At 43.0% G+C, this 144,179-nt stretch overlaps 1 protein-coding gene across 1 annotated transcript; it reads left to right on the top strand.

The window, feature by feature from the left end:
- Nucleotides 1-68,271: 68,271 nt before the first annotated feature.
- LOC140470913 (immunoglobulin superfamily member 1-like) lies at nucleotides 68,272-111,717 on the top strand. Its single transcript, XM_072566853.1, has 9 exons — nucleotides 68,272-68,540; nucleotides 89,316-89,491; nucleotides 94,259-94,282; nucleotides 104,085-104,384; nucleotides 104,997-105,296; nucleotides 106,440-106,739; nucleotides 107,742-108,041; nucleotides 108,665-108,958; nucleotides 111,470-111,717. Exons 2-9 carry the CDS (start codon nucleotides 89,359-89,361, stop codon nucleotides 111,559-111,561), a joined length of 1,743 nt encoding a protein of 580 aa, XP_072422954.1. The 5' UTR covers nucleotides 68,272-68,540; nucleotides 89,316-89,358; the 3' UTR covers nucleotides 111,562-111,717.
- The last annotated feature ends 32,462 nt before the right edge of the window (nucleotides 111,718-144,179 follow it).

The following is a 144,179-nucleotide window of genomic DNA, read 5'->3' as shown; positions in this document are numbered from 1 at the left end:
TGAATACCCACATTTCTGATCGGTTTGAACTCAATGGGCTGAATACCTGCGTCCACACTGCAGGGATTCCCCGATGAGAAACAGGAGATGCCTGGGTTGAGGAAGCTACCCCGAGGATCTCCTGCACAGCTGTCCCACGGCTGAGGTGATTGATGCCCACCGATGATAAACATCCGCCATTGTACTCTGAATGACTCCAGAAAATGGGGAGTTTGCAACGGATTTTCATGAAGCGCAATTTTGCTCAGGTTCCTTGATGTCATCCTCAGGTAAATACTGCCTTGATATCAGGGCCAGTTACTCTTATGAAAGTCCTTGTATTCACCTCTATTGCTCATATCAGTTAGTCATGGCGTAGGAGCATGAAGTGATTTCTTCAAAAAGAGGACAACGAACGACAGGAATTGTCTAGGACCTTCCCTGCCTGTATCTCATCATCCCCGAGTCACTTCTCTTTTAAATAGTTGAAGAGCGCAATTTGAAAAAGAAAATGTAAACAGAGAGGCACCACAAACATTGAGGGAAGAGATTTCCCACTCGAAACGCCCTTTTATTTTGTTTCCTCAGCTCTCTTACAGAGTCATACAGCATGGAATCTTGTCCACATTGACCAGTCATCCCAATCAGATCTCATCCCACCTGACATCATCAGACCCATATCCCTCCAACTCCTTCCTATTAATATGAACATCCTGGTGCCTTTTAGTTTTATAATGTAGGGGGTAGTGTAATTTTTAAACGGTTAGCTGCCTTTTAGTCTTTTCTACCTCATAGTAAACACAAGCAGACACTCGAAACTGTTGCCGGACCTCCCCCACGTTTATATGAATGAAACAGTTGTAACAGCTTTCCTCGATAGTTGAGAGGCCGCCCTTAACCACAGTTGGACAACATCATCCATATAAGGGAAGAATGGGAAGCTCAAACACTGATTGGCCAAGTGAATAATAAAATAATCCCAGGCACCAGAGCCCAAATAAGGAAAACAGTGGGGAATCCGAGCACTCGTTGGTCAAGGCAGCAGTAGTAGACCCAGCCCACATATACATGTATATAATGCGTGGAGATTACTATGCTTGTGTGTGTGTACCTTTGGGAACAACACCCGACTTTGCAAAGTTGAATGAAAAAGTTTTGGACTGACTCCTCCGTGTCTTTGTTCCTGGGAAGGGAAATAAAAAGTGCCGTAGATGGGGCTGGATAGCCACTTATCTCGCACAGTTGGGGGCTCCTCCGGGATGAAAGAATTATTGCCGGGGGGGGGGGGGCAGTCTCTTCGGCTCACGGATCAAGCCTGATTACAACAAAGACGCGTCTAGTATATATTTATACTTCTCACTGATCGGCTTGGTCCGTTGGCCGTCGGCCAAGAGACGATGTGACCCGGCTCATTTAAAAATAATTTTGAATCCTGGAAAAGGAACACACGGACGAGTGCTGGGACGACCGGTTAGTGACTATACACGGGGGTACACACATTTAAAAAGGCCAGACAACTCCGTGCACGGATCAAGGTAAGAGATTCTTTTGTTCTTCCTTGTTGGCCGCGTGGTTTTGACGGTCATCTGTGAAAACGCTTTGGGCGTTTAAGACCAGGACTGAAGATAGACCACGGGAAATTGTGGTTTTGACGGTCATCTGTGAAAACGCTTTGGGCGTTTAAGACCAGGACTGAAGATAAACCACGGGAAATTGTGGTTTTGACGGTCATCTGTGAAAACGCTTTGGGCGTTTAAGACCAGGACCGAAGATAAACCATGGGAAATAAATACCCCCCGATAGTCCATTAGGTTGGAAGTTAAGTCTATGGACGGACAGTAGTAGAACGAAGGACTTAAAGAAAGAGACCATGATAAAATATTGTTGTTTTATATGACCAAAGAACCTATCCGCGCCCCCTCGGTAGTTTGGCCCGAGTATGGGTCTGATAAAGACTGGGTGTGTCAAATCCTAAATGTATATGTTAACAGAAAACAACCGTTTGACCCAGAGGAGAGCAAATACGCCGCCGCCTGGTTGGCGGGCGACGGCGAGAGTCCCACGCGTCTCTATCCTCTGATTCCCCAAACAGACCCGAGGAAGCCCCAGAAGTCTTGGGACATCCTCACTGACGGTTTGCCACCGTCTTCCCCGCCCCCGTATATACCACCCGCGCACGACCAGGCGTCCAGCGCGGACCTCCCTCCTGCGACGGATAATTCCGAGTCCCAGCAGGCTACGACCAGTGAAGAAGGGACTGCTGGGGGCGGGGGGGCACAGGAGGGGGCGCAGAACTCACCCCAGGCACTAGGAAATCAGTCCGACTCGAGATGCGGAGAGGTCGAGAAGAGGGATTGAGAGCTGGGAGGAGTGACAATATTGAACAGCTGAACCCCTTACGAGAGGTGCCGTTTGGGAACGAACGGACCGGGTTCGTAGTACAACCTTTAAATTTTGGGGATATCCGGCAACTCCGTAATGAACTACCCCGTCTACTGGACGACCCCGTCAGTGTGGGAATACAACTGGACCAATTTCTGGGGCCCAGTATATACACATGGGCTGAACTGCAGGCCATGATGAGAATACTATTTAATTACGATGAAATTGTTATGATCCGGAATAGTGCAATGGCCATTTGGGATAGGGAGCATCAGCACGGCCCTCAGCGTGGAGAGCAGAAGTACCCCTTAGAGGACCTCCGGTGGAATCATAACGATGCGGGGGGAAGGGCCAATATGACAGACCTCAGAAGCCTTATAATCAGGGGGATCCAAACCTGCGTGCCCAAACAGCGGAATTTAGCAAAAGCATTTGAAGTTGGACAGAAAAAGGATGAATCCCCGAGTGAGTTTTTAGACCGTTTGCGGGAGTCCATGCGAAAGTATTCAGGTTTAGACCCCGATGGGGAAATAGGCAAGAGCATGCTTAAGGTGCACTTTGTGACTAAGTCATGGCCTGACATTCAGAAGAAATTACAGAAAGTGGAGGATTGGGCTGAAAAGGATGTTGCAGAATTATTACGGGAAGCACAGAAGGTGTACGTTCAGAGGGATGTAATAAGGGAGATTATGGGGTGGAGAGAGGAACGTCGAAGAAAAGTTGGAGAGGGAGAGAAGCGAGACGGGGCAGAAGTGAGAGAGGAGGATCTTATGGAATTGAGCGCCCTCAGAAGGCCGGATGTTACCATTGCGGGAAACTGGGACACTTCAAAAGGGATTGTCCCGAGTTTAAAAGGGAAAGAGAAGGGATGTATGAAATGGAGTGTGAACAAATGGATTAGGGAAGTCAGGGGAGGATCGAAACACGGGCCTACCAAGAACCCCTGGTAAATTTACGGGTGGGTCCATTTAGACAAGATGTTACCTTCTTAGTTGACACAGGCGCTGGCAGGTCCTCAATTCCCCTCCATCCGAGGGGGGTTGGCTTCCAAGCTAAAACATTAAACATTTCAGGAGTTAAGGGTGGGGTTTTTTTTTAAATGCGAAAATATTCGAACCACAACCCTTGCGGCTGGAGGAGGAGGAGCTCCAGGTGGAACTCCTTCACCTCCCCCATCTTCCCTATGGGTTGTTGGGATGGGATTTGATAGTCCGTTTCGGATTGCGAATAGAAGTGGGAGAAGAGGAAGAATTAGCCGTTACCATGTCATACCTTAGTGAGTCCCGATTGACAGAGATAGACCCTAGGGTTTGGGTCGCCAAAGGGAACCAGGGAGGACTCGCAATTCGACCTGTGGAGGTAAAATTAAAGCCCCAGAGCCCCGACGTCAGAGTGCGCCAATACCCCATCTCTTGGGAAGGGAGACAGGGCCTGAAGACAGTTATGGAAGACCTAATAAAAGATGGATTGGTAGAGCCCTGTATGTTACGATACAATTCCCCCATCCTGCCGGTCCGGAAGTCGGATGGGAGCTACCGAATGGTCCAAGACCTAAGGGAAGTAAATAAAATTGTCCAAGTACGGCAACCTGTGGTACCAAACCCATACACTATTCTGGGGCGAATCCCCCCGGACCACGGCTGGTTTAGTGTTATAGACTTAAAGGATGCCTTCTGGGCGTGTCCCCTGGACAAGGACAGTAGGGATCTTTTTGCTTTTGAATGGGAGGATCCTGATACTGGCAGAAAACAACAGTACAGGTGGACCGTACTCCCCCAAGGATTCACTGAGTCCCCGACTCTGTTCGGGCAGATTCTGGAACAATTATTGGAGGGACTAACCTTGTCCCCGGCCCTTAAGCTTATACAATACGTGGACGATCTCCTTTTATCCGGACCGGCAGAGGAGGACGTCCTACTTGGGACTAATGCCCTGTTAAATTACCTAGCTGAGAAGGGGTTAAGAGTGAGTCAGAAGAAGCTCCAATATGTCGAGAAAGAGGTTAAGTACCTAGGACACTTGATAAGCCAGGGACAGAAACGAATAAGTCCGGAAAGAGTGCGGGCAATAATCGAACTAGGCCTCCCAACGACCAAGAGGGAGTTGCGGAAGTTCTTGGGACTCTTAGGCTATTGTCGGTTATGGATAGACAACTATGCCCCCCTTACTAAAGACTTGTACCTAAAACTCATTGAGGAGGCACCCAACAGAATAAAATGGGAGGAGGAGGAGAAAAAGTTAATTGAAATCCTAAAAGGAAAATTGATGGCCGCACCTGTTTTAAGCTTGCCGGATTTTAGTAAGACATTTCGCCTCTTTGTGAACTCCAGAAAGGGAACCGCTCTTGGAGTATTCACCCAGGACTGGGGGGGTAAAAGGAAGCCCGTGGCTTTCCTGTCAAAAATTCTGGATCCAGTCTCCCGAGGGTGGCCGGAGTGTGTCCAAGCGGTGGCAGCCACGGCAAAGCTGGTAGAGGAAAGCAGGAAGTTGACTTTCGGGGCCCCCTTGACAGTCACTACTCCCCACCAGGTTAGAACTATCCTGAATCAGAAGGCCGGGAGGTGGCTGACTGACTCGAGAATTCTGAAATATGAAGCCATATTGTTAGGCCGAGAAGACCTCCGAATAGAAGTCGGGGGCTGCCAGAACCCGGCGGACTTTCTTTGGAAAGGGGAAGGGGAGGAGGAACTGGAACACTGCTGTTCAGACATAATAGAGTACCAGAGTAAAGTGAGGGAAGATCTGAGGGATACCCCCTTACATGCAGGAAGGCGGTGGTACATTGATGGGTCCTCTCGAGTGATAGATGGGAAGAGACACAACGGTTATGCAGTCATTAGTGAGACTGGTTGGGAATTAGTGGAAAGTGGACGGCTACCGAATGCCTGGTCCGCACAAACGTGCGAATTGTACGCCTTGCACCGGGCTCTGAGGAATTTAAAGGGAATAGCCGGGACAATCTACACTGACTCTAAGTATGCCTTTGGGGTAGTACACACCTTTGGGAAGATCTGGAAAGAAAGGGGAATGATAAATAGTAGAGGAAAGGAGTTGGTCCACGAGGAACTAGTAGCCATGATCTTGGAGGATTTGTTGCTGCCACAAGAGATTGCTGTAGTACATGTGAAAGGACACCAGAAAGATGATAAAATAGAGACCCTGGGGAATCAATTGGCAGATGAACAGGCAAAATTGGCTGGGATGGGGAAGGAAGTAATAAACTGCCTGGTAAGGATTCCACAGATATCCGAAATTACCGAAGTGCCCACGTTTACTGACAAAGAAGAAACTCTTCTTGCGTCTCTGGGGGGTACAAAGGATAGGGAAGGCAAGTGGACCTTACCCGATGGCCGCCAGCTACTAAATCGACCGTTGACGCGGGACATTATTGCCCGTTTACACCAAGGGGGTCACTGGGGCGCCCAGGCACTGTGCGATGCCTTCCTGCGCCGATATGCTCACCCTGGTCTGTACACGGTAGCCAAGCAGGTCACAGGAGATTGCATAACATGTCGAAAGATTAACAAAAGGGGGCTGCGGCAGCATGCAAGACAAGGGGGTAGGAGTCCGGCCTATAGGCCGTTTGAGTATATCCAGGTAGATTACACTGAGCTCCCCCCCATAGGTCGCCTGAAGTATCTATTAGTAGTGGTAGATCACCTGACAGGATGGGTGGAAGCTTTCCCCACTACCACGGCAACGGCAACTCAGGTTAGCAAGATTCTATTCGAGCAAATCATCCCACGATTTGGGCTACCCCGCGCTATTGACTCTGACCAGGGGAGCCACTTCACCTCAACCGTCCTCCAGAATGTAGTGCAAGCAATGGGGATCGACTGGGATTTGCACACCCCCTGGCATCCCTCCTCCTCGGGCAAGGTCGAAAGAATGAACCAGACCATCAAAAAGCAGCTAACCAAGCTCACTAGTGAAATCGGCCTGCCTTGGACCAAATGCCTACCCCTTGCCCTGTTGCAAATTCGCACCCAGCCAAGGCGGGATTTGGGCGTCTCCCCTTTCGAAATGTTATTTGGCCTCCCGTTCCATGGGCCGAAGGGGGAACCTCCTGTATTTGAGTCTCGGGATATGTTTGTGCAAAAATATGTGGTGGCTCTGGGGTCTGCTCTATCTCGTTTACGCCAACAGGGACTTTTGGCACAGACGCCGCCCCTCGAGTTTGCGGTGCACACCGTCAAGCCGGGTCAGTGGGTCCTGATTAAAAGCTGGAAGCAACGTACCCTCGAACCAACTTGGGACGGTCCCTTCCTGGTACTTTTGACGACCGAAACGGCTGTCCGTACGGCCGAAAAGGGCTGGACACATTACACTCGAGTCAAGGGACCAGTGCCACAACCGACGGAGGACGAACGAACCTCTCTGACAAAGGCATCTAAGGAACAGAGACCCTGAGAACGAACTAATCGGACTTTTGCGAGTCTAAAGGAACTGTGCCCTTGGGCTACGGGTGTCGCGAAAAAAAAAAAAATGCGGTCAATCGTATTGTTAAATTGCTATGCCATTATCCTTGGGCTGGGTCATAGTGTGCGTGTTACCCAATTTGGCCTCTGGAAAAAACAAGCAGAGGACCGTCAGTGGTTCACCATCTCCGTGCTTGCCAACCAATCAACACAGACATTTAGCTTAGACCTATGTGAGTTGGTGCCCTGTAGGACTAAAAGTCAACTGAATCAAACTAAGCGGAACCTAGAGAGAGAAAGGGATTCCAGGGTCAGACGTTAGTATTACAATTGCATGGTAGGGAAGGCCTAAATAGGCCTCCAGCCCCCGGGGTCCAGGCGATGGTGTCAGTTGTCCGTGATCCCATCACCCCTGGATGAGATTGTGGGCAGAATCAGTGCAATCCGCTCTATCTGACCATAAAGAACTTGGAAAAGAACGAGGTGAGCCTTAATAGAACAATACTGGGTGTTAGAGTTGGGGGCCAGGCAGGATGGGGGGGGGATGCAGCTGTGCTGCACGTATATCACGGTCATTGAAGCTGAGTCTGGGGGCTCATCCACCACTGATAAGCAGGAAAAGATTAGAATAATTGAGACGACGGATTTGGAAAAGACCTTTGAAACAGAAACGGGATACGGGGAGGCGAATGCCTGGATGGAATGGGTCAAATATACTGTGAGGAGCATGAAAAAGAGTGATTGCTACGCATGCACGAGTGCCCGCCCTAACCCTCAGGTGGTCCCATTCCCGTTGGGATGGGAGAAACACCCACGAGCCATGGACTGCATGATAAGGCTGTACCAGGACCGAGAGGCCTGGAACGACCCCACTTGTCGACCCTTGAGTTTGAAGTTTCCCCCCTGTCAGGTCTGAGGGGGCGCCCCGCCCGCCATCATTCTCAGGGGTAACGGGTACGCACCAGGCCTGCGTCTCTCGGACGGGACTACAGTGGGACGACGATGTGGGGACATTTGACAAGTGCAGCGGATCAATTCGGCTGGTCAATGAAACTACCGGGGGCGGGAATTACTCCCACATTCATGTGCCTAGGGCAGACCTCTGGTGGTACTGTGGTGGGAGGGTTCTGCGACCGACCCTGCCCCAAAAATGGACGGGCACTTGTGCAATCATTCAATTGGCCATCCCATTCACCCTGGTATTCGAAAAACAAGAGCAACCCCGTTCTAGTGGAAGAACTGAGAGAGCTTTGGAGACCTCTTTCGATGATAACATATATTTAGATGCCATAGGGGTCCCCAGGGGTGTTCCTGACGAATACAAGGCTAGGAACCAGATAGCGGCAGGTTTTCAGTCGTCACTGTTCTGGTGGGTGACCATCAATAAGAATGTGGATTGGATTAATTATATTTACTACAATCAGCAGAGGTTCATTAATTATACACGGGATGCAGTGAATGGAATAGCAGAACAACTGGACGCCACTAGTAGGATGGCGTGGGAAAATAGGTTGGCCTTAGACATGATGTTGGCAGAGAAGGGGGGTGTTTGTGTCATGATAGGCACTCAGTGCTGCACTTTCATCCCCAACAACACAGCCCCTGATGGGTCCATCACCCGCGCCTTGGATGGACTCACCACATTGGCGGACGAACTGGCCGAAAACTCGGGCATCGACTCTGGCCTCACGGACTGGTTGGAAGCTTGGTTCGGTAAATGGACGGGGGGTGGTCGTTCCCTTTCTTGTCTCATGTATAGTGGTGGCAGGGGTACTCACTGCCCTTGGGTGTGGCGTTATTCCCTGTGTCCGGGGATTAACTCAACGACTGATCGAAACCGCCCTTACTAAGAAGGATGTTCCCTATGGGCAGGTTGAACGAATAAATCTCTAGATGGAACAACGTGAATCCCTCTTGGGCGGGGGTAGTATTAGAGACGGGCAGTTTGATGAACAAGCTTGGGAGTTATTAAATGCCCTGGGGAAGAAACTTACGGTTGAAAAATTACAGGCCGTAAGAAAAGACACGGGGGATTTGTAGGGGGTAGTGTAATTTTTAAACGGTTAGCTGCCTTTTAGTCTTTTCTACCTCATAGTAAACACAAGCAGACACTCGAAACTGTTGCCGGACCTCCCCCACGTTTATATGAATGAAACAGTTGTAACAGCTTTCCTCGATAGTTGAGAGGCCGCCCTTAACCACAGTTGGACAACATCATCCATATAAGGGAAGAATGGGAAGCTCAAACACTGATTGGCCAAGTGAATAATAAAATAATCCCAGGCACCAGAGCCCAAATAAGGAAAACAGTGGGGAATCCGAGCACTCGTTGGTCAAGGCAGCAGTAGTAGACCCAGCCCACATATACATGTATATAATGCGTGGAGATTACTATGCTTGTGTGTGTGTACCTTTGGGAACAACACCCGACTTTGCAAAGTTGAATGAAAAAGTTTTGGACTGACTCCTCCGTGTCTTTGTTCCTGGGAAGGGAAATAAAAAGTGCCGTAGATGGGGCTGGATAGCCACTTATCTCGCACAATAACGTTACCAGCCTCCATCGCTTTCTCTGACAGCTCGTTCTACACACACACCACTCTCTGCATCAACATTCTGTCCCTTTTACATCTTTGTTGTCTCACCTTAAACATTTTTCCTTTAGTTTTGGACTCCACAATCCTGGGAAATAGACCTTGGCGATTCAGGCTATCCAGGACCCTCACGATTTTATAAGCCACTATAATGTCTCGCCCCAGCCTCTGATGCTCCAAAGTGAAAAAGCAGGCTCCAGTCCGTCCAGCGTCTGCCTGTAGGTCAATCGCTCCTGTTCCAGCAATCTGCTTGTAAATCTTTTCTGCACCTTGTCAAGTTTAGCAACATCTTTCCAGTAGCAGCGAGAACCAAATTAAATGCATTCTCCTAAATGTGGCCCAACCAAAGTTCTGACCAGTCGCAACATCATCTCCCAAGTCGCATAGGCAACGCGCTGACCAATGAAGTCAAACATGCCAAACTCCTTCTTCACGACCCTGTCTCCTGTGACTCCAGTACTGAGCCTGCACCCTTTTGTTCAACAACACTCTCCAGGGCCCAACCATAAATTGCGCAAGTCCTGTCCTGTTTCTACTTACCAAAATGGAACACTTCACATTTGTCTAACTTAAACACAATTTGTCACTCCTTAGCCTACTGTCCCATCTAACCAAAGTCCCAGTGTACTCTGAGGCGAACATTACTGGCCACTGTTCCTCGAATTTTGATGTAATCTGCAAACACACTAAGCAGGCAAATGCTCACATTCAAATCACTGATATAAATGACAAAAATTAGTGGACTCAGCACTGGTGGTACACCAGTGGTCACAGGGTTCCAGTCTGGAAAGCAATCCTCTATGAACCTCTATCTTCTATCTTCAATCTAATTTTGGAGTCAATTGGCCAGCTCAGCTTGGATCCATTTTAAATCTCGTATTACTAACTTGTCTGCCATATGGGATCCTGTCGAACGCCTAGCTGAAGTGTATATGAATAACGTCTCCCACTCTGCCTTCATCAATCTTCTTTTTCACCTCTTCAAAAGGCAATTGAGTTTGTTAGACATGATTTCTCAAACATAAAGCCATGCTGAGTATGCCTAATCAGTCGTTGCATTTGAAAATCCGTGTAAATCCCATCCCTGACAATCCTGTCCAACAACTTCCTCACCCATGTTATAAGGCTCACTGATTTATCATTCGGGTCAGCTTTCAACTTATCAAGTCATTCTGCTCTTACAAGCTGCTGTCAATCTGATTACTTCCTGGAACAGTTGGATTTGGCTGAATTCCCTTCGCTTCCGGCAGTGGGGATATTCCAATGAATCTTCGTCAGAAATCCCCCATGAGTGGTAAAGATGACTGAGGAGTTTTCAGCTCGCAGTTATTACTGAGAGGAGGAATATGGCGAGAGGGAGGGAGCAGTAGGCCGTTGCCCTGCTCAGGAAGATTGCACCTACTCCCTCTCTGAGTTGAAGCTCACAATAATATTATCTAGCCCCAAAGTGGACCGAATGAGGTCTCTTTGAACAGTGACCGAACTGCGTGAATTCATCACATTCCATGCTCCATGTAGTCACATCATTCTTGCTGTTGTACACAAAGCCATTTCTTTCGTAACAAATAGCCCCATTAGACTTGAATATGTGTTCAAATGTGCCAATATAATTTTAAAATACAAGGTTTAGTATTTTTACAATGTTTGCATTTCAATAAATGCGTTTTATTCTTAAATGACCTCCCCAGTTTTATGCTCCCATACAAAATAAAATATTCAGCAGGTATTCACTAGCTCAAAACCTTATGTGGACAGTAACAGCATTTCTCAATCTAAGGCCTGAACTACTAACCGTGCATATCATAAAACCTTCGTCCCAAGAATGAGCAAGGAGAAACATCTTTGAAAGCTTTCCAACGCCATTGGTTTTTCACTTCAGAGAATTATAACCACACACGGTACATCAGGTACGGTCACACGAATGACCTGTACTGATGCAGTAAATCATCCTTAAAATCGTACCCAATACCGTTTGCAAGAAACAGCACCATTCCATTTATTTTCCAAATCATGTGCTATATCTACAGACTAACTTGATGTGATTTGTGTGCAAGGACACAGGAATCTGCATTCTGTCGCCAATTATATAATTTGAAATTGTTTTGTGTTTTCTCCAAAGCACAAATTTCGCAACACGCACATTGTGCTATTTCACTTTTTGACAATGATTTGCTCACTTCCCTCCCCTGTCTCTACCCCATTGCTGACACTCTGTCTCCATTTGACATCTTATTGAATCGCTTTCATGGTGTATGAGCAAACTAAGCTCCAATTCATTCAGCCAATTTATTCAAATCATTAATCTAGTTTGTAATTTGTTCAAAACCTCAAATTGATCCCTGAGGAATCCCATTAGTTTTAGCTTTCCAAACTGGGAATCAGTAATTACCCCTACCCCTAATCTGTAGCTAACCAGGGCTCCCCTGTTCCTGTGTAGCAGCTTAGAAAGGCTATATTGCCTCCTGCTGTGCCGCGTTGCTGGTTGTCGAGGTGTATCTGAGCTCAGCAATGCTGCATTAGGACCATTTGTTGTCAGAGGTTGAGGTCGTACTGTCAATGATCCTGATCTCTAAGAGTTTAAAAGGTGAGCACAGAACGGGTAGACTAACTTTCGAGTAGAACGCGACATGGTCAAAAATGCTGTCTTACAGATACAGCTGGAGATCCATTCTGCAATCTCAGTCATGTGCTCAATTTTCACCAGACACATATTGAGCAGGAGAGGATATTTCCTCTATTCCTAATTGACATGTGTCCCTTTAACAACGCAACCAATACAGATATTTATAATCATTAATTTCAATTTTGGGTCCTGATGCTGTCTTGAAAAATTTCCACAGTCACAACACATTAAAATAAACTATTGTCTTTGAGGGGGTGATCATATCGAGGTTCACAAAGTCATGCTGCACATGGACAGGGTAAAAAGGCAAGGTCATTTCCCTGGGGTGAAAGAGTCCAGAACTAGTGAGCATAGGTTGAAGGTGAGAGGTGAAGAATTTAAAGGGGTTCCAAGGGGCAACGTTTTCACAATGAGGATGATGTGTGTATGGAATCAGCTGCCTGAGAAAGTGGTAGAGGCTTAGTTTGAAAGGCATCTGAATCGGGATATACAAAGGAATAGTTTAGAGGGAAATGGGTCGAATGCTGACATTGAAACTAAATTAATTTATGACATCTGGTTTGTAGGAGTAAAACATCTGTTCTGTAATATATATCTCCATGACACTATGAATACTTCATTCCATTCCTGTGTAACTCTTTAGAGGGGCAGAATGGGCCCCTCCTGTCTCATTGCAGTGGTACTGACTGGCTAATTTGGGACTTCCTCTGCCTCTGTAAGACCACTTAGGGGTGCAGTGAAGGAGCAGCACATGTGGTTAGGAGCTGCAGTAGGCCAATTTACCCTTGAACCTGCTGTTCAGTTTAGAAACCTTACCATTTAGTGTATAAGTCCTGCCCGAATTTTCCTTTCCAAAATGTAGAGCCTCACCTTTATCTAAATTAAACTCCGTCTGCCATTCCTCAGTCCGTTGGCCCATCTGATCAAGATCCCGCTGTATTCTGAGATAGCCTTCTTCTCTGTCCATTACACCTACAATTTTGGTGTCATCTGTAAACGAATTAACCATACGTCCTATGTTCACATTCTAATCATTTATATAAATGATGAACAGCAGTGGACCCAGCATTGGTGCTTGTGGCACCACCATTGGTGATAGACCTCCAGGCTGAAAAACAACCCTACTCCACCACCATCTGTCTTCTAACTTCAACCTAAATCCGAGTGACTAGTTCTTTCTATTTTCCATGAGATTTAACCTTACGAAGCAGTCTGCCATGAGTAATACTGTCAAGAGTTTTACTGAAGTCACGACCCCTGCTCTGCACTCATCAATCCTCTTCGCTGCTTCTTCCAAAATAATCAACTTATTGAATTATGATTTCTTACGCACACAACAGATTGATCAACCCTTATCAGACCTTGTACATCCAAATACATGTAACTCCTATCCTCAGGATTCCCTCCAACAGCTTGCCCACCACAAATATTAAGCTCAGTAGTCTATATTTCCCTGGTTTTTCCTTCCCAGGTTGTTTAATAATGGCATCACGTGAGCCTCCCTCATGTCTTCCTGTACCGCAACTGTGGCTACTGAGGATAAAGATATTTCGGCAAGGTGCTCAGCAATCAGTTCCCGAGCTTCCCACAGAGTTGCCGGGTAACCTGATCAGGACCCATGAGGTGCGTTTTTTAAACAGCATGTGGTTCGTGGATGGAATGAACATCCTGAGGAAGTGATGGATGTGGGTGAAGTAACAAGGTTTAATAGACACTTGATTAAATGCAAGAATTAAGAGAAAGTTTGAAATAAAAGGTCCAAGTGCAGGCAACTGGGAATGGTTTAGTTAGGGATTATCGTGAGAATGGACTGTATGGGCCGATAGATCTGTTTTCAAAGACTCTGTATAACTCGATAACTCCATTCGTGTTTCTATGCCCAAGTATGTGTCTCCCTATTTGTGTCTGTGTTTAACTGTTTCCGTGTCTATATGGGTCTCTCAGCACCCCTCTGTTCATCTCTTACTTTCATTACATGCTATGTTGATTCCTGCATTTGTGTGTATATGTATGTTTGTATCTCTGCCTCGGCATCTCTGTACAACAGGAACTCTTTTGTGGTGGGGATGAATAATTGAAACGGGTGTCAAAACCACCCTCCAACCCTCTTCCTCCGTCTGTTCCCCTTTTTGTTTAAAGTGATACAATGCCACATTCTTCTGATGTGTTTTAGGACTTTTTCAGTCCTTTCTAAAGTGTAAGATTATTTGCAAGTGACAGAAAGTGCATTAAATTCATCTCATCTCCTTACAAAACAGTTCACTCAGAATTGCTGGGATATAATTGCGATGGAAATGTGTACACTGTGTGTCAGGAAAACTGCACAAAGACAAATCATTTCCACTTTGCAGAGGGAGCACGGACATTTCTCCAAATTAACGTATTCCACTCTGAGCGCACCAGTGCACCAACAATCCTCTCGATGCCAACGTAGTTAGCATGTGTGTGCCTATGTCAATATGTGTGTGCATGTCTGTGCATGTGCGCGTGCCTGTGTGGATTTATGTATTTGCGTGTGTGTCTGTGTGTATGTATGTGTGTCTGTGTGTGCGTGTGTGTCTGGGTATATGGTTGTGGGTGCCTGTGTTGGTCTGTGTGCGTGTGTGTGCGTGTTTGTGGTGTGTGGGTGTCTGTGTGTGTTAGTCCGTGTGAGTGTGCTTATGTATTTGTGTGTGTCGTGGTCTGTTTGCTTTTGTGTATGTGTCTGTGTATATGTTGGTCTGTGTATGCGTGTAGGTGCCTGTGTGTGTCTCTGTGTGTGTTTCGGTGGCTCTATGTCTGCAAGTTCATGTGTGTCGTTGTGTGCGTGCCTGTGCATGTGTGTATGTATCTGTGTGTTGGCAGAGCATGAGTGTCTGTGTGTTTGTGTGCGCGGTGTGTGGGTGAATGTGTGTGTATGATTGTGTACGTGTGTTGGTTTGTCAGTGTGTACGTGCTTGTGTGTGCATGTCAAAGAGTGTAGCGGTGGAAAAGCACAGCAGATCAGACAGCATCCGAGATGCAGTAAAGTGGACGTTTCACACATAAGCCCTCCGTCAGGAATGAGACCAAGAGGGTAGAGGGATAAATGGGAGGGCGTGGGGTTGGGTAAAAGGAGGCTGGGAAAGCGATGAGTAGATGTGATGAGGTCGTAGCGGAGGTTGGAGCAGATAGTTGGGAAGGATAATAGAAAGACAGGGCGGTGCCAAATGGAGGATTGAATCTGGGATAAGGTGGGGGGGGGGACAGGAAATGAGGAAACTAGTGAAATCTGTGTCACTCTGTGTGTGGTGTGTAGGTGAATCTGTGTGTTTGTCGTTCCACATCAGTGTGTCATTGGGCGTGTGTATTACTCTGCGTGTCTCTCTGCGTCTTTGTGTGTGTGTCTGTGCGTGTGCTGTGCTGCGTGTGCGTGCGTGTGTGTATATGTGAGTATGTCTGTGTCTGCGTGTGTTGGTGATTTTTTTGCGTGTGTCTGTGATATATCAAAATTGTGTTGATCCCTTTGGCCATAAGCTGATTCCTGACACATATACTGATTATTCCTAATTGTATCTACTAAACCCTCCAGAACGTACCTCACTTGTTCATCTCGTCTGCTATTACAACATTGAGCTGTGAAATACAATCTTAATGATGGCAATAATCTCCTGCTGGCACTCCCAGCTTTACACCTGCAGAAGCAAATCTGAGTCGATACTCTATAACTCGTATCTGAAGTCACACCAAAGTCCCGTCATTCCTGCACAGATTGATTTATATTGTTGTTGGGTCTAGCAATGCCTTTGTTTAATATCTTCAAGGACGTCATCACCTCTGTCCATGACCCGGTCCTCAGACTCTCTCTCTGTTGATTACCCAAACCCCTGCCAGTTGTTCACATTTAAACTGATTTCCTCCATGTGTGTTCTCCCGAAAACAACAATTTTCACATCTACTGCCACGAACAACACACACACACACACACACACACACACACACACACTCACTCACACACACACACACACACACACACACACACACACACACACACACACACACACACACACACGTTGCCTTATACTTCTGCAATAAAGATGCAGGCATACATGTTTGGGAGCACATTCCTATCACTCACTGCATGTGTTGCAAATCTTTCCAAGCAAGGCATTTCTCTCCTTCAAGTACAGTGACAATACAATGGCAAGGGTTTGTATTTCTCCCGATGTTGAGCAGGAGGCCCCGGTTATAGAGTAGCCCGTTATCATGGTCATCACAGCTGTCCATTCTGGATGTTCCCTTGTGCCCGTTAATCGTGTCTGGGATATTCTGCGAGGCAAATTCATAATTTGATGCAACAATCCATTTCAACTGATCTGGCAATATCTTTATACAATATTCCCATCCTTGTGATTGGACCCACCATTGTCTCACTTCCTCAGTTACTCCCACTCCCCTGTCTCCCTTATTCTTATTTAGATTTTGATTCCCTAGACTATCGAGTGCTGGCATTGTGAAGCTCAGAAACAATGGAGTGGTGATTTTGGGGCTATTGCTCGCTTCGTGTTGCGTTCCATGTGGAGCTTCATGTTGGACAAAGGGGTTTCACTTGGTCTGTGCCTGTCCATGGAACATCTCTGTTTGTCTCTCTCAGCTATAGAAGCAAAGAGGTGCTTCTGCAGCTGTACAGGGCCCTGGTGAGACCACACCTGGAGTACTGTGTACAGTTCTGGTCTCCAAATTTGAGGAAAGACATTCTGGCTATTGAGGGAGTGCAGCGTAGGTTCACGAGGTCAATTCCTGGAATGGCAGGATTGCCTTACACGGAAAGACTGAAGCGACTGGGCTTGTATACCCTTGAGTTTAGAAGACTGAGAGGGGATCTGATTGAAACGTATAGGATTATGAAAGGACTGGACACTCTGGCAGGAGGGAACATATTTCCGTTGATGGGGGAGTGCCGAACCAGAGGACACAACTTAAAAATACGGGGTAGACCATTTAGGACAGAGATGAGGAGAAACTACTTCACCCAGAGAGTGGTGGCTGTGTGGAATGCTCTGCCCCAGAGGGCAGTGGAGGCCCAGTCTCTGGATTCTTTTAAGAAAGAATTGGATAGAGCTCTTAAAGATAGTGGAGATAAGGCTGGAACAGGATACTGATTAGGAATGATCAGGCATGATCATATTGAATGGCGGTGCAGGCTCGAAGGGCAGAATGGCCTACTCCTGCATCTATTGTCTATTGTCTATTGTCTATTGTCTGATCGTGTGGTCAGTAACACGAGGAATTCCCTGAAGTATTAGTGCCAAGACCCAGGTATCTAACTTGTAGCTGAAGGACTTCTGACTAATTCCAATGGTGGAAAATGTAGTGGTTGGTGATGGGGATGTGAGCTCCCTCAGACATTCAAGGAGATCTGAGGATTTGGTGACCCAAATCGGGATGCAGCATGGGGATGTAGTTCAGCATTTGGATCTGCAACATGTCCAACAAATGGAGCAGAGGCTGTTGAGAAACTGTGAAAGTACGGAGTGAGTGCGAGTGGTGAAAGTTATCTGCCGCACCTGTTTATATATAATCTGGATACACACACGATGCCACTGTCCCCCTTACATACACCCGCGCACACGCTCCCTCTCCATCCCATACATACACTCTTCCCTTCTCTCACACGTACTCACACAGGCACCTCCTCCCTCTACCTCCTCGACACACACTCCCCCTCAGTCTGTCACACGGACATACAAACTCTCACTACCCCTCACACAGACACTTTCCCTCTCTTACACATACGCACATACACACACATGCTCCCTAACATTCTCTCTCACAAACACACACACACTCTCTCCCCCTCACACAGACACTCCCTTCTCACACATTCTCTATCGCACTCTCTCTCATTCACAGACGGACACACACTCACGCACGCACGCACACACATTGATCTCTGGGTTGAATTTTCATTTGCACTATCCAAAGGTTTGCAGATCATGTGAATGGACCATGATAAATTGCCTGAAGTGTTAGGTGCACTAGTGAGGGGTACATTTAGGGTAGGGGAATGTGACTGGGTGGGGTACTCTTCGGAGGGTGGGTGTGGACTTGTTGGGCCGAAGGGCCTGTTTCCATACTGTAGAGTACCCAATCTAATCAAGTAAATTTGGTTATTGTAAGTTCTTTCCTTTCTGTAACCTATGTGTTCCCTTTCAATTCCTGTGTAACCGGCACAAGGCTGTAAAAGAGCAGCTCCAGTTGCTGTGTCAGAGGCACGAGTAACTGAATGGACTCATTCTGTTGCTCACTTGTACACCCGATGGCTGAGTATCCTCCTGGTGTTCCAGCATTATCGTCTCAAAACTTGGACAAGAGGGCATAGCCTCAATATTCGGGGGCGCAGATTTAGGACTGTATTTTGAAGGAAGTTCTTGACCAAGATGGTTTTGAATCTGTGGAATTCCTGCCCAGTGAAATAGTTGAAGCTTTGTCATTGAATGTTTTTCAAGCTAAGATAGACGACATATTGACCAGTAAATGAATTAACGGTTATGGTGAGAGGCTAGTTAAGTTGAGCTGAAGCCATGATCAGATCAGCCATGATCTTATTGAATGGCCGAACAGACTCAAACGAGCAGATGGCCTTCTCCTGCTTCGAATACTTCTGTTCTTATCAACATGTAGACAAGGCAACAAGAAATCAGAATCATGTTTGAGAAACTGACTGGTCGATGCTTAACAGTGAAGCAAAGGATGGAATGCATTTGGATTTTCGGCAAGATGTTTGATAAAGACCCCGGCCTACTGCACAAGGTCAAATGTTACGGGCTGGGTGACAAACAATAGAAATGGTTTTAGGACAGAAGTGCTGACACCAAACAATGAATGGGAATAATACAATCTGTTTTGAAATGGGGGGGATCACAGAGTGTCGCAGGGAGCAGTGCTTGTGCGCCAGCTATTCCCAAAGCATGTCCAACATTTGGTGAAGAGAATGAAATGCAATATAACCCAGCCTGTTGATGGCAGTAAACGATACTAAATTGTTCGTGGGTGAGGAGGATGTAAAACAAGCTCCAAGATGACTGAGGTAAGTTGGGTGAATGAGCCAATAAGTGGCAGATGAAGATCAATGTGGGTAGATATCACGCTGTGCAATTTGATTGGAAAAATAACACAGCAGCCTACCATTTGCAAACGGATTAGTTTAAAATGTTATTTAAAGGGACCTGTGCTCTATTTTGGTTTCTTCTGTGCAGACTACCGGGGTCCATTGAGTTGTGAAACCAGAAGTCAATATTGGGAATGGCATTGGTACGCTGCCCAGTGGACATAGACCCAACAAGTGGGGAGCTGTAACATTGAAAAGGATCTGGATCTCCGTATACACCAGTCACTGAAAGCGATATTGCAGACACAGAAAGCAGTTAGGAAGGTAAAAGGTGTGTTGATCTCTATTTCAGGGGGATTGGAGTGCAGAAGTAATGATGTCTTACTGCAACAGTACTGGGTCTTGCTGAGGCCCCTATCTCGAACGTTGTGCAGTATTGTGTGCAATTTTGGTCTTCTGACTTAATAAATGACACATCTGGCATTGATCTTCTAGGAGAAACTGAAGACTGCAGATGCTGGAGATCAGAGCTGAAAATGTGTTGCTGGAAAAGCGCAGCAGATCAGGCAGCGTCCAAGGGGCAGGAGACATGCTTTCCTGGACTGGTCTAAACGGTATTCCAGACGCACAGACATATGATAAACTCTTCGATGGTCTCTGAAAGAACCAAGCAAGAGGCTCAATTGTATCAAACTGTTCCAAGTTCTTCAGAGATAACACTGACCCTGAAGAAGGGCTCATGCCCGAAACGTCGGTTCTCCTGCTCCTTGGATGCTGCTGCACTTTTCCAGCAACACATTTTCACATCTGGCATTGAGATACGACAGCGAAGGGTGATTAGACTGATGTCTGGGATGACAGGCTTCTAACATGAGCAGAGCTGGGATCGACTGGGCCTGCATTCCATTGGGATGAAGGAAAATGAGGGGAGATCGTATTAAAATATATTAATTCTGACAGCGTGAGACACCTTGGAAGCATAGATGATAATCCCCCTGCCTAGCATCTCTAAAACAAGGGACTACAGTCTTAGGTACAGGCAGGCCACTCTGTATTGAGATGAGAATAAACGTGTGAATTCAGAGGCTGGTGAGCGTGCAGACTTTTCTCCCGCATAAGGCTGTGGAAGCCAAGGCACTGAATATAAATTAGGATTTCTAGACACTAAAGGGAGAGGGCAGGAGTACGATATGGAGATGGAGGATCAGCTATCATCATTTTGTATTGGGTGGAAACGTCGACGGACCAAAGGAACAACTGAAGTTCATATTTTATAGCTTCCCAAGATCAGACATGTTGAGAGATATGTACACAGTGTCCGAAAAGTGCATTCAGTAGATAGTTGGCCATGAACTGGAATGGCGGAGGCTCAATGTGTTGTTTGGCCCACTCCTTTCCCCATGATTCTGTGCAGCCTATGGGAAAGCGCTATTGATGTCGTCACAAGTTCTCAGATGTTAGGAAGGAGGCTTCTGCAGTGTCGACAGGACTGTGTTTCCCAATCCCTTTCCCGATACGGAGGTTGGTACAGGGTGTTCTGTACAGTTTTATCCTTTAAGAACTCGGAACAGTTTGATACAATTGAGCTTCTTGCTTGGTTGTTTCAGAGACCATTGAAGAGTTTACCACATGTCTGTTCGTCTGGAATACTGTCTATACCAGACATGGAAAGCAGAGGTGATTTGCTTTCTGAAAGTACATTGGGAAAGTAAACTGGAGTTAACAATCGACATTGGCTTCCAGGCCACTGCTCCTGACATCAAATTTTAAATCTAGATATTTTATTAATTGCGTTTTAACTTCCATCAGCTGCCAGAGAATTAACCTGATCTGGATTAGTAATCCAGCGACATTTCCACAACAGCACCATCTCCACATGGGGACCTATCGGAAACCACACTGAGCAGGATATTTTGGTGCTGCTTGACAGCTCTGTCAAAAACTACTCTCATCTATTTGACTGTCGCGATGGGACTGAGTGGGTGGTAATTGGTCACGTTGTAAGTATTTCCCTCTTTGGGGAAAGGACATAGTTGAGTAATTTTCCACATTGCTTGGAAGATGTCGGTGTTTGACCTGGAATGTAACAGCTTCCCCAGTGACAAGGCTTGTTGTGCTGCACAGTCTTATTGCAGGAATGGTATCAGAGCTCATTGCCGTTATTGTATCGACTGTGTTCAGCTGTTTCATGTCACGCACAGCGAATCGAATTCGTTGTGCACTGGCGCCTGTGATTTTGAGGGCACTGTGGTGATGGGGAGGGAGAAAATGGACTCAAAAGTTCGGGCTAAGGATGGTGCAGATACTGCATCCTTTTCTTTTACACTGATGTGAAAGGCTGGTCCAGTATTTAGGATGAGAACCTGTGTGAATTCCTCTCCTTTAGGGAGTTGTTTAATCGTCCATCACTCTTTATGACTTGATGTGACGGGACTGCAGAGCTTCAATGTGATGTTTGTCTGGGATCATTATGCGCTTTCTATCAGATGCTACTCATGCTGATGGAATGTTAGCAGTTAAGTGCATTAGCTTTAACATGTTGTCATCAGGTTTAGGTACACATGGTTCTGACCTTGGTTTGCTTACCCACACTCATCACTGAACCATAGATCAGCTTGATGGTCATCATCGACCAAGGGATTATCCCAGGCAAAAAGTTGCAGATTGTAGATTAGATGAGATTACTTACAGTGTGGAAACAGGTCCTTCGGCCCAACAAGTCCACACCGACCCGCCGAAGCGCAACCCACCCATACCCCTAACCTACACTACGGACAATTTAGGATGGCCAATTCACCTGACCTGCACATCTTTGGACTGTGGGAGGAAACCAGAGCACCCGGAGGAAACCCACGCAGACACGGGGAGAACGTGCAAACTCCACACAGTCAGTAACCTGAGGCGGGAATTGAACCCGGGTCTCTGGCGCTGGTGAGGCAGCAGTGCTAGCCACTGTGCCACCGTGCCGCCCACAATGACATGTAGTTTAATGCAATTCTACTGCTGCTGCTATGGTCAACATGAATAAATGAATGTCAGGAATTCTCGATTCAAGAAAGCTCGGAGATCATGGAAAGTATTTGAACAGGATTTTTAACCAGGTAATTAATTGAGGTCATTGAAGAATTGGCGATAAAATGGGTGTTAGAGACTAATGGACTCTAAGAGTCATGCAATATTCAAAAAGGCGCCCAACGTGCCCATGCTGACCAGATTTCCTGAACTGAACTCATCCGATTTGTCTGTGTTTGGCACATACCTCTCTAAACAGTTCAATTCATGTCCCCATTAAATTGTCTTTTAAGTGTTATAATTGTAATCGTCCGCACCACTTCCTCTAACTGCTCGTTACAGAAACATGCCGCCCTCAGTGAGAAACAGGTGCCTCAGAGATCCGTTTTAAATCTCCTGCCTCTCACCTTAAACATATGCTGTCTGTTTTTTTTTTGACGCCTGAGCCCTCCAGCAAAGACCTTGGCTATTCACTCCATTCATGCACCTCATGTTTTTATAAACCTCGCTAAAGACGCCTCCTCGCCTTGCAGGCAAAATGATGATAGGCTCAATCCACCCAATCACGTCCTGCTGCTGACTCGTGCGAGCATTTTGCTGCACAATAACAGGAACATACTGCCCGTGTACACTCGCTATCTCGCTTGGAAAGACTGCCACTTGACAGATATCCCTTTACCTGCAAACAGTTTCCCCAGTCATCTTTTCTAATTCCTTCCTAAGAACATCTCAATATGCCTTGCTCTAATTTATAACGTTAACTTAGGGATCAGGGCTATCCTTTCCCAGAACTACCTTTCAAACTAACAGAATTATAGTCACTGGTCCCAAAGTGCTCCCACTCTAACAGCACAGTCACTTTACCCTGTCTTATTTCCTAAGGAAAGGATATTCTTAAACTGGAAAGAGCGAAGAAGAAATTTATGAGGATGTTGCCTGGACTCAACTCTCTAGATTTCGGTAGATTTCGGACAAGCTGCGACTTAGTTTCTTTAGAGCGTGGGAGACTGGGGGGGTGGGGGTGGGGGGACCTCAGAGAGGTACATAAGATCATGAGAGGCATGACTAGTTTCATAGCACTCGGTCTTTTCCCAGGGTTGACGAATAAAGGACTAGAGGGCATCAGTTTAAGGTTAGAGAGGAAAGAAAACAGGGAATCTGACGGGCAACCTTTTATTGAAATGGAGGGTGGTATGCATATGGAATGAATGGCCAGTGAATGTGGTTGAGGCGGGTACATTCACAAAATTTAAAAGGCATTTAAAAGGCAAAGTGCAGGGAAAATGGGATTGCGTGGATGGACATTTTGGTCAGCATGGATCAGTTTGGAACAAAGAGCCTGTTTCCAAGCTGTAGGGCTCCATGACTCCATGTCTGTATGACAACCGCACACCCATTTTAGCCTGTCTGCTCGCATTCGGCTTGTTTCAGGACATTTCAATCAATTCTCCCTCCAATTTGGAACACTACATCAAAAAAAAACTTGGAAGTCAGATAAAGCGTAATAAAATTCATCTCAATCGCTTCCAAAGTTCTTCACTCAGAGTGGCTGGGTACAACTCGACAGCTGTGGTTAGATTACATTACAGTGTGGAGACAGGCCCTTCGGCCCAACAAGTCCACACCACCCCGCCGAAGTGCAACCCACCCATACCCCTACATCTACCCCTTACCTAACACTATGGGCAATTTAACATGACCAATTCACCTGACCTGCACATCTTTGGAGTGTGGGAGGAAACCGGAGCACCCGGAGGAAACCCACGCAGACACGGGGAGAACGTGCAAACTACACATAGTCAGTCGCCTGAGGCGGGAATTGAACCCGGGTCTCTGGCGCTGTGAGGCAGCAGTGCTAACCACTGTGCCACCGTGCCACCCACAAGGTCGAACTCGAATGCGGAATATAGAATTATAGACAGGAGTTTTGACAATGTGGAGGACCAGGGGGATCTGTGTGTGCAAGTACATAGCTCCATCAAAGTTGCCACTCAAGTGGATAGGGTTGTTCAGAAAGCTTATGGTGTTTTGGCTTTCATTAACTGGGGGATCAAGTTTAAGAGTCATGAGGTTTTGCTGGTGAGACCACACTTGGAATATTGTGTCCAGTTCTTATAGGAAAGATACAGAGGCTTTGCAGAGGGTGCGAAGAAGGTTCACCAGAATGCTGCCTGGACTGGAGGGCTTGCCTTATGAAGAAAAGTTGAATAAGTTCGGACTTTCCTCTCTGGAGAGAAGGAGGAAGAGCGGAGACCTGATCAAGGTGCACAAAATAATGAGTGGAACAGCTAGAGTCAAGAGCCAGAGACTTTTCCCCAGGGCAGGATTGGCTGGTACGAGAAGTCATAGTTTGAAGATATTAGGAGGAAGTTATAAAGGAGATGTCAGAGATAGGTTCTTTACGCAGTGAGTTGTGAATGCATGGAATGCGTTCCCAGCTGTGGTAGTGGAAGCAGAGTCATTGGGGACATTTAAGCGACTGCTATATATGCACATGGATAGAAGTGAGTTGAGGGGTACGTAGGTTACATTACTATATTTTATATTAGGATTAAATCTCGCCATAACATCGTGGGCCAAAGGGCCTGTTCTGTGCTGTACTTTTCTACGTTCTATGCTCTAACAATGCACTCCTGTAGTCTTCACAGAACATCGTGCTGTACAGATACCAATTGCAGGATTTTACACCAATGCACTGCTGTGGTCGGCATAACTCCTCTTGCTTGACAGATATCAAGTCCGGGTTTATAGATCAATGCACTGTTGTGGTCTACAGAGTTCCTGGTGCTAGACAGATATCTAATGTGGTTTATAGGTCAATTCACTGCTGTGATCTGCATAGCTCCCTGTGCTGGACAGATTATCTCGTCCGAGTTTAAAGATCAATGCTCTGCTGTGGTCTTCACAGCTCCCCCTGCTGGGCCGATATCTTCTTCATATTTATAGACCAATGTATTGCTTTGGTCTACATATGACAGATAGGGTCCAGGGTTATAGATCAATGCAACTATGTGGTCTGCATACCATCCGGTGCTGGACAGATATCTAGTTCAGTTGTATAGGTTAATATACTACGATGGTCTGCAGACATCCAGGTGCTGGACAGATTAGATTAGATTACTTACAGTGTGGAAACAGGCCCTTCGACCCAACAAGTCCACACTGCCCCACTAAAGCGCAACCCACCCATACCCCTACATCTACATCTACCCCTTACCTAACACTACAGGCAATTTCGCATGACCAATTCACCTGGCCTGCACATCTTTGTGACTGTGGGAGGAAACCGGAGCACCCGGAGGAAACCCACGCAGACACTGGGAGAATGTGCAAACTCCACAGTCAGTTGCTCGAGGCAGGAACTGAACCCGGGTCTCTGGCGCTGTGAGGCAGCAGTGCTAACCACTGTGCCACCGTGCCACCCACAGACTAGATACCTAGTCTGGTTTTATAGATCAATGTCCTGCTGCAATCAGCATCGCTCCTTGTGCTGGATAGACATCTAGTCGGGTTTATAGTTCAATGCACTGTTGTGAACTTCAGAGCTTCTGGTGGTGGATAGATACTTAATTCGGGTTTATAGGTCAATGCAGTGCTGTGGTTGACGTAGATCCCCGTGCTGGATAGATGTCTAGTCCGGGCTAATAGACCAACGTACTGCTGTGGCCTGGGTAGCTACCCCTACTAGACTGATACCTCATACGTGTTTACAGATCAATACAGTGCTGTGGTCTGAACAGGTTCTGTTGCTGGACAGATATACAGTCTGCCCTTATCGTTCTAAGAACTGCTATATTCTGCACAGTTCCTGTTGCTGGACAGATATTCTGTCCGGGTTTATAGACCAGCGCACTGCTTTAGCCTGCATGCTACCCAACGCTGGTCGCATATCCAGTCTGGGTTATATATCAATGCACTGCTGCGCCCTGAATGCCACTCGCTGCTGGTTATATATCCAGTCTGCATTCATTGAGCCAAGCACTGCTCTGGCCTGCATTGCTCCCTGTAATGAACAAATACCCAGTCCAGCTTTGTAGATCAATGCACTGCTGTGGTCTGCATAGCTCCTGGTGCTGGGCACATATCTAGTTCGGATTTATAGATCAATGCCCTAGCGTATTCTGCATTGCTCCTGCTGCTGGACTGATACGTAGTCCGGGTTTATATCTGGGCTGATATCTTCTCCTTGTTTATGGACCAATGCATTGCTTTGGTCTACATACGACCCAGTGTTGGACAGATATCTAGTCTAAGGTTATAGATCAATGCAATCATGTGGTCTGCACACCACCCGGTGATGGACAGATATCTAGTTCAGGAGTAAAGGTTAATGTACGACGATGGTCTGCACACTTGCAGATGCGTGACAGATATCTCGTCCGGGTGTATAGATCAATGGCCTGCTGCAATAAGCATAGCTCTTTGTGTGGACAGACATCTAGTCAGGATTTATACCTCAATGCAGTGCTGTGTCTGCCTAGATCCGTGTACTGGACAGATATCTAGCCCGGGTTTACAGATCAATGTACTAATGTGGCCTGCGTAGTTTCCCCTGTTAGACAGATATCTCATCCACGTTTATAGATCAGTGCACTGCTATGGATTGCATAGCCCCCCGTGCTGGACAGATATCTAGTCCAGTTTTGTAGATTAATGCACGGCACACGTCTGCATGGCTCCTGGTGCTATACAGATATCTAGTCCATCTTTGTAGATCTACGCACTGGTGGGGTCTGCATAGCTCCCTGTGATGTACAGATATCTAGTCCGGGTTTACAGATCAATACCGTGCTGTGGTCTGAACAGCTTCTGTTGCTGAACATTTATACTTTCTGGGTTTATAGATCAGTGCACTGCTTTAGTCTGCATACTACCCAACCCTGGTCACTTATCCAGTCTGGTTATAGATCAATGCACTGCTGCGACCTGAATGTCACTCACTGCTGGTCAGATATCTTGCCTGAGTTTTGTGATCAATGCACTGCTGTGGCCTGTATTGCTCCCCGTGATGGACAAATATTCAGTCTGGTTTTGTAGATCAACGCACTACTGTGGTCTGCATAGCTCCCGTTGCTAGACAGATATATGGTTCGGATTTATAGATCAATACACTGTTATGTCGGCATAGCTCCCCGTGCTGGACATATAGCTCGTCCAGGGGTTTACAGATTAATGCACTTCTGGAGAGTTATGTCGCCCAGGTTTATGGATCAATGCACTGCTGTGGTCTCGACAGCTCTCAGTGCTGGACAGATATCTAGTCCGGGTTTCTAGATCAATGCCCTGCTAGGATCTGCACAGCTCCCGGTACTGGACAGAAAGCTAGTCCAGGTTTATTGATCAATGTACTGCCGTGGTCTGCCCAGTTTTGCACTCTGAGTAGATTACCAGGTTGCACCAAACATAGGTTTCACAATAATGTGCACTGTGCTGAATAGATATCTCATCTGGATTTATGGTGTCTGCGGTCATCTCTGAGGTGGATTGACATAACATGCTGAATAATGTGTCCACTTACCTTGCGATGCCTTTATTTCATGTTCCCATTCTTGTGATTCGGCACTCCACCTCTCACTTCATTCATGCTACAATGTGAACATGCACAGTATATCATGTTGATGAATACACACTGACTTGGCAGCAGCCACAGCATATTCATTTAGAATCAGTCAGCCATTCCCAATGTTCTTTGAGTCTCCATTTGGAAAGAAAAGTTGGTCTCCCAGATAAAGGTCAACCCTTTGATACCCTCCCCCTCATCACTCCCTAACAGCAATCAACTACATCAAAGTATCCCGCCTGTAGCGAGAACAATGAGGCCACATGGGAACATCAGGGAGCAGACCATCTGGGAGATAGAGCAGCACTTCCAACGTCTGGACGGGTCAGAGTGAACACTCCAGTACACACTCTGTCACTAAAGTCCTGTAATCTCTGTCCATTTATTGTAATATACTGCCTTTTATTCTTCCTGAGAAAAAGATAATCCCAATTCACGTTTATCCACATTACATTCCAGCTGCAAAATTGTTGTCCATTGCTTATCCTATTAGAGATTCTCTATGTCCTCTTGAAAACATAATTTCCTGGCTATTTTTGTTAGATATTCAGTTTAATTGAATATGAGGGTGTATTTAATAATCTATCGTTGACAGTTGCTGTAATGCAAGTGTGACTGCAAAAATCAGCACATACCTGTTTGTTTCTTCAGTGATGACTGCAATCATAAGTCTCTACCTGTTAGTTTCAATATGCGCTCAGTTTGAATCGTTCAGTCTCTGGTGAATGAACGCACTTATTAAATATTATCTGAAAGATACTGCTCTATGATTATGAGAGTAAATATCGAAGGGCACCTACAGTTTATACCATGTGTGCCAACATTCCCGCCACCTCCAAAGAGATGCCAGCACCAGAGTCATATTCATTCCTCTTCTATGTCCATCTTCCTGGGAAACCTTCCCTCTGGGATATCCTGGTCCACTCTTCATATGCTTCACATTAACCAACAATTCCGCCCCCCCCTCCCCCCCCCCCCCCCCACAGCCCCACGGCACCTTCTTCTGCAAACTCCGAAGGTGTAAATCCTACCTACTTGCCTCCACCCTCCTCAGTATCCAAGGGCCCAAACACGCCTTCCAGCTAAAGCAGCCCTTTACCTGCAATTCTTTTCATCAAGTCCACTTCATTCACTGATCACAATGTGATCTCCTCTTTTACTTACGACCTGATCGCCCCATGTCTTATTCCCCCATCACGATCAACAGGCCTTGTTATCATATTCGACTTATTGTCAGCCACTAAGTCTCCACGATCAGGTATTCAAGCTCCCAGTCAGATCTTCATCGACATCTTGTCTGTACGACCGTTCTTCTTTCCATTTTTATTCTATCCATAACTATCACTTTAACTTTACATACTTTCTCAAACCTATCTTCTACATGTAAATCGGCATTTTCCGAGCTACCCCCATTTCTGAGGAAGGGTCAGCGGACCTGAAACATGAAGTTTCATTCGTCCTCACAGGTGCGGCCAGACCTGTTGAACATTTTCCAGCAATTTTTGCTTTTGTTTATACCAAGTTTACCTTCCATTTTATGTTACGTGAGTATATGATAGTCAACAACTTTTTTTTCTCTCTATCTGCAATGTGAATGAGTAAGCACAGGTAGCAATGCATACCTGTCACTTTCTCCTTGTCAAACTGACATTTCTTTTTCTCCAACAGCCAGTAATATTTGCTGTGAGAGTGCCAATCGTTATGTGATAAATGTTAAGTTGAAATTATATAGATTTGACTTAGGCCCTTCGTCTATACTTTGGTTGAGGATTCCTTACATCCTTTTTCAAATATAGTGTAAATGTCAGTTTGAATGTTGAAATGAATGTTGAAATTTGACGGAATTTGGTCCGTGTGTTCTGCGATTGATTGGAAACAAAGTGATAAATTTCTATTTCCTCGGCGTTGCTTGACTTGCTTTTCGTCAATAATGTCAATGATTTGGATGTAAACGTGTGGTTAGTAAGTTGATAGACGACATGAAATTCGGAGATGCAGTGGACAGCAAAGATGGTTACCTCAGAGTACAACGGGATCTTGACGTTACTGTAGGCCAATGGGCCGAGTAGTAGCAGATGGAGTTCATTTAGATAAGTGTGAGGTCCTGCATTTTGGATAGGCAAATCAGAGCAGCACTTAAACACTTAATATTTAGGCCCTGGTGAGTGTTGATGAACAAAGAGAGCATGGGGTGCAGTTTCATAGTTACTTTTATGTGTTTTCACAGAGAGATAGGTTAGTGAAGACACCGTTTGTCATGCTTATCGTTATTGGTAAGTGCATTGAGTATAGGAGTTTGGAGGTCATGTTGTGGCTATACTGAACATTGCTTGGGCGACTTATAGAATACTGCATTCAATTCTGGCCTCCCTTCTATATGAAGGATTTTGTCAAGCTTGACAGGATTTTGAAAAGCTTAACAAGAATGTTGCCAGGATTGAAGGGTTCGAGTGTTATCAACAGTGTCTCTCTTTCAGTTTTTGCTTTGTCAATATGTGCATGCAATTATCGATTCAAAGTTGTCAGTTCCCGGTTGTTGAACGCGGCAGTTTGTTTATAAATATGTAACCGCCAGATTCTGTATTATGAATTTGCAAGTTAAGTTACCAATCTCAACCTATCCGTTTTTGCATTTTTAATGCGCGAATATATTTATCAATCAGAACCTGTCAGTTTTTGCTGTGTGAAGCAATGTGCAATTATCTTCATTCTCTGTTATTTTCTATGAACACGTGAGCGCAATTGTCAATCTGTGGCTATCAGTTTCTAATTTATGACAGTGTGAATCTATTAACACACTTTCCCCCGTCAGGGTTTGCTCTGTAAATCTCAGAGTCTAGATTTAACGAGTATCATTTCGTTTCTGGTTTGTGAATGTATGGGCATCACGTGTATTGAATGTATATTCTCTCCCTGCCATTTTCTGCTGTGCGTGTTATGTGAGTGAAGTTATCCTTCTATGCCTTTTATTCTGTGTTATTTCCATGTGTGAGTGTCATTATCAGGATGTGCCTGTTAGTTACAGTAACGTCAAAATGCGCTTGGTTGTTGATCGGTACCAGTCAGATTCTGCTCCGTGAATCTGTGTCATCCTCATTTTATCTTTCTGTTTCTACAATGTGAATGAATGATATAAAAATTTGCACCTACCATTTTCTCCTCTTGCATATCCAAGAAGCTTAATTCTCTGGAATCCAATAATATTACCTGGGAGAAATTAAGTCTGCAAGTGCTGGAGATCACAGTGGAGTGTGTGATGCTGGAAACAAACAGCAGGTCCGGCAGGATCCGAAGAGCAGGAAAATCCATGTTTCAGTTATAAGCAGTTCATCTGGAAAGCACATTTCTGATGAAGGAATTATGCTTGAAATGTCGATTTGCCTATCCCTCGGACGCTGCCTGACCTGCTCTGCTTTTCCAGTAATATCACCTTTGTCTGTTTGATTTATTCTGTAGCAGTAATTTTCAGGGATGTTGATAGTGGACCTTTATCTCTTCTACATTTTGTGAGTTAGGAGTTGATTGCCAGTCTTGGGGGTGAGGTGGGGATGCAGGGCGTGCGTGGCAGAACTGAGACTGCTTCCATCGCATAACCATTCCAAATGATCTCTACAACTTCCTGTTTGTATAGCGTGAGAGGAGTATACACATACAGATGCTGATTCTTTGTGTTAGTGTGCGATATTCCATTGTAGGATTCTGCTGTCACTGAGACATTTAACTTCATTTTATATTTGGACGTAGTTGGAGCTTTTTCATGGAAGAGAATTTTGTTCGGTATCTGTCTCTCCAAGCTGCGTGATATTTTTATGCTGGTGTTGTGTATCATAAAATGTGATTTCCCTTCTCACCACAATCAGAATCAGAATCAGAGAATTATTACAGCACAGAACGAGGATATTCAGCCCACTTCGCCCTCGCTGGCACGCTACATTCTGCAGATATTTTGCTTACCAGTTTCAGGGAATTGATGAGAATATGAATTTGAACAACTCACTGCCAGTGTCTATATGTGAAAGCCAGTCTGATTTACCTCTGTTGTCATCTGTGTTTGAAAAGCAATAGTGTCAGATTTGCATTCTGTACAATGGTTTTAGATAGGACTAGTGAGTCTCGTTGCACTTTGCTTTCGATTGTGCTTATTTTGTCTCCGTGTAACATGAACTCAATAAATATTCACTGAAACCTTGTGGTTGAGACATTAATTTTACCTGATCACATGGCTTTTCCTTAGGGCTTAATGTTATTGCATTCTAGCTCAGCTGACTTTGTATTTTCTGTGTGCAGAAATGCTTATCAGTTATTTGTAAGCAATGTAAGAATCGACCATCTAACACTTAAGTCCTCTGCTGCGCACGAATGATTTTCAGATATAATATAGAACTGATCTTTTCTTCGAATCCTTAGGAGATTGAATTACATTGGCAATCCTTTCATCCATGATACTGCATAACGCTAATGCCTCTGGAAATCTCCTTGACACATTCAATATGGCCAATAAATGCTGAGGTTTTATGTGGGGGCCGAACTCAAACGAGAAAAAAACACCCCTGTAAAATTTTGCTGAGAAGCAGGAATGTGCATTGACACTGATATTTTATCATAGCTTTTAGTCCACCAGTCACCTGGCACTTAAGGAATGTCCGACAAAATTCATCCACATCCTTATGTAATTCAGGCCAATAAAACTTTCGTTGCGTTTTGGCTTCAGTTTTCGTAACTCTCAAATGACTTCTTACTGGTCATTCATGCGCTATCAACGACATGCCCTTCATATAACTGTGAAAATGATAGTCACGAGTTGGCCTTAATAAATTTGTAAAGTTACTTGAAGGGATATTTGTAGATAGATTATGGTAAGCATTAAAGAAACACGGAGGCGACCTGAAAGAACTGCATGTTCATGCCTTGGCACAATAGCAAAAGGGATAAGATGGCAATCCATGGCTTACATAGGAAATTAGACATGATATCCGATCGAAGTAAGAAGCATGCAAATTGCACGGGAAGGTAATAGGTCTGAGGATTGGGACCAGTTTAGAATTCAGTAATAAAGGATCAAAATATTGATTCTTGAAGGGGGACATACAGTACGAAATTAAGCTTGCAGGGTACATAAAGTCTGACTCTAAGAGTTTTTTAAAAATTTTTTTTCCCCCAACACTACCGCCTATCTGCGGTCGTGCTTATTTTTTCCCCAGCACCCATGGTGTGTGTGTGTAGATGTGAAACACAGTGAGAGACACAAAGTGCACGAATGTTTATTCAATTTCCACCACCAGGAAGATATGAAAAACACCCGAGTGGCCAGTGACAAGCACTGCCCTTAACATCAAAGGGCAATGCTGTGTGATCAAAAAGGTGAAGGGGAGGGTAGGGACTAAATCAAAATAGAGTTGGAGGGAGAAATAATGCACTCCACCCCCTGCGGTGCCCACCTCTCCCTGAACGACTCCAGGGTGTTGGTGGACACCGCTTGCTCCTTCTCCAAGGTCACCCGGGCTCTCTAAGAGTTTCTTTATGTGTGTGACGGGAAAGTGATTGGTGCAGACAAATGTAGGACCCAGATAGGCAGAAATGGAGGAATGTTTAATAGAGGACAAAGAAATGGCTGAGCGAATGATTACTTACTTGGTAAAAATCAGAGACCAGAAATATTAGAGAATTCAAGACTTGATGAAAGGGATGAACTGAGGAAGATCAATATGAGCAGGCGGGAAAATTAATGTGATTGAAGGTGGATAACTGCCAAGGCCAGATAATCTAAATGACCGAGTACTTATGGAAGTCGCATCAGATATAGAGCATGCATAAGTGGTCATCTTCCGGGATTGTGTATCCTCTGTAAGTCTGGAATGTTGTTAATTTCATTTCAATTTTCAAACACGGAGGCAGCGAGAAAACAGATTATTATAGACCAATAAGATTACCATCAGCAGTGTATACATTTCTCGAATCCATTATCATGGATTTTATAGTGTAGCATCGAGAGAACAGTGGCCAGGTCAGACAGACTCTGCATGGATTTACTAAGGGTAAACGATGCTTGATAAATCTGCCGGAATTCTGTCAAGCTTTGACTAATCGTGTTGACGAGGCAAGCCAGTCGATGTGGTATATTTGGGCTTTCAGAAGGTGTTTGACATGATGCAGCCTTAATGATTATTGCGTAATTTGTAAGTGCACGGGATTGGGGACAGTGCATTGAGATGGACAGAAAACTGGTTGGCAGAGATGGAACAAAGAGGAGGAAATGACAGGTCTGTTTGAAATTGTAGTGCAGCAACTGGTAGGGTGCCACAATGATTGATGCACAGATCCCAGCTGTTCCCAAAATCTATATTCGTAATTTGGATGAATTTGAGCGAATTGTAACATTGCAAAGTTTACAGGTGATGCCAAGTTGGGTGGCAGGCTCAACTATGACGAGGATGCGGAGATCATTCGTCTGTTTGGTGAGAAGGCAAATCAATAGCTGATGCAGTATAGTTTGGATAAATGTGAGATTATTCACTTCGAAAGCAAAAACAAAATGGCAGATTACTAACTGAATGTTTGTAAATTGTGAGACAGAAGTGTGCAGAGGGTCGTGGGAGTCCCTGTGCACCAGGTGCTGAAGATACAGATACAGGTGGTAAAGAAGGCAAATCGCATGCAGGCCATCATTGCGAAGGTTTTGAGTACGGGATGTGTTATTGAAGTGATACAGGGCCTTGATAAGTGCACAACTAAACCGCTGTGTCCAGTCTTGGTCACCTCTTTCTGGAGATTGATGTATGGCACTCGATGGAGTGCAGCAAATGTTTACCAGTCTTGTTCCCGGGATGGTGGAACTGTGGTATGAGGGGAGAATGACTAGGTTAGAGTCGTTTCAGCTGGTGTTCAGACGGAATGAGGGGGATCTCATGGAGACTTATAAAATTCTAACAGGATTAGACCACGCTGTGGTAAGGTGGTAAACTGCTAATGGTGTGTCCAGGACTAGGGGTCACAGCCTGAGGACTTGAGATCAAACATTTGGATGTGAAATGCAGAAATATTCTTCACCTAAAGAGTGGTGAGCCCGTTGAATTCACTGCCACAGGAAATAGTTGATGTCAAAATATTGAATGTATTCAGTAAGTGCAAGATATAACACTTGGGTGAATAGGATCTCAGGATCTGGGGAGACAGCCGGTTTAGGCAACCGCCTTGGATGACCAATCATAACTGGGATGAATGGCGGAACAGCCTCCTCCTGTTCTGATCTTCCGATGTTCCTATGCTTCCATCAGTGGAGGTGGAAATTTAAGGACTGCTGATGCTGAAGATCGGAGTCAAAAAAAAGTGCCCAAAAAGCACAACAGGTCTGAGGGCAACAGACTCGACGTTTCGGGCAAAAGGCCTACATCATCAATGTGGGATACAGCGATACAGGTGTCCAGTGGAAAGTGCAGACGTTCATCGCTTCTGGGGCTCTCTTACGTCCAAGGTACAGAGGTGCAAAATATTATGCACAACATTAAAAAAAAAACAAAAGAAAGTTAAAATTTCAGCAGTACAGTTCATTTTACTATAAAGGTTAAAAAAAAAGAAATTAAGTTAAATGTACAGCATTACACTCATTCTATAGCCATAGGCCTGAAGGCACTCCATGCAAGCTTTACCCATGATGGCTTGCATTCCTCAGCGGGATCGTTCTCTTCAGCATTCCGGGCTCTAGCTCCTCCATGCTGCCTTCACTCCGCCAGTCTCCAGAGTACTGCCCGAAATCACCAGCTGTTTTGAAGCTGAGTCGAAGTTCATGGATAAACAAGATAAGGTGCAATTGCACCCCTTTCCTAAAGGTGATTGACAATTGAGTATAATTTTAAGGCGAAGGGCAGGACATTTGGCGTGGTTGTTCAGAATGTTTTCCAGCCAGTCAGTGTGGAGTACACTGTGTGGGAGGATAGTGGATGTGGGAAATGTTGCAACACAAAAATAGAGTATGCACTTGAAATGCCATAACAATGAACTTTATGGACCAATTATTCAGAAGTGGGAGATCAGCGCTGACACAACAGGCCTGATGAACCTCTGCTCTACAAGTCACTGCCTCTATGGATCATTTCCTTTAGCCTTCACGATCAACTTTCACAGGCACCATGATCCTTTGATTGAAAGAGCCATCTTTGCTCGGGGACGGAAGGCTATGGTAGAGCGCATGTCATTTAGACATTAGAGATCAATGCAATCGGCTCCAGTATTGGAAGGATTTATGGACTGATCCATTCTTCCAAAATTCTGAACATTTTCAGTTCCTGGATAATTCAGAAAAATGAACTGTTAGGAGTTAGGATTCCACAGATCACAACTCGGGCCGTTGGATGTCACAAGTTAACGTGTAGGTTTGCGCTGCAATTGAACTTCTCCCACTGAACTGTGTCCGACATTGATCACCGTCATCTCCCGTTGCTACAACCTCATGAGTTCAAACAGACTTTATGTTCAGATCGCCTCGATATTCCAACACATCAAATCCCTGTTGGAGATTTGCAATTCAACCTACAGTTCGACAAAAAAAAAATAGTTGCAAGCACATTTGTTGAAATTCTTCAATTTTTTCCATTCTGAAATTCAAAAAGATCACATCCATAGGCTCTCTCCGATTTATTCTACCAATTGCATACTGAAACAAAACAAAAAATTCCATTCAAATTAATAAGCATGATTTGCCCATGACAAGATGAATCATTTTGGGCGGCACGGTGGCACAGTGGTTAGCACTGCTGCCTCACAGCGTCAGAGACCTGGGTTCAATTCCCGCCTCAGGCGACTGACTGTGTGGAGTTTGCACGTTCTTCCCGTGTCTGTGTGGGTTTCCTCCGGGTGCTCCGGTTCCCTCCCACAGTCCAAAGATGTGCAGGTCAGGTGAATTGGTCATGCTAAATTGCCCGTAGTGTTAGATAAGGGGTAGATGTAGGGGTATGGGTGGGTTGCGCTTCGGCGGGGCGGTGTGGACTTGTTGGGCTGAAGGGCCTGTTTCCGCACTGTAAGTAATCTAATCTAATCAAGTCCAAACTAGCTTTGTTAAACACCGTTAATACTTTCTAATATTCTGTTATCACGTTTTGTTAAAATAGGTTACATTATTTTCCCTCCAAAAAACCATGTTGGACTAACTGGTGTGTTACTAGTTTCTTATGTTTTGTCTCCTGCTATATTCAAACACAGATGTTATATTTCCGCCCTCCAGGTTATACAAACTGCTGCGGAATCCGCATATATTTTCACAATGACTATGGCTATTTCCAATGACACTTTCGTTAGAAACCCATAATGTTGAATACAGGATTCTGGAGATTTGTCAGCCATTAATCTTATGAATGCCCATAGTTAATACGTGTATTGCTATTAGATAAATTACTTAAGCAGGACCTAAGTGCAAGATGAATCATTTCAATGAGTTGTATCTACAGTGATTATTTTGGACCAATCCCAATTTATTTATGCATGCAGCTGTGTATACGGTCCTTTTCTGTGACATACACATTTTTTGAAACTGGTGTTTCAAATCGTTAAAACATCGCAAGCATAACTATGGTTGGTGGTCTCAGAAGTAACTGACAGGGAGGACCATTTCCTTCGTACAATGATAAGAATAACCAGACAATCATAAGTGGGAAACTGTTTATCATTTATTGGAAACTGAGATTGAATTGTTGTCTTACAGGTGACTTCATTATATAAAAGCAATATTTCAATGTATATGGTTAACTTTAATATTAAAATGTTTCCCTTTCAGAAAGCAAAATTAAACTTGCCTCTGAAGCTGCAATTGGGTTATAGAACTTTATCTTCAAACTTGAAAAAAAAGAGGGGAAGATCTGGCGAAGGAGAGGACGAAATGAACATAATATCATTTGATTTTCAATCTTATAAGTAACCTTAATTGTGACATGATCCTGATCTCAGTCGCTGTTCGATCGTTAATATTGTTCAATCTCATTTAGATATGTATTTAATTTGTACCAGGTTTAACTGTTACGCCAAAAGACAAAACAAAAGTCTTTTGCAACTATAATTTCCGCTACTTCACATTGAATTGTAGTGCAGATATTTTAGTCTGAATGATTTCCTTCAGCTCCTCTGTTTCATCGTCTTATAGGTATACCAAAAGACAATAATATGCGCTCAGCCCATTTTTGTCTTTGTGGATTTCTCGATTTTCAATTCAGCAATCGATCAATCACTGTGTTAGGATATCACTTGTAAGAGACACGATGGGCACTGTTGAAGTCAACTGAGATGACGATCAGAGTTAAGCTAAATAGGAAGCAACCCGATTTTAATCGCTTTCCTTCCAGGACTGGTGAATCAAATCGCTATTAAAGCCTTCATTTCATGTTCCCTGTTGGTGTATATATCATTGATTTCGCACCAATGAAGCTGTCACGCCTTTTCGCATTGAAAATACAATGTCGAGAGTGTGTTGCTGAAAAACCACAGTATGCCGGGCAGCATCCGAGGAGTAGAAGAATCGAAGTTTCCTACATTATCGGAAAGATGCTTCCACATCATTCCTATAACGTACGAAACGTCGATTCTTCTGCTCCTCGGATGCTGCCGGACCTGCTGTGCTTTTCCAGCAACACACTCTTGACTCTGACCACCAGCAAGCGCAGTCCTCGCTTTTTCCAAATGAAAGTACACACTCAGCCGACATTATACCTGCTTTGTATCTTCTCACGTTTTCATTCAACACAGAGGCAGTTGGTTAGAACATGCATTGCCGAGCAATTCAGAGCTCAGTCTGGATGTTCACTCCGAAATGTACATTCAAGAGTTTTACGTCAACTTAACTTTAAAGTAAACAACTTCTATCGTGGCACAGAATACAGCTTGAGTTTTTGAAACTGTCAGAAGTGTTGTCAACCATCTGCAAAACGGACACGTGCAGACTGGATTCCTCCGGTATTCCTTTGATACTGAATGTATACTTCCACTGGGTTTCCACATTCTGTCTTTCGCCATGAATTGGAAGCGTTTTCAATGGACCTTTATGTCAATTTCAGGATTTGGCTTTCTTTGTAGAAGTAAATAGCTTTTCGGTCTCAACTGCTTACGTAGTGCAGTTCAGAGTGTCCATGGCCCTGTGAACATATATCCCTCTTCGCAACACGCAGTGAATTTAATTTTAAAAGGATGTTATCCAGCTTATTGTGGAAAGTGGCAGACACATTGTTTCAACATCGGCGTTTATGTGAGTTGGGAGATGAGCTTTAGGCAAACGTTTTCTCTGCACGTTAAAATTTCATGTTTGTTGAAGTAGCGCTTTCTTAACAATTTTAAAAAGACCTGAGAATTTTAAGCACCTGTCCAGAGTAACCTACTGATCAATATTATTTTGGATGATGGAATGAAACAGAAGTTCGCGGTTGCTTTCATTCAGCCCAGAACATTGAGAACGCTCAGCTTTGAGAAAATGCAAAACCTAGAGAGATATTTGTGTGCGGAGACAGCTAATGCATTTTGTTCGGATGCTTTCCCTTGGTTGAAATTGAGCTATTCCGATGTATTAGTAGCGAAGCAGTCTTTTAATTCGTGTTTAATAGGATCTTGCACTGACATAAACCACCTACCCCAGCACCTTTTGGCATTGCTGTATGTTCAGGAAGGTATAATTACTTTACCACACCCAGAACAGTTATCTCCAATGTCTCACGTTGTTCAGAATTTATCTCCTGCTTTGACAACATATTCTGGCAGCTACAGAACTAATCTCCTGAGTGAGAGCTCATCAGGTCTGTGATGTAGAAGGGAGTTGAATTTTGAAATGATTCGACTGTGAGAGTTTGGATCGGCTTATCTTTGCCTACTGTGTACAAAGTGTATCTACTTCCTGCAGATGATGCTTTGATGTACAGGCGAACATGGCCGTCTCCCCGCTCACAAACACCTTCTTACGACTGAGTATTATTTTCTGATTCTGGGGGTAAGCTATAAGGACAGAGCTCCAATATATTATGCTTGGAACAAGAAACAGCAAACAATTCTCGGTCTCACTGCTTTAAAATAAAAATAAATTCTAACAGGTTTGAATCATGCATTGATTCGCTGAAGGTTTAAATTACTTGGACCTTGAATTGTGAGGCTCACTCGAGACCTTGACTTTCCCGTTGGTGTTCGGTTCCACTGACCCACCATTGCACCGATGTTTTCACAGGTCTGATAAGGTTAAGTCTCCAAATTATTCCCTTAGTGGCATCTGCACTTGTCATTGTCCGTTTGGATTGTCATTGAGAGTCCATTTTACAGAGAAAAATAGATCGAATTGTTTCTGTAGAATAGAAGCAAACTTTAAAATAAAGACTTGAGCTTGGGTTTTTTTTTTACTTGTGCTGTTACTCTGCTTGGTAAACCTTTCCAGACCTCTTACCACTCAACGTGACCTGTTGCAGGAGATGGCTTCCAGAGGCCCCGGGGTTCTCTCTTTATGACGATGATGCAATCATGAGCTGAGTACCATGAAACACTGGAAAAAGACAACATTTTGTTTTATTATATTTTTCGAACCACTGTTTCAAATTGAAGGATATTCATTTTAACATTCAGCGCTTGTGACAGGTGTGAAATGTAAAAATGCCACTGCAATGCAAATTTTATAACATAATAGAAACAATGCTGCCACCAGGAGTGTCTATGCACATGACTTCTGAAGTCTGCTTTTGACTCATTGAGCTAAGAAAACATCCATTTTTGATTGGGGTATACTTTTCCTACTTTCATATCGATAAAGGTATCTGGCAAGATATAGCTTGTGACATCATTGTGCAGATTGTAGAGGGCAACAATGTTTAAGTAAAATTTAAATTAACTTGAGTTGATAAACTTCAATGTCTGTGCAGGTTATATTACTGGATGACTCTGCCTGTCTTAATACATCCATCTCAGTTGGTTGATCGGGTGTTGTCAAAGGCTTTAAAGTGGATTCGTGGAAGAAAGAATAGAATGATGCCTGGGAAATGATGTTGGACTTTTTTGTCCATGACAATGCATCGAATGAATAGAGCAAGGACAGGAATGGTTGTTTCAGGTTCTGGGGTTTAGATGTTTCAGTAAGAACCGGGAAGATAGTAAAAGAGGGGGAAGTGTGGCATTGTTAGTTAAGAACAGGATTATGGTGGTCGAAAGGAGGTTTGATGAGGACTCGCCTACTGAGGTATCATGGGCTAAGGTTACATTCGGAAAAGGAGAGGTCACCCTGTTTACTATAGGCCTCCACGAAGTTCCACAGGTGTAGAGGAAAGGATTGCAAAGATGATGCTGGAGCGTAGCGAAATTAACATGGTAATTGTTATGGGTAACTTTAACTTTTCAAATATTCACCAGAAACGCTATAGTTTGAGTACTATAGATGGGTCACTTCTTGTCCAATATATGCAGGAGTGCTTCCTGACACTGTACGAAGATAGGCCAAAAAGGGGCAAGACCGTATTGGATTTGATACGGGTTAATGAACCAAGCCAGGTGTGAGACTTGTAGGAAATACCCAAAGCCATTTATTCACAAATAAGGAACAGGTGGGTAACCAGGGAAGGGGTTGGCCCACTCAAGTACAAAGGAGGAAAGATATGCATGGTATAAGAGAAAATTGATGAGATTCTTAATGAGTACTTTGCATTGGTTGGTATTCATGGGGAGAGGGACATGACGGATTTTGAGGTTTATCCTGTAGGGATAAATTCTTACAGGCAGTGAGCTACACTTTTTAAAAAATATTTGCATTAGATTATATTCGCTATGGTGTGGAAACAGGCCATTGAACCCACCAAGTTCATGCTGACCATCCCAAGAGTAACCCACCCAGACCTATTTTACCTCTGACTAACGCACATAACACAATGGGCAATTTAGCACGGTCAATCCACCTAAACTGCACTTCTTTGGATTGTGGGAGGATACCAGAGCACCAGGAGGTCACCCAGTCAGACACGGAGAGAATGTGCAAACTCCACGCAGACAGTGGCCCAAGGCCGAAATCAAACCAGGGTCCCTGGCATTTTGAGGCTCCAGTGCTAGCCACTGAGCCACCGTGCAGCCCTGTGGATTAAAACACCCTCACATCTCTTTCAACCTTCTGCCCATTCACTCAAATATATGTGTGCCTGGCCAGTGAGTCCTCCTCCTCGAAGCGAAAGTGTTACGCACTGCTGATGTCACTCCTAATTCTGAACATTTCAGTCGTGTCCTTCACCAACCTCATCTGACATTCCGTCAGTATCCTCGGCTCGACGGAAACCATTTCGGCCTATACAATCTATCTCCATAATAAAAACTCTCTCTCCCAAGGAACATCCTCTTAAATCCCATTTTCAAACTCCTCAATGCAATGTCGTTCTTCCTTTGCTGTGGATTTTTGAACTGCTTAGAACAGTCCAATAATTGCTTGGTGGAAAGTTTGAAAGGTTCCCGAATCAGCTGGATACTGTTAAATGCTACGCCGTGACTCATAAAAGGCAAGTAACCCCTTGTGCCTTCTTAATCCATTTATCTCCCTGTCCTTATATACTGAGGGAATGGTGATCATGCAGCCCAATTTCTCGCCGATATGTAGAACGTAATAGGGTGCTCACCTTCATGATATATTCCCTTTCCTTGTCTGTCATTCCCAAGTGCACAACATAACTTAGCCAGATCGAATGCCATCCGCCACTCATCACCGCATTTGACTGTCTCTGCATTTGACTGTCTCTAATTTTTGCTATTTTAATTTTAATGCCACGCTTTCTACTTTCAATAAACCTTCACTCGAGCAAAGTCCAATTTGTCCATTTTATGGTCTTGTTGAAAAGAGTAATAATATAGTGTACAAGATGATTAGGGGGTTAGATAGGGTTGACAGTGAGAACCTTTTTCCACGTATGGAGTCAGCTATTACAAGGGGGCATAGCTTTAAATTAAGGGGGGGTAGATATAGGACTGATGTTAGGGGTAGGTTCTTCACTCAGCGAGTCGTAAGTTCATGGAATGCCCTGCCAGTAGCAGTGGTGGACTCTCCCTCTTTATGGGTATTTAAGCGGGCATTGGATAGGTATATGGAGGATAGTGGGTTAGTGTAGGTTAGGTGGGCTTTGATCGGCGCAACATCGAGGGCCGAAGGGCCTGTACTGCGCTGTATTCTTCTATGTTCTATGTTCTATGTAATATGCACAAGGCAAGGTAATCACTTCACTTTCTGACTGAATGTATTCATTCATTTACCGTGAAATTTTACCCTTGATTGAATATAAACTGAATTGGCATTTCAGATTCATTGTGTGGGAAACGATGATGGTCATCACCTTTACCACGTTATGGACATGCAAGAGGGCAGCCTCTCATATGGGCGTGAATTTGCATGTTCATGTCTCGTGTGGCACTGATACAAGCTCGGTCGGGTTTGATCAGATTGATTTGTAAACACTTTCAGAGCACTTGTGGTGTAATCGTGATGTAAAGAAGTAGAGGGAAAATGAGTATTTGTTCAATGCAGAGGTAGGCTTGAAAGAAATGCTGTACAATGAAGAAAATCGATAACAACCAAGGATGTATTGATAGGGGAACAGACTACAAGAGCAAAGAGGCTACGTTAACCTGGTGCAGACAGGATTTAATTTTCCCTGGAATGTTGGTCCATTTCTATGCACTGCCGATTGGCAAAGGGATGAAGGCTACTGAGCGAGAGTACTTGGGATTCATGTATCGTTTGGAGATGATGGGACTGTAGTCCATCAAGGAAACGGGTAAAAAGATTCGGGAAGTGTATGTAAGGAGAATTAGTGGGAGACGTCGAGTTGTTCACAGAAACAATGATGGCAAGGATTGGGAATTCAGAATGCATTGCCAAAGGATGTGACATCAGGTGTTACTGATGTGGAATTAACCTAAGCATCTGAAGGGACAGAGTGCTGCAGGGCTTCAGGAAGTAGGCAGTGGGCGACACCACTCATTAATTGGCTCCTGCAGAACGCTGTCAGAGAAACATTTTTAGTATGGTTCCTTCTTTATTTTGATCATGCTGTGAGCCATGTCTATAACTGAGAGAAATAACGATTGATTGCTGAAATAGTGCTCTGGTGACTTGACATCAACTGCCCAATTCACGGGCCATCTGATTTCCCTTCCCACGGAAGTCTAGGTCATTGACAAATATGTTTCAGCTGGATAACTCCTCTGTACTCTTCGCATTTCCTGCTTCCTGTGAGTGGCACCTCGTTGTTTTTGATTGAAATAAATCAACAGAATAGGGAGTTTACAGCTCTCGAATGGAATGTTACTGTCAATGCTTAGTTTTGTTTTTAAGTGTAGGAGATGCTTCTTGTTCAGCAACGCCTCTTTTGAATGCCACTGTGCATTTTGCTTTTTCCAACAGCAGCCACAATCTGCTCGAATTTCATTGTGCACGTTTATGAATTCGTAACGTATCCTGTTGTTTTGTGATCATAGACGCTGTGTGTCCCATCGAGCCCACAAAGATCGTCCAACCCAGATTGACGGCTCAAATCTATCCCTAGAATCCTGCATTTGCGATGGCTAATCCACGTAGCCTGCCCACCCCCAGATACTGTGGACAATTTAGCATGGTCATTCTACTTCAACTGCAAATGTTTGGACTGTGGAAGAAAACTGACACGCCTGGCAAAAACCACGCAGATACAGGGAGAAGGTGCAAACTCCAGATAGACTGTGCTGACTCCTGTGCCGCCATGTCACGGTTTGCCAATCGCACATTTCTTTACAGTGTCAGCGAGATGTCCCGAAAAGGAAAAGGGAAGAATCTGTTGTCAGTGGGACAGTGAAGGTTTAGAACACTTGGAGATCTCTTGGGCCTTTGTGCTCATATCAATAACTGAGCCAACGCTGAACACCAATCATCATCCACCATTGCGTCATTGCAAAATGGACTAGACAAGATGGTGTGCTTGTTAATAGCCTCTTTGAGAATTCAACTTGATAAACGACCAGTCATGCAACTCTTGGTTTCCTTGATTGGTGGGATCAGGCATTACAGTCAAAATAAGATAGCAGGAGGTGCCCAGTCAACCCATCTACCTTTCTGTTCTTCGGTGATATTTGGGTATTCTATTATGAGTACCCTGTCATGTTTTCCACATTTCTGGAAAATTCTACCTCAGAGAAAGAAACAGCAAAATAATGTATCAGACATCCTCCAGAACTTTATGTAGCCATCCTTAGCTTTCGAAATGCTAAAAGGGCTAATTTCTCATGAGGATGCCACGATTCATTGCTCTGTCTATGAGTTAACCTTAACAGTGCAGAGTACCTTTTTCCTATCTGACCTGCTCACGATGTCTCATTACACAGGTCCGTAATATGCTCTTCTTTCTGCACACGCCTGCCCCTCTCCTGGCACCTCAACGTATCTGAAAAATGTCTCCATCTCAGCCTCAAAGATCTGCAACTACTGAATCACCACCTCAACTTGAGGAGAGTATTCTGCAAACCCATTACCCACTTTCCCATCACTTCCACAGTGTGGCTGCTGTGCGTTTGAGGCCTCTCCTTGCTCATTCATTGGAGACACTTCACAGGTGAGGAACATTGAGCCCCACGCCCAGAGTACATATTGTGTTCATGTCACCTTGAGCGTTTCCTCGATTTCTTTTCAGCATCTAGAGGAACAGAGTTATCACCGAGCAGTGATGAGGAGAGCAGTAAATGTCCACCATCAGGTAATTTCCGAGACCATCTTTGTCCTGTTATCATGAGGTTTCCTGGGTTCTTGAATCAATCTTGGAGAACTCCCAGGCCACTCCTTTTCTGTTTGTATTCAGCATTGACCCAACACTGGTGGGTCTGTCCATCCGCTGGGGCGGGAAATACCCAGGGATGGTGATGGGGCATCTTGAATCATTACCATCAGATCTGATTCTGTGAGGTTGACGGTGTCAGACTGTTTCCTGACCGGGTCCATATGCGGAATAAAGGGGACAATGGGGCATGGAATAATGGGTTAACAAGCTAAATGAAAGGCATTCTGTCTGAATGTGTGTTTTATTCTCAAAACAGGCTGAGGAAATCAATGTACACAATGAGGGAAATGGATATGATTTAATGGCATTAGTGGCTACAGGGACACCAATATTGGGAGTTGAATATCCAGAACATTTTATATTTGGGAGACTTGGACAATAATGAAAAGGAAGGGGCCGGGGGTGGGGGGGGGGGGGGGGGGGGGGAAGGGTGGGGGGGGAGCTTGGAATAAGTGATGGAATCTCTATGATCGTAAAAGAGGATCTTACATCAAATGATTGAAATAAATGTCTTAGCCATATTGATTTTGGCGCAAAATCAGTTGACTTGAGTTTGACAAGAGATTGAGTGGGTCTGAGTGGATCTCACCAAATTTAGTGTATACGCTTAACGCATGCTCCTCCATCTGAACCCTTAGCACTTGGCCGTCCACAACTATGTTTGAAAAGTTTAAAAAAACCCGACCACAACCACTCTATTATTCTTACAGAACAGGTTGCCCTCATGTTCACAATTGTCTTCTGTTTGAAAGTGCTGTGTAAGGACCGTTGATAAGTTTGTGCATGGTATTATTTAGATGCCAGATATGGCTGCTGATGTGACTAATTATGAAAACTGCGCAGCAGTTATAAGGCGGACCGATTCCATGCTGTAATCCTCTGTGACTCTTGGACTCTATATAAATTTATTGAGTCCAAGATTGTGATGGACCGGAGGTGTCCTGCAGCAATAACTCACTTCACGATTCCGAACAGCCTGACCACCATCGACATGAGTTTATGCCAGAAATGTCGAATTTTCCTGTTCCTCGGATGTTGTGGTTTTTCCAGCAGCACACTCTCGACTCTGATCTCCAGATCTGCAATCCTCACTTTCTACTACACCATGGATAAGAAACCAGCGGAGGTTGTGATGGATTACATCCCATTTGCCCAGATTAATGAAGCGTCATCCCTCGTCCTCAGATTCTCAGCAGCAACAATATCTACCGACCAAACTGTATTATGTAGAAATTTACCGATACTCCTTACACAGCACTTAATATTAATTTGATCTTAAATGCGATAATAAGACTCACTTTTTCAAAGTTCCTTATTGCGTACTGTGTACTGTTGTCATTATATTGCATTCATAAAAATGAACGAAATATCTGAATGGATTTGTGCTGATTGATGACATAACACAAAGTTGTGACTCAACACGTCTACTCTCTATGCTTTGATTTCATGTTTTTGATTGGAGGGATACTCTCAAAACCCCTACAAGTTTAAACATTAATGTTCTTGCATCGGTTATGAACTAGACAATAAAATTACAGCCGATACTTTCCTGTGCGTCAGCTTCAAGAGGACAAATATTCAAGAGGGTCGGGTCCAAACCTTCCACTCTCTCCCTATTCTGCTTGCAACTAGCAAATGATCTTGCTCTCCATCTTCTCGGTAAGCCATTAGCAGGAGACAAGCATGAATATTAACTGACAAATACAAAGATTATATTGAAGAAATATGTATTCTGTAATTAACTATCTCATTACAGAGAAGTATGATTGAAAATCACAAGCTTTTGGTGCACTGTCCCTTCATGGATGAAGTGACTTGATGAAGGTAAAGCACACTGAAGGCGTGTGATTTTGCATAAACGTTTAAGACTATAAACTGGTGCCATGTGACTTCTGACTGTGTCCACCAGTCCAACAACTGCATCTTAACATCATGGCTTGTAATTTATGCCAGAATGCATAATTACTTGTGGAATCAGGTTAAGCAGGAGCAACGAAACCTGTCTCTCATTGCCACGTACCACATCACTTGGATGAGTACTTCTCCATTTAGCAATATTGAATAAACCTAAATCTAAATCAAAACATAAATGGAAAATCCCTGAGTGTGCGTTGTCCCTGTGGTTGAAATTTAATTTTACATGAAGGGTTGATGTGCTAAGTTGTTGTTTGCTTATTTCCAATTCAATTTTGTGGTATTGATGTTATGATAGTGACAGGAAGAATGGATGATCTGACTGTAAAGTCTCTGATTTATTTCTGAAATAGCGACCAGTTATGGATGCCATAGGCCTTCTTCTAACGAACAACTATGCAATTGGCTGCCAGATAGGTGAACTACTTCTGAATACGAATAGTCGGGACAGAATAATAGACCTCTGGAAGGGAAGGTGCTGATTTAGCTCTCTAGTGAGATGAGCATATAACCTTGAAGAGAGTCATTGCTTCCACCTCGCCAGTGACTGTGCGCAATGAGTTCCAAATTGTAAGTTTAATTTAAAAAATAACATTCGATCTTTCAGTTTATCTGTCTTTTAGACCCAGATAGACAGGAATAACGGGCCAGCTTTCTGTAATTCAGAAAAAAAATGACTAACTGTTACAATCAGCTGAAGTCTGACCACAGATCAAAGGTTATGAAACATCAACATACAAATATCCATGTATGCATTAATCTACTTATGATATTTATTAACTGCACTTAGATACAGACAGGCAGGCAGGGTAAAAGTAATAAATGGTGTTATGAATAGATGAATACAAGCACTTTATAAAGATGAAATGGCAATGCTTTGTCTGCTGGAAACAGGGGAATTTTTTTGCAGAATGCAGATTAAGAGGTTTGATCATTGAAAGGATCATTATACTGTCAGAATTTGTGACGTGTGGGAAAGGTGCAGTAGGTTATGCGGCATCTGAGGCGCAGCAGAATTGACATTTCGTGCATAAGCACTTTATCAGAAATGTGAGGATCAAAGGGGCTCAGAGAGAAATGGGGGGGAAGGGGAGAAGGTAGCTCAGAAGGGTAGCTCAGAAGGCGATAGGTGGATACAACAGGGGGGCGGGGTGGGTGAAACAGTTGGTGGAAAGTCTGGAGTGGATAGGTGGGAAGGAAGATAGATAGGTAGGGCAGTTAAAGAGGGCAGTGCTGAATTGGAGGGCTGGATCTCGGATGAGGAGAACCCTCCAAATCGGTATCACTTTCTCGACATATCCTACCTGTCCATCTTCCTTCCCACCGATCTGCTGCTCCCTCCCCGCCAGCCTAACGTTATTACTCCCTACCTGCCACCACTTATCTCCTTCCCAGCTACCTTCATCCAAACCCATCCCTACTCTACCATTTATCTCTCAGCCCCCTCGACATTCCTGATGAAGGGATTTTTTTCCGGAATGTCGACTCTCCTGCTCCTCGGATGCTGGCTGACCTGCTGTACTGTCCAAACGCCACACGTCTCGTCTCTGACCCCTGCAGTTCTCACTGTTTGTTAAAGGATAATTTCAGTAAACCATGCATGTAGAGGTCATTGAAATGCCTTCGCAATGTTTTCCTCAGCATAGAAATGTCTTTGTACCTTATGCAGCTATATAGGAAGCTGAAAGCTTTATGTTTTGTTAACTGCCCTTCAACTATCCTAATTACTTCAAGAATTAGTACACGTACATGCCAAGTGTTCTCTTCTCCTTAAATCTACGTGCATAACATACACACTTCAGTCTACTTTCAGATGTAAAGACTCTACTGCCAAAGAGTTTCGATTACCGATGCTACGTCAGCAAGCCCAGAGAAACTAAGGGCCGACCGGAATCCCACAATTTCGATCTCGTCTTGGAAACTCGGAACCGAGGCCGACCAGCACAAAAGCAAGACATGACCCTACGGTGCCTCGACATCGAGGAGGCCCGACCAGGCCAACTGCAGGACACTCTGAATGCTCATGAATGGGACCGCTGTCGAGGACCCCAGTGACTGCATCTACCTACCCTACGGACATCAGAACCACAAGCCCGATAGGCCTTCCTGCCTCTCATGTGTCCGTCTCGAGAAAATCCAGAACCGAAGCCCCAGGACCACTTAAACAAGGAATGTGACGACACCACAACGTGGAGGTCCCTACGAAACAGGATAGAAGTCCCTCACAACAGTCAAGGTTGTGGCTGGCACACAGGACCAAATCACAACAACGTCCATACCTCACCGATGCCAGGGATCAGCAAAAATCAGCCAGCTATCCGGGAAATGTGGGAGACGGGCTGAACTGACGTGGTTTCTTGTCCCCCCGAGCATCCCAGCACGCTTCTTGCAAACAACCGAGCTATTGACTAAAACGATCACTTACCTTCCAAGGGGAATTGGGAGACTGTTGTGTGCTTTGTTTACATGCTCTGTTTACAGGTAGATGGTTCATACCTACTACATCTGACAGTCAATCATAGAGTCCGCACAGAATCATAGAAACTGCTCAGCGTGGAAATAAGACATTAAGCCCAACAAGTCCACACCAACCATTTAAAGTGTACCCCACCCAGACACATTCCCTTACATTTCTCCCAACTAATGCCCCCACTTTACACATCCCGGAAGACTATGGGAAATTTAGCAAGGCCAATTCACCGAGCATTTTTGAACTGTGGGAGGAAACTGGAGCACCCGAAGGAAAACCATGCAGATGGAGGTGAATGTGTAAACAGCAATAGACAGCCACCCACAGATGGAATCAAACCTGGGTGTCTGACGTTAGGAGGCAGCAGTGCTAACCACTGAGCCATCGTGCAGCCCAGCAATGCTTCACAAACTGAGGGTTTCTCAGTTCACGAAATGAATGGATTACCTTCCTTGGGCGATGGAAGGTCCGGTGGATTTTGCTTCCAATCAATACCTCCTTGGGCTCAGCTGTGATGACCCGGCGGAGTGACTGCTCCCCCGACGTAGAATATCTTACAGTAAAATATCATCTCTCCTACTTACTGCACGGCTTCACCTCTGCTAGCCTGGCAGGAGTTTACATCCTACCCTATCTTGAAGTGAAAATTGCACTTGCCAATGTTGATAACACTGCGAACAGGGTTTAAGGCAGAATACCCCGAGGTCTTGTTCATTACATCTGGTTAGTGCAACCAGCCCAGCCACAAAAGGATCCTTCCAAAGTACCATCAACAAGTCTCCCATCCGCCTAAAGATCCAAATATATTGACCATTGCTACACAACGATCAAAGATGTCCACCATTCCATACCCTCTCCCCACTTTGGAAAATCAGATCACAACGCGGTGTTCCTCTTCGCAGGCATACACTCAGGCACCGAAGAGTGAGAACCCAGTTGAGGGAGTCGTGCAGTTTTCGTTTGAGGCAACAGAACGGCGTCTACCTGACTGCTGAGAGACAGTGGGTTTGGCCACATTCAAGACCTCTGCGCTCCACTTAAAAGAAACTTGACACTACCGTTTAGATTTGGAGAAGCTGGTATTGGATTGGGCTGTAAAAAGTTAGAAAAAAACACACACACACAACATCAGGTTAAATTCCAAAAAGTTTATTTGGAATCATGAGCTTCCGAGACGCTGCTTCTCCATCAGGTGGTTGTGGAGCAGAATCATAAGACAAAGACTTTGTAACAATAGGATTGCAATGTCATAGAACGTAATATTGCAAAGCATTTAGCTTATGTCTTTCATCTTTAAGAATGAACAAGTTCATTTGGTTCCTTCACATGTAAATCTCAGAACATTTTAGAAGTTATATTCATAAGATATTTTTAACAATAGGTGTCATCTCAGCTAAGGTAATGCACTGAAGGTGTGAAGTTAAAGTCTGTTTGTGTCCCAATCTTAGATCAGACTGATTCTATTTCGAAAGTGAGATTTACAAAATCTTATATGGATTTATGCTGTTTTCGTACAAAGGAAAATGCGATTCTGCAAGTACAAATTCACTCCAAAAAGTTTTACATATGTGTGTGTGTTTGCGGGGGCGACCGACTGAGTGTATGCACTTGGGTGCATGTGGGGGTGTGAGTATCTGTGAGAGAGTCTGTGAGTGTCATGCGGTATATTTCTGTGAGAGGGTGCGTGTGTAGGTGTGAATGTGGATTGTGTGTGTGAGAGCTTTTGAGAGAGAGCTTGTGTACGAGAGAGGGTCTACATGAGTGTGTGCGTCTGGTGTGTGTGTGCTGGTGTGCATGTGTGTGTGTGAGAGAGTGTATAATGTAGTGGGGTTACTTATAGAGCGGCAGGAACCCACGGTTCTGGTTGAGACCGTTCCCACGTGTACCGAACCTGGCTATCAGCATCTGCTCAGCCACTTTGCATTGCTGTCTGTTCCAAAGTCCGCCTTGGAGGATGGTCACCCGAAGGTCCGAGGCTGAATGCCCCGGGATGCTGACATGTTCCCCGAAAGGGAGGAAACACGCCTGGTTGGTGATTGTTGTGCGGGGTCCATTCTTCAATTGCCGTAGCCTCTGCACAGTGTCACCAATATACCACACCTCAGGGCATCCTTACCTGAAGCGTATGAGATCGACAACATTGGAGAGGTCACATGAGTAGCTGCGACGTACATGGTGCATGCATACGGTCGTGCAATGGTGGTATACACTATACCACTATTACACGTGGGGGCACCACCCACTACGTATCCCACAGATACTCATGTGACGTGGCTAAGCTTGTCTATCTCATATGTGTTAGGCAATGCTGCCCTGAGGCATGGTGCATTGGCGAGACCGAGCAGAGGCAGCAGCAATGGAAGAATGGACACCACACAACCTCACCAGTCAGGAGTGTTCCCTCCCAGTGGTCTGGGACGTTCAGCCTCGGACCTTCGGTTGGCCATCCTCCAAGGTGGAATTCGGGACAGGCAACAACGCAAAGTGGCAGTGCAGATGCTAATAGGCATGTTCAGTTCCCATGGGGTTGGCCTCAACCGGGACCTTAGGTTCATGCAACACCACAGGTGACCCCAATGCACTATACCCTCTTCTCTCTCTGCCTCTCATAGGGACACAGACTTTAACTTCACACCTTCAATGCCACCTTACTGAAATGCCACCTATTGTTAGAAGCTATCTTTTTTTAGATTAGAATAGATTATTTATAGTGTGGAAACAGGCCCTTTGGCCCAACAAGTCCACACCGACCCGCCAAAGCATATACCACCCAGACTCATTCCCCTACATTTACCCCTTCAACTAACACCATGGACAATTTAGCATGGTCAATTCACCGAACCTGCACATTTTTGGATTGTGGGAGGCAACCGGAGCACCCGGAGGAAACCCACGCAGACACGAGGAGAATGTGCAAACTCCACACAGAGAGTCGCCTGAGGCGGGAATTGAACCCGGGTCTCTGGCGCTGTGAGGCAGCAGTGCTAACCACTGCACCACCGTGCCACCCACAATGCAATTTTGAGAATACAATTTTTAAAAAATGCTGAGATTTGCATATGAAGGATCCGAAATTAACATGGCCATTCTAAAAGATGAAAGACGAAAGCTAAATTTGTTTAATGTTACATTTCTGTTACATTAACAATGTAATCCTGTTGCTATAAATTCTATGTCTTCTGATTCTGCTCCACAGCTGCCCAATGAAGAAGCAGCGCTTCGAAAGCTAGTGTTTCAAAATAAATCGGAGAGACTCTCACCTGGTGTTGTGTGCTTTTTAACATGATCGTTGAATTTAAATTTGTAAGTGTGTGGGAGATCATCTGCTGAAGAAGATAGCTCAAATGTTGCCCAAATGGAAACCATGCATGAATCAGCAGATCCAATGCCTACTGAACTTCAGGTCTGTGGCGGATGTCAGGCAACCCTGACCTATGCAGAAGGGTTCAGGTAAATACTTTGAAACACCATCAGAGATGCCACGAGTCAATACTAAATTAAGCTTGAGATCCAGGCGAACTACATGTAACCCGTTGTTTGGCAAAGATTACATGACATTGAAGGCACAAAATGAATTCGAACAGCATCTTGGCAAAAGTACATCCCAACCCGATGTGTCCAGTGCACTCTCCACTCGCATTGAGCAGGAGGTCAATGTAACAGCGTCGGATGGACTTTCATCCAAAATCACCACTGCAAACGTTAGATCGGTCATCATGGAACACAATCGTCCTAGATGGTGTCCCCACCAGTGGCGTCACGTCCTGTGCAGCAAGATGCCGGGAGTATTCACAGGATTTTTGGCACTCCAGTGAAAATCATACAGCATGCCTCAATGGCCACTACCAGGTGGCTCTGAACTCCATAATTATGAGGTGTTTTGAGATGTTAGTCATAGCTCACATCAACGCCAGCCTACAAAATTTCATTTATTCATCGCACTTTTGTCTACTCGTGCAATGGACCCAAAGTAGACACCATCTCAATGGCCCGACATTCACCCTTCGACTATCTGGATAACAAGGACACATACATCAGGCTCCTGCTTATTGACTACAGTTCCACCTTCAACATCCCACGAAACTTGTCTCGAAACTCCGAGATTTAGGCCCTGGTTCCTGCTCTGGAACTGGATCAAGACTTTCTGACCCACAGACAACAATCATTAAGAATCGGAGTTAAAACCTCGTTCATTATTGTCTGAAACACCATGGTCCCGCAGGCCTGCTTATTCAGCCCCTGCTCTGCACCTAACGCACTCGCGACTTCATGGCAAAATTCTGCCCCAACACAATTTTAAAATCTGGTGACGCCATCACTCTTATAAGGCGGATATCAAGTAATGATGCGATACAACACAAGAAAGAAATAGAGTGATTTGCAGCATGGTGCAAAGACAACAATCTCTCCATCAACATCAGCAAGATGAAAATGCGAGTCATTGACTTCAGGAAGCGACGTGGAGGACGCACCCCTGTCGACATATGTAGTGCTGAGTTGGAGACGTTCAAGTGCTCTGGCAGTTCCTGTGAGTGATGTGCACCAACAATTCGTCCTATGTAGACGCCATGGTCAAGAGAGGAAAATATCCCTACTGGAGGCTAAACAATTTTGACATTTCCACAATGACTCTTCCAAGATTTTATAGATGCACGATTGAAAACCTTCTATGTGGATGCTTCATAATGTCGTTCGGCAACTGCTCTTACAAAGACACCAAGAAACGAAAGAGAGCTGCCAACTCAAACCAGTCCGTAATGCAGAGCAGAACTCTATCCATTGATTGAATCTAATCTGTTCCTAATTCGGGACAGCGACCGACATAATCAACCACCCCTTCCACTCTGGTTAAACTCTTGTCCACACTCTCCTGTCAAGCACCGAATAGAGAAGTTCGTATCTGCATATGAATAGATTGAGGGCAGCTTTTGCCCCGATTGTTAGACTTCTGAATGGATCTCCAAATTCTAAATTCAAAGTTCATGTCGCTCTCTGTGCATGTTCTCTGCAGCCGTGCTGTGGTATTTCTCGCTGTATTCTACTAGCTTATGCATGTTGTATCATATGGTACACACATACAGCACGAAAACAAATGCTTTCAATGCATCTGGATTCATGTGACAATAATGAATCAAATAAAATCAATCTTATAATTCGATATTTGCTGAGGATTATGGACATTTGGAGATCTATTTCTTAACAAGAAAATGCAGAGCCATTTTATGAGCTTGTCAACCACACTGACACTGATACTGCTTACTGAGAAAGTTCTTTAAGTTGAAATTTTCACTCTTATTCTCACCACATATATGGCACCTAAATTGTTGGGATCTCTGGACATTTAAACGCATTTTATTCAACGACCAATCGCTGTGACAATGGGCTCGATATTTTATAGTTACACAAGAGAAACCATAGATCCACAAATTATCTGAGTTGCAGTCCTCCCATGAGTTATTTTAATTGAATTTAAAACTAATTTTCTTCAGGACGAAATTATGTGGCCTGGAATACATATCACTGTCAGCATACTCGTTGACTGCAACAAATAAATCTTTAAAATCCCATAATTCTCAGCAAATATCGAAATACAGTAATATTTTGGTTTGTTTTCTTAATGTCGCATGTACCTCTGTTTTCGTGCAGTATGCAGGTATCATATGATACAACGTGCACAGGCTAATAGAACAGAACGAAATGTACAATAACACGGCTGCAGTTTACTCTTAACTGCGTTCAGACCAGTAATAGTCGACAGAAATGCTTGCTGTGCTAGGGACACCTAAATCATATGCATTAATAAAAGAAAGCAAGACTTTAAGGAGAGCACCATCTATGTGTCACCGCTGCCTAGGAATGTAATGTTTCACACCTGCACATAACATGTTGATATTTGACGCATAAGTCTAGAGCGTGGGGCTGGAAAAGCACAGGAGGTCAGGCAGAATCCGAGGAGGCGGACCATCGGCATTTCGGCATCAGTCCTTAATCAGGAATTCACATATGTCAAACTTGTGCTCAAGTTGATCATCACTCAAAATTCGATACATATTCATCAGGTGCTTCTCATGGATGATTAATTTTCGTACTCCTTTGAGTTTTGCAATTTTTATATTCGTCATAATCAGTGCAAGTAGAAATTCTTGGCCATATGCATTGACTTTCACCAACAGTCACAGTTTGTTTTGTTCCTTTTTATAAATTAAATGTAAAACAATTGCTGACCCAGCAAAAAATGCAATCCATTATTTAGTGGATAGCTTTATCACGGTGAATCACGCTGATATTCCCTATGGCATAGATACACTGCAGCAGTTCATTTACATTAAACTGCAAAGTTGGGTGTGGTGAAAGTTTCCCTATGACTTTGGAAGTTAGTCTTCATATAGTGTAATTCTCCTTATGTTCGGGTAAAAGGAAAAACCTACTAAAAACCAAAAAAAACAAACCGTCGAGAGAAAGACCAACATCTCACACAGAAAAGGAAAACAAAGAATTCCTATTTTGTGTTTTATATCTTGCTGCATTAGGATAACCATTTCAGGGCAGAAATTGAAAAGTCTGTCGTTCTAACTTGACGACAGGTAAAAAATTCCATCAATAATATCATCGGTGGTAAGAGATAGAAAATAGCCATCATGGAAGATTTGAAATCACGTGCTTGACTGTCACGTGTGATATTACTTCTTCATCCACAACAATCACATTATTATAATGAAGACCAAGAATAACATAGAACATTACAGCGAGAAAAGGCCCTTCGATCTTCGAGGTTGGACCGACTTGTGAAACCAATATGAAGCCAAATTATCCTCCATTATTCCATTTTCATCCAAATGTTTGTCCACTGACCATTTAAATGCCCTTAACGTTGGTAAATCTACTATTGTTGCAGTGTGTTCCAATCCCCTACTCTCTTTGAGTAAAAACAAAAACCTCTGGTACGTGTCCTATATCGATTACCCCTCAATTAAAAGCCATCCCTTCTTGCTAGCCATCTCCACCCGACAAAAAAGGCTCTCACCGTCCACCTTATCTAACCCTCTGATTATCTTCTCTGTCTCAATTTAGTCAACACTCAATATTTTTCACTCGAATGAAAACAGCCTCAAATCCCTCAGTCTTTCCTCATAAGACCTTCCCTCCATACCTGGCAACATCCTAGTAAATCTCCTCTGAATACTTTCCAAAGCTTCCACGTCGTTCCTATAATGCAGTGACCATAACTGCCCGCAATACTCCAAGTTTGGCTGCACCGGAGATTTGTACAGCTGCAGCATGACCTCGTTGGTTCCAAAACCTAATCCCTCCACCAGTAATAGCTAACACAACGTATGCCTTCTTAACAATGCTATCAATCTGGATGACAACTTTCAGGGATCTATGCATATGGAAACAGAAATTTCTCTGCCCATCTGCCAAGAAAATTAACATGAACCCACTTTACTTTATTCCTGTTTCTCCTGCCAATGTGAATCACCTCACACTTTTCCACATTATATTCCATTTCCACCTCTCAGCCCAGCTCTGCAGCTTATCTATCGCCCTCTGCAACCTGCAACATCCTTTGGCTCTGTCCACCAACTCCACCAACGTTCGCAAAATTACTAGCACTTCTTTCTATGCCATCATCTTGGTCATTTACGAACATGACAAACAGCAATGGCCCCAAAACAGATCCTTGCAGTACACCACTCTAACTGAACTCCAGAATGAACATTTCCCATCAACCACCACACTCTGTCTTCTGTCAGCTGGCCAATTTCTGATCCAAACCGCAAAATCACCCTCAATCACAATCCTCCGTATTTTGTGCAATTGCCTACCGTGGGTAAACTTAGCAAACGCTTTATTGAAATTCATATACACCTCATCAACCGGTTTACTCTCATCCACCACCTCAATGTACTCAATAACGTTTGTGAGGTACAACCTACCCTTCACAAAACTGTGTTGACGATCCCTAATCACCTTATTCTGCATTAGATGATGATAAATCCTACCTCTTATAGCGTTTACGCATTACTGAATTAAGGCTCACTGCTCAATAATTACGAGGTTTGTCTCTACTCCTCTTATTGTTCAAGATGACAATTGCTATCCTCCAGTCTTCTGGCAGTATTCTTTTAGACATTGACGACATAAAGATAAAAAACAAAGGCCCTGCAATCTTCCCCACCATCCTGGAGAATCCGAGAATAACTCCCATCCGGTTGAGGGGATTTATTTATTTTCACAGTCTCAAGAATTGCTGATATCGCATTCTCGTGAAGCTTAATCCCGTCCAGTTTGGTAGCCTATATCTCAGAATTCTCCTCAACAACGGAGTCTTTTTTGAGTGTGAACACTGACGAAAGATACTCATTTAGGGCTTCCCCTAAATCCTGGGATTTCACACACAATTTCGCACTACTATCCTGGATTGGCCCCAGTCATTCTCTCGTCATTCTTTTCTGCCTGTTATACCCCCCAAAAAATTCAGTTATCTTTACGTCTATCTACCAACGACTGCACATGTCCCCTCCTGTCTATTTGCTCTCTCTTCCAATCTTTCTTCGCTAACTTGTAAGACTCAAGTGCCCCAACTGAGCCTTCACGTCTCATGCTAACTTAAGATTTCGTTTTCTCTTGACAAGGCATTCAACTTCTTTATTATACCACGGCTCCTGTGCTCGAACACATCCTCCCTGCCTGACAGGTACAGAATTATCAAGGATGCGCAGTTGCTATTCCTTTGATAAGCTCGATATGTTAATTGTGTCCATCCCCTGCAGTTTCTTTCCCCGTCATTTTTGTTGTAAACTTTGCCTAATAGCATCATATTGCCTTCCCTCCTGCGTTATATTACTGTGCGTTTCCTTTACTAAACACATCCGAATTGTGATCACTATTGCCAGAGTGCTCACCTAGTTCCAGATCTAACACGTGGCCAGTTTCATTACCCAATACCAAATCCAATTTCACCTCGCCCCTTGTTGGTTTGTCTCCACAATGTGTCAGAAGACCATCCCACACACGTTGTTAAAATGAATTGACCAATTTAAAGCACTCTAGCTTGCATTTCCAGTCAATAATTGTAAAGATATGGTACCCCAAAACAATTACCTTGTTAGTCACGGTTCTGTCCAGAATTATCATTACTATCGGTTCCTTTACATTTCTGGTACTATTTGGAGACCTATAGACAACGCCCAAACGGGTGACCCTTCCTTTCCTGTTTCTAACCTCAGCCCACACTACCTCAGTAGACGAGTTCTCAAACGTCCTTTCTGCCATCATAATACTGTCCGTGACGAACAATGCCACAATTCCTCCTCTTTTACCATCTGCTCTGTCCTAACTGAAACATCTAAAACCTGGAACCTGTGACAACTATTCCTGTCCCTGCTGTATCAGTTTCTCCCAAGTGACGACAGCATCGAAGTCCCAGACGCCATCTTATTCTGGATGCTCCTACCATTGATGTTGACACTGTTCAAACCACCTTCCTGCTAGCTGCTGAACTCTTGCGAACTTCAAATGTAATTTTTGACCTCACTACTCTGGGTACTGTAACTATAATTTAGATTCCCAGACATCTGTTGAATTAGTTTAAACTATCCTGAGGAGCTTTGGTAAATTCCTACACCGCATCCACCCCCCCAAAACAAAAGTTTGTACCCCTATGGTTCAGGTGTAGACCATCCTGTTTGAAGAGAATCCACCGACCTCAGCCTGAGCCTCCAAAATCTTCTCTCCTGCACCATCCATGTCGGCACTTGTTCAACTTGTCTCTCTCCCTATTCCTCGCCTCTGTAGCACATGGCACGGGGAAAAAGAAACAGGGACAACAATTCTTTTTGTTCTGGAAATAAGATCCCCCCAGTTCCCTGAATTTCTGCCTTGAATCCCCACTCCTTTTTCATTAGTCCCTATGTGGATCACGACTTGGTGCTACTCCACCTTCCCGTCAAGAATCCCGAAAACATGATCGGAAACTTGAAGGCAACACACCAATCGTGAGTCTCTCTAGTTCCCATGGAAACACCTATCTGTCCCCCTAAGTATAGAGTCCCCAATGACGAATGCTCTGCTCATCTCCCCCTTCCCATCTGAGCAATAGGGACAGACTTTGTGCCAGAGAGCTGTACTCCATGGCTCACCGCTGGCAAGTCGTCCTCTCTAACACTACACAATACAGTATACTTTGCATTGAGGCGAACTACATAGAGGTTGCCTGCATTGTCTGCTGGTTCTCTTCCCATCCCCTGACAGCAACCCACTTGCCTCTTGCTTGCACCTGAGGTGTGACGACCTCCCTTTAACTACTCTCAATCACTCCCTCCGTGTCCCAAAACATCCGAAGTTCATCCAGCTCCAGCTCCACTTCCCGAATGGGGTTTTCCAAGAGCTGGAGTTGGATGCGTTTCCAGCAGATGAAGTCAGCAGGGGCACTACTGGTGACCCTTACCTCTTACATTCTGCAGGAGGAACATTCTGGATGTGAGTTTGCTCGCTGAGCTGCAAGGTACGGTTTCAAACGTTTCATCACCGTACGTGAAAACATCATCAGTGAGCCTCCAGTGAAGTGCTAGTGTTTTTCCCACTTCCTATTTGTGTGCTTAGGTTGCTTTGGGTTGCTGATTTCATTTCCGGCTATTTTTGTAAGAGTTTGGTGGATGGGGTCGAAATCGGTGTGTTTGTTGATAGATTTCCGGTTGGAATTCAATGCTCCTAGGAATTCTCGTGCGTGTCTCTGTTTGGCTCGTCTTAGGATGGACGTGTTATATCAGTCAAAGTGGTCTCCTTCCTCGTCTATATATAAGAATAACAGTGGTTCATGACTTTTTGTGGCTATTTGATGTTTATGTGGCTGGAGGCTCATGTTCTGCCTGTTTGTCCAAAGTCGTTTTTTTTAAAAAGTACTTGCAAGACATTTTGTTAATGACGTTCTTTTTGCGTACATTAGTTGCTGCTTAAGTGTGTTGGTTGGTTTATCGGCTACCATGAGCCAAGGCATTTTTTAGATTAGATTACTTACAGTGTGCAAACAGGCCCTTCGGCCCAACAAGTCCACACCGCCCCGCCGAAGCGCAACCCACCCATACCCCTAACCTAACACTACGGACAATTTAGCATGGCAAATTCACCTGACCTGCACATCTTTGGACTGTGGGAGGAATCCGGAGCACCCGGAGGAAACCCACGCAGACACGGGGAGAACGTGCAAACTCCACACAGCCTGAGGTGGGAATTGAACCCGGGTCTCTGGCGCTGTGAGGCAGTAGTGCTAACCACTGTGCCACCGTGCCGCATCTGAGTAGTCTGGCAGTTATTTCACAGATGTCTTCAATGCAATGTAAAGTAGCTCGGCTATCTTGGCGGGTTTTGTCTGTAAGGGAAAAGTAACAGAAAGGAGAGACAATGGAGGTGACTGATTCGTTCTCCAGAACATATTTGACAAGTTGCTGCGTAGGATAATGCTTCAAATAATGCTGATCTTGTTAAGATTGTTCGTGCCAAGCAGTGTAACCTGTATGCCTTACGCTGTCCAGGTGTTTTTCACCTTATGATTTGTGCTTACTTACTATGATCTGTCATTACCACTCGTAAACAAAGCTTATGAGTAAATAGGTAACAGGCTGAATATTGATAGGTTCTGAGTACCGCTGTGGGATTCATCCTAGGATTCTCTGGAAAGCTAGGGAGGAGGATGCATCGCCTTTGGCTTTGATGTTTATGTCATTATTGTTGATAGGAATGGTGTCAGAAGACTGGAGGATAGCAAATGCTGTCCCCTTGTTCAGTTATAATTGGAGGTAAACTATTTCAAGGATTATAAGAGAAATGACTAATATGCATGTAGAAAGAAATAATTAAATTCGGGACAGTCAACATGGTTTTATGAACGATAGTTTGTTCCTCACAAACATTGTTGATTTCTTTGAGAAGGTGACCAAACAGCTGGGTGAAGGGAGAGTGACTGATGAGATGGATAGGGATTTCAATACAGCATTTGATAATGTTCCCCATGGTACGCTATTGTGTAAAAATTGGAGGCATGTGATTGAGGGTGATTTAACAATTTGGATAAGAAATTGGCTAGCTTAAAGTAAAAAGAGGGTGGTGGTTCATGGGAAATGTTTATTCTGGAACTGAGTTACTAGTGGTGCACCACAAGGATCTGCTTTGAGGCCATTACTGTTTGTCATTTTTATAAATGTTCTGGATGAGGATGTAGAAGAATAAGTAAGTATATTTGCTAATGACACTAAAGTCGGTGGGGTTGTGGATAGTGTGGTAGCATGTTGCAGGCTACAGAGGGACATAGAGAAGCTGGAGAGCTGAGCCTGAGCGGTGGCAAATGGAGTCGAATGCGGAAACGTGTGATGTAATTCACATTGGAAGAAGTAACAGGGTACAGAGAACTGGGGTAATGGTAAGTTTTTTGGAAGTGTGGATGAGCAGAGAGATCTCGGTGTCCATGTGCATAGATCCCTCGAAGTTGCCGCACAGGTTGATAGGGCAGTTAAGAGGTCTTAAGAGGTGTTAGATATTATTTGGAGAGGGATTGAGTTTCGAGCCATGACGTCATGTTGCAGCTGTTAAAAAAAAAACTCTGGTGTGGCTGCTCTTGGATTATTGTGCACAGTTCTGGTCACTGCATTATAGGTAGGACGTAGAAGCAATAGAAAGGGTGCAGAGGAGTGTAAGCAGGATGCTTCCTGGTATAGAGGGAAGGCTGACGAACTTGAGGCTGCGCTCCTCAGGGAAAAGAGGTTCAGAGCTCACATAATAGAGACATACAAGGTGATTAGAGGATTAATTACTGCGGACAGTGAAAGACATTTTCCTCAGAAGTTGATGGCTAGAATATGGGGACAGAGCTTTCAGCTGAGGGGTGATTGATATAGGACAGATCTCAGACATAGGTTCTTTCCTCAAAGACCAGTCTTGGCGTGGAATGACCTGCCTGTGACAATAGTAGACCCGCCAAATTTAATGGAATTTAAACGGTAATTGGATATATGTATGTATGATAATGGAATAGTGAAGATTTGATGGGCTTCAGATCTTTTACAGGGTGGCAACTGGAGTCTTTTTGAGTTATGCACGCGTCAGTGTTGAGGCCAAAGATATTCTCGTTTTAAATTCATGTTCAGGACGAATGAAATGTCTGCATTGTTACTAATTTTCCAGATGAAACACAGATAGGGAGAAGGAGAAGGGGGCGGGGGGGAGCTGCACAACGCTTTGAACATTCTCGAATCGTGCAAAGATGTTACAGATGGATTACGATGTGGAGAAGTGTGAAGTTTGGTTGGAACGACAGAGGCATAGACTTTATTTCCAACCGTGAAAAGGTTTCAGAAACCTGACCAAAAAAAGTCACTTTGTCATCCTCAATCACAGTACCCAAAATATTAAAATGCAGCTTCAACTGACAGTCATGAAGGCAACTACAACTCAGCAGTCATTTAAAGACAGCTGGACATCAAGAGCCGACATGCGTTGTCAGGCTATATCAGATTCTGGTCAGCCGACATTTGGAATATTATGAACAGTGTCAGGTCCAGCAAGAATGCTCTGGAAAGGGAGACGATCAAATTAAGTTTGAAAACTGATCTTGGTTTTTAAGGGCTTATTATCGGAGTTGCAGATGGGCAATCTGGATCTGAACATGAATTTAGAAGACGTCCCGAGAAAATAGAAGTGTGATATAAAATATATGAACCCAGTGATGGCAAAAAATCTATTCATGTGCTAAAATGTTCAGGAAACAGTTCGTGGATTTCACCAATCTTTATTGATCCATGTTCTATGAGATGTCATGCATTTCGTGTTGTGGATTTCAACCTTAATCCAAAAATCGATAGATGCTCTGCAGTGCAGTTCTGATAATGTTCCTTGCCGCGACAGACTTGTTCATAACTGTTGTTATGAGTAGATTCGAAGTTCAAGTCGCAGTTGCAACATGAGACAGGGATTACAATAAGAAGTAAAGTTGACTCACACCTACAATTAAGAGAGAAGAATGATTGCTGGCCGATTAGCTTGCTGTGTTGCTACACAGCACAAGGGGAACGGGATCTTTTCCAACGTCTCACGAATGCCTGAGTGCAATTTGCGCATTCTTCCCTTTTTTGTGTGAGTTTTTACTGGGTGATCCAGTTTCTTCTCAGGATCGAGGATGTGCAGGCTGGATGGCTTGTGATTACTAAGTTTCCCAACGTTTCCAACGACGTGTTCGCTTGGATGATTAACCCATGAAAAATACAGGGATACATGGAAAGGATCCGTGGGTGGGTCTGGCTGGGATCGTCTTCAGTGGGTGCTGTGGCATGTTTCCAAACAGTAAGAGTTTTATAATGGCATGAAAAAGGCATTAGTTCTACTACCATGCCAACCGAATGTAAATGAATCACTGAAGCTACTTTTCCAAGACGCGTGCAGCTGGCAGAATATTTGTAGAAATAGAAAGCAAAGTTTAATCTGTTGAAATTGCAGAAGCGCCACCAAATGTTATGATCTACCAAGTGAACATGAAATAATTGATCAGATTTATAACTTTTTGTTATGTTCAGACTAGACAATACTTTCATCAATGGGGCTTACTCCTTTATTCATTCACAGGAATGGGGCATCTTCGGCCAAACAATATGTATTCCCCAGAGGGCAGTTAAGAGTCTGTCACATTGCTGTGGAACTGGAGTCGTACGTTGGCAAGACTTGGTAAGCTCGGCATTTCTCTTTCCCAAAGTGAACCAGAGGGGATTTCCCCCAACAATCAACTTATAATTCCAGATATTTATTGAATTCAAAGTCCACCACCTGCAAAGATGGGATTTGAACCTGGGTCTTTGTGCAAGCAGTCCTAAGAGGCTATCACCTCCCCTCTTCAGCGTATAAAGAGTATAAAGACCCAAGATGCTACAAAAAAAGGGTAACAAACATCAAAATCAATGATCAAGAAAGTGAACCATTATTTGCCCACCACAACTCATCATAGAAACTGAATATATTTCTCCGACAACAAATTCTCTCAGGAATATAATGTCACATGGTTCACGTGAGAAAAAAAATCAATTCTTATATCTTCCAGCTTTCCCTAAATTCAATGGAAGTGCCTAAAAATTAGAAGATTCCAAACATTACTGCCTTGTTTAATGAAATGATCAAGACTAAGCTCAAAAATTACACTTCAGGCTTTTGAACATTTGACAAGAATACACTTAAAGCCATCGGATCAAATTAGCAGTTGTCTAAACCCGGTGTTGAGTTATTGTTACATGGATATGGACTGGTTCATGACGAAGACTCAACATGGATTTCCAAAGGAGAAAATTACGTTTAGCCAAATGTCTACTCTTTCATTTGGAGAGGTAACAAGTAGAGAAACACAGCTGATATGGTGAATATGGATATTCAGAAAACATCCGATTTTGTGGAACGGAAAAGGATTGTGAGCACGGTAATAAGTCACAATTTGGAAGCATCATAGCACGTTTGACGCAAAATTCCACAGGAATTTGATAATGGAAAAGCATAAACAAAAAAAAGACTGTTTTCAGTCAGGTGGAAGTTAAGTATCAGGAGTCTTTTTTTCTGAACACTTTTTAAGTATCTAAGTTTTGCCAAGGAGCCTAATTCTTAAATGTTTTCAATGACACAAAACTTGGAGAATATACAAACTGTGAGAGGAAGTGTATAGACCATTTGAACAACATAGATATATTCGTGGATTTAGCTGATACACAGTGGATATATTTCAATGAAATGAATTGTGTGTTGACACATTTTGCTAAGAAGATAAGTGGAAGACCACATAAGATAGGGGACGCAAATTCCAAGACTGTGATACAGCGGAAGGGACGTAAGTGTGTATGTGGAAATGGGAGGGCAAGTATCAGGTACAATAAATAATGTCAACAATGACATGGGCTTTGGTAATAATTATTGAAATATGTGTTGCTGGAACACATTTTCAGCTCTGATCTCCAGCATCTGCAGTCCTCACTTTCTCCTTTGGTAATAATTGCACCAAGTTAAATAGCAAAGAGATAATGTTGAACTTGATTCAGGCAATTGTGAACTTTTTTTTACGATTGCATACAGTTGTGAGTGCAAATTTTTTTTTATGATGGATTTGAATACATTGGAAACAGTGCAGAAGTGGATTACAAGAATGCTTCCGGATATACAAATCGTCAGGAATGAGGTTGGATTGATCAATTTGGGGTTTTTCCACTTGGAATGCAAAAGGTTCAGAAAATTCCTGTTCGAGCTTTTCAAAATTATGGCAGAGTTGAATAGAAGATAAAGGAATAATGTGCACACTTTCGAAATGATAAGTGGAACAAGATGCGTGGGTTTCCTCTGGGTGCTCCGGTTTCCTCCCACAGTCCAAAGATTTGCAGGTCAGGTGAATTGGCCATGCTAAATTGCCCGTAGTGTTCGGTTAAAAAGGGGTAAATGTAGGGGTATGAGTGGGTTGCGCTTCGGCGGGTTGGTGTGGACTTGTTGGGACGAAGGGCCTGTTTCCACACTGTAATGTAATCTAATCTAAGGATGCTAAAATAAACAAATTTTAAACAAAACAGCATAGAAGCTATAAGCAAATAGGAGAGGTGCTGGCCGAGTGATATTGTCGCTGGGTTGTCAATTTACAGATCCTGGTAATGGTCTAGGTATCCGGATTCCACTCCTACTATGACTGTTTGTGGAATTTCATTTCATTAAGAGTTTGCAAATAAGATTCTCATGATTCCTTTGTCAGTTGTCTGGAGATTAGCACATCTGCTTCACTAATGCCCTTTTGGGAAGAAAACATCTATCTTCGCCTCATCTAGCTCGATGTGACTCCAGACCAAAAGAAATATGATTTACAATTAACTGTCCTCTCAGAAATCTGATCCTCGGATGCTGCCTGACCTGCTGTGCATTTCCAGCACCACTCTAATCTGGACTCTGGTTTCCAGCATCTGCAGCACTCACTTTTGCCGTGATGAAAATACGTTCGACTAACCAGCGACACCCACATCCCGTGAATGAAGGTCATTATGCATTTAGAGTCTGCTCTTACATTCACTCATTATCATGCATATCCATCCACCTGTCTGTCATTTTCCCGCTTTCATCCCATAATCTTTTGTGCCTTTAGGCCCAAGATCTACCTCTCGTTCTTTTCTGAAGACATTCAAATCTTTAGTCTCAATTGCGATCATGCAGACAATTGCGATAGCTCAGAATATGCTGGATGAAAAGAATGACGAGTTGTATTAGTCATGATCTGCCTAAAAATGAAGTGACAGGCGACCTCGTTCCTCAGTGAGTAGTAAGCGTGCAGAAGGGACTGGAAGGGGTCTCACATTAGATATTTCAGAGCACAAATGCTGAATATTTGACAAATGTAACACAGTTAGGTAAGCAAACTTGCAAACAATAGGCATTAGAACTGTAGGAACAAGTAGGGACCTAGATTTGAAGCAGGGTCACTGAAAAAAAATAACAAATCAGTTTTGGAGAATGATTAATGGACAATATCGCTTCTGCTACCAACTGAAATCAACGTTTTTGGCTTGGGACCAAGACCACATACCGTTTTGCAATATTGGGCAATTGCTTATTGACGTGCAGGAATGTAGCAAAATCGAAATTTCATGTCTGAATCTATTTTCCCCAATGAAAAATACAACTTGCTTGGTTTGTGCTCAACCTACAAGTTTGCCAGGTACCATTTGTAATCACGTATCAATTAAAACTTTATGACAATTGCTCAGAACACTACTTTAGAATTTTACTTTTATTTGACAAATGTCAAGTTCTACGCATGATTTCAAAACATAAACGACTGTTCTAACTGGAACAGGAAAGAAAGGAAGGAAATAGGTTACAACCAGATGCAAGGAAACATTGGAACGTTGCTTGAAGCAGATAAGTGAGAGTATAAGGAACAGAAAACATTTAAAGGAAACACATGGGATTGCATATACTGAAAATTGGTTAGCAGACAAGAAACAGAGTGGGACTTTTTCCCCTAAATTGAAGGCCGCAATCAGTGGGAATGAGGACCCCAGCTACTCACAATAAATGTGAACGATTTTGATGAGGAAAGTAATTAGTATCTTAAATTTTGCCAAGGGCACATAGCTTTTAGGAAGTTTCAGCTATTAGGAGGATGCAGAGATGGTATAGTCTGATTTAGACAGGTCGAGTTGGCAGACTAACGCAGTATAATGTGGATAAATGTGATGTTACCCACTTCAGAGGCAAGTCTGCGAAGTCAGAGTTATATTAAAATGTCTCTAAATTGAGAGACATGGGCATTAACTGAGGCCTGCTTGGCATTGTCCACCAGTTGCAGAGAGTAAGTGGGCAAGTGCATTAGAGTGTACAGAAGAGTAACTGTGGACTGACCTTTGTAATTAGAGAATTCGAGTTGAGGAACACGAATATCTTCCGAAACATACATGTACCGCATGGTGAGAGTACATTTGGGAAACTGTGCATAACTGTGCTTTCCATGTCTGAGGGAGGACGTAATTCAAGGAGGGATTGTTGTGATGCTTTACCAAGTTTGTTTTGGCAAAGGTAGGACTGATGCACGAGGAGAGATTGAGTTGGCCAGGATGGAATTCACTGGTATTCGGAAGAATAAGGGGAGAATGCATAGCAACCTAAACATTCTAGCAGCAATAAACAGTTCGGATGCAGGAAGGATGTTCCCGATGGCGATGAAACCCAGAACCAGGGTCGCAGTTGAAAGGTAAGGAATGACCATTATAGAATAAGATGAGGAGAAAATTCTTCACTTAGAATGAGGTGAATCTTCACAGCATCTGGCAATGGAATGTGCTTGTAAATAAAACGGTATGTGCTTTCAAGAAGGATACACTTATTGTGACTAACGGGATCAATTGATATTAAAGTGGGCTAGATGACCTGCGTGATCGTGTTGAATTAGAGAACAGTGTAGAGGGGTAGAGCAGCATAATCCCATTCCCAACTTCTGTGTTTCCATGTTGAAATAGGCTGGCAAACCAATCAATAATGACAGTCGCAAATGTTGATCTCACCAGATTCAACCATGCCCCTCGAAATACACTGAAATAAATAATTAATAATCCACCCATAAAAATTCGTCCTATCAAAGTGGAAAAAAATTTACATTTGCTGGCTAATTATTTGCGTTGCCAAGAAGTTTGACCACTTATTTCACTTAACCTCCTTTCACCTTCGCCTGAGCTTGTTTTCCCCATGACTTTGCATGGTAATTAATATTGGCTAACGTTTTCAATGGACGTATTTAATTATGGCCCAGCCAGCGGTGCCTAAACCTGACAAATGAATAACAAGTAAAGCAAGAAAGACATTAGAATTTTGTGTATACTTCCCATGAAAACGTCATTTTCCTGTAGATAGACTCTTTGCTAACGTTAAATGCATTTGTTCAATGTCTTAAAAAATGCCATGAACAAACTTGTAATAGTTGATGACTTCAGATAGCACTGCCTCAGCAATGTTCGGCATTGGCTGAAAGATAATGAGTTTGCTTATTCATCTCTGCTTGTTTGGGACAACTAGGTTACTAAAATAAATAAAGCAATTAGAGTTTTCAGAACATATACTTCAAGACAAACCTAATTCCTTAATAGGTAACGGAATTGTTTGTAATGATTCCAGTCCACAATTTAGCCAAGAGATTACCTACTCCAAAATAACATTGGTTTTGTAACAGGAGAGGAATCAAAATGAAACTGGATTCTGTGAAATAGCACTAACTGCGCTAGAGTGGGGAAAAATGCATATGCAAGCGGAGATATCCGCTGTAAGGAGTCACCACCACAATTGCTATGAGTATTTAAGATGTTACTACGCTGTCAGCTCAGACAAGATTTGATAAGCCCTTCGATTGCAAGAGCTGAGATGTTATCTGCAGCACACAGAAGCCGAATAATCTAACAATGGATTTTAATCCTAGAAAACTTCTGTTATGTTCACGAGGACAGAGCTGAGATCCAGGCATTTACATATGGCTCATTTGCCAAACTCCATCTGCCACTCCTCAGTCCATTGGCCCAACGGATCAAGATCCCCTTGCGACCTGAGGTAACCTTCTTTGCTGTCCACTACATCTCAAATTTTGGTGTCATCTGCAAACAGACGCACCATACCTCCGATGTTCACACCCAAAGCATTTATGTAAATGAGGAAAAGTAGTGGACCAAATGCAGATCCTTGTTGCACTCCACTGGACACAGGCCTCCAGTCTGTGAAACGACCCTCCACCACTACCTTGGAGCCAGTTCTGTATTCAAATGACGAGTTCCCCCTGGTATTCTTGTTAGAATCTTACACAACTTTATTGAGACTTTCCCCAAACACAATCAAACTCCAGCACCTTTGGCATAAGCGCCAACACTGCATGAGCATTCAAGGCTGCCTTCTGGACCTATTGGCTCGTTTTCTGTGTTCCATCCACACAGTAACACTCTGGAACCCTGTTTGATCCTCGTCTCCTCAGCCTTAAGTAAGTTTCCTTCTTCCGCTTCACAAGATATTCTACGTCCCTTGTCACCCAAGGTTCCTTTGCCCTACTATCCCGTCCTTGCCTCGGTGGGATAAACACATCCAGCTCTATCAGCAAGTTCTTACTAAAACGCCTCCATATTTCCGTTTTGCATTTTGCTGAGAGTATCTATTCCCAATTTATGCACCACCTTGTAGTGTTGTAGTTCCCCTTCAATGATTGCATACTTTCCCATACCGTCTGCTCCTATCCCACTCTTTGACTATAGTGACGTTCAGGGTGTTGTAATCACTATCATTGAAATGCCCCCCCCCCCCAACCAATAGTTCTGACATCTGGCCTGGTTCATTGTCAGCACCAAATCCAAGATGGCGTCCCTTCCCGTCGGACTATCTACATATTGACTCAGGAACCAGTCCAGGGCACACCTGGAAAAAAAAAACTGCTCCATCGAAACTATTTCAACCAAGGTGGTTCCATTCAGTATTACGGAAGTTAAATTCACCCACGACCAAAAAAACTTGTTACCTCTGTACATTTCGAAAATCTGACACCAGTCTGCTCCTCCGTATCTCTGTTGCTCCTGGGGAGGTCTGCAGGAAATCCCAATAGTGAGTGCTGCTCTCCTGTTTCTGACTTCCGTCCATACTGATTCTGTGGACAAACCCTCTTCGATGACGTTCCATTCTGCAGCTGTGATACTATGCCTGATACTGTGCCTGCTTATCAATGCCACTCTCCCACCTCCATTATCTAACCCCATCCCATAACGTTAAAAACACCTAAACCCAGCCACAAGCCAATTCTACCCTTGTGATATCCATGCATCCGTAATGACCACAAGATCACATTTGCAAATGCCGACAATTCTTTAATTTCATCACCCTTATTTCTGAAACAGCTGATTGAAAATAGACACACTTCAACCCATCACACTGACTGCCAATTTGTCCTATACACTGTCTATCGCTCCTCACAGACACTGTACATGCTATATCTGACTTCACAATCGCTACTGCATCCTTAGAGTCGTACCTCCTGCTCCCATCCCGCGACCACTTTAGTGTGAGCTACCCACACCTCCCGTAGACTACTTGCAAACCTCCTGCCCCCGAGGTTGGTGCCCTTCCAGTACAGATGCCACGTGCTCTTCTTGTAACAGTTCCCACCTTCCTGAGAAGATATCCCAATGATCCACAAATCTGAAACCCTCCCTCTGACACAGACTCTGCAGCCACATGTTCACCTGCACCCTCTCCCTGTTCCTAACCTCACTAACCGTTCCACTGGCAGCAATCCTGACGTTACCACTGTGTTTGTCCTCTCTTTTAGCTTCCAAACTACCTCCCTATATTCACTTCTCAGGTGCTCAAACCTTTTCCGAGCTTTGTCTTTGGTACCAAGGCGTACCACGAACTCTGGCTGCTCTCCCTCCGCCTTAAAAATCATGTAAACTCGATTGAAGGCATCCCTGATCTGGGCACCTGGGAGGCAACACATCATCTGGAAGTCCCGTTCTCGACCACAAACTATCCTGTCTGCTCCTCTGACCATAGAATCTCTTACCATTATCGCTTTCCTAGTGTCCTGTAAAACTTTTGTTGTAGTGTGATGGGTGAGGCCAGACCACTTAAAAAAATTCTTTAGTAGGCACACCAGACTTTGCAATTTGTTTCCATGAGTGTGCAGTGAAAATTAGCCGGAGTAGGCTAGCTAGGTTGAGTACTCGATTATAACTCAGACAGAAAATTTGTTCACAAAATTACACAACGAAACACAAAGAACAGAACAAAGAGTCAATACAGAACTCAGTTTACCCAAATTAGACTCAAGTATGCTGTTCTGTATGTACACAACAGTCCCAATAAGCAAACTCCATTTAATAACCAGTATAAATGAAACACAGGTTGAATCTGAAGGGCAGAAAGAGAGAGTCAGAGTTTCCATACAACTCACTATTCAACACCACACCAGTTCAGGACTGGACTAAACTGCTCAGCTGGAGAGCTGACCCCTCCCCTTTCATTATGCAGGTAACGTGTAATACATGACTACTTTGGACTGAAGATGGCTGTATTTTTCCCTCTTCAAAACCCGTTTACAAGTCTAAACACACCTATCCAACATACTAACTGTAAACATGCAAACCTGCACAACAATGTGCAAATTCAGGCCGCGGTGCACTCACCACCAAACGCTTGTGTATCTCGTTCAAGTCTCGATAATGCATTGGCAATCATATTTTTGCCATCAGCCACATGCAAAATTTTCAAATTGAATTGACAGCAAGCTCCATGCTCTAGCATTTGTGTCCTTAATTTTTTCCACAAATTTTATATAGGTCATGATCAGTGTATGTGATTGTCTCAGATGCTTTATAGGCAATATAAACACTGAAGTGTTGTAATGCGAACACCAAGCTTAAAGTCTCTTCCTTCACTGTTGAATATTTAGAATATAGAACATAGAAGAATACAGCGCAGTACAGGCCCTTCGGCCCTCGATGTTGCGCCGATCAAAGCCCATCTAACCTACACTAACCCACTATCCTCCATATACCTATCCAATGCCCGCTTAAATACCCATAAAGAGGGAGAGTCCATCACTGCTACTGGCAGGGCATTCCATGAACTTACGACTCGCTGAGTGAAGAACCTACCCCTAACATCAGTCCTATATCTACATGTTGTTTTAATAAGATCCGGCACTTCCTCCTTCGTCAACCTCTGATCGTCTTGTCCACTCTGAGGCAGTTGTCGACCTTCCTTTCTTCTGTTTGTTACTACTCCAACAAATGTTCAGGCTTGTCTGGTACTCTGACATCTGGCTTTTTCCCAACTCTCCAACGCTGTGATTTTGTGTGGCCCACTTTATTACAATGAAAACACCGGAACTTTTTAACCTTTTTGTGCCACTCGAGGATTTCTCTTTCACCCTGTTGTAAGTTATCCTTATGATCTTCATTGAGATCTACCTTCCCCTATCCACGTGAGGAGTTCTCTTTGCCCCGGTTTCTATCCCTCATGGGCTGAAAATGATTCTAGGAGCCAAACCCTGTTCTGTGAAGCAGCTCATAATCATCAGCCACTTCAGCTGCAAACCATGTGTTTTAATTCTTTGTTCTTCTACATGAGTTCTCAATACTTCCTCACTAATGTTACCTTCATCGTTTAGCTCCAGCCTTTTAAGCTGACTTTTCTTTATAAGTGACTTTTTGAAATTCAAAAGGTCTCACCTTTTCCCCCTCTGCTCTCTTCCCCCCCTCTCTTCTACTGCTCTCTCTTTTCCCCCTCTCTTCTGCTGCTCTCTCTTTTTCTCTTTGTTCTGATGCTCTCCCTTTTTCTCTTTGTTCTGATGCTCTCTCTTTTTCCCTCTCTTCTGCTTTTACTCGGAACTCAAACTGTTTAATTTCTGCTGCCCTTTTCTTATCTCTCGCCTCTAACTCAAGCTTCTTCTTTTGCAATCATACTCTTGCCATCTCCATAGATTCTGATACTTTCTCCAGCAAGTTTAAATGCTGAGCTACTGTAATAATTATCTCTCCTTTCCTCAAAGAGGCAGGCAATTCCAATCCCAGCTTCTCTGTTAATTCCTGCAGCTTGGTCTTATTTACCTTTTGTAAACCTTCCAACGTCGCCGCACCCACATTCAGAAAACTTTTGGCGACTGAAGCGACTATTACTATCCCAAACTTTGTCTTCTCAATCAAACCAGCAACCAAAATAAAGACGCTAGCACCGACCACTCCCTTCCTAAAATCCCGGGAAGAGCCCCCAGTCTGTTATGAAGTAGGCCAGATAACTCAAAACATTCTTAAGCAGCCAGCACAGACAATAATTCTGAAAATTACCTGGAATAAGTAACCTAGAGTGATTACTAGCATTTAAAACAGATAGAAATTTATTCAGCAGTGCACACAATGAAACACAATTAACACTGTAAAAAGAACCCCACAAGATTTCAGTCTATCCAAACTATTCTTAAGTATGCTGTTCCAAATATACACAATAGTCCCAATAAGAAAACTTTCTTTAAAAACCAGTATAAATGTAACACATGCTTACACGTTGAAATTGAAGGTCAGAGAGAGAGAGTGAGAGAGAGTTTCCAAACAGCTCATTGATGAACCACTCACCAGTTCAGAATGTACTAAATTGCTCAGCTAGAGAGCTGATCAATCCCCTTTCATTATACCAGTCACGTCTAAAACGTGGACACTTTGGCCTGAAATCCCATCTGTTTACATGTAATCAAAATACCTCTCAAAATCCTTTTTATCTATGTACCAAACCAGACTGATCAGAGCCAAGACTAGATTATTACACTTCTGAAAAAAAGAACAAGGACAGAATATCCTTTAAAAAAAAACCCACTAGCTTTGTGATAGAAGCATTTTGTAAAGAGTTGAGCGCCATATTGATAAATTTGAATATATTCGTAGGAGTGCAGAATATCCTGAGGTAAGGATTAGGAGTTTGGTCCTTCCGGACAAGTGTTAAGGATTTAGATTGTGATTAGAAGCCTGAATTTGTAAACGTTTTCAATGACACAAAACTTGGAAAAATATATTCATTGTGAGAAAAGTTAAGAACCTTTGAAGGACATCGACACATTGGTGGATTTAGCTGATAGGCAGTAGATATATTTCAATGAAGAAAAGTTTGTGGTGATCCATTTGTCAGAAAATAAGTGGAAGATCCAGTAACATAAATGATACAAGTTCCAGGTGTGTAAGAATATAGGAACATGGTTGCAGATGTGTGCAGGTCACTGAAATTTACAGGACAGGTCCAGGGAGCATTCCATAATGCAAACAATGGAATCGGAGTTACAAGTCAGGGTAATGCATGAAAGAGCATAGCGGTGATGTTGAACGTGATTCAGGCAATTTCGAAACTTCTATTGTAGCATTGTGTACACTTGTGAGTGCCATCTTAAATGATGGATTTGAAACATTTGCAAGAGTGGGAAAGAGGTTCACAAGAATACTTCGAGAGATGAGAAACTTTGGTTTTACGGTTAGATTGAAGGATTTGGGGTTATTCCACCTGGAGCCAAGAATGCTCAAAAAATACCTGACAGATTTTCAAAATCACGAACGAGCTGGATATATAAGAACAATATGCACCCTCTCGCATTAGAAGGAGGAACAAGGTGCCATAGATTCCAAATATCTTGTAAATCAAACAAGCAAATACAGAAACGATGATCAGAAAGGAATGATGGTATCCCAGTGGCATTGTCGATGGACTGTCAGTTCAGAGAATCTGGTGATGTTCCAGGGACCCGGATTTCACTCCAAAACTTGCTCTTAGTGCAAATTCAATTCCGTAAAAGTCTGCAATTAAGACTCTCATAATGGCCGTGATTGTGTTGTCGGTTGTCCAGAACTGAATGCATCTGGTTCACTAATGTACTTTTGGCAAGGAAACATCTATATTTACCACGTCTGCCTACATGCGACTCCATACAATTAGAAATATAATTAACCCTTAACTGGCATCTAGATAATTAGGGATGACCAATACACGCTCGACTAGCCAGCGACGCTTTCATCCTGTGAATGAAGGCACTTAGAGTCTGCTCTTCCCTGGTTCAACATGCATCTCTCAGTACAGCTTCTGCCTATATCCCGCACCCTTTTGTACCTTCAGCCCCATAAGCTATGTTTAGTTACCTGAAGCATTGAATGAATTAGTCTCCAGTGCCATTTTGCTCTGCACGATCCAGATGAAGAAGTGTAAATTTGCATTAGTTGCAATCAGTCTAAAAAAGGATTAACATCGAACGTTATTTTTTCAATGAGTAGTTAGCGTGCAGAAAGCACTGTAAAGGGGTTTCACATAAGACATTTAAGAGCTTAAAGAATACACAATTAACGACATTTAAGAAACAAGGGTACGAGGGATTGCAGAGGCCAGGCAGAAGTACTGCAGGAAGAAGTAAACAACTCGAGTTCAAGCAAGGTCACATGAGATTTTGTTTTCCCCCAGTTTTGTTTAGTGCGCTCTTCAACTTCGGCAGCAAACTGAAATCAAGCATCTTGCCTAGAGATCAACATCACATGAGAATTCTGGATTAGTATGCTGGAAGAGCACAGCAGTTCAGGCAGCATCCAAGTAGCTTCTTGTTTGGATGCTGCCTGAACTGCTGTGCTCTTCCAGCACCACTAATCCAGAATCTGGTTTCCAGCCTCTGCCGTCATTGTTTTTACCTCGTTTTTATCACATGAGAATTGCAATTTTTGGTTATTGCTCAGGCTATGTGCAGTAATGCTGAGAAATCGAAATTTCACCTGTGAACCTAATCATCCCAAAGAAAAGCAAAAGATGATTGTTTTATGATTAACCTGGAGGTTCTCCAGGTACCATATGCCCGGTATCACTTAGAAATTAAAACTTGGAAAACATTGCCCAGAACATTTTAAAAAATATTTTACTTCTTTTGAACAAATGTCTAATTTTATAAGATTTCGAAACATAAACGACATTTCATACTGGAACTTCCAAAACAATTTTTGAAATTCAAGGGTTCTCACTTTTTCTTTCTCTGCTCTCTTACCCCCCCCCTTCCATTTCTCTCTCTTGACCCCTCTCTTATGCTGCTCTTTCTTTTTCTCTTTGTTCTGAATCGTTCTCTTCTCCTCTCTCTTTTGCTTCTAATCGTAACTCAAACTGTTTAATTTCTGCTGCCCTTTTCTTACCTCTCACCTCTAACTCAAGCTTCTTCATTTGTAGTTGTGTTGTTACCATCTCCATAGATTATGATGCTTTCTCCAGCAAGTTTAAATGCTGAGCTACTGTAGTAGCACTCTCCATTCCTCAAAGAAGCAGGCAGTTCCAATTTCTCTTCCATGCTAATTCCTGCAGCTTGGTCTTATTCACATCTTCTAAACCTTCCAAAATCACCGCATCCACATCCAGAAAACTTTTGGCGACGGAAAGTTCAATACTATCCCAAATATTCTCTCTCTCACCAAACCAACACCCTAAAAAGACACTGGCAACGGTCACTTGCTGTTGAAAATCCCGCAAAGAGCCCCCAGTCTGATAAGGAGTAGGCCAGACCACTCAAAACATTCCTAAGCAGCCAGCCCAGACCACAACTTTGCAATTTGTGTCATTAAGTGTGCAGTGAAAATTCCTTGGAATAAGTTATCCAGGGTGACTACTAGAATTTAAAACAGGTAGAAATTTATTCACAAAATTACACAACGAAACACAAATAACAGAATAAAGAACTACTACACATTTCAGTCTATCCAAACTAGACATAGTATGCTGTTCCGGATATACACAATAGTCCCAATAAACAAACTACATTTAAAAAAACAGTGTAAATGCAACACGTGCTTACAAGTTGAAGTTGAATGACAGAAAGAGAGAGAGAGAGAGAGAGAGTTTCCACAGAGCTCATTGATGAACCTCTCACCACTTCAGCGTGTAATAAATTCCTCAGCTAGAGAGCTGATCTGTCCCCTTTCAATCTAAAAGTCGCGTCTAAAACATGACCACTTTGGCCTGAACTCCGACCTGTTTACATATAAATAAAAGGCCGTTCAAAATCCTTTTCATCTATGTACTACAGCAGACTGATTGGAGCCCAGCCTGGATTATTACCTTACTTATAAAAAAAGAATAGAGTATCCTTGAGACAAGGAACTGCCTTTTCTATTAAAAAAGACTAGCATTGTGACAGAAGGATTTTGTACAGATGTGAGCGCCATATTGATTGATACATTTGATTACTTTCATGAGAGTGCAGAATATCCTCTGGTAAGTGTCGGGATCTTGGTCGTTCCAGACATGTGTTAGGGATTTTGATTTTGCTCAGAAGCCTGGATTTTTAAACGTTTTCAATGGCACAATACTTGGGGGAGAAAAAATGTACATTGTGAGTAGAAGAATGGAGAACCCTTGAAGGATATCGGCAAATTAGAGGATTTACCTGATAAGCAGTGGGTATATTTCAAGGAAGAAAAGTGTGTGGTGATCCATTTGGTCACAAGATAAGCGAAAAATCCAATAACATAGAGGATATAATTTCCAGGTGTGTAAAAGTGTACAGGGACATGATTGAATAAGCATGCAGGTCACTGAAGTTGGCAGGATAGTTACAGAGAGAAATGCATAATGCAAACAATGGCATCAGAGTTACAAATAGGGGTACTATGTAAAAGAACAAAGATGTCGAACTCGATTCAGGCAATTGTGAAACTTCTGTTGTAACATTGTGTACAGTTGTGAATGCCATATTAAATGATGGATTTGAAACATTTGCAAAAGTGCAAAAGAGTGCTTCAGGAGATGGGAAACCTCAGTTTTGTGGTTAGATTGAAGAATTTGGAGCTATTCCACTTGGAGCCAAGAAGGCTCAGAAAATACCTTTCAGAGGTTTTCAAAATCACAAAAGGGCTGGATAGAGGAAATACGACCAATGTGCACCCTCTCGCAATAGAAGGAGGAACAAGGTGCCACAGATTCAAAACATATTTCAAAATACCCAAAGAAAGACAGAAATTATGAGCAGAAAGGAATTGCGATAGCCCAGCGGCATTATAGATGAACTGTCAATTCAGAGAATCTGGTAATGCTCCAGGCACCCGGGTTTCACTCCAAAAATTGGTCTTAGTGCAAGTTCAATTCCGTAAAAGTCTGTAATTAAGACTCTCATAATGGCCGTGATTGTGTTGTCGGTTGTCCAGAATTGAATGCATCTGGATCACTAATGTCCTTTTGGCAAGAAAACATCTATCATTACCTTGTCTGTCTACATACGACTCCACACAATTAGAAATATAATTAACCCTTAACTGGCATCTAGATGATTAGGGATGATAAATAAACGCTCGACTAGCCCAGCTACGCTTTAATCCTGTAAATGAAGGCCATTATGCACTTAAAGTCTGTTCTTCCCTGGTTCAATATGCACCTCTCAGTACAGCTCCTGCCTTTATCCCGCACCCTTTTGTACCTTCAGCCCCATAAGCTGTGTTTAGTTACTTTCTGAAACATTGAATGAATTAGTCTCCAGTGCCATTTTGCAGAAAATGACAAAAACTCATTACAATCCAGATGAAGAAGTGTCAATTTGTATTAATTGTAGTCAGCCTAAAAAAAAATTGGAAGTTATTTCTTCAGTGAGTAGTTAGTGTTCAGAAAGCTCAGGAAAGGGGTTTCACATGAGCCATTGAAGAGCATAAAGAATACTCATTCAACGAAATTTGAGAACCAAGAATACGAGGTATTGCAGACGTTAGGCATGAGAGCTGCAGGAAGAAGTCAACATTTTCGAGTTCAGGCAAGGTCACATGAGTGTTTCTTTTCCAGTTTTGTTTAGTGAGCAATTCAACTTCGGCAGCAAACTGAAATCCAACTTTTTGCATCGAGAACAACATAACATGAGACTTGCAATTTTTGACAATTGCTTGGCTATGTGCAGTAATGCTGAAAAATCGAAATTTCACCTGTGTACCTAACCATCCCAAAGAAACGCAAAAGATTATTGTTTTATGGTTGACGTGGAGGTTCTCTTACATATTAAAACTTGGAAAATATTGTCCAGAATATGATTTTTTTTTGGAATTTTACTCCTCTTCAACTCATGTCTCGTTTCATAAGATTTCGGAAAATAAATGACATTTCAAACTGGAACAGGAAACAAGGGAAGGAAGTAAAAGTCTACCAGATACGAGCAATAGCTGCAACTCTAAAGTAGATAATCCAGAAAATAGGGAATAAATGCTTTTTTAAAAAGGAAATACGTCGAAATGGGTGTACAGAACACATTTTATTGGACAGGAAACAGAGTGGGGGATTTCTATTTTGCTGAATTATAGGCCGTGAGCAAGATGAAAGTGGACACAAGCTATTCACACCATACGTCAATGATTTACTGAGGAAAGTAAATGTAGGTTCACAAAGTTTGCCGAAGGCACATAGCTTTTTCGAAGGTTCAGCTGTGAGTTGGAGGCAGTGATGCTGTCATGTGATTTGCACAGGACGCATAAGTGGGCCAATGCAGCATAATTTTGATAAATATGATTTTACACAGTTTAGTAGCGAAATTGGGATGCGAGGTTTATATTAGAATGGTTATAAATTAGGAGAAGGGGACAGTTAACTGTTCTTCTTGTCCTGGTCCACCGATTGTGGAAAATAACAGTGCTGGTGTTTTCGTATGTAAAGAAGATTAACTGTGCAACGATTTTCGTAATGAGAGACTTCGAGTTCAGGAACACGGATGTCAGACTAAAAAGATGTAGGGCCTTTGTGATGACACGTCTGGGAAACTGCACATAACTGTGGTTTCCATATTGGAGGAAGAACGTTATTGCAAAGGAGGGAGTGCTGCGATGCTGTCCCAAGTTGACTCTTAGGAAAGTAGGACTGATGTGTGAGGACAGATTGAGTTGGCTAAGATCGAATACACTGGCATTCAGAGACAATGCAAATGCAAACAGCATCAAACAGTTTGGACACCGGAAGGTTCTTACTGGTGGGGATGGAGCCCTGAACCAGGGTCGTAATTTAAGGGTGCGGGGTGCACATTGCAGAAATGAGACGTGGAGAAAAGTCTTCGCCCAGAGTGAGGTGAATATTTAGAGCTTCATGCCGCAGAAAGTTGTTGAAAATAATACGTTGCCTGCTTTGAAAAAGAAGGTAGATACAGATTGTGTTACTAAAGTGAGGTGGATTAGGATTAAGCTTGACGTCCAGCGCGATCAACTTCTATGTTTCCATTGTGAAAGGTGCTTGCTAACCAATCAATTAGTACAGAAATAAATTTCTGTAGTCATATACATCCCTGGTAGAATGTTATAATAAATAATAACAAGCCAGTGTAAACAAAACAAATAATATTCTTCTTCTCAAAGAAGATAAAATCAGGTTTTCCAAGCAGCTAGTTTCATCGGCAAGGATTTTAACAACCCATTACCACACATCTTCTCCAGAGCTTGTTTTCCTGCAACCTTTGCATTCGTATTAATATTTGCAACTCACTCAATGGAATGGACTCACTGAATAGATTGTTAATGACCTCATTGAATAGCAGAACCATGTCGGTGGACTCAATGGTACACAGTGATAAAACAGGCCCCTTGACTTCTACCACTTTCTCCGGAATGCCACTAATGCAAGGAGGAGTTTTGCGAAACCATCACTCACATTGTTCGTCATAATGTTGTCTGCACTATGGTGGCTCTGAGCGCTATCAAGCAACGCTAAACTGATGTAAGTCACAGAAACACTTAGCTCGATGCGATGTTGTGAGGAATTCACACAGGATTGTGTGAAATGTTAAAAGACATTGCCCAGCAGGCAATCATGATGTGGCATATTGTGTGCGTATATGAATGATGATGTTTGCAATGCCTGCTTGATTGTCACAGTATCATCATTTACCAGGACTATGGCGTCACCTGCAATTATTGCCCACCACGAATTGCAAATTGAAACTTTGGCAATAAACTGAGTTCCTGAACTTCTGCGATACATGGGCGTTGTGACACATAAGGTGTGGCTTGATAACTCAGTGGTTAGCGCTGCTGCCTCACAGCTTCAAGGACCCTGGCTCGATTCTCGCCTCGGGTGACTGTCTGTGTGGAGTTTCCCTGTGTCTGCGTTGGTTTCCTCTGGTTGCTCTGGTTTCCTTACACAGTCCAAAGATGTGCAGGTTATGTGAATTGGCCATGCTAAATTGCCCATAGTTTTCAGCAGCATGTCGGTTAAGTGAATTAGTCAACAGTAGAGGAATAGGTTTGGATGGGGTACTCTTGACTGGGTTGGTATGAAATTGTTGTGCCGAAGGGCCTGTTCCAACACAGTCGAGATTCTATAAAGTGTTGTTAATGAGGTCCACTATTTCTACAGAAAGGCAGTGAAACAAGAGCCAATGTATTTCCAACATGCATTCTTTCCCTAAGGGAAATGTCAGTTTATCCATTAACTATAGTTATTCAAGAAGGAATATCCCACAAACAAGAGCAATTCGGAATGGGCAATAAGTTGTGGCCCAGCCAACACGCCGATATCCAACAAGTGAATAATGAGTCAAAAAAGACAGATGTCGGAATGTAATGTGTACTTGCCAGGAGAAATTTATTTCCCAGTACATAGATGGTTTGTTAGTATTAAATTGATGTGACAACATCTTCAGAAAATAGTACAAACAAAAATGTGATTTATTTTTCATATCACGTTTCCAATAATTTACCAGTTAACTTAATTTACTAGTTAATCATTGTCTGAAAGATAACGGGTTTTACGTCTGCCTCTGATTGATTGGGACAAATATATCTCCAAAACACACAAAGCAACTTACTTGTACAGAATACATAGTTCAAGACAAGCCTAATTCTTCACTAAGGAATTGAATCGAATGCTCTGAGTCCACGTGGCAGCTTAGTCAAGACATTGCTCAGGCCTGAAATAATATTGGTTTTGCCACATTAAAGGCATAAAACTGAAACAGGACACTGTGAATGCAGCACAAAGTGCACGGGACTGGGGTAAAACCTATGTGCAAGCGGAGATATCCTCTGCAACGAGTTACCACCACATCTGAAATGGGTCAGTTAAAATGCTGATAATCTTTCAGATTAGGGGAGACTTGAGAGGACCCTCAAGTGCAAGATCAGAGATAACATGTGCAGCACACAAAAGCTGGAAGTTCCAACAATGAATTCTAATCCTCCAAAAATTCTATTAAGTTCATGATAATAAAGCAGAGATCCAGGAATTTACAGATAGCTCACATGTTACTTTGACTATCACACTGTCACTATGGACAAAAATGAACTCTTCCCATGTGAATCACAATAACAAGAGATAGGAGCAACATTATGTCATTCGGTCCCTGAAGCATGCTCCACCATTCAATAGTATTATGGATCATTCAACCATCCTCAAGTCAGATTTGTTATTGTTTTAGCTGGTTTGGAGAAATTGTGTATCTCAGTGCGAGGTTCTGGAAGGAGGTTTGCTCTCTGAGCTGGAAGGATCATTTTCAGATGTTTCGTCACCACACTAGGTAACATTTTCAGTGAGTCTCCGCATGAAGCACTGGTAGTGTGGCCCGCTGTCTATTCATATATTTGAGTTTACTTGGGTTGGTGATGTCATCTCCTGTGGTGACAACATATCCCATGGTGATATCATTTCCTGTTCTTTTTCTCAGGGGGTGGTAAATGGGATCTAAGTCAATGTGTTTGTTGATAGAGTTCCGGTTGGAATGCCATGCTCCCAGGAATTCTCGTGCATGTCTCTTTTTGGGTTGTCCTAGGATGGATGTATTGTCCCAGTCAAAGTGGTGACATTTGTCATACGTCTACAAGGATATTAATGAGAGTGGGTCATGTCGTTTTGTGTCTAGTTGATGTTCATGTATCCTGGTGACTAGTTTTCTGCCTATTTGTCCAAAATAGTATTTGTTACAGTCCTTGCAAGGTGTTTTGCAAATGATATTAGTTTTTCTTGTTGTCTGTATAGGGTCTTTCAAGTTCATTAGCTGCTGTTGTAGTGTGTTGGTAGGTTTGTGGGCTAACATGATGCCAATTAGTCTGAGTAGTCTGCCAGTCATTTCCGAGATGTTTTTGATGGAGGGAAGAGTGGGTCGGGTTTCTGGACGTGTTTTGTCTGCTTGTTTGATTTTGTTGCTCAGAAATCGGTGGACTGTGTTCATTGGGTACCCGCTCTTTTTGAATACACTGGACAGGTGATTTTCCTCTGCTCTGCGGAGTTTCTCTGTGCAGCAGTGTGTGTAGTGGTTCGTTGAAAGAATGTTCTAATGCAGTTTCATTTATTGCTGTTGTGGCTATTGCTTCTGTAGTTAAATATTTGGTCTGTATATACTGTTTTCCTGTAGACGCTGGTTTGAAGTTCCCCATTGGGTGTTCACTCTTCAGCGAATGGCAGTTTGTTGTTGTTTTCCTCCCCTTTAGTGGATTTTATGCCAGTCAGGGGATTAATGATGGTCTTGAAATTTTCCGCTCATTTGTTTCATTTAGTGATGACAAAGGTTTCGTCCACGTCGCAGACCCAAAGTTGGGTTGGATGGTTGGCAGAGCTGTTTGTTCGAGTCTCTGCATTACTGCTTCTGCCAAGACCCCTCAATATTGGAGATCCCATGGTTGTTCTGTTGGTGTGTCTGTAGTTTCTGTTTTTGAAGATGAAGTGAATCGTTAAGCACAGGTCCTTATTGTTCTCTCATTATTGTTGATTCGTCTGCTGATCAATAATTTATCTATGATTGCTGTAATCGCATGCATATAATGTACGATCTCAGCTGTCTTTGGAAATGATTTCCCTGATGCGGAACGCTCTGAGGGAAGAAATGTATGTTTATTTTTGTCTTAAATTGTTGTCCCTGTTTTCAGAGTAAATCCTGTCTGATCTTAAACTCACACACGAGGGGAAACGTCCTCTCAGTAGTTACTCTCTTTAACACTTCGATGAAATATTTCGATAAAATCACCTTCCATTTGAAAGACAATAATGAGTATAGTCCCAACCTAATTACCTTTCGCTCATGAAGTAATCCGCCTTTCACTCCTGGATCACTATGATGAGTGTTGTCTGCCTTCTATGCAATTGTAAAAATGCTCAGACTACTGAAACGTGGTTGCATCAGCGTCTTGCACATTTGAATTTAGTCTTTCCCTACTCAAACTCAACCCCCTTTAAACTTGGACCAGTATTGCATAAGTTTTGAAGTTTGCCTGCTGATTCTGTGGCTAATTGTCTGTGTTCCATGCAGAATTGTGCTCGTGTCCGTTTCTGTTTTAGCCTTTTGCAGACTTTCTGAATTTAACTAGCATTTTGTTCTGTGTTTCTCCCTTCCAACATTTATAACGCCATATTTTTGCCATACTATCCTTCATTTGCCAACGTTGTGTTCACTAACTTAACCTATCACTGCTGCTCCATAAACTGTTTGCAACCCATTCAAAACCTGTCTTTCGACCTGGTGATTGTATCATTGCACATATGGGCGCAGGACATGTGATTTCCACCTTGAAGTCATTCAAATATTTTGTAAATAGTTTTAGTCCTATAACTCTTGCCAATGTAAGCTCAGCTGTCATTCCTTGACATTCTGAGGAAAGAAACCTTTATTTCAAACATGTAGGTTCTTGTCTAGAGCCCATTGTCTTACCACATCAATTACATATCACACGACCTGTAACTCCGTGGGTTCTTTCCATATGACGTAATCTTTGCTGAGGTAACTTGTCGAAAATGTTTTTTAAAGTAGTAATAAAACATATCTTGAGATTGCCCTCTGTCCACTCATTTAGAAACTTCGTCAGAACCATCCAATGAATTAGACAACCAAGATTTGCTTTCATTACACCTTGCCGATACTCTTTGAAGGGATTATGATTTTCTGAATGTGCCCTCATGATTTCTTCTACAATTGATTCTCCAACATTTTTCCAACTAAAGACGTCAGGCTCATCAATCCACAGTAACACACTTTTATGCCTCCCTCCTTTTCAGCGACCAATTTACTTTTTACCTTTGATAGGTAGCTGTACATTGTTTGAAGGACACTGCTCGTTGCCAGAGGTAGCAGCACACCCTGTGTGTGACATCCCCTCTCTCAGTTACATATACTGTGAGTACCTGCTTGAAGAACACGGGTGGCAGCGAGAGCACTGTCGAATACTCTTCGCGTAGCTATCCCTTAATATGGGGGAGGCACGGAATATTCTATGCGTGAAACGAATCCTCTTCCAGTGAGATGACCTGACACAAACTTTGTGGAGACTTCTCTGTTGGTGACATAAACTGATACGATATCTGTGTGAAGAGATTAGTCTTTTAATACATCTGCATGTGGCAGTGTGCATGTATACATTGCGGGTGTGCATTCTTGTGTGTACTAATGAGTGTGAATGTGCATGTGCATATGAGCATTTATATGAGTGGAGACTGTATATATTTATATTTTTCTGTAACAGGGATAGAATGCCTGTGCACAAAAGAGTATATGTGTAAGTATGTGTTCCACAAGTTTGAATTAATTACGTGTGAGCTTAATATGTGAATACACGGTGAGTCTGAATGTATTATGTACTCATTTCTGAAGAGTGAACAAACCTCTCTTTGACATAATAATGGAACAGCAATCAAGAATTTATCACATCACTCACTATTAACTGCGTCTTTCGCTGATTCACTATGGAGGGAAAAGTGTCACTTTCCTTCTGCCAACTTTACAAGACTAGAGTTGAAGTATATGCTAACACTTCGGTCTGAGATATGTGAATGGGATTGCGAATGACCTACCCTCCTGCATTCTAATATTATTGCAAGATTAACTGGTCTGACCTTCACCTATCTCCATTTTTCTAACTTGTTTCATATTGGTTTTGATTTTCAAAGTTACAATTGTGGAAGTCAGTTGCGGAATGTATCAAACTTTGTCGGATAATAATCATTGAATGGAATCTCTCTATCGTCACCTTCTTCAACATTATCAGTACAAATGAAGTTCTCCTGCTTTCAGAAAAAAAAGACAAGTTGCAAAAGACAAAGGGATGGAAGAAATGGAAAATCATAGTTGAATGTTGTCTTCACAAAGAAGGGCAAGAATAGCGTCCAAACATAATTAAAACACAGGGTGTAGGACGAAGAAGGAGTTGAGTAAATCACCATTAGGGCGGACATGATGTTGGCGATATCAGTGGGAGTGTTGATGGATAAATATTTAACATCGACCATCTACATCACAGAACGAGAATGGTCCACAAGTTATGAATGTTCGTTCATAAAGTTTTATAAAGCGTGGAAGGGTGGATCAGGTAGAAAAAAAAAACAAGCAGGAAATTATAGATAGAACATAGAACATAGAACAATACAGCACAGAACAGGCCCTTCGGCCCACGATGTTGTGCCGCACTTCTATCCTAGATTAAGCACCCATCCATGTACCTATCCAAATGCCACTTAAAGGTCGCCAATGAATCTGACTCTACCACTCCCTCGGGCAGCGCATTCCATGCCCCCACCACTCTCTGGGTAAAGAACCCACCCCTGACATCTCCCCTATACCTTCCACCCTTCACCTTAAAGGTGTTAGTGAGACATAAATAACCAGCAAAATGTTGCAGTCCATTATCTAATATGTAATATCCACGTAGTTACAAAACGTAAAGGATGCGCAGGAAGGACACCGGACCCAAAAAGTTAACCCTGATTTCTGATCACAGATTCTACCAGACCTGCTGAGCTTTTCCAGCAATTTTTTTTGGTTCTTATTTACAGCATTTGTCGTCCTTCCTGTTTTCATGGGGCTTTAAGAATACAATATCGGAAATTTAGGTCTACGATTTGGAGAAATGTTTTCATGAGCGATTACTCACCCTGGGGAATACCTGCTGACGAAAGTTGTTCAGGTCATTCATTGAATGTTTCAATAAAGTCATATTGTCATGATGGCGAAAGGGGTCAAACGATATGGGAGAAAGCGATAACAGTCTCCAGAGTTTGCGATCAGTTGTCAGTACGTCGAACATGGGAGCTGACTGGATGTGCCAAATGGTCTATTCATGATCTTTTTCTCTTTCATATATATACATGTATTTCTTTGTTTCTATCTTCTTGTTTTTTTTTGCCGGGTAAAAATGTGAAGTTAATTCTCCAGTGTAGACAGAAACAGGCATCCTTATTTTATGAGAAAAGCAAGGTCGGCCAAGTTCACTGTGGCTCTGAAAGTTGGCCTGGCAAGGTGAATATTAAACTCAGTAGCCCGTGTGGCATAGACCATCAGCTGCGAACCTCTCTTAATAGGTAAATATTCATGCTGGTGCCGTTGGACACGAAGTATTTAGTTATGGGCTTCCTTTTCCCACGAACATGAAATAGAAATAGTGCGTATGTTTCTCTTTGGGTGGACGACAACGACTGGACGGTGTTCACAAACGAGACTGAGGGGGTAGATCCGATTTGGAACATATTTCCGAAGCATTGTGTGGATTTTGGATGGAGTGGCACGAGTGACAACGTTGCCCCTTTCACAAGGTTATGATGGGGGAGAAAATGAAGACTGCAGTGTGCTGGAGTTCACAGTTCAGATTGTGGTGTTGGAAAAACACACAGAAGGCCAGGCGGTATCCGAGAAGCAGGGGCATTGACGTTTCGGACATCATCCCTTCATCAGGAACTGTTACAATGCCCTTTTCTTTTAGAGGGCGTCACAATGGCAGAGGTTCCAATATGCTTGGAAATATCTACTTCATAAAGCTTTTAAATGTTTTATTTTTAAATATAGTTACACAATGAAAGGAGAGTGACTAATTCTCCAAGTTCAGGGTTTGGTTTGGTTTGGTTTGGTTTTAGCCAGCTGCTGGCCGACTTCTGGCCGGGAACCCAGAGAAGCTGCTCGGGATCCAATTGAATAGCTCCATGTTGTTCCTCTCTCACTCAGAAATCTCTCTACTGTAAGATTACGTTTTTGATTTTATCTTTTTTTTTGCCGAGTTTTTTCTTTAAATGGGAATATTGCAAGTATTTGGAACAGCATTAATTAAGTTGTGATAGAGTCGATTGGGTTTTCAGTAAAATTATCTCATTCCAAGTTCGGTTCTCTTCCGTTCACAATTTATTCATATGCCTGAATGAATCCTGTTTTTTTTTGAAAAACTGAGTGGTTGGGACAGCTGCATCTCTCGTGGAATATCTATTCTACACCTGTTTAAAACAAATAGAGGAGTGAGGGTCTGGTTGAGCTTCTTGAAATGTTTTGAGGGGGTCTGGCCTTCGCCATAACAGTTGGCTGTGGGGCCTGGGTTTACTTGTTGGATTGGAAGGGAAGGCGGGGAAGAGAATGCAGAATATGTTGCCTGAGGTCAACGTTGATCTCGGTTTTTCAATTGCTCCTGGGTTGGCACAGCTGATGATGTGCTTTATACCGTGTGCAATTGAACTTGCTTGCACTTGTGAAAACATGCCACTGCATCCCTATCCAGTTTGACAACACCTTTGCCCATTTATTTTAATTCACTAGCTCTGATGCGTCATATGCAAGCCACTAGTTTCCTTTCTTTGCAATGTCCTGTATGGCACAATTCAAGTGCTGCTCTCAGTCAGAGGAACAGCCAGAAAACTATTGCCTCCAAACGTTGTGGGATTGTTCGAAATCTCTTATGCAGATGGGAGTCTTAACAACTCTGCTGATGTTTGGTGAGTATGTTTGTTTTCATTCCCCATTTAAGGATTTTTGTTTGCATTTATAATGAAACCTTGGCGGAAAGAATGAGATTCCGTAACTTCTTTCTCGGTTCTCACTCTGCTTTCAACACTGCAATCCTGTTGTATCCCTTGGGGTTTCTCCCTCTGTTTAATTCCCCCTCAGCACTTGCAGATCTGATCATCCTGGTCGACTTCTTCCATGGGTTACTCAACTTGTCAGTCACGTTAAAACCTACACAAGTTTGCACAATACCTAAAGTTCTCATCATATCACCATGATTATGGCAATTCTCCTCTTGAGATCTGTCATCTGCCTAACAAGTCCATAGATATTCTATCCATACCTCAGTATCCGTACCATGCAAATATCTCTTTGCTTCTCGCCTTTCTGACTGTTGATTTGTTGAAGTTTTGTGCACCTTCCTCACATAAACAATTTCAATTTAAATTCGTGCCACTCTGGTCTTGTTGGAAATTCAGTGGACTAATATAACTTTGTCTCTTGAAAGAAAACCAAAGTTCAAATACACAAAACAAATGTCTTAACATTTTGTTCTTAAGTCAAATCAGACAGTATCAAAAGCAATATGAGAAAGTGGATTTCAAATGAAAATGTAGTCGTGTATTAGGAAAGTTTAAATGCAATGTTGAAATTTGAATTTTGCAACATTTCTGTAAATCAAGAATTGACAAATTAAGAATTACAGTAAACTTGCTGCGTGACGCACAAGTTGATATCCGCCTGATAGGTGCTGAAAGTATACTTCCAAGTAAATATATAAGAAATAGGATCATGGACAGCTTTTCAGCATAATTAGCTTTCACCTCTATTCAGTAAGGTTATGACTTAATGAAACATACCTGCTGTCCGACTTGGATGTGTTCTCACTAGAAGGATTAGTTAGGTTCCAAATTAGCAATCAATTGAACGCAATCATGAATAAAGACACACATATCCCTTAGTTGGAAGATTTCCAGAGATTTACAGCCATTAAAGTTGAGACATGCTTCCTCACCTCCACCTTTAATTGCACAATCGCATGCTGAACTTTGCTGCCCTTGGTTAGATATTCAATCACGAGAGAGAGCTAGAATGTTTTGGCACCGCAAGAAGCCACTCCAGAATGCTTTATGCATAAGTAACGTCACCGGTCATTTTTCAAATGATCAATTCGAAAGTTTTGTTCCTGCTGAACGTTTAGTTCTCAACCAAGTATTGTCTCACAGAAGCCAACAGAGTAGAACTGCTCTGATATCCTTTAAAATCAAATACATTCCTCCATTTTCAAGAACAATAGAATAGCAATGGCTTTGTGGTCTCTACAGTGATCTGCATACATTCAACAGGACACTGGCACGGCAACTCAATGGTTAGTGCTGCTGTCTCTCAGCACAACCGTTCGTTTCTAGCCTTGGGTGACTTATGGTGTGGAGTTCCTCCATACATTCTCCCTGCGTCTGCACGGGTTTCCCTCCGGGTGCTCCGGTTTCCTCCTACTGTCCAAAGGTATGTAGGTCAGGTGAATTGGCCATCCTAAATTGCCCATCGTGCTAGGTGCATTAGTCAGAGGTAAAATAGGTCTGGGTGGGTTCTTTGCGGAGGGTTCGTGTGGACTGGTTCAGACAAAGGGTCTGCTTCCACACTGTAGGAAATCTATTCTAAACTATCTCTTCTGCGTTTACCTGCCATTTTTCTCTGAATAACTTGAACATTCATTTTTCTTTCTCATTAGTTGATTAATTACACAACTGCAGCTTATGCACACGGACAGATAGCTGACAAATCGTATTTTATCGCCCATACTACAGAATTTCAATTCTCTTCACTCACTAAACATAATGCATCATCTATGTGCAACAATGTTGGAATTCCAATAGCGTCTGTTGTATGAGGAATATATTTCTTATGCTTTCTTTTTCTGCACACCGCACCTCTCACTCAAAATATGATATTTAATATTAAACAGGCCACATATTTTTTCATGTTATTTTTCTTTGTGATGCTTCAGTACAACGCAACTGCCAGTGTGATTATATTCAATTGCATACCTCTCTCTCTTTCTTGCTTTATGTTCTCTGCCACCTCCTCCTCCTCCTTCCTAATTGCGTAATTGATTTTGATTGCTTATAATTTGTTAACCGTTTAAAGCATTTTCTCATTTTATAACAGCTCTTATAACGTTTTGTTAGCTTTCCTGGTTTTTTTTGTGAACGCCTTCTTTTTAACGTTTTGAGTTTCATAAAGACCCTACCCGAACTATTTAACGACTTTCAGTGTCCATGTCCTGTTCACACAATGACATGGAACTTATTAAAGTAAGTAAAGTCTTGAAGCTAAACGGTCACCTGACACTGAAGTGTTAACTCTAATATCAATACCCGGTTCTGCCCTTCCACCATTGCACCAGTCACCCCGTTTTTGCAAGTTTCCAATTAGTTGACTATCTGTTTGTGAAAATAATTTTTTGATTCAACCCCAAACCAGAGCCGAGCATTTCAACATAACCTATGTAAAAACAAAAGTTTCATGGAAGTCGCATTTAATTGTAAAGAGGCCAATGGGCATAAATGCAATTTGGTGTAAGTCTGGGTATCCCACATTGTTCACTGCAAACAGTGAGATGCCACTGGGAGGAGCGCAAGGATTGGTAACAGATTACAATATATAATACTGAATTGTAAGACGAAACGAATTCGAATATGCAGAATATGGAGAAAACTCCAAAAATAGGTAGTATGAAAGTCATGTCAGTGCTGCAGTCTATCGACATATGTTCATAGGTTAAGTAAGTAGGCAGACATTTTGCCAAATGGATTATAATTTGGGAAAATGTGAAATTGCTCATTTTGTAAGTAAGTGCAAACGACCAGAGTGTTATTGAGATGTAAACAAAACCTGCAGAATTCGGCAACACAGAGATATTTTGGAATATTCGTGCACAAATAACACAAAACGAGCACACACACAGACAGCAGCTGGCCCATGGAATGGGTGTTAGAGTGCAAGAGTAGGAGGTCTTACTGTAACTGTTAAAAATGCTGATGAGATCACATATGAAGAACTATGAGAGGTGTTTTGTTCGTTAAGATGACGAAACTATTTCTTTTGGGCCATTTCAGTGAAATTTGAGGAGGGTGGTGATCCTCAGTGTGAAGCTTTTGTCTCATATGATGCAAATTGGATTATTTAGGAGCTTGAGAAAGTATTTTCTGAAATGTTGTCACCTCACGAGGCAATGTCTTGAACCAGATGGTGTCGTGATAGATTAGATCCCCTATAGTGTGGAAACATGCTATTTGGCCCAACAAGTCCACACCGACACTCCGAAGAGTAACCCACCCTCTTCTGACTAACGCACCTAACACTATGGATAATTTAGCATGGTCATTTCACCTGAAAAAAAACCGCATGGTTGGAGGAAACCGACGCAGATATAGGGCGAACGTGCAAACGCCACACAGGCAATTGCCAGAAGCTGGAACCGAACCTAGTACCCTTACACTGCGAGCTAACAGTGCTAGCCACTGAGCCACCACATGCCGGGTCCTCTAAATAAGACTGAGATGATGGCGAGTTTTTTGTGTCCACAGCCGATTCTGAATCCGCAAGCAAAGAGTCCTATATATTTCAGGATAAGATAAGAAGAATGTTGATCAGTCAAGGAATCAAGGGTTACGGGAAAGTGGCAGGAAAATGGATCTGATTAGCCATGATTCTCTTGCTTGGCTGAGTAGGCTCTTGGAACGTAATGGGTGACTTCTGTTCCTGCTTTTGTAACTTGTTGTAGTTTTTCTCTCCCAAGCCATTTTGTTTTGGGCAACACCTTGTTTATAGGTTATCTACGGAAAATGTACGACACTTCATGCTGGATAAATCTCTTTTTACATTGCTGGACAATGTTCATTTAAATTGAATTTGAGAATACGTTCACTGAGTTAGCATTGTTGTTGTTTTCAGACTGCCGAGAATATGTTGTTCTTTCAACATGAAGAAAGTAAAACACCATCATCGATGGCATTTTGCGACCTCAGAATTGTTGTGATAATTCTTTGAAGTACGCCTTGATAAATTGATGTTTTGGTTCAAACATTGAACAACCACAAAACTTTACGTGTTAAAAGAACAAACAGCTCGCTTTGAACTGAATAATGTTTTTGTTTTCTTTCTGCCCACGTGAACCATATTACACTCAGGCCTCTCACTGCAGCTCTCACAATTACCATAACATGAGTCAATTCTGAAGCAGGGTCACTGCTCTGGAGCCTTTACCTGTTTTCTCTCCAAAGACATTTCCACATTTACAAAACGTCTTCAGAAATTGGTGTTTTTGCTTGAGATCTTCACCGTCCACTGCCTGTTGTTTTATCGGAATACTAATGATTGATACAGCACTATTAAAAGCCACTGACCAACTTTGTGTGACATGTATATTTGAGAATCGTATTGAAATAATTCCACTGTCATGTTTTACTATCATATTCGCCTCTTCTATATATGCAGTTCCTGTCTTTAAACTCAGGAATCAATATACTTCACAGAGTCTCACGCAATGCAGTCCAAATACATAGCCGCTCACTGCATTAAAATATGTTTGCCTTCCCCACACACACTCCGCAACATTTCCCTCCATCCTGCTTTCATCTTAAAAAAAGAAAAATCTGCTTTAACAGCAATTCTTGTCTGTCCAGTTTAATCTGAACAATTTGAACTCAGATCTTCTCTAATTTATTTCATTTTCTGTGTAATCTATATTACAGTGGCCTCGCTGGATGCTCAAGTCTGTGAGTAACCCATATTTCCTATTGTTTTCTTACTAATGCTTCTGTTTGGCGAACATGTTTAAGTATTGACAATGATAACGCTCAACAAGAAACAGGCAGAGATGATGCAAAATCTTAGGATTTACACAATTATACCTGAGGAAAACTTGAGATTAGATAGTCTGTGTATAAGAGGACGGAGAATGAGGAAACTGAATAATAAGCAATAGTTCACCATTGCTTCAGGGTTAATACGAACGGTAGTGCTGCTTTCAAACAAAAGGCAGTAGGTTTACAGCGTATTTGTGAAGATTTTGTTTCACCAAGAGGATGGAATGACCCGGAAGCAATGTCTGGAACTAGAGTTCACGGTGATGATCTCATAGCATTTTAAAAGAAGAATTTGTATGAGCATGTAAGTATCATAATATTCAATGCTGTGGGCCAAATGGTGCAAACTGAGACGAGAGCAGTCGTTTTTTTTGGCAATATACACTGGAATGTTAAAAGATGTCTTCTATACTGTACAATTCTATGCTTCCATATTTTCTCCTCAGGAAAACCTCATAGCCTTTGTGCTTTTTCAAAATAAAAGTTATTAAATTCAACTGATTTTTACGCAACTGCTTTTTGCCATCATGAGATGAGCCCTTGGAACATGGGCGGCATGATGGCACAGTGGTTAGCACTGCTACCTCACAGCACCAGAGACCTGGGTTCAGTTCCCGCCTCTGGCGACTGACTGTGTGGAGTTTGCACATTCTCCCTGTGTCTGCGTGGGTTTCCTCTGGGTGCTCCAGTTTCCTCCTGCAGGTCAGGTGAATTGGCTATGCTAAATTGCCTGTAGTGTTAGGTAAGGGGTAAATGTAGGGGTATGCGTGGGTTGCGCTTCAGCGGGTTGGTGTGGACTTGTTGGCCCAAAGGGCCTGTTTCCACACTGGAAGTAATCTAATTGCCGTTTTGTCTCTGAATGGCGCCACTGGGGCAGTAATCGTCCCGAGTAATTGCGCTGTCATTGCCCAACTGCAGATTTCTCCAGGGTTACTGGGCTGCCAGCCGCCCAACCCCTTGATTACATTCAAAGACAATTTGTGTTCATTGAAGTGTTCATGCTTCCTGTGTGCACTCGGACGAACCTGACTGGAACGAAATCAAAATCCCTGTTCTCCAAACGATTGTTACTTTGGAGAAAATGAGGACTGCAGATGCTGTTTTGATAGAGTTGAACAGTGTGGTGCTGGAAAAGCACAGCCGGTCAGGCAGCATCCGAGGAGCAGCAGAACTGACGTTTCGATCATAAGTCCTTCACCAGGAATGAAATTTGTGGCCCAAGAGTTAAATAGGTGGACAGTGTGGCTGGGGGGAAGGTAGCTGAGAATGCGATAAGTAGATGAAGGTGGCGGTGAAAGTGATTAGGTCCGAGAGGAGGGTAGAGTGGATATGTGGGAAGGAACGTTGGACAGGTATAACAGGTCAAGGGGGCTGATACGAGTTGAAAGGTTAGATCTGGGATAAGGTGGGGGGAGAGGAAATGAGGAAAGTGACGAAATCCACTATGATGCCTTGTGGCTGTCGGGTCCCAAGTCGGGAGATGAGACGTTCTTCCTCCAGATGATAGGTGGTTAGGATTTGACGGCTGAGGTGGGCTAGGTCTTGCTTGACCTCGGCAGGGTACGATGAGGAGTTAACGTGAATGGCCACAGGGAAGTGGGGCTGTTTGGTGCATGTGTCCCAGAGACGTTCTCTGAAACATTTCACAAGTTAGCATGCTGTCTCCCCAATGTAGAGGAGACCACATTGAGAACAATGAACACATTAGATGATGTGTCTTGAAGTACAGTCAATTCACTGTCGGATGTGGATGGATGCTTTGGGCTTTGGATGGAGCTAAGGAGGGAGGTGTGGATGCAGGTTTTGCACTTCTTTCAATGGCAGGGGAAAATATCGGGAGTGGAGTGTGGATTGGTGGGGTTGTGTAACTAACAGGGGAGTCACAGAGGGAATGGTCTTTCCAGAATGCAGATAAGGGTGGGGATGGAAATATATCCCTGGTGGTGGGGTCTGTGTGTTGTTGGCGGAAATGGCAGAGTATAATGTGATGTATCCAGAGGTTGGTGTGATGGAAGGTGAGGACCAGCGGGGTTCTGTCATTGTTGCAATGGAAGGGTGGTGTTCATGTGTGAAATGGAGGAAGTGGATGAGTTGCGTTGGAGGGCATCATCGACCATGTCTTCATTTCCAGTTGCAGTCAGTAAATGGACCACATCAACTTGTTCATGCTAGTCAACTACTTCAAACTCTTACCTTTGCAATGCGCAGCCATCCACTCCCTCCACTGCAAACTCAACGTCACCAACAAATCTGCAGACAAGGGGTGAGGGGGGGTGGTGGTGGTAGTTTGGCCTATGGACCTCTACTTAGCAGAAGCCAGGCCTCACGCCAGGGACACCTCCTCCTCCTTTCCCCTCGACCAACACCTCACGTCCCATCACCAACTCCCAGACCATTCACAAACTCATCACCTCAAGGAACATCCCACGCATAGCCTCCAGACTCAAACCCGGGACTCCCAGACTGCCCGGTTCTACCGCCTACCCAAATTCACAAACCTGACTGCTCCTGTCAACCCATCATCTCGCCTGATCCTGTCCCGCTGAACTCATCGCCGCCTACTTTGACACCGTCCTGTCGCCCTTGGTCCAGGAACACGCCACCTATGATCACAACAACACACGTTCCCTCCACCTTCACCATGACTTCTGTTTCCCCGGCCCACAGCGCCTCATCTTCACCATTGACATCGAGTCCCTGTACACATCCATCCATCGCGACAAAGGCCTCGAAGCCCTCCATTTAGAACATAGAACATAGAACAAACAGCGTAGAATAGGCCGTTCATCCCTCAGCGTTGCGCTGACCTGTGAATTATTCTCAGCTAATCCCCCTACACTATCCCATCATCATCTGTGTGCTTATCCAAGGATTGTTTAAATGTCCCTAACGTGGCTGGTAGGATATTCCACGCCTTTACACTCTCTGAGTTAAAAAAAACATGCCTCTGACATCTGTCTTAAATCTATGACCCCTCAATTTTTAGTTACACCCCCCTCGTACAATCTGATGTCATCATCCTCGGTAAAAGACTTTCACTGTCTAACCTGTCTCATCCTCTGATCATCTTGTATGTCTCCATCAAATGCCCTCTTAGCTTTCTTCTTTCCAATGAGAACAGACCCAAGTTTCTCAACCTTTCCTCATAAGAGCTTCCCTCCAGAACAGCAACATCCTGGTAAATCTCCTCTGCACCTTTTCCAATGCGTCCACATCATTACCGAAATTTGGCGACCAGAACTATGCACAATGTTCCAAGTGAGGCTGCATTAGCCTTTTGTGTAGTTCCAGCATGTTATTGCGGCTCTGGAACTCAATCCCTCTACCAATGAAGCCTAACACACCATATGCATTCTTAACAGCACCATTAAACTGAATGCCAACTTTCAGGGATGGATGTACATGGACTCCAAGATCCCTCTGCATACCCACACTACCAAGGATCTTTCCATTGGCCTTGTACTCTGCCTTCCTATTATTCTTCCCAAAGTGAATCACCTCCCATTTAGCTGCATTGAACTCCATAATGAAGGATGTTGCATTGCATGACATGATACTTGTGAGAAGTTGAAGCACAAAGACAACGAGCAGGCGCTACTGTGATGCAAACCCAAGTGCTCTTATTTACTAGGCAGGTGTTTCAATCAATGGAGTCACGGTGCCACACTGAAAGTGCTATTGCTTCCTCTTATGCTGACCCAACCAGAACCCTTCCACTGACACTCTCATTCGATTGGATGAACTGGTCCTCAACCTGAGCAGCTTCTCCTTTTAATCCTCCCACGTCCTCCAGATCAAAAGGTTAGCCATGGGCACCCGCATGGGCCCAGCTATGCCTGCCTCTTCGTCAGTCACGTGGAACAGCCCATCTTCTGAGCTACACTGACACTAATCCCCACCTTTTCTTCCGCTCCAACGATGACTGTATTGGCGCTACCTCGTGCTCCCACGAGGAGCTTGAACAGAAGTCCAGATGGCTCATTGTGCATACGCCAAATCTTTGAAATGCTTTGAATTGATCTTTTTGGTTCACACCTATTTCAAAACTGGTTGCTTCTGCACAACATAAATGCTTTTGTCGTGAAACTTTACTTCCTTAGATTATTTGAGGGGTTCTTTATCTAGTTACATTTCTATGTGATCTATTCCAAGATTTCTAATACTTCTCAAAGATTCCCAGTGTTACATTTTCCTGCAGAATAAGATTAAGTAATTACCTTGGTTTATTTTGAGCATACAGGTAGAGATAAAACTGAATTCGTAATTATATTGGACAACTATGCATTTTGCAGACAGTACTGGCCAGAGATAAATTTCGAATTCTTCATGGTAAGCATTTGGAACTTTAGAGAGCTGTGGTGAGAACGAATAATGTTGACATGAAGGCAGCATCAGATTGATTATGATTTCAAAGAGGTAAAAACAATGACTGCAGATGCTGGAAATCAGATTCTGGATTAGTGGTGCTGGAAGAGCACAGCAGTTCAGGCAGCATCCAAGTAGCTACTTGGATGCTGCCTGAACGGCTGTGCTCTTCCAGCACCACTAATCCAGAATATGATTTCAAGGAGCCCAAGCAAATTCTGGCCTTTGGAAACCATTGACGAAAGGCTTGCTTTAGTTGGAATCACGTCTCAGAGAGAAGAATATAAACTTATGTTTATTCAAGATCAATTGCAACGCTTCAATACCACCGATGCAGGAACTCCTCTGTGTGTCATCATTTCAGAGAGACTTTTTTGGTTGCATAATTAATTCTTCACACAAGCTTAATCAGTGTGCCTCACTGACGGGGTGCCCACCTCAGGGACACTAGTAAATCACTGAGGGAGATGGTTATCCACAGTGACAGAGTCGATCACTGTGACACATTGCAGTGTCAGCATGCAATTCTAGGCCAAGCACTTAGGCTGAATCCTGGCACTTGATGGTCAGAATTAGCAAGGACAACAGATTTACCTCCTTTAAAGGCATTCGTGACCCAGATGTTTTGAAGGAAAAATACCACATACTTTTCTAATTCAGAGATTTAAAGTCAGCTTATTATCCTATATTGATGTAGTCAATTAACTGATAGCCAATTTACCAACTACACCCTATTCTCAACGTGACTTCAAAGAAAAAAAAGAACAAGAAATTACACCACTAACTACAGTCGACACTGCCCAAACCCCAACACTTGACAATACAGGGACCATTTTGAGAAATATAGGGCATTCGTAACCTGCTCAATGAGATAATAATATCACAGAATATGCGAATACATTTTCAACTTAAACTGATTCCACTTACGTTTATTATGGTGAAACCACAAAAACATAGATCTCATTATTGACATAACGAGTTATTGACATAACTCAGAGAACAGCTTTAACATTCCCTACACTTCGAAGCTTGACACCAGAAGTATTTCCGATTTATCATCGGAATTAATCCTTCACCGGTTGCGAAACTAGGATTTGAACCCGTTCCCACCCAGTCTGGCTCTGTTCATTATTCGCTCGATTACATTATCTGGAAGGTCGGGAGAAACTGCTTCCTGTCGTGGGTGCATGTGGAAAGCAGACAGAACTGCAAACAGTTAATTGATAAGGGAAATGTCATCAGAAAAAAAAATGTTTTGCACACCATACGTGGGGAGATTCTGGAATGCACCGCGTGAGATATTTTATTTGAGAAGAGAAATAGATTGTTAATTAGAACAGCAACTGGCACAAAGTCGAAGGAACGAGAACTAAGTTATTTCAAAAGCTCATTCCACAGTTCCACAGGTCGACAGTGCCATCTGAATTATCTCATCCTACAATCTGTGACTTTAAAGAAGCAGAATTGATGCCGTGATGCCATGTCAGTTTCTTTATTCTACGACAATATCTTGTTTAGACAAGAAAACAGGAAATACAGCCGCTGATTAATAAATAGTGTGCTGTACTTTCTAGAATTTGGCCTTGCTGATGAGTCAAAATCACGTTTCCAAAGAAATGATCTGCTTGCGATAAAGTTAGGCAATTGGCGGTAAAAGAAAGGAAAATGAAAGTTCATAAGAATGCTGCTTTGGATCATGCAATTACACTACGAAGGGAAATTGAGTGAATCGTTTTTTTAGACTGTGAAATCATTGAGTCACAGAGATGGATAACATAGAAAATGTCCTTAGACCCATCTTGAAAGTGCTGGTCGACATGACCATCTTACAATGCCAATCCAATTTCCGAGCACAAGACCCCAAAAATTTGCATGTTTTGGCATTTCAAGTATGTATCAACATACATTTTGAAATGTTATGAGTGCTTCTGCCTTTAATAACATTACAGGTAGCAAGTTCGAGATTTTAACCACATGTCTCTTATTTTTTCCCACGTATTTCCTCTAAGCAGTCTACACTACCATAATCTTAAATCTATCATTGTTTCCTCCAATAATCCGATGACGCTCTTCTTGTGTGCTCTATTTATGTTCCTCAAAATTTGGTACACTTCAATTATGCCCCCGCTCAATTCCATTTGGTATAAGGAAATCGACCCCAGACTGTCCAATATTTCTTCACAACTAATCCTCTGTAGACCAACCAAAGCCTTTCTCTAGCTTGTCTGAACCATCTTCAGTGCGGTCACACCCTTCTATAATTTAGATTTCAGAACTGCATTTAGCATCCGAGCTGTTGTCTACCCAACGTTTTCTGCATTTGCAGTATATCATCTCTGCAATTTCTTTCTATGTCTTGGTCAAGAAAGGAAATCATGGCATGTGCCCTCTCAATAACTTAAAGTTGATACCTTAAATATACAAGCAGGCCAATGACCATCTAATCTTTGGTTCCATCCAGTGTCCTACCGTTCAACACATGCTCCTTACATTGTTTGCCATACAAAGGGTATATCCCCCACACTTTCTTTTTCTTGGATTGAACTCGATTTGGCGCTGATCAGCCTATCTGACCAGCTTGTCTGTACATTTCTGTAAACTTAAATTATCTTCTTCCACTTTTAGAACCTCACCTTTGTTTGTATTCCAGTCCTGCTCTTTTCCATAAACACCAAGGCCACCAAACCTGACGCATGTGCGACCCCCTAACACAGACTCCAATTGGATAAGGAACATCCTTCAACTATCATGCTCTCTTGCTTGCCATTAGCTAATTCTAGCTTAATTTTGTCAAATACTTATCCCAAGAGCGTTGGAATATAAAAACACCATTGTGCTACTGAGACTTTACAAAGCTCTGGTTAGGCCCCATTTGGAGTACTGTGTCCAGTTTTGGTCCCCACACCTCAGGAAGGACATACTGGCACTGGAACGTGTCCAGCGGAGATTCACACGGATGATCCCTGGAATGGTAGGCCTAACATATGAGGAACGGCTGAGGATCTTGGGATTGTATTCATTGGAGTTTAGAAGATTAAGGGGAGACTTAATAGAGACGTACAAGATAAAACATGGCTTGGAAAGGGTGGATGCTAGGAAATTGTTTCCGTTAGGTGAGGAGACTAGGACCCGTGGACAGAGCCTTAGAATTAGAGGGGGTAAATTCAGAACAGAAATGTGGAGACATTTCTTCAGCCAGAGAGTGGTGGGCCTGTGGAATTCATTGCGGCAGAGTGCAGTGGAGGCCGGGACGCTAAATGTCTTCAAGGCAGAGATTGATAGATTCTTGTTGTCTCGGGGAATTAAGGGCTACGGGGAGAATGCGGGTAAGTGGAGTTGAAGTGCCCAGCAGCCATGATCGAGTGCCCAGCAGCCATGATCGAGTGGACTCGATGGGCCGAATGGCCTTACTTCCACTCCTATGTCTTATGGTCTTAAATATCCTTGGAGCACACGTACTCCTATCTTTGTTATGAGTATCCGATGCATCTAAAGCCTTTTGGTGTCCAAGAACATTATATTAGAAGTATTTCTGTCATCTACACCACTGGTCATCTCTACAAAAAATCTTAATGCAGTTGGTCTGCCATGAAGGCTGCATGACAAAATCATATTGATTGCTCTTGATTAATCCCTCCCTTTCGAATCTCTCAGAATTAGTTCCAATCGTTTCCCAACAGCGAGGTAAGACTCACCGTTTCTTTAATCTCTTGCTTCCCTCTTGAATTTTGAAACTTCATTGACTGTTCTACAGCCATCTAATATCTCTCCTGTAGTCAGAGAGCAATGGAAAATTCCACAAGCGTCCCATTCAACAACATGCAATGCATTTCATCCTGTCCTGGATTTTTCTGTTCTAGATATCACACAGAACCACAACACTGATCATGCTAATGTTTTTAATTCCACCAGAGACTTGCTCCTTGATTTCTGTAACACATCATCGCTCTCACCTGTGAACACCAGCATAAGGTATCGATTTCGAAATATAAGAACACCGTTTAACTCCATGCACGAATTACCAGATTCTTATCAGGCCCTATTTTTTCTCTAAAAAAAAGTGTATCCTTTTACCCTTCATACACCTGTAAGTGAACTTGGTATTTCCTACTCCTTTAACTGCTAGTAATCTTTCATGTCACATTTTAGCTCTCTTAAAATAACATCTCATTTAGCTATTTTAAACACTCGGCTTCTGCTATAACACACTTTCTTTTCTACGAATCCAATACTGTACGTCCCTCAATATTGATGCTTGCACCCTTTCATTGAAACATGTTGAAATTGTGTGCTTCATTGTTTCCCCTTTAAATTCACCTTAACCTTCTGAAGCCGATTCAATTGAAAGTCCCTCTGCTGGCATTGACGCAAATGCAGGTTTACAGGCCCGCCTTATTCCTGCACTTCATTGAAATAATTGCAGATTTACTATCTTCAAAAATGTGGGAGAACACTTCTATTCTGAAGATGTCAAAGAAGACTGCAATAATTTCCTCTGTGTCTCACTCCACAGAAGCTATCAGATCTGTTCATTTTCTTCAGGACGTTTTACGTTCATTTGGGACTTGTGGCATTTTAATTTTCTGCTGGAAATCAACACAATATGTTCTATTTCCTGCTAGATCCTAAGTTTTGCACTGTCAGATGCACATTTATAACGTTGTGGATGCGGCAACCATAATCGTGTATGAGGCTGACACAGTCAAGCATAGAAACATAGCAGATAGGAGCAGGAGGAAGCCATTCTGTCCTTTGGGCAATGTTCCGCCATTCATCACGATCATGCTTGACCTTCCAACTCTCTAGCCTAACACTGCTTTCTCTCCGTAACCTTTGCTCCCATTGGCCCCATATGCTGCACCTTGCTGCCTCTTGAACACATTCAATGCATTGGCATCAACTACTTCCGGCGGGAATGAATTCCACAGGCTCACCAATCTTTGGGAAATATTTCCATATTACAGTCCTAAATGGTGTACCTCGAATACTCAGCTTGTGACTCTTGCTTCTGAACACAAGCACCATCAGGTATATCCTCATTGCATCTACCCTGTATATTCCTGCTCGAAATTTATGAGTCTACGTGAGATCCCTTGTCTTTCATCTGGATGCCAGTGAAAGCAATCCTCACCTAGTCAACTCTCCTCATACATCAGTCCCGGTATCCTGGAATGAGACTGCTGAACCTTCAGGACAGTCCCTCGAGACCACGAACTTCTTTCTAGATGTGGCTTCACCAAGGGTCTGTATAACTACAACAACTCCTGTACTCGAAACATGTTGCAATGATTAACGAATGAATGGTTGTATCGTGTATGAAATGCTTTACGTTTTGTTCATCATTTAGTTGCACTACCCCAACCAACCATGACCCTGGACCCACCACTGAAGATAATTCTGCCAGGAGAAGAGTTTTTATTGACCTGCCATTTCCCTCTCACGCGCTGCAATGTTGACTTCTACAGGAATTACACTGATCCAATCTCGTCTTTCGTTGAGGTGAGCCACGTTGCGACCTTCCAGAATCGGGAGGACAGGAAATCAATAGGACACAATTCTTACATGTGTAAATATCAAAAATTCTTCGACAACAACAAGACTTGGGAATATTCACGTCTCAGTGAGCCCACAGAGATAATCATAACAGGTAAGAAATAATTAATTAGGTTATAAATAGAAAACCAATACAAGTAATAAGCGAATATATCACAGTTAAGGACATCCAGCGCGTCTGCGAATGGGCTCTGTCTTTAAATGCTGTTTCTTCAAATAATCTTCCTTTCCCTACTTTTACCTATTATCCTCCACTGTTCATTGCCAACAACGTATCGGAGTACACTTTTGAAATATTCCATTGGATCTGTTACCGCTGTCGTTTCAGTCAGCATATTAGAGACGAAAATGACTTGTCATATTGGCCCTTTCTCCCGCCCCTAACTCATCGTCAGCCCTTCTGCTTCCTTTGCACATCACCTTCCATTTGATTCTAAACAGTGAAGCCAACGGAAAATAAAAATCTTCCTACATATCACTCCCCATCAGTTCCTTACCTTGAAAATCTCAAAAAAAATTGCCACTCAGCCTTCACTTCCTTAAACAAGCAAATTTGTCAAATGTCATCATTTGAAAAACTTGTGCCATTCCTATGACCAGTGTGTTGTCCTTTTCCTGCACCGTTTCTCGGCATTTCTTAAGTTCTGCTTCACCTGCTTATGCAAGGATGGTGGATTTGATTTTCTTCCTCTATTTTTTTTTGCAGATGTAATTCCAAAACCCACGATCTCTCTAGAACCAGCCTCGGGTGCGGTGACAGTCGGGGGAGAAGTTCAAATCAACTGCACTAGCAGCTATCCAAGCCACATCGCCCGCCTGTACAAAAATAATAGCAGAATTCCTATATTAACCAAGAACGTATCAGACTCTGATCAGACAGTTACCTTCACCATTGAAGACCTTGAAACGCTGGATAGTGGAGAGTACAGCTGTAGTTTTGCGAAAACTTTACAAGGCACAGAATATACTTCATCCCGAAGTGACACTGTAAAGCTGAATGTTACATGTGAGTAAAATTCTACTGAAACGACATCGCTCTCATCATTCTCGTAACATTCCAACTTTTGCACATTTGAACTGTTTTTGTTTTCATGCAAGCCTGCTACAATTCAGCGTGTTTTCGGATCTGCGTTGGAGCTTCATAAAGCTCAGTTTTCTGGACTCGTGGTTTGTGTTGCACCCCAGTGTTGCTCGTAACGTGAGTTCAATTCCTGCAGCAGCCGATCTTAATGTCCCTCTACCTCAGCTTTCCCCTCCATTGATGTATCATGGTCCTCTGAATAGACAACCTTCAGGGGTCTTTCTCCGACGATAGAACTGTACTGGAGGTCAGCCGTACCATGGAGATTTTACCTTCTGCAGCTCCGTCCTTACCATTCTTTTATGCATTTCCAGTTGAAATGTTTGTCCGTGTTTCAGATTGTTGCATAAGCAGTTTCATTTCGAGCCGTTCATGGCCTGGACCACTGCACACTTAGGGCCATATATAATTCCGTAATGTCTGCTCTGTGTGATGGCTTAACCTGAGGACCACCAGACTTCAAGGGAGGAGAAAGGTGGGGAAGAAGGAAGTTCATGTTAAACCCGGCTGTTGCAGGAACTGAAAGAACGTTATGAGCAACACTGCATTACAAGCCAACAGTCCAGAAAATTGAGTTTACCAAGCCCCAACACAGCTGGAAATACTATGGGTATTGTGACACATGTGCATAAATAAACTGTTTGTAATGTATAAAAGTTGGATTTACCAACGATTTGCAGCTGAATACTTCACTGCCTCACCGCAATCATGACAATGAGGATGGCTCTCTGATGTTGTTTTGATGTGTGCAAATGGAGTATGAGGACAATGTTGATCGACTAGTCAACTTTCTTGTTCGTCAAGATAAACAATTAACAACCTTACTGAAACTGACAACATGTACCAAGTGGCTGCGAGAATCGATGATAAGAAATTATTTCCCTTCGCTGAAGTGTGTGTGTGTGTGTGTGTGTGTGCGTGTGTGTATGTTTGGGATTCGAGGCTCATAACAGAACTGGTTAACCTCACTTCCACACTGTTTATGCGTAAATTTCCCATCACAATGTCACAATGGTTCCACTGCTTTGACAAGATTGCCAAATTCTGCTTGAATGTGCTTGGTTACAGATGATATTTCAAAGCCAACGATACATATGGAGCCAGCCTTTGGTGCCATAAGTGTGGGTGGGCGAGTTCAAATTACCTGTAACTCCAGCTCGCCAAGCATCGCCTCTCATCTATACAAGAAATATGTCAACAAACCTTTTGATATTCACAATAACTCCGGATCCGAATGGTCAGTCACCTTCAACATGCAAGACCTTGTACCGGCTGAAAGTGGGAAGTTCTGCTGCAGTTTTGTGAAAATGGCAAATGAAGAGGTATATGAAACGTTATGTAGTAACTTTGTGAACATCGTTGTAACTGGTGAGTGATATATGCATTGAAATATCTCTGTTTCACATTCTCACAAAAAAATCCCAATTTCAGGATTTTCGAACCGTAATATTCGAATTCCATGGTCTGCATGGTAGCATATCTGTTCTTTCATTTTAGCTATTAATTCTGCTATTTTAGCTATTAATGTGGGCGGCACGGTGGCACAGTGGTTAGCACTGCTGCCTCACAGCGCCGGAGACCCGGGTTCATTTCCTGCCTCAGGCGACTGACTGTGTGGAGATTGCACATTGTCTGCGTGGGTTTCCTCCGGGTGCTCCTGCAGTTCAAAGATGTGCAGGTCAGGTCAATTGGTATAAGCTGCTCCTTAGGCAACGTCAGAATTTACTGATTTTAGCTTCTGCACTGTTTATTGTCGACAATATAGGACTGGAATCTCACAATAATTTACAGGCTTACGAGAACATTTGCCAAAAAGATCCATTACGAGATGGATCTAAGACAATTTGTCATTCATATGTAAATTTCTTTTACTCGTTTAACATCTATTGAACAATTTTAAATATAAACAGAGCAAGAATCAAGAGTACTTTTGTACAGTGTTAGACTGTTTATGTAAGGAATGATATGTTTGATTAATAGGAACTGGAATAAAATTTCGTTGGTCACCATGTTTGGGCGTTACTGTTTTGTGCTGCGAGGTGCAATAGAATTATCCTACGTTTATGGACGTTTTAGATGATGATCGCTGAAAGGCTGCCACAACCACCTACCCCCGCCCCCCCAACCCCACCCCTACCCACATCCCCGACCTCATTCCCCAACCATTGAATGCAAATTTTAGAATTGATTGATAAGGCGATGTATGAAATCACCATTAAAACATAAATACATTGCAATTTTTCTTCCCTTTCTAGTACCACGTTTCAAGTATTCTTTAGACTCCAATGCAAATTTGCTCATCTTTGCTTCCTTTTATTTTCTTGTGTATTAATAGACATTTTAATTTTCTGTGATCTCTATTTATTACAGCTGAGCTACCAAAGCCAACAATATCCGTGGTGCCAGCTTCTGGTGTCGTCACAGTCGGGGACAGCGTTCAGATTAATTGTAGCAGCAACTACCCCTGTCAGACCTCTCATTTGAACAAGAAATATGGCAAGACACCTGTTGCTACACGGCAAGTGTCAGATTCTGAGGTATCAGTCACCTACAAAATGAGAGACCTTGAGCCAAAGGAGAGTGGGTTGTACGCCTGCCATTGCTTAGCTACTGTGAAAGGAGCAGTTTATAAATCACCCCCCAGTGACTTTATGGAGATCAATATAACTGGTAAGGATGATGTTATTTAAGACCTCTCTGAATGTCATTATTTTTAAAAAGTCCGTTTGGCATAATGGCATTTTATTCCAATGTACTATCTGATTTTATGGCTCAAGAGTTTGCGCCTGTGGACTTATGGAAAAGTTATTTATCATGACACCACAATTGACAGTGCTTGATGGGCAGCACCGTGAATGATGCCTCCCTCCAGTGGTTGATTAGGTTATTTCAGGAAATTGTTTCTCGCTGGTAAATAAGGAAACCATTTCTGAACTCAAGTCTTATGCGGGATGTATCGTCCTCTGATGGTGGAACATTCTTTCTGTTGTCAACGGGTGGAAGGTGGCTCGTTGATGGAGCTGAAGTTTGATAGTATATGCCTAATTCTCCAACATTACAGATCTCGCCCAGTGCTTACAATGAGGGGTGGGGATGATAAAGTGGATTCAGGAGTTTAGGTGTGTTCAAATGCCTAAGCCGATGTCAGAATATTATAATTCTCATAGAGGCATGCTGTTGTTCCAAAGCGTGTCATGTGTGCTCCACGTTTGTCACGTAACCGAAACTTAATTGATTCTGATTGCCATCAAATCTACTTGCATCGATTCAGCTTTATGCCATTCCAATTTCAGATATTCTCCCGACGGCCAGGATTTCTGTCCACCCACCGTCCGGGGTGGTCAATAGAGGGAATACAATACGTTTGACCTGCTCAGGATCCATTCTGAGCTCTGGTGGCTGGTATTATCTCCATCCAGTTGGCGAGCAGAGTCTTTCCAGATCGGTAGCCGGCTTTGTTCAATTCACTTCTTTCCACGTCCTAACAAGAGCTGGAACTTGGAAATACAAGTGCCAATATGCGAGAAAAGTAAATGAAACGAAGCATTATTCACCAACCAGCGAACCGGTGCTGGTGACAGTGAGAGGTAAGTGACAATGTTCTTCACAGCATGATCTGGAATGTACACATCAGATCAACCTATACCCTGTAGAATACTGAAGACTGCCCTCACTTTACCTGAATATATAATTAATCTCGGGCCATATCTGAAGCCACGATTCTCCTACCCCGAGATGAACATCTGATTATGAATCCCGTGATACCTGTGCCAACGATTCCATTTCAGAATCTTTGGCGTGCTCTATTCTTGCCTTGGCTCGTAAGCTGCTGTTACCCACCTACACACTTCTTTTCAGTCTTGCCTTGACTTTTATGTCACTCCCTGCATGGGCCCAAATCGGCCATGCTCTGTGAACTTCAGTTTCCCCATATGCTGTACTCAATGACATTAATAGCTCTGTGTCCAGCATGGTCACCGTATTAAGATTCTAGTCATCCTTTGTTCAGAAATGTCGATAAATTTATTTATTTTTCATTAATCCACAACAACTCTCCTTCTCCATTCAAATACCATCCAACACGCCTAATTTATGCCTCTTGGCAACTTTACAAACATCTTCTGCATCTTTCAACTTCTTCTTCCTGTTATTGTATAGGTTATTCAATGTTTTTATAACCTTCTCAATGTCTTGAATGCTCATCATATATTCAAATATTTCCATGGCCTCACTAACCCTATAGCCTCCCTCAGACGTTAAACTTTTCATTACCATTTAATGTCTCTCAATTTCTCGGCACCTCCGCTATCATAGATTCAGATGTTTAGAGAAATAGAAGCAGCAGTCGGCTATTTGGCCCATCGAGACTTCTCTACCATTCACAAAGGTCATGGCTAATCCATCTACAATCTCGTCCCTACTCCTCCAAACTGTAATATCCTCATAACCCTTATTTCCCCTTCAGGCAGAAACTGTGTTTTGAACATATTTAATGAAGCTGCTTCTTTTGGCACAGAATTCCATAGATTCACTACTCTCTGGGAAACGAAGATCGTCCTCATCTTTGTCTAAAATCCACTCCTCCTTATCTTGAAGCCATGTTTCCTCGTCTTAATCTCACCAATCAGCGGAAACACCTTGACTGCATCAATCCTTTCTAAACTTTAATAATTTTTAATGTTTTTCGAAGATCCTCTCTCGTTGTCTAATTTCTAGCGACTACAGCCCTAGGCGGCTCAATCTCTCCTCATAGGGTAACCCTGTCTTCTCTGGAATCAACCTGATGAACTTCCTGTGCACCACCTCCAAAGCCAGCATATCCTTCCTCAGATAAGGAGACAGGATGGCGGAGTGGCTGATTGGTTAGCACTGCTGCCCCACAGTGCTGGAGACCTTGATTCGATTCCAGCCTTGGGAGTCTGTCTGCGTGGAGTTCGGACATTCTCCCCCTGGCGTGGTTTTCATCCGGGTGCTCGGGTTTCCTCCCACAGTCCAAAGATGTACAGATTAGGTGAATTAGCCATGCTAAGTTGCCGATAGTGTTCAGGCATGTGGAGGTTCGATGTATTATTAAGGGTTAAGCAAAGGATAATAGGGGCTGATGATTAGATTACTTACAGTGTGGAAACAGGCCCTTTGGCCCAACAAGTCCACACTGACCCTCTGAAGAGCAACTTACCCAGACCCATTCCCCTATATTTACCCCTTCACCTAACACTATGGGCAATTTAGCATGGCCAATTTACCTAACCTGCACATTTTTTTGGACTGTGGGAGGAAACCAGAGTACCCGGAGGAAACCCACGCAGACACGGGGAGAATGTGCAAACTCCACACAGACAGTTGCCTGAGGCGGGATTTGAACCCGGGTCTCTGGCGCTGTGAAGCAGCAGTGCTAACCACTGTGCAACCGTGCCGCCCACTTTCTTCATCAGCACCACCACAACCACCACCACCACCCACCCCCCCACCCCCACCCCCACCCCCACACCCACCCCCATACCCATACCCATCCCCACCCCCACCCCTCCACCCCCACCCCTCCACCCCCGCCCCCACCACCACCCCCACCCCCACCCCCACCCCCACCCCCACCCCCACCCTAGCTCCGGGGAGGCCCGTACCTGTGAATGATAGGTCTGGGTGGGTTACTCTTTGAAATGTAGTGTGGCTGAAGGGCCTACGTCGATACTGTCGGGATTCTATGCAGACTAGAACTGTGTACAGTACTTCTATTGCTTTAATATCCTCCAAACTCCACAGTTCTCAGTGTCATGTTCAAAACGTCCGATTATGCTTTAATCCTAACTATTATCTTCAGACTTCTCCATTTCTTATTCTCTTATTCGAATGGACTCATCTTGACGCTCAATTCTTGCCTATCTCGTGTCGTTGGGTTCAGAGAGAGGGAGGAGGCACTGGGCCATGGGCATATCTGGACGTGAGGATAAGATTTGTCCGAGTTATAAAAGTAATTGGAAACAAGTTGGGAACCAAAGGGGCGAACGAGATTGAAAGACAGAAAGATCAACTGGTATTTTCGGTGTACAGAAGAAATCTCTGTTGATATTCTTTTTTCTGTCTTCACATTTTTATAGACCGGAACGGAGCATCCAATGTGTATTTTAGTCCTTTGTATCTGTTTGGCTTTGTCCTTCTTGGGAGTTTAATCATCCTGCTAACAGAATAAACCCATTCCAGCAATGTACCATGAAGACAGAAAGTATACAGGAGCTCATCCTTTGACAAAATTATGTTAAAAACGAAACCGTTGCAAAGTTTACGTATTTGCGTGATTGAACTGTATTCTCTCGTTTATCAAACGTAAATAAAGTGATTACATTTTCTCCTGCTGCAAAAGACAGAGTCACAACATGAGCATTGTCCATTAGTGGACCACGTAATCTGCACCAACGGCAGGCAATTGAGACCACAAATAAACAAACAATTGAAGCACCTTGACATTAAATGGCATTGCCATCATTGAAAGTGCTACTGTCCACAAACTGGGAATTTAACATGTAATGAGCAATGAACTGAACTGAACTATAAATGCAAATGATACTGGGGAAGTTCAGAGTCTAGGAATATTGCAGTGAGTAATTCGCTTCCCAATTTCCGAACATCCATATAATGTCGACAAGGCATAAGGCAGACGTCTGTTGGAATATCCGAATTTTCCAGAGTGGTTGCAGATCTTTTAACACTCAATAACCTTCATGCACAAATGACGAGTCAGCCAGCTTGATTGAAATCTCATCCACAAACATTGATTCGCTCTTCTGTTTACATTGCGTCAATAAAAAGTATCCATATCTAATCTAATCTAATTTAAAAACACACTGCAGAAATTCGTTGCAGATGCTTCTGCAGTAACTCCGAAACTCCATCTCAATGGACAAGAGCAAAGGTACACGAGAACAGAAAACGTGCTTGCAAATTCCATTCCAATCCTATGCAATTCTGACTATGAAGTATTTCGCCACTTATTCTCTCTCATTGGGTCAAACTCCAGGGAACTCTTTTTCCTTGCTTTCCTTGTGCTATTTTTTGTGATCGTAACAATAAATTTACCCGCCCCCCCCCTTCACATGCACTCAAAAAACTGCTAATGAGACAGATTGATTTAATTAATAGATACCACCAACCCGTTCCCGTCTAGTTAGTTTAATCATAATCACGGTATGTGAATGACACATGCTAAACTTCAATGACTCAACAAACAACTGCTCTCAGGGGAACAGAGTTCACATGAGCTGATTAATAGAATCCTAAACTACAAAATGAAAGACTATAAATCCATTGACAGCGTTGGGAAATTCCATTTGATTCTCACAGACAAAAGACTGAAACATTGTGTTTGCATAATCCGTAATCATTATTGGCCAAAATCACAAGTGGTGCTTATCTATTCCACCACAATAAATACACGATCTATCACTGATTGATGAAAAGTGGTTGCTAGCAGTATCTCTCCCAACAGCACGATACGGAATCTCAGTACAATGGCAACACACGAAAGTGCAGGTCGAGACGGCCACATAAAAAGAGCAGAAAAAAATGTAATGATGCTTCTTGCAAGCATTTCATGGATGGAGTTGTGCCGTTGCATGCAAAAGGCTCATAAAATAGGTACAAGGTCATTAATATTTTCGACCTTTGTTCCATGTGGTGCAAGGATCTGAAACTGTGCTATTGACACAGTAAAATCGAAAAGAAAATAACCAATAAAAAAAAAATACCTGCTAACCCTTCAGAGAATATCTGAAAACCAAAAGGTTTGTGTATGAGAAATATTTCTTCCACTTATATAAGGAGCTGCAATTTCGACGAGAATTATATATAATTTGGGCTAGTCCACCATTTGCTGAGCATACAACAATATACTTCCCCTTTTGACAGTTCAATTTTCTGAATTATTATGCTATATTCGAAAATAATGTTGACGATGCTGATCTCTGGGTACTGTATGATTAGATGTGTGTTTCAAGAATAAAAAAGTGCATCTCATGTTTTCTTGAGTATGATTGTGCAGACGCTATGTCCTGGTGGAAATGATTTTTATTGTGCCAGCAGCCTCTTTCCCTTTTCGTTTTTCTTAATTTTGTGGGCAATATCCTTGATCCAAAACTTTCATTTCCTATTCAAATACCATCAGTCCTAAGCAGGTTTATCTACATTGATGATGCCTATGTCTCTGTCTCTTCTCCAATGCTTTACTACATGGGCACATTATACACAATAAGCATGGAATTTATCAGTCCTCAAATGCTATCTTTCACTGTGATATTCATCCATCGCCATCTCCTCATCAGTGTTATATTAACTATTACTGGAGATACATCTCTCGGCCCACCTCGTTATCACTGCAATGCCCTTCCACCATATTTCGCCACCTCCTGTGCCAGAGCCATGGAACAAAGAAGTCGGTGGCCCTCAGGCACCATCTTTCGCGACTGGAACTGCCTCACTGTCGTCGCCTCTACCCAGAAAGCGACAATCGATGGCAATGCCAGATCATGAGCTCGTCACAGAAAAGTAATTCAGGGCTCATTCCAGGTCTGCGCTGGGCCCACTCCCGTCTGCTATTTGCTTTTAAAACATGGTAGATATATGACAGATGTCAGAGGTATTTGCTTTCCTCAGAGTGTCGTAGGAACCCAGCACCTGCAACAATAGTACACTAGCCAACTTTAAGGGCAATTAAATGGTCATTGGATGGGCATATAGTCGAGAATGGAATAGTGTAGGGTAGATGGCCTTCAGATTGGTTGTACAGGTTGGAGAAATATCAAGGGCCTTTACTGCGCCGTAATATTCTTTGTTCTATGCTCTATACTGGCCTTTGCTGCTCGGTGGGCTGTGTATTTTGGTCTTGCAGGTCCGTGACCACACCATGCTTTGATGTTTGCAGATATAATGCATTCTATACAAATATATCCGTGCAAATTGTAAAAGACATGCTGAAATCCAAACTATGTAATAATCATCGTTGATTTTCTTGCCTTTACATAATCGTTCTGTCGCCACTGCCAGTGCATCAATTAGTGAGCACTAGTAGCCCTACTGTGTCACCTCGTGCACAGGCCGGTTCCATAGGATCATAGAATCGTGACAGTGTGAAGCAAGCCATTCGGCCCAATGAGTCCGCACAGCCCATGCGAAGAGAATCTCAACCAAAACACACCCTCTAAAATTGCATTTCTCAAGGTTAATTTCTAGGCACCCCTGGGTAATTTGGGCGAATCTGCCTGACCTGCATCTGTTTAGACTGTGGGGAGGAATTCGAAGCACACAGAGGAAAGACAGCGAGTATGTGCAAACTCTGCATTGACAGTCACCAGCAGCTTGAGTTAAACCCAGGTCTTGGCGCTGTGAAGCAGCAGGGTGATCCAATGAGCCACTGTGCCATCAAAAATAATCGAATCTGACGTGCTGCAAGTGTGAAAGAAAAAATACATCCATAAATCCGCAATCCATTTTTGAACAGTGAAAACTGGAGTGAAGGGGTATTTCGGCATACAACTTGAAACATAGATCACTGAACATTACAGTGCAGTGCAAGCCCTTTGGCTCTTGATATTGCGCCCACCCGTGGAACCAATCTGAAGCGTATCTATCCTACACTATTCGATTTTCATCCGTATGATTATCCAATAGCTATTTAAACGCCCTTAAAGTTGAGGAGCCTACAACCTTTGCAGGCATGGTGTGCGACACACCTACTTCTCTCTGAGTAAAAAAAAAACACTTCTGTGCAGTGGATGTAGTGTACATGGATTTTAGTAAGGCATTTGATAAGGTTCCCCATGGTAGGCTTATGCGGAAAGTCAGAAGGCATGGGATAGAGGGAAATTTGGCCAATTGGATAGAAAACTGGCTAACCGGTCGAAGTCAGAGAGTGGTAGTAGATGGTAAATATTCAGCATGGAGTCCAGTTACAAGTGGAGTTCCGCAGGGATCAGTTCTGGGTCCTCTGCTGTTTGTAATTTTTATTAATGACTTAGATGAGGGAGTCGAAGGGTGGGTCAGTAAATTTGCAGATGATACAAAGATAGGTGGAGTTGTGGACAGTGAGGAGGGCTGTTGTTGGCTGCAGAGGGACTTAGATAGGATGCAGAGCTGGGCTGAGGAGTGGCAGATGGAGTTCAACCCTGCCAAGTGTGAAGTTGTCCATTTTGGAAGAACAAATAAGAATGCGGAATACAGGGTTAATGGTAGGGTTCTTGGTCAGGTGGAGGAACAGAGGGATCTTGGGGTCTATGTACATAGATCTTTGAAGGTTGCCACTCAGGTGGATAGAGTTTGTAAGAAGGCCTATGGAGTATTATCGTTCATTAGCAGAGGGATTGAATTCAAGAGTCGTGAGGTGATGTTGCAGCTGTACAGGACTTTGGTTAGGCCACATTTGGAGTACTGTGTGCAGTTCTGGTCGCCTCACTTTAGGAAAGATGTGGAAGCTTTGGAGAGGGTGCAGAGAAGATTTACCAGGATGTTGCCTGGAATGGAGAGTAGGTCGTACGAGGATAGGTTGAGAGTTCTCGGCCTTTTCTCGTTGGAACGGCGAAGGATGAGGGGTGACTTGATAGAGGTTTATAAGATGATCAGAGGAATAGATAGAGTAGACAGTCAGAAACTTTTTCCCCGGGTACAACAGAGTGTTACAAGGGGACATAAATTTAAGGTGAAGGGTGGAAGGTTTAGGGGAGATGTCAGGGGTGGGTTCTTCACCCAGAGAGTGGTGGGGGCATGGAATGCGCTGCCCGTGGGAGTGGTAGAGTCAGATTCATTGGCGACCTTTAAGCGGCATTTGGATAGGTACATGGATGGGTACTTAATCTAGGATAGAAGTTCGGCACAACATCGTGGGCCGAAGGGCCTGTTCTGTGCTGTATTGTTCTATGTTCTATGTTCTACATCTATCGTGTATCTATGAACCCTCAATTAAAAGCCATGCCCCTTCCTGCTAGTCATCACCATCTGAGGAAAAAAGGCTTTTACTGTACAACATATCGAACGCTCTGATTATCTTATATGTCTCAATTAAGTCACCTCTCAACCTTCTTCATTATAATGAAAACAGCCTCAAGTCCCTCAGCCTTCCATCATAATTCGTTCCCTCCATGCCAGCAACATCGCAATAAATCGCCTTTCAACCCTTTTCAAAGGCATCAATATCCTTCCTACAATGTGCTGAACAGAACGCATTTCTCCATGTACAGCTGCACCAATGTTTTTTTTCCCAGTTGCAACACTATTTCGTGGCTCCCAAACGTAATCCCTCTAACAGTAAAAGTTATCACACCGTGTGACAACCCTATCAACTTTGGTGAAAATCGCGATCTCTCTGCTCATCTACACTGCCAAGTATCATGCCATTATCTCAGTACTCTTTATTCCAATTGCTTCTTCCAAAGTTAATCACTTTACACGTCTCCACATTAAACTCCATTTGGCACCTCTCAGCCTAGATCTGCAGCTTATCTATGTCCCTCTGTCACCGACAACTCTACCGGCCTTAGTGTCATTCACAAATTTACTTACCCATCCTCATGCGCTCCCATTTAGGTACTTTACAAAAATGACAAAGAACAGTGGACCCAAAATAGATCCATGTAGTACACCACTAGTAACAGAACTCCAGGATACAGACTTTCCATCAACCACTCCCTCTGTCTTCTTTCAGACAGCCAATTTCTGATCCAAATTGATGTATCACTCTCAATGTCTTGCCTCCCTATTTTGTGCAATATGGGCAACCTTATCAAACGCCTTACTGAAATCCATTTACACCACAGCAACCACTTTACCTTCATCCTCCTGTTTTGTCATCTTCTCAACGAACCCAATAAGGTTTGTGAGGAATGACTTACGTCAAAAAACCATGATGACTACCCCTAATCAACTTCTTCTTTTCTAGATGGTTGTAATTCATATTTCTTATAACGTTTTCCAACTTTACCCGCAACTGAAGAAAGGCTCACTGTTGTGTAATTACCAAGATTGTCGCTACTCCCCTTCTTGAACAAGGGGACAACATTTACTATCCTTCAGTCTTCTGACACTCTTCCTGTAGTCAATGATGACGTAAAGGTCAAAGCCAAAAGCTCTTCAATCTCTTCCCTGGCTTTCCAGACAATCGTAGGATAAATCCCATCTGGCCCAGGAGACTTGTCTATTTTCACACTTACAAGATTTGCTAACACCGCCACCTTGTGAACCTCAATCTAATCTAGTGTAGTAGCCTTTATCTCACAATTGGTCTCGAAAACATTTTTTCCCAGTGTGAATACGAATGAAAAATAGTAGCTTAGCGCTTCCACTATCTCCTCGGACTCCACGCACAACTTTCCACTACTGTCATTGTTTGACCCTAATCTTATTCTCGTCATTCTTTTATTCCTGATATACCAATAGAAGGTTTTAGGATTTTCCTTGATTCTATCTGCTAACGACTTCTCATGTCACCTCTTGGCTCTTCTTAGTTCTCTCTTTAGATCTTTTCTGGCCAGCTTGTAATTCTCAAGTGCCCTAATTGACAATGCTGTGTTTTTCCAGCACCACTAATCCAGAATCTGGTTTCCAGCATCTGCACTCTTTTTTTTTTACCTCATCTAAACATAAGCCTTGTTCTTCCTCTTGACAAGAGATTCACCTTTCTTAGTGAACCACGACTCTCCAACTCGACCCCTTCTTCTCTGCCTGATAGGTACATAGAATATAGAACATAGAACATAGAACAATACAGCACAGAACAGGCCCTTCGGCCCACGATGTTGTGCCGAACTTCTATCCTAGATTAAGCACCCATCCATGTACCTATCCAAATGCCGCTTAAAGGTCGCCAATGAATCTGACTCTACCACTCCCACGGGCAGCGCATTCCATGCCCCCACCACTCTCTGGGTGAAGAACCCACCCCTGACATCTCCCCTATACCTTCCACCCTTCACCTTAAATTTATGTCCCCTTGTAACACTCTGTTGTACCCGGGGAAAAAGTTTCTGACTGTCTACTCTATCTATTCCTCTGATCATCTTATAAACCTCTATCAAGTCACCCCTCATCCTTCGCCGTTCCAACGAGAAAAGGCCGAGAACTCTCAACCTATCCTCGTACGACCTACTCTCCATTCCAGGCAACATCCTGGTAAATCTTCTCTGCACCCTCTCCAAAGCTTCCACATCTTTCCTAAAGTGAGGCGACCAGAACTGCACACAGTACTCCAAATGTGGCCTAACCAAAGTCCTGTACAGCTGCAACATCACCTCACGACTCTTGAATTCAATCCATCTGCTAATGAACGATAATACTCCATAGGCCTTCTTACAAACTCATAAGAAGGCCTATGGAGTATTATCGTACATACATATCAAGGTCAGGCAGTAGCTATTCCTTGAATAAGCTCCACATTTTTTTTAGATTAGATTAGATTACTTACAGTGTGGAAACAGGCCCTTCGGCCCAACAAGTCCACACCGCCCCGCCGAAGCGTAACCCACCCATACCCCTACATCTACATCTACATTTACATTTACCCCTTACCTAACACTATGGGCAATTTAGCATGGCCAATTCACCTGGCCTGCACATCTTTGGACTGTGGGAGGAAACCGGAGCACCCGGAGGAAACCCACGCAGACACGGGGAGAACGTGCAAACTCCACACAGTCAGTCGCCTGAGGCGGGAATTGAACCCGGGTCTCAGGCGCTGTGAGGCAGCAGTGCTAACCACTGTACCACCGTGCCGCCCATTTGTGCCCAACTCCTGCAGGTGGTTTAAGCATGCTATGCATCCTAAATCTTGTCTAATCTCATTATAATTGCTCTTTCCCCAGCTGCAACTCTTGCCCTGTGGGATATAGCTACCCCTTTCCATCGTTAAATCATCTTCTCCTAATGTCGTCCGTGTAAAGGGATAAATTGCAGTGTTTGGGCTGCGTCTCAGCGTTTGTTTCTGGATGCCCAAAACCATCACTAAATCCATCTCAGGGTCTATACTTCGCAAATAAAGGAACAGCGTGAACATAGCATGAAGCATTAGTGTTGCCCAGAACAGATTGGATTTTGCAGAGATTGGAAAACAACAAAATTATCGACTCTTGCCGAATTTCCATCTCTGAGTTTCTACCTCTTTCTGCACAGGTGTGACACCAAAGTCTTCAATGAGTTCTATTGATCACTGTACTGTGTCTATTGGCAAAGAGCTTGAAAAATGAATCAAAACCAAAGCGAGACACAGCGAGTGGAAGTAATGTGACAAGTTGATTAATATCTGAATCATATAAAATGGACATTGAGTTTTATACAAAGCAAAATAGCCGTTGGACAGCCAACCCTTAGTTTATAACATAAAACACCAGAAGTAGTTGATTGATCGGTTAACACAATCACAATTTCTATTTAAAAAATTAACAGTTGCCATTCTCCCACTTCAATAATAATTTTTCGGCTTGTGCTACAAACTGTTGAAGATTAAAAGTAACAGTGAATGACCCAGAGCCCTTTTACCGCTTAAAAAGACGATTGCGGATGTATTGTATCGAGGAGTGGATAATAAGAACGTAATCTTATCAACAAATTGAGTCAGAATTTGGCTCAAAGTCAGATTAATGCGTGAGATCTGCCATTGTCAAAACGTATTGTCTTATACATTTTGGGAATTCTCAGTTTCTCCAAGGTAGGTTCACAATCGTCACTCGTTTAGCTGCGAAAAGGAGAAACATAAATGAAACTTCAACCAGTGTTCAATTGTGAGTGAGGACTTACTGAAGTTGTTAAATGTTTGATTGTGTGCAGTCATGGATTGAGATCGTTGGAAATGAAACAAAAAAAGAAGAAAAGCTCATACCTTGATGAGAAGTGAAGTTCACGTAGGAAAAGCGAGAGTTAATGGCCCCGGGTGCAGTGAGTGCCAGGAGCAACTTGAGGGCCAGGTGGGTTTAGACAGACAGTATTTATGAGTATTATTGATGTCACATTGCATACCGGTGCTGATAAAAATGAGAAAACATGAGAAAACATAATATAGTGAGAAGATGATGAAGCAGATGGAATCAGTCTCGGTTGCCAGAATAATTTCAGGAATAATGAAGCCGGATGAAGACTGGTGAGATTGAGTCAAGGTTAGATGGCAGATGATCCAATAGAGGAATTACCACAATTGGAAAAGCAGGGATAGCGTTGATGAAGAAATGTAACATGCAGCGTGGTGCCATTAAGGATGCAAGTGCTTGTGGTGACAATAATTCAGGAACTGTCGCCAACCATGAAAATGAAACTGAGGGGATAAGGAGTCAGACATATTGATGCCAGGGATCACATGGCAGGCTCCTATTAGTTGGGGTTCTGCCAAGAAATAGAGTCATAACAAAATTTCATAATGGAACTTGGAATATCCAGCTGTGACGTAAGGTGCTTGAATATGAGCAAGATTCCGACTTTAGATAATGTAAGGAAACGTCTAAAGTTTGTAAATTCAGAAATGTGGTAGACAGCAGCAGTTGGAGTTGAAGGTGAGGCAGGGCAAGCTGGTACTGACAATGACATCTCAGATTGTTAGGATCGAAGAAGGCACCTAAAAAGTCAGTGTTGGAAGTTTTTTTTTGTCTGTGTCTAGCAGAGACCGATTCGGTCTCTTAACAGGTAGAAATGTGCAAAAGCGAGTTCCGTCAGACGTGTTGTTCAGTTTAGCGCAGGTCGCTGCTGTTTGAATAGACAGAAGGATGAGATGGGAAAGAAGAGTATTTGGAGGAGAATTGACAGTGACGTGGCAGAATTTGGTGGTGGCAAGGAGACAGTGGAATTCAGATTAGCTTTGCGATCGTAAGATCATATGCGTAACAAATTTGATAATTTTATCTAGAAATAACAAAATTTAATCGAGTTTGACAGGGTTCCATTGGTTATGGTACAACATGCCCGATTTCAAGGAATGTTGCCTTTCTAGCTTGCACATAACAGTGGAGGCCTACTCACTTCCGTACCACATCTGTCTCCGATTAGCCAGTGCTTCCTGATTAGACATGGAGGCAGATAATTTCCAATGATCTTTGGTGAGTCCTAAAATTAAAAAAAATTCTGTCTTAATATTAAGAATTGACGGTATGCGTGGAACACACGTAAATAGATAACAGTAAAATAAGTAGATTGACACAGCTCTAGATAGTTGACCTCTGATCGCTCAGTGTACCAAAGCTGCTGGCAGTTTAGGTGGATAATCATAGTGTGTTGAAATTTATTGGTTAATGATGTTATAGACGAGATCAGACCACACAAAACTTTCTGAAACAGGCAGACCAGGCCATAACTTTGCAATTTGTTTCAGTAAATGTTCAGTGAGAATTACTGAGAGTGATTTAGCTAGGTTGACTAGCAGGTTTTAAAACATACACAAATATTATTCACAAAACTCAGTAAACAAACACAAATAACAGCAGGAAGGACACCTATAGAACCCATTCTATCCAAACTAGACATAATTATGCTGCACCGAATATTCGGAACACTCCAAATAAACAAACCCCTTAAACACAACGGAAATGAAACAAAATCTTTCAGGTTAAAGTTAGAAGGGCAGAAGGAGAGAGAATTTAGCAGTCTGTTAGCATACCTAACTAAAGTTCTGGACTGAACTACTGAGCTTGGGAGCCGGCCACGCCCCTTTGACTTATTTTGGATAACTTCCAAAAATATAAAAGCTTTGGCCTAAAGTGTCATATGTTTATGTATAACTGAAATGGCCTTTCCTCGATAACCAATCGTTTCAGAACCTGAAGTGGATAACGACACCTCTGAGTAAAAACCAAGGACACAGTACTGTTGAGAAAAGTAACAGCTTTTGGAAAAAACGAACACCTTTGTGACAATGGTCAGTCGTTGAAGCTAACTTTTCTTAAATCCTGTGAATTGCAGTTTACTCATTCATGGATTTCCCCAGGGCTGAAGTGTTCAAAGTGTCGGCAAATTGATCAGAAATAAGAGTCAGATGCGAAGGTCAAAAAGTACGATGTACTGCATCATGGTTTTGCGTACCACCTTCATTCGTAGAATTTCAGATCGAGGAGATTGGAAAATCAGGCAGAATGAACACGTTAAGTGACAGTGGATAATTTAGCATCCTTAAGTATAGCAATTTAATAGTAATATAAGCCCGTGTCTATTGCTTGGCCATAATTTACTGTTTCGAAAGGGGAGTCTCGAAATGGAAATGTTCGAAACTTGTTAGAAACACCTTACTTCTGTTAATGATTTCTTTAGTTTTTATTATGGTGCATAAGGGAGTGTTTTGGATTCCTGGATAATTAGGCATCATTCTGGTTTAGGTGGGGGATGTATAAACATGTTGGTCCACACCAGAGGGTACATTTTGTTTTGTAGAGCTGAAATTTGCTAATGCTCTTCGGGGGCGTTTAAAATAAGTCAACAGGGGCTGGGAACCTGAATCATAACTCCAGCGTACAGGTGGTTGAGAATATAAAGTTTATGAATAAGGTTTCAAAGTCGCAGGAACGTGCTAGCAGGCAGGAAGGTAGTTTGAAGTGTCTACTTCAACGCCAGATTCATCCGGAATAAGCTGTGTGAACTTGCATCGATGTTATGGCCATTTCGGAGTCATGGATAGAGCAGGGACAGGAATGGATGGTGCAGATTTCGGTGTTTAAACGTTTCATTAAGGTCAGAGAAGGTGCTGAAAGAGGTAGAGGCGTGGCATTGTTAGTCAAGGACAGTATCGTAGTTGTAGAAAGGACGGTTGATGATGACTCATCTACTGAGGTAGTATGGGCTGAAGTTTGGAACAGAAAAGGAGAGGTCACCGTGTTGGGAGTTTGCTGTAGGCCTCCTAAAAGTTCCACAGTTATCGAGGAAAGCATTGCAATGATGATTCTGGATAGGAGCGAAAGTAACAATGTAGTTCAGATGGTGAATTTTAGCTTTCCAAATAGTGACTGGAAACGCTATACTTTGAGTCATTGAGATGGGTCGAATGTGTGCAGGACAGTTTTCTGACACACCATGTAGATAGGCCAGTAAGTGGTGATGTTACAATTGATTTGGTTCTGGATAATGAATCAGGCTATTTGTTAGATTTGGAGGTAGGTGAGCACTTTGATGATAGTGACCACAATTCGGATGCATTTAAATTAGCATTGGAAATGGCTAGGTATATACCGCATGACAAGAGTTATAGCTGGGGAAAGACAATTATGTGGAGGTTAGACAAGATGTAGAATGCATAGGATAGGGATGGAATCTGCATGGGATGGGTACAGAGGAAATGTAGAGCTGTTCAAGGAACAGCTACTGTGTATCCTGGAATGTTTGCATCTGTTAGGCAGGGAGTAAGTTGTCGAGAGAGCGAACTGTGATATATGAAATAAGTTGTATCTTTTGTCAAGAGAAAGAAGGAGACTTATGTTGATATGAGGCATGAAGGCATAGCTAGGGCGCTTGAAATTTGCAAATTGGCTAGGAAGGACCTAAACAGAGATCTAATAAGAGTTATGAGAAGTCTTTGGCAGGCGTGCTCAAGGAAAATCCTAAAGTTTTCTATAAGTATGTAAAGAATGAAACAATGGCTAGAAAGAACTAGGACTGGTCAAGGTCAGTAATAGAAAGTTGTGTGTGAAGACCTAGAAAGTAGGAGAGACATTAAATGAGCATTTACCATCAGCTTTCACACAGAAAAGAAAAGATAAAGTTGTCGAGGAGAATACTAGGATACAGGATATCGGACTACACAGGCTTGACGTTCATAAGGAGGAAGTGTTAGCAATTTCGGAAGGTGTGAAAATGGATAAATCCCCTGGACCGGATGGAATTTATCATAGGTTTCTATAGGAAGCAAGGGTGGATATTGTCGAGATTTTGATGTTGATCTTTATCCCTCATTGTGTACAAGAATAGTGCCAGAAGACTGGAGGGTAGCAAACGCTGTCCCATTGTTCAAACAAACGAATGGTGAGACCACTAGTAATCATAAAGCAGTGAGCCTTATTCGGTTGTGGATAATCTGTTGGAAAGGATTGCAAGAGGTAGGATTTATAATCGTATAGAAATGAATCATTTTATTGGTGATATTTACTTCCGTTTTGTGAAGTGTAGGTCGTGCCTCATGAACCTGTTTGTGTTCTTTGAGAAGGTGACCAAGCAGCGGATGAGGGAAAGCAGTTGATGCAGTGAATGTGGGTTTCAGCAAAAAATAAATCGATGAAGTTCCCCAGGGTAAGCTATTGCAGAGAATACAGAGTCAAGTGATTGAGAGTGATGCAGTTGGTTGGATCAGAAATTGGCCAGCTGAAAGAAGACAGAGAGTGGTGGTTGATGGGAAATGCTCATCCTGGAGTTCAGTTAGAACATAGAACATAGAACAATACAGCACAGAACAGGCCCTTCGGCCCACGATGTTGTGCAAAACTTCTATCCTAGTTGCCAGTGGTGTACCACAATGATCTGTTTCGGGACCACTGCTGTTTGTCATTTTTATAAATGACCTGGATGACGGCGTAAAAGGATAGGTTAGTACATTTTCTGTTGACACTAAGGTCAGTGGAGTTGTGGTCAGGGCGTAAATATGTGACGGTTTGCAGAAGGGATGAGACAAGCTGCAGAGATTATCTGAGAGGTGGGAAATGGAGTTCCAGGAGAAACAAAACGTGAGGCGATTCACTTTCGAAGTAGTCACTGAAATGTCGAGTACTGGACTAATAATAAGATTCATGGTCGTATGGATGATTAGAGAGATCTTGTTGTCCATGTACATGGATCCCTGAAAGTTGCCACCCAGGTTCATGGGTTGTTAAGAATGCTTACAGTTAGTTTTTATTGGTCGAGGGGTTGAGTTTTTGGGCACTTCCCCAGGACATTAATTCCACACGAAATACGCTGTGTGCAAAATAAATTGTTTTTGCTATTTTTTTATAGCTGTCTCCTCTCAGATTTAAAAAAAAATGCCCTCGAGTTTTGAATTCCCCCATCCTGGAGAGAGGGCAGCTGATATTAAGTCTATCTGCACCCCCTGATCACTCTTATAAACTTCATTCAGGTCACTTCACAAATCCCTACGCTCCAGAGAAAATGTCCCAGGCAACCCAGTCTTTCTTTGTAACTCAAGCCTTCCATACCCTGCGAATTTCGGCCAACAAAGAGGAAACAGCAGTCGGAAGTCCATGTTAGAATTTCCAAAAAGAATTCAGATTCCAACTACTGAAATGATTGGATTCAAACGCACTACTGCAGGGTATTGCTTCTGTCTCTGGATTAATAGTTTAGAAGTAATACCATTAGGCCATCACCTCGCCTAAGTAACCCTTTGGATACGTGGCATTGTTTATCCTGACCTAAAAAAAAGTGGTCACTTAGATTCACAAATATAGATAGAGAAATACATAGATACTAAATCTAATCAGCAGTGTCTAATATTTAGAGCTGTGTTATTGCACAACAACCAAATGCCGCCGTACACGATGCAAACCTTGTTTACTTGTGCAGGATGACAGCTTCTGGAATTATATTTTCGACTAAAGACCAATTTGGGAGACGTAGGAGCGACCTGCAATCCTAAACAGCGGTAATAACCGCTGACACTTCGAACTTAAATGAGCCAAAATCTTTTTTTTTTGCATGGGGTGTAGGCTTTCCTCTAGCTTGTCTTTATCGCCCTTTCCTAATTTCCCCAACCAAGTGGCTTTCTAGCCAAAGCATTGAGCAATTAAGCGCCAACTAAACTTCTGACGGTTTAGAATCACATCGTACAAGCCAATAAAAACACACAGATTTCCTGATATCAAAAAAACCGTGAGTGAAGTATTGAGCTTTCGATGACACTTGACAATGTTTTTGTGATTGTCCCAAGTCCAGGTTTTACTTTCATATTTCTCTGACTACGTGCTACATTCAGACTCAAACCTCATCTTTGAGAAAATAAGCTGAGGTTCCAGACTAGTATGTCAGTGACATAGCCACTGCGTCACTGGGTCGTCTGGTTGATCCTGATTAGCCTGATTGGCGGCTACTCTGAATCAAGAACCGTAAAACCGTAGTTTGGATCTTCCCAGAGGTAGCCAGGAACTCTACTCAATTCAGAATAGGGGCAGACTGAGGAAACAGCATATCAAAGAAGTGAGCCTGCACTAATGGGTTATTGGCAATACTGCAGGGCTGATGATGTCGGCAAGTGATTACAAGCGTAAAATGCTGAGGTCTGTGCTAATGTCTCCCGAGTCCCCTCGTCTGAAGCAAGAAAGAAGGTTCTATGCAATGCCTACAATTTGATATTAGTGCGGGGATCTAACTGCTATCAGGAAGATTTCGGAAATGCTCCCAATGCATCCCCAAATGGTGATAGTCTTCAGTTGAACTGGCATCCAGATAGCTCGTGCCAATTAGATCGTTATCAGAAAGATCACTCAAGGCTAGGACGTAATTGCTCAAATTCATTCTGACTGTGGTCATAAGAAATTGCGTTTGATAAAGTTGTTGGAGGTTTTTGAAGCATCATCTCAGAGGTGGTGAGTAGATTTTCACTCTTTGATCAACTGTGTGAGTGAAGACAAATGTTGTTCAGTCACCCTCGAACCATCGAATCATATCATTTGACCCATCGAGGTTCCATCACCATAAAATGCTGTATGCCATCCACTCGTCCAACGTAACCACACTTGACCTATGGATTACAAATTTATGCCACTTCAAGTGCTCATACAAGCACTTTACTTTTAAAGAATATTAATTTTCTGGTCTCTGAAACATTAGCAGACAGTGCATTCTAGACTCCTCAGCGACACCCCAATGTTTGGAAGAATATGGTTTTCCTCCTCAAATCTCTTCTAAACCTCCTGGCAATACTTTTCAAAGTATTGTTACTGGTCGAAAGTGAGGACTGCAGATGCTGGAGATCAGAGCAGAAAAAATGTGTTGCTGGAAAAGCGCAGCAGGTCAGGCAGCATCAAAGAAGCAGGAGAATCGACGTTTCGGGCATAAGCCCTTCTTCATTGGTGCACATCTAAGCGGAAAATGTGTTCTGTGTGCACACTCTTTAATACACCTTAGAGTGTTGTACGTTGCTATCAGCTACCCCCTCCACAATCCAATTTATTTGTTTTAAAGAACACAATCTGATCATGACCGACCTCTCTGCATAGTTGCAATACTTCATCCCAGACAATGTTCTAATATATTTTTCTTGGGATACCTCCAGGGTACTAACGTTCTTCCGGTACAGAGGTCTCCAGAACAACAAAAAGTACTCCATTTGCCACTCAGTCGCCGATCTCATCAATTCAAGATGGCGGCGAATTATGACACTTCAGCTGGAGCTCGTCCGCTCTATGTGTTTTCCTGGATTCTTTTCAACTTATTTTTTTTCTGCCTCGTTCTTCTCAGTGACATCCTGAACTCCCGGTGTCAGCGCACAATTGGCCTCTCAGCCCGATGTGGTGCTGTCTCAAGCCGGGCTTGTGATTGTCTGACCCAGCTTTCTGATCTCCCCGCCTGCAATGACAGTCTCTTGCAGGCCTGTGGCGGTCCTTTAGCGGTCCGGCGTGGCAATTTCTGGCGATCTCCTGGCCCAGAATGGCGTTCTCTTGGCAGACCGTGCTTTCTTTTAGCCGAGCATGGCCTCAGTTGCAGACTGGAGGCAAGGTGAGAGCACGTACTAGATTGAAAAGTCTATTGTTTTGCACTTCCTTTTCATTTAGGAGGATTTTCCATGTTAATTGGCCACAATTCCCAGCGATGTGCTGGCTAGGGATTGGTCATGGGAAATGATAGGCTGTGGTGTGGGTCTCGGTGGGTTACCCGTTGTGTGGACTCGATGGTCTGTTTCCACACAGGAGGGATTCTTTGCATATATGCACCTTGGTACATTCCATGATGTGTTATATCGAGAAACACAGTGTTTCAACTTCTCATTGGAATTTTATGTTTGACTTGGAAACAAAACGCTAGTGAAAGAGACTTACGAACGTTGACAAATCTTTCTCCTGTTCTCAAGATTTACTATCTACTCCACTGAAAGACATCAACACGTGAGAGAAGGCGTAATCCACAGTGATACCAAGCAGCACAGGCTTAGTTCAAATATGGGTAGAAGAGCTGAATTCCAGATGCGAGGTGTGGACCTGATATCAAAGGCGCTTTTCACAGTGTGGCATTGAGGAGTCTGAGAAACAAAAATGGACGCACTGAAAATCAGAGAAATACATTCAGTTGTTTCTCATCGTAACCTGGCTCACAGGAAGATGGTTGAGCTTGATGGCTATCTTTGAGGTACTGATCACAACAGTATAACAGAGTCAAAACTTTAAAATACATGACGAGTGAATATAACTCTCGCTTTTCTAGGAATCACACGAAAGTGGATCAACATATTAACATTTCCTTACATTAAGCGAGATACCTGATATTCTCAATAGTTTCATGCTGAATGTAGGAACAAAGTGTAAATTTTGCTGCTGGCGAGTTTTGAGAAGGTTTGTAGCTCAGGTTGAGGCTCTGGATGTAGGTTTGCTCGCTGAGTTAGAAGGTTCATTTCCATACGTTTCATCGCCACTCAAGGTAACATTTTCAGTGAGCCTCCAGGAGAAGCACTGCTGACGTTTCCTGCTTTGTATTGGAATGTTTGGGTTTCTTTGGGTTGATGATGTCATTTCCTTTGGTGATGTCATTCCCTGTTCTTTTTCTCAGGGCGTGGTAAATGGAATCCAAGTCAATCTGTTTGTTGATAGAGTTCCGATTGCAATGCCATGCTTGTAGGAATTCTCGTGCGTGTAACTGTTTGGCTTGTCCTAGGATGAATGTTACGTTATGGAGGCAGGTTAGAGGGAGAGGCTTGGGCCTGGGATCACATGGGGTTTCGGTAGATTTGCAAGCTTGTGAAATCCATGTTGAGGCCGTATGGTTGCAAAGCACCCGAGACGGAAGGTGAGCTGTGCGTCCTCCAGTTTGCATGTGGCCTTGTGTTGGTAGTGGACGAGTCCAGGAAAAATGGGTCGTCGAATGGGGCGGCGGGGGCAGACGGGTTCAAATAGCTGGAAACGGTAAGGTGGTGCTGATTGCAGCGTATGGATCATATATGTTCCCTGAACTGATTCCCCAGTTTGTGGTCAATCTTCCCGAAGAAAGGAGACTACATCAGGAGCAACGGATGCAATAAGTCAGGTTCAAGGAAATGCACGTCAATCTCTGCCAGACTTAGAATGATTTATGGGGCCTTGCAAAGAGGTGAGAGTGGAGCTATGGGGACAGGTCTTGCACCTTCTGCTGCCATAGGGATTTGTTCATACTTACCATCCCACTAGCATCCACTTCCCGAAGATCATCAGCCACCATTTCTTCCACCTTAAGCACAATCCCACCACCACGCATATATTCATATTCCACAGGGAACGTTCCCTCTGGGACACCCCGTCCCACTCTTCCATCACTTCCAAAGCCTCCTTGCAAAGTCCCAGTGCATCTTCACCATCGATGACCAAAGGTGCAACACCTGACCATTCACTTCCTCCGTCCTCCGTATCCAAAGGGTTAACCATACCTTCGAGGTGAAAGAAGTACTTTCCCCACCTTTCTTAAATTCTAGTGTCACACATTCACTGCTCACAATGCGGGTCTCCTCCACATTGGGGAACTGAAGCATTAATTGTATGGCGAATTCACAGAATGTCTACTTTTTGGCCGCAGGAAAGACCCCGAGCTTCCAGTTCAACACACGACGTTATTCCTTGGTCAACAGCTGTGCCTCAGCTTTCTGCTGTGTCTCAGAGAAGCTCATTGTAAGGTGGGAGAACGGCACCTCATTTTTGGTTTGCGGACCCTCCAGCCCTCTGGACTCAATATCGAGATCAGTAATTATACAGCATGAACTGCCCCAAGTCCATCCCCCCCCACCCCCCATCACACACACTCAGCCTTGTCATCACAGTCTGCCATTACACATTACCTGCTCTTCGCCACTAACAGTCTCAATTAACTACTCGCTCTCCTACTCAATTCGTTTTCTATTACTTTGTCTATCCAACTGTTCATTTCTCTATTTGACCTCTATCTCCTCCTATTGTTTACTCCTTGCCCCCCAACTCCATCTTCTGCACATAAACTTACATTTTCCGAGCTCACATCAGTTCTGAAGAATGCTCACCGTACCTGCACTGTTATATTTGAAGTTTCTTTACAAATGCTGCCCGAACTGCTGAGTTTCACCAGCAACGTATACTCTTGGTGTAGAGATTGATTTTAGCAGACTGATGTGGTTTTTATCTCGGAGTTTGGATATAACTGAGCATTTGAATATTCCTGGAGATGATGTCACAAGATGTATGTTCAGTTGTGATTCCTATCAAATTGCATGGATTTGTAGGACTGGCGGTTCGAGGCAGGGAGGAGTTAACAGAAGTCAGGATGGCTGTTTAAGGAAGTTGGAAATACCGCTAGGAAAGGCAAGAGATGCAGGCAGGTAGCGTACGATTCTTCTGTGGATATGGCAATATCAAACAAGCACACCATTTTTGAATGTGCACTTGGGGATAGCGGCCTCTCAAGAGAAGTGCAGCTCTCTCAGCCAGGTTTCTGGTACCATCAATGTCTCTCCTGTAATGAATGATATTTCAGGTTCCAAGGGACCAATTATGATAGTGGATACAGACAAGCATATTCGATTACTTACAGATTACTTACAGTGTGGAAACAGGCCCTTCGGCCCAGCAAGTCCACACCGCCCCGCCGAAGCGCAACCCACCCATACCCCTACCTAACACTACGGGCAATTTAGCATGGCCAATTCACCTAACCTGCACATTTTTGGACTGTGGGAGGAAACCGGAGCACCCGGAGGAAACCCACGCAGACACGGAGAGAATGTGCAAACTCCACACAGTCAGTCGCCTGAGGCGGGAATCGAACCCAGGTCTCTGGCGCTGTGAGGCAGCAGTGCTAAGCAGTGTGCCAACGTGCCGCCCACGAGCCTTGTGTTGCTTGTATCTGCAGTCGCCAACGAGCTTTGTGTTGCTTTCCTGACGCCAGGGTCAAGGATGTTTCGGTGCAGTTGCAGAGTACTTTTAAAGCAGGCATAAATCACAGAGGGGCCGTGGTGCAAGTTGCTGGCAATGATATTGATCGAGATCAGGTTGAGGCTCTGCAGAGAGAATGTGGGAAATATGGCTGGTCATTAAAAAGTATGTCTTCACCTGCTGAAGTAACGAGATGAACCCAGGTCCCACGCGTGTGTCAGTAAAGGAATGCAAGGATAACGCAGTTGAATGCGTGGTTGAGGAGCGGTATACGATCAAAGTTCATATTTTTGTAACACAGTGATTTCTTCTGGGTTATGAGTGATCTGTATAAGGTCGACAGCTTGCATCTGAATTAGAAGAGGACCAATATTTTGACGGTAGATTTACTAGTTTTAGTCAGAAAGCTTTAAACTTGTCGTGGATTTGTTAGCGAAAGTTCGGTCTGAGATTGATAATCAGAAGAGAGGAGAGGTTGAGACTCATACGCTTGCGAAGCAGACATGGTCAAATATTCACGGCAGAGAACAAGGTAAGACTGGTAAGTTAACCTGGATTTGTTTGAATGCAAGAACATTTGAATGTTCCTGGAGATGATGTCAACACATAAGGTAGATGGACTTAAGACATGTTTGCCCATATGGGATTGAGGACCACACAATTGTTTGATTTCAATAATTCAAAATTTCGAAATAATTAATCCTGCCATTAATGTCATACGGTTGTTTGAAATATTTGTGACGGAGAGAATGCGATACCTGTAGGACATTCTCCAAACCTACAGAGGGCTTCTGCTCCATTTCGGTTAGAGCACGTGTAGTGAATTGAAGTATGGAGGAAGTATTGTTATTGGCTCTTGCTGTCGTGCTCCTGTCACAACTCTATGTAATTGATAGTTCGATGGAATATTTGGTGGTGTACCTTTGTTGAGCCTCCCCATATCCAAGGAAAAAAGAAAGGTTAAAAACAAAGTCTAACTTTATGCTTCTGTTTTTGTAATTACCACTTAATGCAATATGATAGCGATGGCCGAAGGAGGTAACCAGCAAAATGTTTATTTTCTGTCGTGTGATTGAGGCCTCATTCCTCTGTTCCTATTGAGCTGAATATTATGTTTGACCATTTCAAGACTCGATGATATTGTAAACATTTTGCTCTCGGTCTGGTTTAACACGTTGGCCTCCATCCTTTTTCCTTACAGATTGCCAATGACTCCGATGGAGTTTCAGGACAGACAATGATCCTGTCACAGTCATAATTTGAGTCATATTGTCAAGTGATATGTAGCAGAGACTAAAAAAAAGACTCACTCTAACTCTTCCATACGGACCAGATATCCTAAACTAATCTAGTCGCATTTGCCAGGATTTGGCCCAAATCCCTCGAAACTCTAACTATTTGTATCCATCTAGATGACTTTTAAAAGTTGTAAAGCGTCAAGCTCCACCACTTCCTTTGGCAGCTCATTCTTTTCACGCAGGGCACGCTGCATGATAAAGTTGCCCCTTAGGCCACTTTTAAATCCTTCCACTCCCCTCTAGTATTAGCCTAATCGAAACCCGGGGATGACATATTGTCTATTTTCCCTATCCATGCCACACATAGCTCAAATGCTCCAACCTTAACAAAATCTTTGCAGATCTTTCTGAATCCCTTCAATTTCCACAACATCCTTTCTGTAGCAGGGAGACGAGAATGTTGATCATAGACTACCGACAGTGTGGATATAAGCCATTCCATTCACAGGTCCACTCTAATTTCCCGAACAGCATACCACCCAGACTCACTGATCTATGCTGTCCCTCTTACACTACATTTAGGACAGGCCCTTCGACATTCGCTCTTGCTGCAATCCGTGAAACCAATCTGAAACCCATCTAACCTATACTATGCCATTATCATTCATATGCTTATCCAATTATCATTTAAAGGTCCTAAAATTGGAGAATCTACTACTGTTAGAGGCAGGTCATTGCAAGCCCTTTCTCCTCGCTAAGTAAAACGCCTACCTCTGAGATCTGTCCTTTTCCTATCAACTCTCAATTTAAAACTAAGCTCTCTCATTCTAGCCACCACCATGCAAGGAAAAAGAGTCTAATCGTCCACCCTATCTCTTCCATTGATTATCTTCCATGTATCTATTAAGTCATCACTTCATCTTCTTCTCTCCAACGAAAACAGCCTCAGCACCCCCAGCTTTTCCACAGAAGAACTTCCCTCCACACCCGACAATATCCTGGTAAATCTCGTTTGCACCCTTCCCAATGCTTCTACATTGTTCATATAATGCGGCGACCAGAACTGTATGCAATAATCAAAATGTGGTCTCTCAAGGGTTTTGTATAGTTGCAACATGATATAAGCTGATCCCAACTCTGCAGCTTATCTATTTCCATCTGTAACATGCAACATCTTTCCACACTATCGACCACTCCAACGAATTTAGTGTCATTAGCAAATTTACTAACTCATCCTTGTATGTGCTCATTCAGGTTATTTACAAAAATGACAAACCGCAGTGGCCCCAAAACAGAACTCCAGAATTAACATTTCCGTTCAACCTCCACCATCTGTCTTCTTACAGATCCAAACCGCGACATCATCCTCAATCCAATGCATCTGTATTTTCTGCAAACGCCTACCGTGGGGAACCTTATCAAATGCTTTACTGAAATACATATACATTTCATCAACGTTTACCCTCATCCACCTGTTTGACCACATTCTCACAGAACTCAATAAGGTTTCTGTGATGTGATATTCACTTCACGAAACTGAGTTAACTCCCTAAAATATTATTCTTTCCTGCATGATTATAAATCCTACCTCTTGCAATCCTTTCCAAAAAAATTACCCACAACCGAAGTAATTCTCACTGGTCTATAATAACCAGTATTATCTCTACATCCCTTCTTGGAAAAGGGGCAACAGTTGCTCTATCCCAGCGTTATGTAAACAATGTTCCTGTAAACAATGACGACATGCAGATCAAAGCCAAAGATTTTGTAAAGTCCTCCCTCCTTTCCCAGAGAATCCTAGGATAAAACAAACCGCCCCACGGGACTTATCTATGTTCACACTCTCCAAAGTTCCTCACACTTCTTCCTTCTGAACCTCAATCCTGCCAAGTCTAATAGCCTGTAGCTCAGTATTCTCCTCGACAATGTTGTCTAATTCCTGTGTGAATGCTGACAGAAACTATTCATTTAGCACCTCTCCGACCTTTTCAGGCTCCACACACAACTCATTTCCTTGACTGTCCCTAACGTTAGTCCAGCCATTCTTTTATTCTTTACATAACAATACCAAGCTTTAGGTTTTTTTCTTGATCCTACCTGCCAAAGACTTTTCGTGTCCCGTCTTGCCTCTTCTTAGCTCTCTGTTTAGGTCCTTCCTGACTAACGTATATCTCTCAAGCGCCCTAGCTGAGTCATCGCACCTCATCCTAACATAAGCTTCCTTTTACTCTTGACAAGCGATTAAACCTATTTAGTAAACTACGATTCCCTCCCTCGACCACTTCCAGTCTGCCTGACAAATACAAACTTATTAAAGACACGCAGTAGCTGTTCCTTAAACAAGATCCACACTTCAGTTGTGCCTATCCCTTGCAGTTTCCTTCCCCATCCCATGCGCCATAACTCTTTCCTAATCGCCTCATAATTGCCTCTCGCCAACCCGCCCACCCCCAGCTATAACTTTTGCCCTGTGGTATATACATATCAATATCATTTTCTATCGCTAGAGTAAACATTACCGAATTGTGGTCACTATCACCAAAGTGCTCAACTACCTCCAAACTTAACACCTAGCCTGTTTTATTAGCCAATACCAAATCAAATGTGGCGTTGCACCTTGTTGGCCTATTTACATACTGAGTCTGGAAACCCTCCTGCACACATTGGGTAAATGCTGATACGTCTAACATACTCGAACTATAGAGTTTTCAGTAATTATTTGGAAACATAAAGTCTCACGTAGCATCTACCCTTTTACTTTCGCTCCTATCCAGAATCGGCTTTGCAATCCTTTCATCTACATCTCTGGAGATTTTCGGAGGCCAATAAAATTTCCCAATACAGTGACCTCTTCATTCCTGGTTCTAACCTCTGCCCATACTACCTCAGTGGACAAGTCCTTGTCAAAAGTCCTGTCTGGCACAGTCATTCAATCCTTGAGTAACAATGCTACGCCTGCCACACTTTTTCCATATTCCCTGATCTGGCTGAAGCATCGAAATCCAGGAACCTACCCTGCTTTATCCACGTCACCGAAATGACGACAATGTCGAAGTCCCAGCTACCAACCAATGCTGCAAGTTCACCAACTTATTCCGCATCACCCTGGCTATGAAGTAGACACAGTTCAAATCACCTTGCCCCCTGCTGGAACACTCCTGCGACCTTGAAATCGTAGTCATGGCCTCACGACTTGCAACTTCCTGTACACTGGAACTACAACTGAGATCCCCATCCCACTTCTGAATTAGTTTAAACCCTTTTGAAGAGCAATACCAAATTTTGACCTCAGTATATTAGTACCACTCTGGCTCAGATGGACCACGCCGTTTGTATGGGTCCCACCTACCCCAGAATTAGCTCAAACTATCCAGGTACCTGAATCCCTCCCTCCTGCAGCATCCCTGCAGTCACGTTTTTAACTGGACACTCTCTCTCTCTCGTCTCATAAGCATGTGCCGCAAGTAACAAATTTCTGATTTTTCTGGCTCAAAGCTTCCACCATAGCTCGCTAAATTTCTACCTTACATTCCCATCCCTTTTCCTTGGTGCCTATGGTGCCTATATCTTTGGTGCCTATGTGGACCACGACTTGGGGTTTCTCCTCCTCCCTCTTAAGGATCCGAGACATCATATGCCCTGTCACCTGGGAAGCAAAAGAACCAACCCTGAGTCTCTCTTAATCTGACAGAATCTCGTATCTGTCCTCCTAACAATGGAGTCTCCAATGACTAATGCTCTCCCCCTCTTCCCCTTTCTTTCTGAGCAACAGGAATAGACTCTGTGCCAGAGACCTGCACCCCATAGTTTACCCATGGTAAGTTGTTCTTTCCAACAATATCCAAAATAGTGCATGTGTTATTGAGGGGAAGGACCACGGGGACACCCTGGACTACCTGTCTGTTCCTTTTCCGATCCTTGAATGAAAGCCACCTACATTTTTCCTGCAGCTGAAGTGTGATTATTTTCCTGTAACTCCTCTCAGTTACTCTCTCTGCCTCCCAAACGTTGCGAATTTCATCCAACTCGAGTTTCCTAACGTGAGTTCCGAGGAGCTGGAGTTGTGTTCAATTCCCGCAGATGAATTCAGTGGTGACACTAATGACGAGACTTACTTCCCACATTCTATAGGAGAAATATTCAACAGCCGTACTATCCATTCACACTTCCAAAGTCAAATCCATCTAAGTTACACATCCCTAGCCAATGTGGGCAATTCAGCCTGGCCAATCCACCTAACCTGCACACCTAACCGGAACAACCAGAGAAAGCCCACGTAGACACAGGAAGAATATGCAAACTCCATGCAGACAGTCTCCAAAGTCTAGAATCGAACACATGTCTCTGGAGCTGTGAAGCAGCAGTGCTAACCACTGAGCCACCATGATCAGCTCATGCAGTTCCCCAAATAGTGGCCTGACCAATGCCCTGTGCACCTGCAACATGACCTCACAACTCCAATACTCAATTGGCCTGACAATATTTATACCGTCGGTTTTAATTGAATGCAAAAGTCAACAGAAGCCAGAATTAATTAGTAGATGTGGAGCATTAAACTGTTTTACAGGTCCAGGAAAAGTATCAGTCCACTAATGAAAATAAATTGCTGTGCCTGTGAGATTGTAAAGGATTTCTGGAGGCTTGAATCTGTTCTAGTTATGAGATGGTAAAACATATATAATAAAAAAATGCATAAATTGATTAAAAGTGCTGAGTTAGCAGGTCACATGTAGTTTATGTTTCCTTTTTTTTTGCATTGGGAGATGTTGGTTTTACTGTGACACTGAATGTGTACGGCAGAGAGCCATTCGGGCCATGTGTTCCAGTAACAGCATGGCGGAATATGTCAGAAACAGAACAAATCTCCCAGACTATGACCTTCGCAGAGCCATTAAGACAGCCAAGCATCAATATCGATCCAGACAGACAGACACGCAGCGACTATAGAAAGGACTGAATGACATCACAGTTTCTAAAAAGGAGCAGTGCAAGATAGCAGACAATAACATCTCCCTCCCAGATCATCTCAATGCCTTGTATGCTCGCGTTTAGCAGACTTTTGGCGGCGAGATAATGCCTATTCTGGCAAACCCTGACGAACCTATCCCAACAGTCACTACATCAGAGGTTAGACCGGTTCTCCTTCGTGTGAATCTGAGGAAAGCAATGGGCCCAAGCAGAATACTAGGCCGTGCACTCAGAGAATGCGCAGATCAACTGGCAGAGTTGATCTTCAAACTCTCCCTGCAGCAGGCCACTGTCTCTGTCTCTTTCAAGAAGGCCAACATCATTCCTGTGCCTAAGAATGCAAATGCAACATCTCTCAATAACTACTGCCCAGTGGCCTTAACATCGGTGGTCATGAAGTGCTTTGAAAGGCTGGTCATGACATTAATCAACTCCCACTTCCCACACCACTTGACCCACTCAAATTTGCCTATTGGACCAACATATGCACTCTGGTGTCATATCACTTGCCCTTCGCTCCTCTCTGGAACATCTTGACACCAAGAACAGTTACTTAAGAATCCTACTCATTGACTACTGTTCAACCTTAAACACTATTATCCCCTCGAGACTGATTACTAAACTTAGAGATTTGGACTAAGTCCCAGTCTCTGCAATTGGGATCTTTCTTTTCCTGATACACAGGCCCCAATCAGTGACAATTGGGGACAATATTCCATCGTCATTCCCACTCAACACTGGAGCCCCCCAGTGGTGCGTGCTCAGCTCCCTACTGTACTCACTGTATACCCATGACTACGTTGCCAAATACCAGATCAATGGCATTTACAAGTTCGCCGATGACTCAACCATAGTCAGTCGAATCTCAGGTGGCGATGAAACAGACTACAGATGGAACAACCTAGATCTAAATGCCAGCAAAACCAAGCAACTCATTATTGACTTTCTGCGGGATGTTACACCTGCCCCCTACAAATTAACAGTACAGAGGTGGAAAGAGTGGAGAGTGTCAAGCTTCACAACCAGCTTCTTACGCTCTTCATGCGGACACACTGCTTACAAAGGCCCAACAATGTCTCTTCTTCCTCAGGCAACTGAGGAAATTTGGCATGATGGCGAATACTCTTGCCAACATTTATACGAGTGCAATCGAGATCATTCTGTCTCGTTGTATCAGTACCTGGTATGGCAATTGTACCGTTCAAGATCGGAGATGGTTATAGAGAGTGGTGAACACGGCCCAAACAATGTCGAAGGCCAACTTCCCATCTACAGAAGCTATCTACCAGGCCCGTTGTCAAGGAAATGACTCCACAATTCTCAAATATTCTTCACACCCTGGCAATGTTTTTCTACAACCTCTACCCTCGGGGAGAAAGTATAGAAGCCTGAACACACGCACCAACCGGTTTTGAAATACTTTCTACCCTACTGTTGTTAGAATACTGAATTGTCTCACAAACTCTTAACATTCGCCTGTACCTTTTTTTGTTTTTGTTTACCTATTGTTTACCTATACAAGCCACTTAACTGTGATCGGCCTTTGTTGCTCACATTTCCTTGTGCATCAGTACACATGATAATAAATTCAATTCAATTCAATGCTATGGTTTTGGATTGCATTCTGGGACGGTAGATGCGGTGGAAATAGTCCTTGGATGTACACTTTATGTGTCAGACCATTTAAGGATATGGACCTAATGCAGGCAAATGGGCACAGTTTTGGAAGACTTTTTTCTTGGTTGCACAGACTCAATAGATGGATGGGCCTGTTCTGTATTGTATGATTCTATAAACTATTTCAGATTAATCTGATTTTGATTGTTAATCCAATTCTGACCAGGTCACCAGTATGAGTTGTAAAAGTCTGCCTATTCATTAACGAACTGAAACTTTCTGCCCTTACCTAGTTTCCTTGGCTTGAGCCACACAGGTGAAGTGCAAATATGTACAGACAACGAATGATAAAGTAAAGCCTATTTCCTTTAGAAAAAAATGTCTTCAGAACCAGTTTACTGTGCAATTTATCGTTCAGACTCGTTAAAGGCATGTGGATGTCGTTTGCAGGTGGAACTGGATCTTAAAACCCCTTCAGTTGTTACGTGCATCCTCAACGATAAAGAAAGATACATTTTAACCCTTATTGGAAAACATGCACTGCGTATGACTGAATATCGTGCAGGGCTGCTTTACAGACACTTTGAAATAGTTTGATTCATTTGCATCAAATTGCAACGTTAAATGAGGTCAAAACGTCAGAAACCACAGATGCATGAAGACTACATAGCAAGCTGATCAATTTACACAGTCTGGCTAACACTTCATTAGATTGGGATGAGGTAATGGGTTGATAAAGAAATTAAAATTTGTACATTTTAAAACTGAAACGGAAACAGATAATATTGTAGCAAAGCAGCAGTTCTGGCAGCATATGTAGATAGAGAAAATGCCTTAACTACTTCTGTCCATAGTGACTTTTCGTCAGTTAAAAGGTTTATTCTTTTCTTCTGCTCGATTGAGAACAGTTGTTGAAATGCCTTGGAGGTTTGGAGGTCACTTTTGAACGATACTTGGTTTTGAATAATAGATAAGTTGAAAACTTATTTACGTGTTATTTGGGCAGGATAACTCTGAGAATGATTGGACTGATTAGACGCAATTCCCACAATTTAGTTTCAGCTCAATCTTCCTGCCTATGCTTGTGTGAGCGTTTCTATGTGTTTGCGAATCTTCTTAGACGTTGCTGTTCATTGGACGGATTTATTGAAGCCCTTTCTTCCATTTTACTCTGGACTCAAAGAAGGAGAAGAACCTTCATTGCACTTCAAGACAAAAAGTGAACTCCTGCAGATCGGTGAGCGGGAAGCAAGTTGAGTTGTCATAAACGCAATGGAACAACGATTTGTGCTGTTTGGATTCTATCACAGTAATCATAGCAAATTCAGTTTCTGGCTTGCAGCGTCCACTATATTCCTCTGTCTATAAGATGTCATTAAGACTTGAAGTCCGTAGTCATGCAAAATGCAACACATTTTCCCTCTTTCTAACAGCAATAATGCTCTTTACTGCCAATCTTTCGATCAGTCAATACATTTTTCACTTCATATCTCATTGCATGGTGTACATGAAAGATTAGTCTTTGTATTCAATCTGTTGCCAGTTCTTCCTTCCAGAAAACAAGATTGTTTTTCAAACTTTGTTGTGAAACTGGATATTTATGCTACAGAGAGACACAGGAAACGTTTCTGCATTCAATATTTACCACATTCAGTGCTGGATTGCTCGGGACTGGAGATTTCTAAGTCTTTGCTGAACTGAGTCAAAATTTCTGGGAAGAAACTGAATTTTGACTGGAAAACACTGCCCGTGCATTACTGCCATCTGCAATTTCGCTGCACTCTGATATAAATCTGAAAGATTCATGTCATTGTCGATTTTTTTTTTGATTTAATCTGCGTCTGAGGAGAAGCTGTTTGAGCAATGAACCTAGGAATGAATTCTGAAATATTATTGAATGGGTAAAGGTTTTCATGAAAACATGAATCTCCAAAAAGGCTTAAGAAAACTGTTAGAATGTGACGTTAGTGGTATAGTGGCCTTGAGTATCAATTTTGACAATTGTTTGGACAATTGTATGACAGGGCATCATAATGTTTGGATATGATAAACACGGAAGCAGTGTACTTTACATGTTAACGTAATGTTCTTATATGTGGCTTCATTCAGGAAAATATGCTTTATATTTTTGCTGTTTAGTAAGCCTGGGGAATATTTATGGACCTCATTTTTATGCATCTGAGCAATAGACAGTATTGTTAAGGGCATGTGAACAATAGATAGACTTGTTATTTTAAGTGTTTGATGCGTTAATCTTCCTTACAATAACACATTTAGAATTTCCAAGAATATTTGAAATATGACATCAGGTAGGTCACAACAAACTAAAGGAAATGATGACATCTACATTAAAAGCCTGGAAAGAGTTCTGCCAGAGATATCAGCTTTTCCTTTGGTGCCAAGAGTTGCAAAATGCAATTACCGGATCACAAAGGTAAGTTCAATAAATCTGAAAATAAATTTAGCCAAATGATGACTATGGTTTGTTGTAAAACCTGTAAATTTCTTGCATGAAATATGCTATCATCACCAGTGCTGACTTCAGACCTTTGATAATGTGATTTTCTTTTTAAATGGCCTTTTTTATGCTTCAGAGAGCGAGGCCGTTGAAGAACATAGAAGACTTGATACGAATTGAGTCTCTACGCTCTCCTCTTCATCTGTTGCTTTCCATTCGGTGTTGGCTTGTCTAATAACTATTGTCATCGCATTGAATTTAGGAATGTGTTGCTGAGCTGTCTGTCTGAAATGCTGCTCTTTTTGGTATGGAAGTGGCCAGCTGCAAGCGACATGTTGGACGGGGGAGTGTGCCAACAACAGCTCCATTAGTGAAGGAAATCAAGGAAGATGACACAATGGAAGTGGATTTTTTTGTACTTGTGTTAATGATATTTTTAACAGCTGATGCAATCCTTTTCTTCGTGTTTTTGCGTGCTCGGTGCTATTTGAGTTCCCTTTGCCACTTCCAAAGGCAGTTTGAATCAATTTGCACTACTGGGAGCAGATGGAGTACACGGCAGATGTTTCCAACAACTGCAGGTTGTATTTAAAAGGATGGACAACGGATTCCAAGGTCTAGCACTAATTTCCACACTCATCGTTTTCGAATTATACAGGACCCCTGAGCTGGTCTTCAACTGAAGTTTGGAGTATGTCAGCTTTTGCCTATTTGATATCATGAGATAAATTATCTAAATTGGATTAACGAAAAGTATGATAATGCATAGAAGAACGTTATGAGAGTTGTGGCAATGCTGTGACTTCAAGAGATGTGTTTTGTCCTTATGTCCCTTAGACAGTGATTGGAGGATAGTCTCCTAGCAGTCTATGCGAAGACACAAAATCACTTTTTAAGTTTTGTGTTTTTCTTTTAAGTTTGAGATAATAGATACAGCCGGAATTGGCGTAGTTAAGCTCCCATGTATGTTACCAGGAATGTTAGATTTTGTGAACTGAAGTTGTGTCAGGATGTTGCAGAAGTTAAAGCTATCTTGCCCTTTGTTGATTATACCCAATAGCTGGGAACTGTCTTCATAGGATGATGGATTGCATGTGAGACAAAATCTAGTTTCTGAATTTACTGTTTTTCCATGGGAATGTTTATGGGGTTAGAATAGTTAATTAATAATATGCACTGCACCCATTATTTTAAGTTTTCCAGTAGATTTGAGTGATTCTAGCTCTTGATGGATTTTAACCATAGTGTTTGCATTTTGGTTGTAAACGTTAAGTAATTTGACCAATCGAATTAAATCTGAAACACTACACCTGAATTTACATTTAAAATAAGAATAGTTTGGGGTCTAGGCAACCTTATTAACTTATTTTGAGACAGTCTGGGCTACTCCATAACAGAGCGCTTTGATGTGCGCATTATGCAAAATAATCAAATGTGAATGAATTTCTGCATTTGGGAAAGTGAGCCTCAGTGTTTGTGAGGGTGCATGCCTGAATGATGTATTTGAGTGCGTGTGTGTGCGTGCGTGAGAGAGCGAGAGAGAGAACGAGTGAGTGTGTGAGAGTGCCAGTGTTTCTATCAAAGCATAAGTGAATTGTGAGAACGTACGAAGACTTGGAAGTGTGTGTGGATCTCAGTATGTGTCAGAACCTGGGAGGTTATGCAAGTTAATTATTGTCTGGAAATTGTGAGTCTGCACGACTGGCAGAGCTTCAGAGAATGTCAACAGTTTGTTTAAAAACAACTTGCATCTTCGGTCTAATCTAAACTTGTCCCCTTTAAAACCATGTCCATGTTCCCTAATAAATTCAACCATAAGCAAATATAACAATGACTTAACTATCCATTCTGTCCACCTTTACTCCTCAATAATCTCGTAAACTTCGACCCATGCGCCCCGAACCCCCGACGTTCAAGTGAAAACAACGTAATTTTGTTCATTTCTCCTACCAGCAACACTTTGGCAAACATTTCCTATGCACTGTCGAAAGCCACCACATCCTTCAGGTAGTGTGGTGGCCATAACTGCACAAAATATTCCAAAATTGAGCTAACTAAACTACTATGCAAGTGGAAAATGTCCTGCCATTTCTAACTTTTCAAAAATGTCCTGACCGATGAAGACAAAAATGCCACATGTATCCTTAAACACCTTATTCACTTGTATTGCCATATTCAGGGAATTGTGTTTCTGTAATTCTTGACCATTCTGTACATTAATGCTTCAAAAGATTCTGCCAATTACGTCATACTCACCCCTGCAAGACATCTTGAAGGTGGACCACATCACATTTGTTGGGATGAAATTACATCACCCATTTCTCCTCCTAGCACTCCAGCCTTGATCCAATCTATCCTCTGGCAGTTGTCCTCACGATCCACAGGTCCCCCAGTCTTTCTGCTACCTCAAAACGTATTAAGGACACCACCTGCATTCGGAACCAAATCGTTTACATATTATAAACAACAGCAGTGACAGCACGGATTCCTAAAGGATGTCACTGGGAACAGATCCTCACTC

This window comes from Chiloscyllium punctatum, chromosome 52 (genome assembly GCF_047496795.1).
Source record: "Chiloscyllium punctatum isolate Juve2018m chromosome 52, sChiPun1.3, whole genome shotgun sequence".
Taxonomy (NCBI): Eukaryota; Metazoa; Chordata; class Chondrichthyes; order Orectolobiformes; family Hemiscylliidae; genus Chiloscyllium; species Chiloscyllium punctatum.
This window is presented reverse-complemented; position numbering and strand designations above follow the sequence as displayed.

Excerpts from the sequence above, each read along its gene's own strand:
- LOC140470913 (XM_072566853.1), top strand. The coding sequence starts at position 89,359 with ATGTCCTGTATGGCACAATTCAAGTGCTGCTCTCAGTCAGAGGAACAG. Across the intron at positions 94,283-104,084 it reads CTCGCTGGATGCTCAAGTCT|TTGCACTACCCCAACCAACC; the intron begins GTGAGTAACCCA and ends TTCATCATTTAG. Across the intron at positions 104,385-104,996 it reads CACAGAGATAATCATAACAG|ATGTAATTCCAAAACCCACG; the intron begins GTAAGAAATAAT and ends TTTTTTTTGCAG.